The 144179-nt window shown below is 36.6% G+C and overlaps 1 long non-coding RNA gene across 1 annotated transcript; it reads right to left on the reverse strand.

Annotated features, from left to right (window-relative positions):
- Positions 1-43518: 43518 nt before the first annotated feature.
- On the reverse strand, positions 43519-111159 carry LOC127516758 (uncharacterized). The gene is made up of 3 exons (XR_007931076.1): positions 111049-111159; positions 96817-96871; positions 43519-44748 (listed from the first exon to the last, which is right to left on the reverse strand). It is a non-coding gene; the product is annotated as an uncharacterized LOC127516758 (long non-coding RNA).
- Positions 111160-144179: the final 33020 nt, after the last annotated feature.

Here is a 144179-nt window from a genome sequence, read left to right on the forward strand (position 1 = left end):
AGCGCTCGGTGAAGAGCGTCATTGATGACTATTTACAATGTTTTTGAAGCGTTGATCATTGAAACCAATCACAGACATATCCGATGAGCACATGAACACAATGGCCAATCAGAGGTGTTTACGAATTCGCTCAACAGTGCTCAAAGCGTTTTTAAAATTTCAGTACCGACTTGGTACCAACGTCAGTACTTTTGACAACTCTAATTACAAGGTATAATTAATGCATTAAAAGTACTTTTATAATGCATTATATATAAGGCTTTAAGTAGTTAAATGTTACCAATGTCTTTAATGTCACTTTTTATAAACTGAATGTGTCCTTGCGGAATAAAAAAAAAACAAAAAACAAAACTTACTAACCCCAAACTTTGATAGTGTATTTGTTCGATAAAACTTTCTGTTTAGCATTAACAGAAAACACATTTGTGATCATTACATTTTATGTACATAACTACTTTATTCATGTGTTTGTAAACATCTCAATGCTAATAAACAATGGGACTGCAATGTTTATGCCCACCATTTTATTGTAGGGAGAAACAAAAGTCAGAGGAAAGATTATTTCAAATATTTCACTGACCACACTGGCTGGGTGAGCAAGGACAGGCAGTGGGTGTGGTATCAGACCTTAGAAATACATTTTATTGTAAATAAATTTCAAATACTAAAAAGGGAAAATAGAGTGTCCAACAGAGTGTCCTTAGTCCCACATGGCCATAGCGGCAGTGATAGCATCACACATCAGACCAATAGGGGGAATGCCAAGACCCCACCCCTTATCTAACCTAAACCCCTTTTGCATTTGTCATGACCCCTAGCACAGTATTCCCAAGGACCCTGTATTTTCTGTTTATTATTTAACATCCTTTTAAACACATCTCTGCGGCCTTTCACCACACCCACTATTTCTGTCCTCCTCTACCCCACCACAAAACTCTTAGTTTGGACAGTTTGGCAGGAGTTGATATGCTGCCAGAATTCTTTTCTAAAAATCAATAGCAAAAATGCAAATTAATAATTTCTTCTCTCCCTGGGCAGCAGAGAAATGAATACATATTTATGTCAGAAAGATATGTAATTTGATCTACAAAGTTAACTATATTGCATTGTGGAGGTCACATCACAGTGGGACTGAGTGTTAGACTGGGGCACACGAATCATATTGTTTTGAAGCCTGTAGGGAGATAAAGGCAGTAGCCTTGAAGAAAAGAACAAAAAAAAAAAAAAGAGAAACCAAATTGCACTGATTTATAGAGTTATAGCCTGGAAATGTGGCTTTTCCCAGAGTATAATGGCATAATATATGAAAAGGGCAATGAATTAAGGCTAGTGGCATATTATGAAAGTACATTTAGTTTGAATCACTATGAATGTATAATATACCTTACAGCTCACAATGTAAACCGAAGTTAGCGGGAATTAGCTAGCTCGGGAAACAGAGTGCAATATGCATGAATTTGTCTATAGTAATAAGTAGGCTACACCTTTTTTATTGGAGGGTTTTTTAATGTCACCAATGGAGTGTCATTTCCACACATAATGTTGGCTTGCATGATTTGAAAAGCTGGCCAGCTCTTGATAATGAGAGACTGTTCCATAATCAAAGCCCTCAAACCAAAGAGATGAAAGGAGAGAGGCTGCAAAGCCTGTCTGACATGTGTACCAAGCCCTTTCCTTCACTCTCCTTTATTTCTCTTCTTTTCCAAGAGACAGAGAAAAGGAAGGGAAGATAGTACGAAAGAAAAAAAGAGCGAAGACAGAGAAACACAGAGAGGAACGAGCGGAAAGCAAAACCATCATGCTGTGAATTTTGTCACCTATTAAAGAAGAAAAAAAATCTTCATCTCCTTGCTCTGCTTGGAGGGCTGAGGAGGGCCGATGCACTGCAATGATCAATGGGCCTCACTGTGGAGGATATCACAATGTCTCTAATTGAAACATTCCTTCAGGGCCTCCTGTGGGGGTCCTGTTTCGTGAAAACCCCCTCTAAAGCATGCTTCATCCTCACTCAGGACTTTTGTTCCAGGATGTGGTTGCTATGGAGGAAGTTGGCTGGCTTTCACAAGTCCTGTTAGTTTACTGAGGCATACTCATATTACACTAAACAAAGAAACAACAAATAATGCAGAACAGTTCAGTGCATCATGTACTTTCAAACAGACAACCAGATCTCATGGAAAAACGTACCTGTGGGAACGTTTTTGCAAAATGCAAAATACGTACCAATATGTATATATATCACTGCAGTTTCCAACAGAAATGAACACTAGAGGCAGTAAAACAGCAAGCACTATTAATCGTTTTCATACACAGTTATGATTACAGGGTCAGATTATGGATTAATAAAGACTTGTTTTCTCATTTTCTTGCACAATGATCTCAAACACTTTTTATCAAAGTGCATGATTTGTAAACTGGACTTTGCATCACTTAGCCAGCTGCTTGTTGCGTCGCTTTTCTGACACAACAAGCTTGCTCGGTAGCTCAGCTGGTATGGAATTGTACTTAGGACGCTGAAGCCTTGAGTACGAATCTGGGGAAAAACGGGCCGCGATAAAAGAGCTCAAAGATGATAGATTAAGAACAAGCTAAAATGCATGCTTATGATTGCATTTTTATGTCACATTTGCTTTTGTTAACACTATCGGGTAGGTTTAGGTGTAGTGTAGATGGACTGGACATTTAAAATCAGAGCTGCGATGATACAGTGGCAAGAAAAAGTATGTGAACCACTTGCAGAATCTGTGAAAATGTTAATAATTTTAACAAAATAAGGGAGATCATACAAAATGCATGTTATTTTTTATTTAGTACTGTCCTGAGTAAGATATTTTACATAAAAGATGTTTACATATAATCCACAAGACAAAAAAAAAAAAATAGCTGAATTTATTAAAATAATTCATAAGTATGTGAACCATTGATTCTTAATACTGTGTGTGGTTACCTGGATGATCTACGACTGTTTTTTTGTTTTGTGATGGTTGTTCATAAGTCTCTTGTTTGTCCTGAACAGTTAAACTGAGCTCTGTTCTTCAGAAAAAATCTCCAGGTCCTGCAGATTCTTCAGTTTTCCAGCATTTTTTGCATATTTGAACCCTTTACAGCAGTGACTGAATGATTTTGAGATCCGTCTTTTCACACTGAGGACAACTGAGGGACTCAAACACAACTTTTAAAAAAGGTTCAAACATTCACTGATGCTCCAGAAAAAAACATGATGCATTAATAGATGGGGGGTGAAAACATTTGGAATTTGAAGATCAAGGTAAATTGTATTTAATTTGTCTTCCGGGAAACATGAAAGTATCTTCTGTTGCTTCCGGAGGGCAATACTAAATGAAAAAAATTTATATTCAAGTGAAATAAGAAAAATTTTGACCTCTTCATCCTGTTCAAAAGTTTTCACCCCCCGACTCTTAATGCATCGTGTTTCCTTCTGAAGCATCAGTGAATGTTTGAACCTTTTTTAATAGCTGTGTTTGAGTCCCTCAGTTGTCCTCAGTGTGAAAAGATGGATCTCGAAATCATACAGTCACTGTTGTAAAGGGTTCAAATATGCAAAAGATGGTGGAAAACTGAATAATCTGCAGAACATGGAGCATTTTTCTGAAGAACAGAGCTCAGTTTAACTGCTCAAAATAAACAAGTGACTCATGAACAACCATCACAAAACAAAAAAATCGTAGATCATCCAGGTAACCACACACAGTATTAAGAATCAAGGGTTCACAAACTTTTGAACTGGGTCATTTTAATAAATTCAGCTATTTTTTTTGTCTTATGAATTATATGTAAACATCTTTTATGTAAAATATCTTACTCAGGACAGTACTAAATAAAAAATAACATGCATTTTGTATGATCTCTCTTGTTTTGTTAAAATTTTGCACATTTTCACAGATTCTGCAAGTGGTTCACATACTTTTTCTTGCCACTGTATGTACAAAACCAACGTAATATAAAATGTACCATATATACGTTCATCTGTTTTGGAAAAAACTGAACACGCTTTTAGCTCCACTCAGTGGACATTTCACATTGAAACGGTGAGGAAATTTCGGATTTCATCAAAAATATCTAAATTTATGTTCCGAAGATGAACGAAGTTCTTACGGGTGTGAAACGACATGAGGGTGAGTAATTAATGACATAATTTTCATTTTTGGGTGAACTAACCCTTTAAATGAACTACTGTTACTATGCATGTTCAGAGCGAAAACAAAAATTGTCATGCCTTCCTTTCTTCTTCATGTAAAGTGGGTGTCAGAAACAGTAAGTTGCACATTGCTTTGTGTACTGGACCTTTTTTTTTTTTTTTTCAATTAGTTTTTAGTTTTTTTCTTTAAAATAAATGTCATTTGGTTTGATATTTTATCAAATATTGCAACTTATATTAACTTTAACTTTAAAACTGATCTGTAATGTAATAGTGGTTAAAGTGTGAAGTATAAACAGTTCATAGTACACACACACACATATAAATATATATGCAATGGACATCAGCAATCAACATTGATTTTACATGATTCCTTCTTGTATTTCTTGTAAAAGTCATAATGGTTTGTATTAGTGTAAAACTGCAGCAGCTTCTGTTTTGGATGAAACACTAACCACCATCTCATCCATGTAGGGCTGACACACAGGCAGCTAACACAGATGGAGAAACCAGTGAACAGTGTTAACCATTGTCTTCCCATTCACTCATGCGACAGTTTGGGCAGGGAGGAGTCAGACATAGATTGACAGCAGAAAGGATTGGTTTAGTAACCAGACAAGAGAAGAACCAGAGAGAGAAGAAAATGGAGAAAGAGAGATGGACAATTGCTGATCTATTGTACTATATTATATTACTTTTTTTTCTGATTTATGAATCTAAAAACATAAATGTAGAAGAGATATTTAAAAGGCACAAATGAGACATGGCCCCTTTAATACATTGAGTTTTTGCACGCCAACACCCTATTTGCATGCCAGTTTGCATGTGAGAGCTCCCAGGCGTTCAAGTTCACAATTCATCGGTGTGTTCAAATTGACCTATAGTGCTCTGCAAAGTGAAGCCATCTTAAGTTTAGATTCCAAATTATAAAGTGCATATTTGCTTAGTCCAAAGGGCACTGCAAACGGCATAAGGATTGATAGATCACTTCACAGAAACCGGAGAGGGAGATTTACCCATTTGTCACTGCATAACACCTCAATACTACACCAATGCCCTGTCCCAAATGGCACACTTGCGGTCTTCCATATATGTGATGGCTGTTGTGTCTATGAGACCGCAGGGGCTGCTTCTTATTTCGTATTGAGCATTAAAGTGACATCAATTACTGACTTTTCAGAGATTCATTACATCTCTTTGTGTAAAGGATACGTTGTTATGTTGTTGGAGCTTGTTTAATCAAGAATCTAAATGCAGTTTAATGGCAACTGATATTATGTTCAAAATGATTTTCTTATTATTACTGTTATTTAGTTTACTGGTCTGATTTTTAAAGAAAATAATATTTTTATTCAGCAAGGACACTAAATTGATGAAAAGTGACAGTAAAGAAATGTATAATATTAATGTTCAAATAAATGTTATTTTAGACTTTCCATTCATCAGAGAATCCTGAAAAAAGCATACAGTTTCCACAAAACTAATAAGCAGCAAAACCGTTTTCTACACTGATCGTGTGAAGAAATGTTTCTTGATTGCCAAATTAGCATATTAAAATTAAAATATACTCAAGCCGTCCACCATATTGGAGCGGTCAAAGAACATTTGAGAGCAAGATGACTGAGCGTCTGCATCTATAGTTAGACACATATACAGTATGAATATCTATATATGCAATAGACTTTAGCAGGTGATTTTGATAAACTAATACCACAAGATGAAAGCACCAGCTAACATGACATTAAAAGGTTACCATCATAAAAGTAAAAACATTAAAAAGTACCATAGTAAAAATCTGTAATGTTGAGTTAATACATAGAAAAACACAAACCAACACATTCTCGCCTGTGAAAGGTCATCCCATTTCTTCGGGAATTTAAATTTTGGCAGTTTCAGAACCAGAAGCTGTGCAATGTTGTGGCATCATTGATTCTTACTGTGAGTGATGACATGCTGACTGTTCCAAGATGGCGTCACGTCAACGTGTCTGGAGTGGTCGAATGTGACATCTATGTATACATACTAAAACCCCTAATCTGTTAGTTCCATCTGTGTTTGCAGGGTGTTCTAACTGAACAAATTTTGTTGGGAACTTCTACAGATATCCCCTGAACACTTTGTATATTTGGAACAGAGCTCATGTGTTCCTTTGGATGCAATTGGAAATTTTGTTTTATTAAATTTGATGTAAATGTTTGTTTAACCAATTTTATGTTTGTCTGTATTTTATTTAAGTTCCAGATAACTATTGAAGTCCAGCTGTGTGTCCTACAAAGAACCTATCAGGGCAGTTCTTTTAAAGAGGTGGTTCACTGTTTTTTTTCTAGGCTTGATTGTGTTTATGGTGCGCAGTTTAACATGTCTTAATGCTTCGTTTAAAAAAAAAAAACGCCATATTTTTAATATATTTTACCTTTATTCTACCTTTATTCTTTGCTTCGGTGGAAATGTAAATAATGGCGTCAATATTGCCGTATCAATTTGAGCCCGCATCAGACCCAGATAGCAGTAATGATGAAGAGGGTCAAGCAGAACCTCTGCAAGCACGGCTTTTAATGGACGTTTATGAATGTGAAGTATTTTTGTTTGCATTTGTGTCAAAGTGTTTAGATATGCTGTCCCTTGTAAATGTTACTGCTGCCCCATAGTGTTCTGATTAAAGCTTTACTGTAGCTGAATACATGACTGAGTAGTAGCATTTTTGTAAAGGTATTGTTTAATTTATAGCATGAACAAGCATGTGGGTAAACATATCATAAAAGCCGTAATGAAACAATGCTGTACACTGATAACAGAAACGGCAACAAACACCAACAGAAGTTCGCTGGTGTGATTACATAGAAGTTTGTTGGTGTTTGTAGGCATTTGTTGGAGAAGTATGAAATAGAATTTAGCTAACTGGCTAGCGAAGCCAAACCGCGTTGGTCTTTGTTTACGTCCCAGAAACTATATAATTTTATAAAACAATAAAACATACTTACAGTTTGGGGCCCATAAACAGCAGCTTTTAAAGTGGGAACTGCTTCATCTTTCAGTAATAGCCTTTGTGCAAATCCAGCATTGAGCTCGTGTAGATTCTGGAAGCTGTCTTCCATAAAATGTGCAGCACAGACAGCTAAATTAGCATTATAATTGTCAGGAACAGAATTATACATACATTTTAAACATTGTTCCTGAAATCCAGTGTCCCTAGGAAGAAGACTTGTATGCACGCGACATGGCCTCACCCATTTTTTTGCGTGTTCCAGTGGGCAGGGTTATTTTAATTGCAGGGTTTATGATGTCACCAACCCGGGAAGAAGCTCGTTGTAGTTCAAACCAGTCGTTTTTGTAGGCATTAAACTGCCATAACTTTAAAAGACAATATCTCCGATGCATTGAACTTTCAGCGCTGTAACCTTGCAGATACTGTTTATGCTCAAGCAGCAACATTACACACTAACTAAAGTTAAAAAAGCGAAATCGCAATGAACCACCCCTTTAAATTTATAGGTACTTAAAAATACCTTTTTAAATACCTATTTTTGTTTTGCTCCCAGAAGTCAGAATAAAATCCCCAAAAGATAATTTAGTATGTTTTTTTTCCCCTCCCACTTCAAATCACAGGTTACATAAATACTATCAAATGCATCTTTTTAAAATCACAATTTGCCCTCTCCTTTCAGTGATTTGACAGGCAGCCACTGCTCGGTGAGTTTTGGTTTAGGTAACACAGATCATTACACAAGCATAATTACAAACTGAGTCTCTTTTCGGTAGACAGTACAGGCTGTTTCTTTTCAGCAGGGCTGCAATTTTGCCCTCTGCTCCTCTGCCAAACATCTCCCCCCTTTTCACCTCATGAAGAAACTAAAGAGATTCTTCTATGAAGCTGTGGTTGTTTTCCCTCATAAATTCCCATTTTACCCATATTTTCTCCACTCCCTTATCTCAACCCTGACATTTATGAGGAGTGACAGACTATATGCGGATGTGCGGATGGAGAGTCCACAGAAGCATTGCATCTTTATATGGATGTTATTTTTCACCACACCAGTGGCCCACAACCACCAGCGCTCACTCAGTTTCACACAGCACCCTCTGTACCCGGCAAGTGGGAATTCACAGGTAGGTGCTGCTAACTGGACCAGATAAAGCGGTTGGGACATAATTGGCACAACACCATGCGTTCCTGCCAATGCAATGTTCTCAGAGTGTGGTTTGCGACGGTAATGTGGTGTACTGAACCATTTTTTTTTTTTTCTCCCGGATGGTGCAGAAAGCAAATGATGCCAAAAGTAGATTGGAAATGGGGTTGCAAACAGATGTAGCTCAACATTCAAACTCTGAAACCAAATGAAATAGACACTGTTAGCATAGACATTTTCATGGCTTTACAAAACTTGGAAAATATAAAAAGTGTAAAAGGTTTTTGCAGATACCATAAAAATCAAAACAAAAGTCCAGGGCAAAGTATGAAATTAAAATATGATATTCTGATATTAAAGTGATAGTTCAACCAAAAATAAAAATATTCTGTCATTATATTGACTCTCATGTCCAAACATGTATGACTTTCTTATTTGGAACACAAGAGAAGATACTTTGGAAAAAGTCATTGACTTTATGGACAAAAACAGTTGAAATATTCTTCAAAATATCTTATTTTGTAGTCCACAGAAGAAAGTCATACAAAATAATTCTTAAAGGGGACCTATTATGCAAAATTCACTTTTGCATGGTATTTGGACATAAATGTGTGTTGGCAGTGTGTGTACACAACCACCCTATAATGATAAAAATCCAATTTTTTTTTAATCCCCATAAATCATAAGCAGAGTCTCAAAACAAGCCGTTTGCAGGTTCCTGGCAGTGTGACGTCACATTAGCCACAGGCCCCGCCCACGAATGTTAACAGACACTGCCGTTTTAACATAGAACCGCACTGAACGAGTTCACAGTGAGTTGTACACAGAGGATGTGCTAAAAAATTTGTTACTCAAGGATAGATCAGTACAAACTGTTCGTGATCCAGCTTACAGTCTCCAAAGTGATACTGGATACGGCAGTGATAAAGGTGAGAGTACTTCATTACAGTTCATCAGAGTTGATTTATGGATATAAAGTTTACCAGTGTATTAAGCACCGCACGAAAAGGCATAAGGTCTTTATATATTTGTTTACTGTTAGTTGTAAAGAGTGTTTCTGTGTACTTCACTATGTATGTTGATGATAATGCAAGGGAGAGAGAGAGGGAGAGTTTGTGGATAATATTTTAATGCACACTTGCACTGTGTTTTATTAAGCTCTTACATTGATTTTCTAGAGTGAAAACAGATGCTTCATATTTTGTGTAAAGTACAATAAACTTTAGAAAACTCATCGGTAAACAGGCTTGTACTAATATAGTGGATAAAAACAAGAAGACAATATAAGTTATAACAGTAATTAAACTAAACTATACCTGTTCTATTTCCATGCAGCATATATTTGCAGTTTCTGTGTCCTGACTGACTCCAGAGAATGAGCTCTTGAAGCTCCGCCCTCTTAGGCCGAGCACAGCAGCTCATTTGCATTTAAAGGTCACACACTGAAACGGCGCGTTTTTGCTCACCCCCATAAAGTAGCAATTTTAACATGCTATAAAAATTATCTGTAGGGTATTTTGAGCTAAAACTTCACATACACATTCTGGGGACATCAGAGACTTATTTTATATCTTGTAAAAGGGGGCATAATAGGTCCCCTTGAATTATTAAATGAATACAGTACATATATATGTAAAAAAAAAACTCAAAATAAATGTTTTTCAAACTAATACTACCAGTAAAGGGGCTCTCAACTTTTACACTAAAACACAACAATGTTTCATGGATTCTACTAATAACTTGTTCTAGGTAGAATCAATACTAATCAAAGAACCCTCTATAAGTAAAAGTTTGTAACTCCAAGTTCTTAATTTAAAGTTTCACAAAGTTTGTTGGCTACAAAAAGATTCAAAACATGATATATAGTTGTAAAGAATAGCGGGTGTTGAGCATATGATGGAAGTCAGGCTGAATGACCCATCACTTCTGGCATGGAGTGGATATTCTGTCAATTCTCACATCGGTTGTTTTTACGAACCATTTTCCACATTTTGTGCAGGGAAAAGTTTATGCAGAAATGGAATCAAATCCAAAAATCACAGTTTTGGGACAAAAAAATAACATGTTAACTTTTGCAGCTATTTTCCTAAACAACATCCTTTGTGTTTCCTCCTAAAAGGCCTGTATGAGTACCACAAATATGCTTTTACCACCTCCCCCCACCCTCCTCGGTAGCTGCAGTCACTGAATTTGACCTGTAAAAGTGCTGACAGGTTTGTCTGATAAAATATGTACATAATGTAACCATAAGCACAAGGCCACCACAACTACACAGCCCAAACTCTATCATCAATTGGAACGTATGCATGTACATTAAATATGAATGTGTTATTACTGTAGATGAATTATTGATTTTTATAGTAATATAATTATGCATTACATAGGTGGACGTTGGTCAGAAATTGATATGTTATGAGAAGGATATTAATATTTCAGAGAATCAAAATCACTTAGGTCAGTCCAAAGTTATGCTAATCAGCATACATTAACATTTACACCAAAGGGTTCCAGGTATTATGGGAAAATCAAAACAATTATGGATATTAAATATGAATTTAATGTCTGTGAAGCTTCTGCATACTACTCAGCATGCATAAATTCCAGTTAATAACAGAGACCTAATAGAGCGGTATTTCTAAGTCCTGCTCTGGAGTCCCCCAGCACTGAACATTTTGGATGTCTCCCTTATCTTACACCCCTGATTCAACACATCGGCTCATTAGTAAAGGCTCCAAGACCTCAGTAGGGTGTGTCACATTAATGGTTGTCCTGGGGGTCCCTAGGAGCTGAATTGAGAAACGCTGCAATACCGAATCCTTATTAGAAAGAGAACACATTTCCCTTTTACTCAGAGGTTACTTCTTCAAAGCTCAGAAGGCTTAATTTATGTGATTACATTGTCTCAGATGTGTCCTAAAACTCCCTAGTAAAGGGGTGTCTAAACCTAATCCTAGAGGGCCAAGAGTTTTACAGAGTTTAGCTCAGCTTGCACCAACATACCTGACCCTGGTTGCAAGCCTAAACTTGACATAAATGGTAAACTTGTCCCTCAAATCTGATTGGTTGATTGGAATGTTGTTCCAGGATCAACAAAGATGTTGATCCAGGAACATGTCTTGGCAAAATCACAGTGACCTCTCTTCTCTTACATGTTCACTGCCATGAGGGTGGGACAATAATCTTTCAATTCTAGCAACCTGTCACTCACATGACATAGCAGCAATGGCAAACAACGATCCAATCAATTCGCCATGGACAAAATCAAGTCCTATCCCGTCCCCGTCCATCTTGCTCGAGAACCCATTCCAGAAGGATATACTGTATGTCACAATAGGGAAGAAAAGACTACCGCAACTTTCATTTTATGCCGAGCGTCTTTTCTTCCCTATTATGACGTATATCTGAGTGAAACAGCTTCTCGAATGAGAAAAAAAGTAGGGCAGATATGCTGGATTGAGAACAGACAAAGTCATATAGAATTCTTATTGAGAAGAGAACACATTTCCTAACTCATTTCATGCCTGATGTGTTTCTCAAAAAGAGGAATACCTTAAAATGGAAATGTGAATTGTTGATATAGTAAGAGAACAGAGCTATAAAACACATCTAGATAGTATAGTTTAGATAATTTGGCCATTGAAATATTTGATTCCTTTATAATGTTTGAGTTAATTTTGAAATTTCTTCGACGTCTGATTGCAGGCTTTTTGGCTTATCTGAGCACAGTTTTTGATATTATTGAGATCTTTTCTGAAACTCATGTGAGATAACAAAGGCCTTTTTCTCAAGAGAAAAATCAGAGCAGGAAACTTAAGCAAATGTTTTCCATTGAATCGCATTGCTGTCAAGGAGAAAAACTTGAGATATTAAGAGATCTCATTTGTGATTTTTCTTCCCTATGGGTAAAAGCTTTTCTGCCCACACTAACACACAAGCCTACACACAAACCTACTATAAACTTCCTCTTCTGTGTCGTGACATCCTATTTTGGAAAAGAATGTTAGCAATTTAGGCAGGAGCTAAATGATGTGTAATGCTGCGGTTGTGTGTGAGCGCGTGTGTGTGTGTTTGCTCCTTTGCCTGAACCCTTTCGCTCGGCCAGTGACAGATGTGCGTTTTTGCTGACAGTGCTGATCTACAGCAAGCTGGCCTGGCTTCTCACCAAGCTATTACTTAATTCATTGACATTTGCCATAATTGCCTGGAGGCAGTTTCCGAAGGAAGTATAGGGTTCTAACAGGATTAGATTAGAAAAATACAATTACCATTTCAGATTTAAGGAGAGTAAGCTGACCGAGGCTTTGAAGTGAAGGAGAGGCGAGGAAGGGGAGAGAAGGGGAGGACGAGGAGCATGGGGAGCACGAAACTACCTGAAATGTTAATGCATTAACTTTAAGGTGGGGAAATGAGGGATGGAAAGGCGAAAAGACAAGTGTGGCTATGTGTTATGGATGGCGACTCATTTTTTCTCTCCTGTTTCTTGCCAACTAATGGTTGATCATGGTGGCTTGCCTGTCGAGCCGGCAGAAATGGACTGTCAGGGCAGCTTAGATATGTCGATTCAGAGATAATGACATATTGAAGCCTCTGAAGCAAAGTCATATCATCCCTCATGTAATTGGTTCCTCCACCAGTTTATTGTCCCCGGCTGTAATGCTCATCATTTAGAAAAGTGCGTATGTGGTGTGTATCAGGTAAGACTGAAGAGGGTTGTAAGAGTGTTCAAAAATTAAAGCAAGAATCCCCCGAACGATTCAAGCCTCACCCTCACTGGTAGGAGAGACGTTGCTATGTAAAAAGCTGGGCTTTTCACATAGGGGAACTGGTCATCACAACTTCAAAGAGGAAGACTTTCTTCATTCCCGGCTGTACTGGGGGAGATGGTGAATGAACTGATTCACAATATTACTGCAATCTAACTAACTCTCTTGACTCACCTTCATTTGCATAAGATTCAGATGAAGGGTGTGGTATTACCTGCAAATGTATTTGAGTTGTGTATCATAAATCATGCCTTAATGTGAGCTATAGAGCCACCAGAGGCTTCGTTCTCATTCGCAGCATCCTGTTTCTGTCTCTTAGGGTCTTAAGACACAGCCGAGCCATCCCGTGCAGATTTGCATTTACTGGGGCCGCTTGATTAAATGTCATACAGCATATCTCCAAACCCTGCCTGCATCTTCCTTTCAAAGAGAAGCAGTCTGAAGTTTCTTGTGCTCCGGATGACCTTGCTGTCGAAGTGAGTCACCACTGAAGGGCAAGGCTCACGCTTCCATGATTTAGTCAAAGGCCTATCACAGATAATTCATCAACCTTGAGATTAATTTTTCATACACAAATGATAGTCATGAATCAAGCCAGTCTATGGACACACCTTTCTGACCTTAGCTGACTCCTGCATATGTTTTGAAGAGGTTTGTAGTCCTCCACTTTTACTTTGATTTTGCATATTAAAGCATAGATTTCACTTAGACTTTCCCACCACATATAAAATTACAATCTAATGATATTTGACTGCACTCAGAGACTAAAGCATCTCTAAACACTTGTCTACAGTCCCAGAAATCAGAGAATTAAAAAAAAAAACACATATATATATATATATAATACTGTATAATTAATCCATATTACACAAGCAAGAGTGGTGTTATTCCAGATATGATATGCTGATATTCAGACCAAAAACAAGGCTTTTCCTCCACTGTTGTTTTTACCAGGTTTGTTTAGCCAGTAGTTGTTGTTTAATCAGATGCTAACTGACTAAGAGAAAAGGCTGGGTTTGATCACTGTTAAGTAGCTAATTAGCACTAACCTTTGCTCTGACAATAAAGAATTTTCTTGCCCATGCTTAACATGGCTTAATGTACTAAGACAGTGATATTAACAAACCAAATTCATTATAGACCTTATAGGTTGTTTGCTATCACGTGGTTCTGGTGACGCGTGAGGTTCGGGTGGAGGGCAAGAATGGAAGAGATGGAGAAAAGTCCGTACTGTGCTGGTGTAGAAAGGTATAAACAGAAAATCACAACATATGTTGGACGTGGTCCTTATGTTATGAAGAGGAGCGATTTTTCTACTAAATTAAAAGACTTTCCTGGCATCGAGACAGTAAATAGAGAATGTGAAGCTGCCGTCACGAGTTCTAGTCTGGTTTGTTTATATCGCGCTGCCTTTCTGCTAGTGAAGTTAAGGGCAGTCTTTTGATTTTCTGTCGTGATTGTGAAAAATGTCGCCATTTTAGGTCATTTATGCTGCATCGAGAATTGCAATAGGAACTCACGTCGTTCGGGGAAAGAAACAGATGGTGTAATACGTACAATTTTCACCGTTTCTACGTGTGAAAACACTTAGGGAAACAGGTTGATGGGAAGACGCCGTATAGCAAATCTAATAATGTCAGTGATTGAACCCACTCAATAAAATAATCACATAGTTGAGTGTTTTTAAAAGTTTTGTATTTTGTTTTGGTTTAATAATTATCATTACATTTGCAAGTATGACTCTCACCCGGCTTGTGAATGAACATAACTCGAATGCAGCTGCTTCAAATCTGTTCATGAGCTTTTATGGGTTTGATTTTGGTTGTCATTTGTTGAAATAAATACAAAAAAGACAGTGTGTCAGTGTCTGTCCACTGAATGTGACCCTCTCCTCCGTGGCCATATGGGAAAGTGAATATTTAAAAAGACAACATTAAAACTAGTTACATTTATTCGGAGCCCCGGACATGACATGCAAGAAAAAATGTGCATGATTTATATGACATGCGCATGATTTATAAATCGAGGGAACGAAATAGTAAATCGTGCACGTTTTAGTAAATCGAGGGAACGAAATAGTAAATCGTGCGCAGGATTTAATTTTTTTTTCTTGCATGTCATGTGCGGGGCTCCGTACATTTACACCCTTCCGACAAAGAAATGGATTGACTTCTGTTAGCTTGTTGAACATATTTTTTTTATTTGGACATTTTCTACCATATGATGGCTGAAGCAGCAGCGCATGACACTGCTCTCATGGTAACCAGATCAACATTGTGAAAACACCAAATTATCATGCAATGGGATAAAATAGCTTCTCTTCCCTGCAAATGATACCATGAAGAATGTGAATATTTAACCAAATCAAAAACAAAAATAGGTAAGCAGGTATTTATATTCATTTCAGTATCAGCAGATGCAAAATGCTATCAAAGGCAACAACTTTTAAAGTTAAAAAACGATAAAAGTTACGTAAACGATAAAAGCTCCTTGTGGTTTCTCTGTTTGATCGATTTAAGCAACCATAAATGATGCAAAACATAGGAATTTTGAGTTTGTGATAGAGATTCCTATATAGAAAATTCACCTCCTGCCCTCCAGCCGCATTTTGCGCTACAGCAATGTCGTCATGTGCAAACAACCTATTGATGGTGCATACTTTATACAGGCATGCAGATGTGCCCGGAATATGTCAATGTACTAAACTGCATGTTGAGCATTTCCACTTAAAAGAAAACATTATAAAGAAAATCCTTTATGCATAAAGACAATGATACTGGAGGACCAAATTCACGTTATTAATAATAAAATACACTATACATGTACAGGCAAGCAGATGAACCCAGAATAATGAACACAATGCAAAGTGTTTTCCCATAGAATGTTGCATTCTGCTTGGGCTCATCAGTAAGGTGTATCGTGAATTTGATACATTAAGCCACGTTAAGCATTTTCCTTTCCATTGGGGAGAAAAAGCTTAACATAAAACTCCCATTGCTCAGTATACAATGGTAATAATAATACGTGTAAATAGGTCAGTCTTAGGTCAATTTTCTTTATTAATAAAAAAAAAATGTTCACAACAAAAAAATTTATTTTTTTGGTTAAAAATAAGCATTCACAAACCGTCTCTTTGCCTTGCCCCAATTTAGCCGTACTAAAGCTTGTAGATGGTGACAACTTCTAAACTTCAAAAGATTTAAAACTGACCCAGAGATGGCCTTTTTTTTTTTGCTTGACAGATATATATATCTAGCAAACGATATGTCGAATGTCAGTGCTTTTTTTTTTTTTTTTGTTACATTATTTATTTTAAAATTGTTTTCAATGAATCAAAATAACACTAGAAGACAGTTAAAAGATATTATTTAAAGATTATATGTCTTCTTTTTGGAAAGAGCGAGTTTAGATGTCGTTAGTGATGTTCACTCTGATAAAATGATCACCTGTAATCGTGGGTACATCAGTACACCTCGAACTGTCATATTCATCTGTACTGTAGAGCTAAGCCCAAACCCAAATTACGTAATTACCAAAATACGTAATTATTTGCGATTTTAAACTTCAACCACAGGAGGGTCAAATCTCTAAATGGCACATAACAATAAAACAAATTGTGGTTGTTTGTTTTACCTGTTGGTCAAACAGACCCTCCTTAAGTACATCTAAGTAAGCTGTTCTTTGCCTGAATGAGTTGTAAATTGGACCAGACAATTCCAATAGTCAAAAGTCTGGCTTCGCATTGCCAGCTGCCAACTTTCGGCATTATGCGCACACATTGTGGATTATACAGTTATACTCATGGATATCTAGTTTGTGTTCAAGCCATCTTAGGCTGAGAGTAGCTATACAAGATTAGAATATGCAGTAAGCTGGGTGTTATAATGAAACTGATGCTGTGTTTCTGTCTAATCCTCCTCAAGATGGAATGAATAAAGATTATGACTGCTGTGTTTAGCTGTATTTCATGTGTTTAAGCGAGGGCAGGGACGTGTCAATGGCTGCTACTGGCGATCATTGGCTTTTACCTCACTTCCATCTTGTCTGATTTATCTCAGAACTTTCTTCATAAAGGGTGACAAAGCTGGTCCAGTTTTGTCCTCAGGTTAAACAGCTATGCCAATGTCAGCAAAACCTCTGCTTGAAATTTCTCACTATAGGGAGCTAACACACTTACAATTGGAAGATTGTTGAAATCAGAAAAGTGGGATGACAGTGGTGTTATACAATGTTCTAGGGAAAAGAAAGACTTTATGCTAGGCAAGTCCAAGACTGTAATTTGATAGAAAAGCCAGTTAACATTTTTAAATCTTACAAAACATTAGAGCTTAAACATTTATACTGTAGCAATAGATATGATTCCTAATGCTGTGTCATAATCCTTGTTTGCATGCTTGAGTGTGGAGCATTATAAATTATGTATTTGATGTATTTGCATCTAACCACAACCCTAACCTTAGATTTTTAAAAGACATTTTTGATGAAAATTATAAAGTATAGTTTGAAAATTATAGTTTAATCCAGTTGTCATATTTATTAACATGAAGCACTTATCAAATATTTTCAACATAGTCTCATTGAAAAATTGTGCACTCCAAAAACATACCTATAGAAACAATTCACTGCAGTTTCAAGCTGAAATGAACACTAGTGGCAGTAAAACACCAACAACTTTTATTCCTTTTCATATAAATTATGTTTTATTAACAAAGTTCGGGAGGAGCACATTCAGATTATTAACCTAATTAACACGAGAGGAGCGCATTCAGTTAATCAATTCAATTAATAATTAATTCAAATAATTCAATTAATTCAATTCAATTATAAGAGGTATAAATACAGCAGACTTACCTCTGTTCGTTGACAGTTTATCAGCATCCCTCCTCCACCCCATCTCCTCACTTGTAGTCCTAACTATTCTTATCACAACCTGGGGGAGTACTCTGAGTTCAGGTCAAATTTCTGAGCTGGAAGCATTCACATTTGCTTTTGTTAACACTATTGGTTAGATTTAGGGTAGGGTTTAGTGTAGGTGGTACTCTTTTTTTAAACTTGATAGAGCATTACCCTTTTAGTGCCACTCACTAGACATTTCACTTCCGAACTGCCATGATACATACAACAATCAGTGTAAAAAAAAAAAAAGTTGCCAGATTTATGGAGACTGTCCTCGCTGCAACCTGTAGTGCATTGGCGTACTGGATTAAAGTGAATGCATAGTGGACACAATTTATTTTCCCCAAACCATTTCAGCGCAAACTCAGCCCCACAGTCAATTTTAAAGATTTCATTCCTCATGTCAATCACAGTGCTGATGCTACAACAAATACTAACCCCTAACCCTATACCTTATACCCAGAGGCGGCTTATGCGAATCAGAGTCTTAATGTGTGAGTCATTGAATGGGCAAGAGATTCGGCATCAAAACAGATGATTCATTCAGGGACAAAACAACTTTTTTCTTTATGAGTGAGTCATTGAGGTATTAGGTGTGTTCGACTTGAAGAGGCACTGCGCTGACCGATCAAAGTACCGTGAGAGTGATTAAAGAGCAGATGGCTCCGAATGCTTTCAAATTGCTCTTGCGGTACTTTGATATCATACTTTGATGTCATGTCGGTCTGCGCAGTGCTGCTTCAAGTCAAACACACCTGTTAATTAGACCGATTCATTCAGTAACGAAACATCACACTGTGTTGCTCAGAGACACGCAATGGCTCTACTGTGGATTCGTTGAAACCATTTCCATTAGTAAAATAAAGCAAAAGCAAAATTGTCTAAAATGTAAGTGATCTAATGTTAACTTTTATTAATTTTAGTGGCATATTTGTCCCAAACCCCAGATAATTTCCAACCTTGGTGTACGTACGGCGTGATAGCGGGGGATGGGGTTATTTTTTGAGTGCAAGCAGAGGCCCCTTCTGTTACAAGGTGAAACATAGCAAAGGCCGCTACAGCCTACAGTCTGGTTTGGAACAAAAAACAAACAAAAAAAAAAAAGCAGGCGTCCACTATGGATTTATTCCAGTACATTATTGCACTACAAGCTACATCTTGAATTTATGTTCACCATTTCGGATAAAACTGAACATGTTTTAAGCCCCACTCTCTTCTCACTTTGAAAGTGTTGTGAAACATGCAAGAAGCAATGTAATATCATTTTGCACTTTTTTCCAATGAGCCTGTCTGGGTTGTATATTTTATATGAAAAAGAGATTTGGACACATGGCATCAAAGAGTTAGCCTTATTTTTTGTGTCATGGGCTTTAGCTAATTTACTAATTTGAAGATTATGTTGGATTTTTTTAATGTTTACAAACTGTAATTGCTTATTTGAATAAATTATAAATGTACTAATAAATGAATAATTACTAATTATTATTATTAATACTGCAAGTTTTTTTTAGGCAAGATCTTAGTGGCAGGCCAACAAGTAAGAACGAAATATCTGCCAAAGAACGTTTCTTGATCATGTTTCAGTATAACTCCCATCTTCTGTCCCTGTGGATGGTGAAATTACTCCCATTGCATTTAAAACTTAGATAAAGCTATTTGTTTATCATTCTTTATTAAAAACATCAAACGTTCCATCAACAAACATAGTTCTGACAGTGTTGAGAAAAGCTTTTTATGTTATTACCTGATGGATTTCAGAGAGAGAGAGAGAGAAAAAAAAACAGCATCTCTTTGTTTTGTCCCTGTTGCCCTGTTTAGAACAATCTATCTCCAGGGTAACCACCACATCCTGTCTGTCTGATTTTCAATTACTCACGAGGTCCTGTCCTCCACTTCACTGTCTCAGCGAAACCTTATCCTGCTTACAGGCCCGATACCATCTGTGCTCTTCCCTTTTGTTTCTTTTTCTCACGGCCTGTCTCCTCCTATTCTTTGTCTCATTCTTTTTCTTCTTCAGCCATTAACTCTATCTTTCACTCTTTCTCCAGATGTCTTCTCTGTCTTTCTCAGCGTCCCTCGCTCACTTTGTTTCACCATTCTTGTTTGCGGCTTGTGACCCAACCTAAAACTTGCACTACATACTTGATGTTGTGTCCTGTCCAAGCTTTTGTCAAGTTTACACATGACACAATCAAGAACATTTATAATTACAATTTTAATATAAACATATTAAATATATTAATGTATTTTTAATAATACATTAGATATACAATGTTTTCATTGATATCGGTAAGACATTTTGAATTGTTTAACAGTTGATAATAATAATAATTAATATATGATGTATAAATTCAGTAGCCATTTATTAATAACAATTTTTTACATATAAATACAATGCATTCATTGATATGTCAATAATGATAATAATAATAAAACAGTTTAGAATTAAATTCACTAGTACTTGTTAAAATAATGAATTATTATTTGATTGTTTATTAGAAATGCAATGCACTCATCTGTCAGACATTTTTCAGAGAAGATTGGATTCACAGCTGCTGCAGTGGAATGCTCCATATTCATCACACTCATAATTGCTCTCTGCATCAATTTTTCACCTCACTCACACTCTACAAAGCCCTTCACTGCATCAAATTTCAAGTCTCCTGAATCTAGACAGATCCAGCCCCCCACTCCCTGTTCTTCAGTGTGTGATTTCAATGCCACCTCATTGCATTATCAGTCAAACAGTGAAGTGCCTTGTACATTAACCATATGTATGTATGTGTGAAAGAATGTGTAAGTGGCAGGATGCTTTCGCTATCTTCTATTCACAGTTCCGCTGCAGGGTTTTTGTGCGACACACAGTAAAAGGTGTTGTGTTGCCTGAGTAGCGACACTGCTGCAAGTGAGAGAGATTCACAGCCAGCCACTCCCTTCAGATAAGCTGGCGTGAACGCCAGAGAGAAGAATTTCCATTAAATAATCAATGGGAGAGCAAAATATCTCTCTCTGTGCTGCTGTCGGACATATGCATATCTGTAACACATTCTGATCTAGACAAACTCAGACACATATTGTCAAGGAGAAACACAGTGGGATACATGAAAAAATTCTTCATGGGAGAATGAATGTAATCAATTCATACACATTTTAGTTACGTACTGGAAGACCTTGAGTTGTGGTCATTTGAACTAAAGAGCAGTAAGTTTGCTTATTGTCATTTTGAGAAAGGTCAGGTAAATTAATAGAATTTGATATATACTGTAGGAACATATTAATTCCAAAGTTGACAATAACAGGACTCACAGTTGTACAGCGTACTTTACAAGCCTTGTGCTGAAGGTCATGAAACTACAAGGCGCTTAAGAATTGAATGCCGATGTCTTAGAATTGAACATGAATTGAACATGTCTTAGAATTGAATGAATTGAATGCCGATGCCACTTAGAATTGAATACCGATGTCCACATTTCAGTTATCAACACAATCACACACAAAGCTTGTCATGATTGATTCATAGCCTAGGTACAAAGTCATTTATGTCAACTAAAAGAATAAATAAATGTATAGAGAGAACAAAGAACAAACGTTAGCTTTTATTTTATTTTATTTTATTATTTTTTTTAATGTTTTTTATCAAAATGTGCATATTTGACGAGGAAGTTGGAAACACGGGTGAAAACAGACCAAAAAAGGTATCCTTGTGAAAAACAAGAAACAAAATTAAGAAAAAACATAAGGCCAATTCACACTGCACCGACAACAATCACCAGATTACAGTACGTCACTTCTCAGACATCCCATGACCCAACAAGCACCGATTCAGCATGTTCAATTGGCGAAAACAATTGTGATTACAAGTTTCGAAATGGGAGGGCGTTCATGTGCAATTTTTACCTGGGTAACTCGTATTTACGATAATTCCGAGAGCACATGAAGGCAGCATAACACACTGATGCGACAAAACCCGACAAAATATCTGTTGCCCTCTATCGCCGTCTGTCGATGCAATGTGAATTTGCCTACGCTACCGTTCATAAGTTTTTTGTCATTAAGATTTAAAAAAGAAAAGAAATTAATACTTTTATAATGACACAAATGATTTCTATTTCAAATAAATGCTGTATTTTCTTTCTGTTCTTTCAATTCATCAAAGAATCATGAAAAAAAATGTATCATAGTTTTCACAACTACTATTAACATTGATTATAACAAGGAATGTTACTCCAAATCAGTATATTAGAATGATGTCTGAAGGATCATGTGACACTGAAGACTGGAGTAATGATGCTGAAAATTCAGCTTTGTCATCACATGGAGAAAAAAAAAAAAAAAAAAAAATTAATGTATTTTACAGCATAATAATATTTCAGAAATGTGTGTGTGTGTGTGTGTGTGTGTGTGTGTGTGTGTGTGTGTGTGTGTGTGTGTGTGTGTGTTTGTTTTGTTTGTTTTGTGTGTGTGTTTTGTTAGGGTTGAGCCTGCTTTCAAAAAAATTGAAAAATTTTACAGACCCAAAACTTTTGAGAAGATAGTGTAAAAAATTTCGTTTTCTTTTTCTTTTCATTTTTTTTAACACCTGTAGAATGACCCTGTATTTCGTTGCCTGCTAACCTTTCCAAAGCAAGATGTCCTTTTAATGTAATATATAACACAAAATAATGCTGTAAAAATTCAAACTAACTTTCTTCAAAACTTTCAAATTTACAAACAGAAAACTTGATGATGACAGAAGTTCAGAGAGTTCATGAATGAAAAGTTTGACACTTTTTTTTTTTTTAAATCAGAAAAACTAATGCTTATACAAAAAGTTGGCACTCATTTCCCCTCAAGTCACAGAGACAGAGGAAGGGCTGACAAACGTCACTAAGAAAGCTAACAACACTCATAACACGTCTGCACAATCTCTTTTGAAGGTTCACATTCCTGGAGATTCATCCACTGCCGCCCCCCTCCCCCCCACAGCCTGCCACTTCAAAGGCAGGAAGCTCGAGAATCTGGTGTTCGGTTGCACAACATGGAGATGCGGCAAACAGACAGCTACTCTGTCATTACTGCCTCTCGCATATACAATATATTCATTACAGGAGGAAAAGTTGAGCGATGGTGATTTTGTTAGTCTTACATATCGGAACAAATCTTCCAAGAACAATTCAGCTCTATTGAAGTATCATGACATATATGGGAAGTAAAATACAACGGAGAAGAGGAAAATGAGTGTATGTTTCTTATAACTTTCATAAAGTACAACTACAATAAAAAGATTATCTTCCAACATATCCCCAGGGCTCCATTTTAGGCACACTTTAAATCAGTTACATCTACAAGATTGCTTGAACCAGTTTAGATTTTTTTCCCCCCTCAAATCTAAACCTTATACTATCTTAAAAACATGTTGGAAATTTTGAAAGATATATCATCTTGTCTGTATAGTCAGAATATGCCATTGTAAAAGGTTTTCAAATAGCACGGAAGAAAGAGTTAGGCCATTTGTGCCGGTTTGGATTCCAGCACAATTCCGAAAATACATCCCAGCTGCAATATTCTGTATCATCTTGACCCATCAACACTCTCAGTGGTTTCCAAGACCCCACTGATATGAGAGGCCAAGGCATGGAGGAAGCCATGCATGTGAAGAGAGATTTTGGTTTACCACAGCTGGTGAAGTGTAAATTAAGGGCAAATCAGCTTAGAGTAATCCGCAGGACTGTTGTGTTGGATCATCCGATGCAACTTGACACTACTGATGCGCTTGTTAGTTTGATGCGAGTGGCTCAACTTTCAGCTGTCTAGAGAGAAGAATGAGTCTGCAGTATTTTAAGGCTGAGGTAATTGCAGCATTTTCAATATCAAGGACAAAAGTTCAGGTCGGACTCATCAGAGCCTTTGGGATACGTTTCACCTTTCTAACAATAGCAGCTTCACATATTGTGTGCTAGTAAGGAGGCTCGTCTCTTGACCGATCATTTTCCATGCTTAATCTTTCCATTATTAGGTACACAGAGGGGAGATTGTAGTTGTGTCGTGCACTGGAGCTGAACATAAATATTTTATAGCCATCGAGCTTGATAAATATTTGTCTTATGATGGCAGATACGGTATGTGTTTTATAATCAGCATATATAAAGCACCAGGACTCTCTGCTGGTTTACTGTTAGGGTCAAACACAAAGCTATGTTCTTCTATTCATGAAACAGAGGAGAGTCCCATCAGGCCCAATTTCCTGTGCAATTTGGATGAGCTATAAATGCACTCCCTTTTGCTTCTCTTTGATCCCTACATTTGAACATTATTAATATGAGAAGCGTCTTGCAGTTGATATTTGAGAAGGTTTAACAGGAGATTTTTTTGAAAGATATATTTTCCATAAGTGCCCCTCTCATTTTCTTGTCAATTGAACACAGCAGATTAAACATAACAGGTTTATTGCCCATTAATTGTTACTGATTAAACCTGCATGTACTGTATGTACGCCCTGAATTAATATATCTTGTTGAAAGCCAGAACTAATTGAATGATAATTCTCTCCGCTAATTGATTATGGAAATTACCTTTTATTTAATTCCTTTTGAAGCACTCTGTGACATGTAGTTGCACACAACACAATAAGGAAATAAGGAAACCTAAACAGATGTATGAATTTTGCCATAAAGAGGATGCAATCATGAATCATGGCCACACAGAAACTGCACATTTTATGAACACGACTATGAACAGAGAGAACTGATATTCTTAAATACACAAGATAATGAACTCAATACAAAACAGGTGTGCATTAATCAATCAGACAACGAATCGCCAAACAAAAACAGGAATAAAACGTGACAGATTTATTAATAAAGAATCAAATTATAGCTTCAATGTATGGATATTGTAATGTTAAAATCTATTTCATAATGATTTTGTGGCATGAGTATTCGCACGTTCAGTTGAGATGTGTCTAACCCATCATATTAGGAAATGGGACCAAATAAGAATCTGTCCACCTTATAAGGTAGCTTTCTTAAAGTTATAGTTTACCTAAAAATGAAAATGTTGTTCCTATTATTTACACACCATCATGTCAACCTAATCCATATTATTTTCTCTTTTTTCTCTCTCTCTTTTTTTTCAATAAAATACAAAAGGAAATGGATGGCAGCAGTGCTGTTATTGTTAAACTGAAACTGAAACTAAAATTATTAAAAATAATTTTGGTTAACTGAAATGAAGCTAAAATAAAATAGAAATATTAAAACTTAAACCAACATGAGAAATGTTGCTTTGGCAACAAACTGAAATAAAATGAATAAATACTATAATAGAATATAAATGATAGTAAAATAACAGTATCATAAGTCATCTAAACATTTTTGTGACCAGCTAACTGAAATTGAATTTTAAAAATTTGTATTGTCTGAAAATCTTCACTTCTACTGAAGCTCTCAAATCAAATATGAGACCTATTTGAATATCCTGTGAGTTTACTAAAGAAAAAAAAAAAAAGTTCTTATTTAGCCAGAGGTGTCTTGCTCAAGATAGCAAAGTGGTCAAACATAAATTTTGAAGATTTACTTGAGCTTTCTCATTCACAGTGGCATCTGAAACACGATGTAATTAGATTCACTGAGAGTTTGACATTGCTGTGAATTTCAGCGCCTTTTTCTGTCTTCAACTTCTTTCAGCACACTCAAAATGAGCAAAACTAAAGCTAGATCTAGAAATGATGGAACCGTCCACAAGCAAATAAACTAAAGCACAGAAACCAGTAGAAAAAAGTGACCTCATTTAGAGCTGCATGAAAATCCTTAACACGATGTAGAACAAATTAGCTTAGCGAGGTGGACATATTAAAGCAGTTTTACACAAGCATATCTTTGACAGAACCTGGTACCAAAGCAGCCAGGATGAATATGCAACTTACTGCAGCTTACAAGACTCCATAAACAGCTTATGATGATACCAACTGAGAGCTGGACATTCTGAAAAGTTGCACAACTAGACAACTTATGGATAACTTGTATTAGCTGGTACACTCACTTCTAAAAGACATGAGAACAGATTTATTTTGAGGCACATAACAAATATATCTGCTTGCCTGCTTATCGGCAACCTACTCATATTGCTAAACATCATCTGTCACTTAATTATTGTGCAATAATTAACAGATATAATGGAGAATAGCAATAATTTAATACAATATCAGCAGCCAGATGACCTTCTGCCTAGCCCCAAATTGTGGAACATAGAAAGCGGTTACAAACATGTAATAACAAAATAATCACAAAGGCATCAGCTGGCAAGGGGATTTGGAGGCTCAGGGGATGCGTGGCACAGATTTTCAGGTTAATAATCACTTGTTTGTGTGGATGTTAATGAACTCAACAGGGTTTACACCAATAAATGCCTTCAAGCCCCCATGGCACTTTATAGTTAGAGTCACAGCCTGGCGCCCTTCATGAATATACAGTATACAGCTCCAAAAATGAACCCTCTTCTCATTTAACTAATTAAACAAGGGAGAGAAAACAGTAAACAAAGCTCTCTGACCCTGTTATCTTTGAGGGGAAAGGGGAAAAAAAGGGCTTTGAGGGAAAGGGTGGAAAAGGCTACAGCCTCTGTGGAAATCTGAGAAAGCTTTCAGTCGGCTGTTCTTGTTTGGTGCAAACCCTGGAGTACTATGTGACTTTGGTACGGTGCCCTCTTTGCTCGCATAGCTGCATACATCAGCATTGTTGGTGATTGTGTTTGGGGTCTGACTTGATTTGATAATGGTTTATTTTGATGACTTTGTATATATGTATAAAAAAACATTTAAATTGTGGTGTGTGTGTGTGTGTGTGTGTGTGTGTGTGTGTGTGTGTGTGTGTGTGTGTTTTACCCAGCCATGAATATATTGTTTTACAAGAACTGCTGCAGTTTTTGAAAGCTGATTGGTCAAGTGGTATTCCAAAAGTGCTGACATTACTGTCCAACAGCACTCTTCACTGTTTGTATTACTCCGCTTGTCTGTGTTTGTGCATTCCAGACAGACTGTTATTAGCGGCTATTTCAGCGGCTGTGTCTCTATATCTCACCGGATGTAGTTGGTTGTCCAGGTATGTTTCCAACATTTCCTCCAACCAATACACCCAAATAGGTTTTTTTTACTTCCCTGAAATATGACCCATAGGAGTGTTTACTAAAGTTGCGCCCCTATCGACAACAGGACACTTTCATTTCAACGCATTGTACTCTCTTTAATCTGTGTCATATTTCAGGTTTCGCATAGCTCAATTGGTAGAACATTGCAATATTCAACAATATGCAATCATATGATCATACGATCGTGGGTTTGATCCAAGGGAACGCATGTGCTCATAAAGTGTATATGCACTATAAATCAATAGGGGTAGGTTTAGGGTTGGGGTAGGTGTAGTCGTTAATAAAATAATGAGTTTTGCTAAATGGAAATAGGACAAATGGCAGGTAAGGGACCGTGTAAAATGTCCACACATTGCATTTAAATGAACACGCATTTTGATTGGTAACGACTGTCATATGTCATTTCATGACGACAGACGTAACACGACACTGTCATTATTTTTACGCTAGCTTTAACTTTAAAACGTAAATATAGGTCGTAATAAGGTGCTTGAAAAAATGACCTAAAGGGTCGTTTTTTGGAGGAGGACAGTCTCTATGTTTACCTTTTAATGAATACTGTGAATTCGGAGATACTACTATTTTCACATATTGTTTTTCACCTACTATATTATATATACTATGTATAGGGAAGTATGTAATTTCAGGTTTGGCTGCCCGCATCCAAATACTGGTACTTCCCTACTATTCAGTAGGCAAAAAACAGTATGTGAAATCTGTGGCGTTGTTTTCGTGTGGAAATAGTGTTTCCCCCTTGGGAGGGTTTATGTTGTCTGAAACATCACTGTGTGAAAAGAGTTCAAAATTCAAAGTCTTAGGACATAAAAAAATACCAACTAGATCCGCTGAGATTCCAATGTGCACATCTGATGGACACTTTGGGACTATTTCAAGATTTCATATTCATACTATATACAACATACTTTTTAATGGTAATGTACTAGGCCCCTGCAGTTCTTCTGCAAAACTTTGATATATGCATTAATACATGTTTAAAATTCAACTCTGATGAGCAATGGTACACCTGAACAGAATGAAGGTGTCTCCAGACACATTATAAACATTTTAAAACACATGCATGTTCACATTTGAAAACAACCGAAAAACAGTGTGGGTGGACACAGAAACTGCTTATGGCTAATTATTCAGATGACACAGCAGGAGATGAATAATCTCAAATATACCTCTTAAAAAGCAACCTTTTGCATTGTTTGTTCTCTGTCTTCAAGTACAATATCTCGATACTGACTGAGAAACTGCTTCAGAGAGAGCAGTCCAAATCAATGTGAATCGAATCAGAGAGTTATGTAAACCATGTTTGATCGATTCGCTGAAAAGAAAGAACTGACTCAAAAGAATGATTAATTCACAAAAGACTGGCATCGCTGTTTCAGTTGACAGAAATACTAGATACTAGATATACATGATAACTGCTGAAATATTCGCAGCCAGGAAACATTTCTCAGGTCAGAAAGATCATGGTACGCACAGTGCATATAGCCTTACAGCTGAAAGCGCCACTGGCAAAGTTCCTCATCAAATGTAGTACCTATTCTTTATGCGATTTTGGATGCAGCTACAGTCTTTATGAGTAAGTCAGTAGCTATGTAACTCCCTCGATGTGCAACAAAAAAAAGACCAATTTTATTTCACAGCATCCCGAATGTTGGTTTGATCATTCTAAAATGCCTGAGCCAAAGTCTGTAATCAAAATGGTTGATTATAATTCCCTCTCAGAACTGTCTCACATGCATTCTCAAACATCAGGCATCTGAACAAAAGATAACAGGACAACGTTTATTGCATTTCTTCTGCACACTCTAAGGGGCAAGTACATGTAAGTATGGAAAAACTTCCATTTTTTTATTAGAGAGAGTTTGTGCCAATTTCCCAGGAAGTGACGATTTTGTTCTTCTTAACACATGGGATGGAAACGGTGCTTTATTCACAAATGTTTTATGTGAATATTCCAATTTTGCACACAAGTTAAATTCGCTACATTGGATGGAAGGTAATGAAGCATTTATTTAACCGATTTGTTCAAAGCATGGAACCGTTCAAGGCCCCGATATACTTCAAACAAAATCGAAGAATGAACTGACGTGACGTCATTTTGAACAAAATCAGGCCAAAACGAAGTTCGTTTTTTGTTCGTTTTGGGAGTTCGAAACTGCTTGCCAAAGCGAACTCTCAAGAAAAGTGCACTGAGGCTCCGCCTTCTTTCTTGTGGAGCTCTTCTCAGACTCATTTCGTCTGTTGAGTTCGCTGAGGTAAGATCTCCACGGGTGGAAACATGAACACACTGGATAGCTGCTTTGTAGTACAAAAAAGTTGTGCTTCTAATGAAATGAGGCACATGTTTTATAGTGTAAAGCTGCTTGCTTTTAAGCAATCTCTTGAATAAAGTGCTATATAAATATGTGGCGTGACGGGAGTGCTAATTTGCAGAGCTCGTGCTAACATACCAATGTTGTTGTGATCTGACGCTTTTCTTATGCTTTCTATAAAAATGCTTGATGTTTTCTCATTTTTGTTGTGTTTATTTTGTTACTGAGAAGAAAGTGCACAGCACATATTTATATATTCATTTAAACGCTGCTGTCAGCAGTGTGGGTGGCGTCAGATGTTCAATTACAGTATATCGCTGCTCACGTATTTCAAACTTTGTTTTACTCCTAAACGAAGAATGAAAAAGAACTTTGTTTGAAGTATATCGGGGCCTTCAGGAATGAAACACCACTACTGTGTGTTGATAAGTGTGTTCTGTTGTGGTTATATTTGAAACTACAGTTTATCAGCATTGTCATAAACTTGCTGATATGGTCACAAAACACTTGTGCTAGTGTAATACGTTTATTTTGCATGTTCGTGTTAATATACAATTTATTTAAATATTATAGAGTCCTAATATTCAATTTATTTGTTTGTGCCTTAATCAGTAAGATAGTGAAAGGTATATTATTAACATCCTTGTGGTGAGCAAATGCCATCACGCATCCCAGGTGAAAAGTAATGTACTTCCATAATGTACTTAAAGTGCTCTTTTTTCGCACACTAATTTTGTACTTAATATACTACAAATTCTGCTTTAGTACTTCATAAGATAATCTTAAGAGCATCTACGTGTGCTCAACTGTGCTATTTTTTGACACCATGAATATGAACTAAAATGTACTTTTAACATACTATCTCTGTATTTAAAAAAATTTTTTAACTAAATACATTTTTTAAATACAGAGTATGTTAAAAGCACATTTTAGTTCATATTTGTAAATATAGAGCACTTTAAGTACATTTTGGAAGTGTACTTTTTTTCACCTGGGATGACTAGCTAATGCCATTTCATTTGTCCCACCAAAAACTATGATCTCAAACCTTTTTCACCAAATTATTACCATTTTAAAGCACAACATAATACTTTTCAGTTTTTCTGAATTGCTAAAACACAAAACCCCATTTTCTGAACCAAATTCTCAATAGCCTAAACCAACTGAATAAATCACCCTTTCTGTAAAACCTTAAAGTGCCCCTTTTATGGATTTTTGAAAATTACCTTTCATGTAGTGTGTAACATAGCTCTAAGTGAATGGAAACATACTGCAAAGTTTTAAATCTGAAAGTGCACCGTGTATAAAGTTATTGTCTCTCAAATGTAAGACTCGATTCTGAGTCAATTAAATGAGTCGTTTGTAAAACGAATCCTAAGCCGTTTCGTTGTGACGTCACAACGAAACATTAACATATTGCCCGCCCACTTATTGTGCACGTAGACGCCAGGGAAAATTCATTTTTTTCAACAGCAGTACAATCTTTTGTTGTGTTCCCGTCATTTTACTGATGACTGCTTCTCAAACCTCGGGGAGTTTAAAGCAGGATTCACAAAACGCTTGGTCTTAAAATATGGATCAGTGACCAGTTTATTTGGACCAGCTTGCTCCTCTGAATCTCAACCTGTAAGTATGATTGATGTTTACAGTAGATTTTCTAGTGATCGTTCAAAATTCGTAGTTTTGTATGTTATGTTGCGTAACGTTTACTCGTAGTCTGTATGTCTCCTGCTAATCGGCGAACTCACGTTTCTGTAGTTCTGCTATTCAGATGTCGGTCCAATATTGTCTAAAAATGTGTCGATTAATGCAGCTTGTCTGTCTTATTACTTGAAGTAATGATCAAGGATGGAGCACGATTTTTGTTTACAAAGTGCAATGCATTATCAGCTATTCACATTTGTGTTCTGCTAACGTGGGAGTTTACAGCATAACTGTGGGCTTGTTCGCTTACATAACTGTAAAACAAACTGTTATTTTCCTCTGCATTTTTTTTATTACAGTAGAGTGAAGCTCTATCTGTATTGTAATAGGATGTTAAGATGCATTGTAATGTCAAACAATGATGTATAGCCATTTTTCTTTGTTAATAGTTATGACGAAAAGTCTGTGTACACATCTGGCCTAAATGTTTATCTTATGTTAGAGGTTTTCAGCTTCACTTGGCATTCTGATACAGTTCCCACTGGTGCACCTACTTAAAGTATAACAGTGACGCTGCTATCACGTCTTATAAATAACACAAACTAAGGTGACACCATAGACAAACATTGTACTCCAGTCAATTGCGAATCAGTTTCTGGTTGATCGACTACTTCAGACGTTTCGTCAGGCTCGAATTGATAAGGTAAAATTGATGCTATCTTTTCTGTCCATACATTGTATACGTCTTGAGAATTGATAGCTGTTATTCAGTTATAGCAATGGGCGCGTGGTGCGCGCAGTAGACCAATCACCTGTGATGTGGACAAAGTCCTCAGGCCGGACCCAACATGAAGACGTGATGCTGAGGCAGAATGAATCTCTCACTGACTTTGATTTTGCAGTTACACAAATCTTTTGAGTGTACTGTAACATGCTTTCCATTTAGAGTTTTTCTTTTTAACCTTTTTGGCTTTTGCAGTTGGACTACTGTATATATACAGTATGCAAGTGCTGAAAATACAGACATTGAATACTATACAATATTCAGTACAATACTATACTTGCAGTGCATACAGTATACAGTGTTAACCTTACTACTGGAAAGTTGCAATTACTATACTTTTTTTTACGTAATTACAAAATTTGTTTACTGTGTTACAATATACTTTTTTCTGTAACTGCATGCTTTGGATGCTGTGTTCTTCATGCCTTGATGTAGTGTCTAACAAATGATCTGTAGTGTTTACATTATGATCTGAAAGCATTATTTGATTTTGAGCACAGATAAAATGGTTTTGAGGCAACTGTTTGATTTTGCCAGAAGAGACAAATGTTCTCTGAATATAGTTTGAAGATTTGGTTTTGTGTTTAAGGTTTTGAAAAAGTGGGTGATGGTTTCGAGAAATGTGTTTTAGCAATTCAGAAAAACTGTAATGAGGATTAAACATGGTGTTTTGTTACTTCAACAACTCCTCTATGTTGATTTTGGTGTGCCACCATTTATTCTACTAGACTGAGTAAAACAGTTTCAAAAACTTCAGCATCACATCCACAAAAGACAAATTGTTCTTTTGAGATTTTCTATAATTTAATATCTCATTCCACTCTCACTCTCCCAATCTCACTCCTCCCCCACTGCCTGTTAAGCTGCTGCCAGAGTCAAACAGACTTCTTTCTTTAAATATATTAAATTACATGTCATAAAACTTATTCTCGCTATAGAGCATGAATCACATGACTCATCCTTTTGTACACCCCCACCTTTGACATTTTGTGTGTGTGGCTCACAAAAATGGATTAATATCAGCCTCCATTAATACAATTTTAGACCCCGTCCTGGTTCCTCAGCCTCCATCTGCAAAGTTTGAAGCTGGGCAATGAGAGACGAATAGTGGAGGACAAGTGGTTATTTATTATTATTATTATTATTATTATTATTATTATTATTATTAGTATTCCCACGGAAAACTACCACAAACAATGAATATGATCAGTTAATATGCACATAGTAGTCAGTGTGGACATTAAGTTGCAGGTGATTTTATGGGCCAGCTTTTCTTTCACTTATTCAGCAGGAAGAAGTCTGTTAATTTTTAATCCTAACATTTATTATTAAACCAATTCACATGAAAAATTCAGAAGCGAATCGTATTAAACAGGATTGAATGATGAGAGTTTTTACTTTAAGGACATTCTTGTAATGATCTCAGTCTATTTAGTTTCATTGTGTTCTGTTTGCTACTTAGTTCCCTTGGTTACTGATTACGTTCACCTGTTGTTCATTTAGTTACCTTGTTATCTCTGTATATTTAAGGCCTCAGTTTCATCTGTTGATTTTTCTATGTCGTATTAGTGTCATGATCACAAGTTGGAGTGTCCTGGTTAGCCACCAGAGCCTTCTGGACATTGTCTCCACCTCAGACATTGTCTCACCATTTCGGACTCCATTTCCCATAACCCTTTGTCCCGGACTCATCATCATGTCTTCATTGCACTTCATTGTTTCTGTCATCTTCATCGAGGTTTAAACTGTTGTCATCTGCTTTTCTGAGCACCCGGTTTTGTTTTCTTGTTTTTGGACTGTTTATATGGATTTTGACTCCTGCCTGGCTGTGACTACGATTTTGGATTTCCCTTAATAAAAGCTGCACGTGGATCTTACCCCAAGTCTCAGAGCTCCGTGACAATTAGTATTACATTGTTTTACTGTTACTCCTGATTTTTTTCTAGTGTGTTCCTTTTGGAATTATTAAAGACTGTTTTGTTATCTCAGATCATTGTGCGATCATTATAGCCATTACATGTTACAGAGCACAGAACCTAGAGAAGTTTTTTTTTTTTGTTTGTTTGTTTGTTTTTTGTTTTGTTTTGTTTTTTTTGGCGTTTTTCTTTTCTTTGCCCACTATGGACTTACCGGCTGTCCAGTTGCTCTGTTTGGAGCAAGGAGATTGCTCACTTGAGGAGCACTCAAGGGATCTGGCGTGCCTCACCCACTGTCCAGACCACCCGCTTTTGTGTATTTTTCCACACCAGCCTCAGAAATAGTCCAAGGAAAGTCTGCCCTTGAATGGTCCTCAGGGGTATTTCACCATGCTTGTGGAGTGGGTGCTGGTGAACAACAGATCGGTGTTTACCATCTGCACTGCTGAGGAGGATATCACCAGCCCCAGAGTGGATGCCTGAGACTATCATCGCCCAGAGCCCACGCTCAAAAAATAGTCTTCCTAGGTGCTTGAGCCGGCAACGCTGTCCGTCCCAGTGGGCATGCTCATGGAGTTCGAGGGAATGGAATGGAGCCCCACCCATGAACTGCAGCCGGCCTCTGTAATTTTTGATGAGGATTTGGAAGAGGATTATCCCTGTAGTCTCCGGTCTCTGCTGATCCCGCCCAGATCCAAGTGTCCTGCGTCTCCAGTGATCCCACCCAGCCTCCCTTTCCCAGCTGCTCTACCAAAGCAAGCTAGTCCTCCGGCCCCACCTCCGCTGGTTCCCTTTAGTTCCTCGGCTCCTCCTCTGTTTACTCCACTCTGCAATGCGGCTCCATCTTGGGTCTTCCGGTCTCCAGCTCTGCCTTGGCACATGGATCCCCTGGCTCCGCCTCCAGCTTCCTAGCTGTCACTCCACCATGGCTCGTCAACCAGTCGGCTCCACCTGGTTCTCCAACTCCATCGGCTCCATCTCAGTCTATCGTCCCCCTGGGTCCACCAAGTCTCCACCATGGCCCCTCCCTCCCTTGACTCCACCGTGGGCCTTCATCGTGGCTGTGCTCTGGATCCCCACCTGGCTCTTTCTGTTCTTGTCTCCTCCCTGGCTCCTCCCAGTGTCATCGCTGCCCTGGTTTCACCCACCATCATCTCTGTATATTTGAGCCCTCAGTTGCTTATGTTGATTTGATCAGTGTCGTATTAGTATTATGTAGTTGTGTTTTATTTATTGGACTGTTTTGTTATATTCTCAGATCATCATGCTCATTACAGCCGCCACACGTTACAGTTCTTTTATTTGTTTGTTTTGTGTTTCAATTTATTTTGTTTACCTTTGCTGAAAAAAAAAATAATAATACTTTTCATATATTTTCATAAATTAAATTAAATTTATTCTTTAGAGGCAACTGTATGCCACCTGTAACCTTATCAGAAAGAAAGAGGAAGGTCTGACCAAACAAGTTTCTTTAGTTCTTGTTCATGTACAGTATGTCCTACACATTCAGTATAATGGGTTTAGCATTCTGATGCAGTCTTTTTCACAACAACAACAAAGAAATCTACAAATGGAACAATACATGCAGCTGCAAGTTTTTTTTTTTTTTGTTTCTTTGTTTTTTAATAAAATGTAAAATGTTGTGTATTGTACTACAAAATTATTTTTATGAATTACTGTAGTACTGTAATTATACAGCATGTAGTATAAAAACCCTGTAGATGATTCTTTCATCTCTCTCTAAGATGCATTTTCTGAAGCACATAATCACCTGTGCTCCTTTTTATATTATCCTGATATTCTGATGGGTGTGTCATCAGTTTTGCTACTTAATGTTTACTCAAGGATAAATGTATGCTATTTCAGTTCACATTGTGATGCTTGAGTTAATTATATTGTGTTTGTGTTTTTTGAATGAGAACATGGTTAAACCTGTGTAAAACGAGGACATTTTTGTGTAGAGTTTTGCAGAAATCATTAACCCTTTCACATGTAAGTTTAAAATATTCTGGCTGAGCCCCCAGCGTAACGATCGCGTTAGTTGAGCTATAGGTGTGATGGGCGCCGCCATATTAGTTTGCACCACAGTTTAGAGAATCGGATCTGTTGGATTTACAACACGTGAGTTCATCCACTTCATCCACAGTAAGTGAGCTGGTGAAGTGGGAGAAGAATAGAGTAAACTTTTGTATTTGAATGTCTGAAACCTAAAATAAACATTATGTGGTTGAAAACACTGCATATTTGTGACATATGAAAAGCGCTGAGCACGTCTGTCTCTGGTTTAGTGCCAGCCAAAGCGCGCAAGCACATTTGGCAGTTGATCACGTGATGCACTGAACGTTCTAATCACACCGGTGTGATCGTACGCTCTAGGGACCAGCTAAGACTGATCACACTGGTGTGATCGTACGCGTCAAAGGGTTAAGAAAACTGGACTGTGTGTGAAAACTGGTGAAATGTATTAAACATTTTGAGACATGTTTCTATGTTTTGAGAACTGAATGAATGGTTTGGGTAACTGTGCCAGCTGAATCAGTTATAGTGTGTTAGCAGTTGAGAAAAACTGTAATAACAAACAACAGAATGTTAAAGATACTGTATATCTTAAATCATTTAGCTCAGATATTCTGTTGTGATGGAACAGAGCATGACTAGTGAAACCTGTCACTTTAAAAGAACACATATTTTCTTTTCTATTTTCTTTCTTATGCTTTGGCAAAGATATTTTGGTTCATGTTTTTGAAAAGTATGTCTAACCAAGTTACTCTGAGAAGAGTTGCTTTTTGTACAACTTGCTACTTACAGTAAGGGGAAAATTAGCTGGAATAAATATGTCATCTCTGAGCACTTTACAGTCAGCATATAACTGCTGAATTCACTTTTCATGACTTTTTAATAATTTATAAGAGACTTTATAGGAGAAATTTATTTAGAAGTTTATTTCACCATAACAGAAGCTGGCAGGGAATCTCCCAGTTCCTCCAGGTTGTGATTCTCTCTCACCTCTAAGCAACCCTCGGATCAAACCTCCCAACTCTCACAATGCAAGCCAAGATTACCATCCTGCAGAGGCAACAAAATCACACACAAAACACAGCACAAAAAAAGCCTCAGGTGCAAAGTTGATCTATTTGTTTTACTTTGTTCCTTTGACAGTGTCAAAGCTTTGAAGTCATCTTTTATTCCAACAAGGTTGATTTTCATTTTTTGCAAGCTATGGCAGGACCACATCATTATTTTCTTACAATGAAAGCAGAAGAAAACAAGATCTTGACAATAACACATCTCTCACTCACTTTTCCTCTCTCGCTGTCCTTCTGCTTTTCTCTCTGTCAGTTCTGACTGCTCTGAAAACTCAGTTATACTTTCAATTATCCTCAACAACAGAGACCTCACAAGTGAGACCAAAAACTGTCAAAGCTGTGGCACTGCGCCTGTCAACTTGAAAATCATTTAGTGTCACTCTCTCTCTCTCGGCTCTCTGACATTAGCTGGGCTTTTCTGGGTGTCCGATTTGTGACGGGCGGCAATGTGTGCTAAAAGAGAAGGGAGGAACGAGAAGACGATGTTGCTGTTGTTCGTTTTTGAGCTGTCGCTCCTTGCTAATTAACAGCATTCATGATGAGCACACAATGACGCTCGCTTTTATTGTCTGTGTTTGATCACGATAGGGTGAAAATGCTTTTGGGTCTTCTGGTTCACTACCTGTTCAGCACTATACGATTAAAACTGCTTCTCTCTCCACAAATGGAAGGGTCTATGTCATTTTGCTGTCAGCTAGACAAGAAACATTTCAGCCCACAATCAGCCCCAGCATTGTTTCCAGGAGTTTGTACTGTTCAAACTGTTACTAATACAAAGATACAGAAACTCAAACACAATGGAAAGTAGAAATAAACCAATGTATTTATACACACTGGTGACTAATCAGCCTAGAAACACAATAGAAGACTTGCTTGGCTTATCCTGACACAATAAAACATAAAATATTATAACTAGGTGCATAAGGGCTACAAATACGTAGCACTTCAGCTTAGCATAAAGCTAAATATGCACACTTTATGAAGTTCAAAAATCACTTCAAAGCATCACTGTGTAAAAAAAAAGATTGCTCTTTTATGTTGATTTTTATTCAGAATGCAAAAAATATATATATATATATATTATTTGGTAGCATGCTACACCTGCTTAGAATTTTATACATGTAGGCCTACTGTATTCTTGTAAAAATACCAAAGACTGAATTATAAATAGAGAAACCAGATATTATAGCCAAGCATTTATTGGCTTCATGTTTTGCCTGTAAAAATGGATCTAACAGTACTCTGGTCAGCTCTCTGCAATGATTTCAGAAGAGCAAGGGTGATTGCCATGATGATTTTTCCCAAGTAAGCATTTCACTTAAAGGAATAGTTCACTTTCAAATAAAAATTTCCTGATAATTTGCTCACCCCCATGTCATCCAAGATGTCCATGTCCTTCTTTCTTCAGTCGAAAAGAAATTAAGGTTTTTAATGACCAGGAAGTTGGAGTCGGTTTTAACACCATCACCAGTGATAAAAAAAAAAGTGGCCATATTTACTAAACAGGGAACATTAGCATGTGTCCGTAATCTAATAAAAGCTCTGATAGAAGTGGAAAGTTGTGCGGGTGATCTACTGAGTAGATTTGATCTACTGAGCAAGTTCAACGTCACGTCAGGCACAAAATTGATTAAGACATGGTTTTGAGTGGTAAATAATGCTGCAATTACTACTGGATTGACTACCGCAAACAGGGCTTGACATTGACTTTTTTGCTCACCAGCCACTGTGGCTAGTGGTTTTCCAAAGTTACTAGCCACTCAGCATTTTCACAAACTCAAACCATTCTAAGAAAAAAGAAACAGGTGTCACAACTTAAACAATGAACAACAAATGCAAACAAGGAAACAGAACATGGGTTCATTCTTCGTACCTCACTTAATATATCTGAGATGTTTTGACAGATGCCAGTGGTCTGTTGCACAAAGCCAGTTTCAGTTGCTACCCAGGTAAGTTCAAGATTAGTCTGAGCAAATTCAAGTTTTTCGGGCTCAAGAAGGTAGATCTGCCTGCTACCATCCTGCTAAAAGGGTCGTCATGGTAACATGATTTTTTTTTCATAACGATCTCTTAATCTTCAGCAGAGAAGTGAATTGCATTGACTCTCTTGCAAGAAGTGAATCAAACTGTGATTTGCTGTTCACTGCACGTGTCACACTTTTAGGTGTATACGCTTCAGAGTTAATCACAAACTTTGGATCAAACCTAAGTTGACAGAGAATGTTTATATCGAGCTTTGTGAGCCCACTGAACCTGATCTAAATCAGGTTGGATTTGTATGGTTTTGTCAACTACTTAACTCAGAGTTTGTTCAGCTAGCTTCATGCAACAGGCCACTGCCTAAAAATGCTTAATATGAAATGGGATGGAGTTAGGGGAAAAGATCGATGGGGTTTTGAAAAAAAAAAAAAGAAAAAAAAAAGAGACACCTGTGCTGCCTGGATTTGCTTCTTTCTATCCCAGTGGCATGGCAATTGTTATGTTTTGATTTGGACTAGTATTGGCATCTGTGTATTTCACTTTAAAAGTTAGGGTGTAAAGTTATAGTGGTGGTAAAAATGATGACATAGGCAATACTTTTCACACAAAGCAACATAAATCCAATCCTGGTAAGACTGTGTGCAGACACGCCCTTCTTAATATGCTCGACTGAGACCTTGTCTGAAATGTAGGTGAGAGCAGGTGAGATGGACAGTTCTCTCTTCTCATAGTGGATCAGACACCCATGAGATCAAAGGCGGATATTTTTTGGAATTCACACTCATGCGCTGTTGCTAATAAACTGGATATAATTTAAGTTCTGTTGCTTTTATATGAAAATAAATATGATGAACAAGACACCCAAAGTACTGGTTATTTAATTCCACTCAAAAGGCGTGTTTAGACATGTTCTTATATATATATATATATATATATATATATTATATACACACAGTTGCAAGAAAAAGTATGTGAACCACTTGCAGAATCTGTGAAAATGTTAATAATTTTAACAAAATAAGGGAGATAATACAGATTTTTTTCTGAAGAACGGAGCTCAGTTTAACTGCTCAGAACAAACAAGGGACTCATGAACAACCATCACAAAACAAAAAAACAGTCGTAGATCATCCAGGTAATGACCATCATCCAGAATCAATGGTTCACAAACTTTTGAACTAGGACATTTTAATAAATACAGCTATTTTTTTGTCTTATGGATTATATGTAAACATCTTTTATGTAAAATATCTTACTCAGGACATTACTAAATAAAAAATAACATGCATTTTGTAAGATCTCTCTTATTTTGTAAAAATGTTGCACATTTTCACAGATTCTGCAAGTGGTTCACATACTTTTTCTTGCAACTGTATATATATATATATATTATAAATATGACAACAATCACATAATTCATAGAGAGATTGCACTGTCAGGGAGTTTAGGAATATTCACACATAATTTATTCACATAAAAACATGATATCAGAGTTTTAAACAATACATCACGATTGTTTAAACCAATGAGCATTAAAAGGATAGTTCACCCAAAAATGAAAATTCTGTCATCATTTACTCACCCTCAATTTGTTCCAAACCTGTAAAAATTTCTTTGTTCTGTTGAACACAAAGGAAGATATTTTGAAGAAAGTTTGTAACCAAGCTGCTTTGGGGCACCATTGACTTCCATAGTATTTTTTTTTTCCCTACTATGGAAGTCAATGGTGCCCCAGAACTGTTCAGTTTCCCACATTCTTTAAAATATCTTCCTTTGTGTTCAACAGAACAAAAAAAAAAAAAAATTATACATGTTTGGAACAGCCTGAGGGTGAGTAAATGAAGACAGAATTTTCATTTTTGGGTTAACTATCCCTTTAAGTCATTTCTCATTGTGCTTTTGATTAGCACAGTCGTCTTACTGCAGAATCCGACACGACCGCCTCAACATCGTGAGAGTTTTTGACATACATCAACATGACATCAGAGCAAGTCGGACCACATTTGGATTTTGCTCATCTCAAACGAGCCCAGCCACAAGGGAGTTGACGTCATCTAGGCTCTGTCTGTTTATCAATACTATTCTTAACCACGTGACCAACCTACTTAACCTTATTAAAAATTGATTTGAGGATAAAATTTAATTTGAAATGCAACTCTACAGCTTTCTCTATATTTCTCATATTCAAAGAGGATTTTACAGATTCACTGCTGTAAGTTAACAGCGCTGATCAATCTCTGCTTCACATTCTGTCTCCCATTCTCAGTCAAAGCTTTCCTCTCCTCACATCCTTTTTCCCTGACTCAAGCAGACCTGCAAAATACCGGTCATCTGAAGATTATATATATTTAAAAGAATTTAAAAGAGAGAGAGTTAGCTCATGGGAGAACAAAACATTAAAACTACACCTTGTGTCTTAGATTATTCCTCAAATTAAGAGGTAACAATGGTTGCCATGGCAACAGGCTGAGCTAAGAGGCCACATTGAAGGGATTTTGCAAATGATTCAAAATGATTTAAAACTGTTCTAAAATGATCCCACCTGCACACAGCTATAAGAGGAGAGTCACCTTGCACAAACTATTCCACATATGCTAGTGTTTAATGAACAAATACAAAATATTCATCAGGCCATGTGCTACTGAGCAAATTAAAGTTACTTAGCAGTAGGGATGGAAATCATCTAACAATTCCAGTTCTTAATGATTTAAAATTGATGAAGACATTTTTCGAAAACAGAAATGCAATTCTTGCATAAAATTCAATGTAGTAAAAAAACATAACAAAACTGTGGTAACATTTGTTGATATTATAACATACGACTGACAAACCTTTAAAGGGTTAGTTCACCCAAAAATGAAATTAATTATCATTAGTCATTAATTACCCTCATGTCGTTCCACACCCATAAGACCTTTGTAAGGCCCGCCCAATCGGCCCAACGGAGGTTTCCCACTGGGCTAATATTCTTGACTAATATTTTAGAGGCCGTACCCACTTTGCTCATTCTAGAATACGTTTATTTAGTCCCCATAGACCTGAACACACCGAATTAAGGTAAGATTACTTTTAACCAGAGGCCATGACCATTACCATAAATCAGGCTGACCAGTTTAGCTTCCTCTAGTGGTAACTTTGCATAATCACGCAGTGGTTTACCCACAGACACTTAGTTAGAATAATCTTACCATAATCAGAGGTTGATGCCCACCCTGTTTAGATTGGTCTAGCAACACTCTGTTGCTCTAAAAGGAAAAACTTATTATTAGCCTACACAGTCTAAGTATACATAACTAATGCCAATGTGTTAGTCGGAGCTCTAAAATATCAGTTGGTGTGCCCCACTGCTCCACCTAAACTGTACTTTAGTCCGTTACTAACCTGAGCGTAGATTTGTGGGGTTATGGACTTAACGTAATCTATTAGAGTCAATAATTTCAGAGTAAGTCAGAATAAAATCAAATGTAACCATTTATTAGTCAGGTAAATGTATCATGCCAATTACATAATCAATTCAAAGATGATCAATACAAAACATCAAATGCTCAGAAATAGAGTAAAAGATGAATACCCGACATTAGAAAAATGCACATTGCTGAGTGTCTGAAGGACACTCAGCAATGTGGGCTGATCTGATTACAGAATCATGCCCTGAGCCTCCTGCAACATATATTTAAATACCAAGACAGAAACTTCTTTCAAATGGAAACATGAGTTCACAATGGGAATTTGCATTAATCAGGGTCCTAGACTGAGTAGTTTACACCTTTTGGGGACAGAAGGAATGACCCTGCATGAAAGACCCTGTGAAGGTGGACACACCCATTACAGAGAGCAAAATATCTCTAAAATCTTAAAACCTTTATTACCTTCTGGTTTACTTCTGTGGGAATGAGACCTCTGTACCAGTCGCACTGAGACATTTCAAATGATATCAAACATGTATAATGTTGTATGATAGCTGTTCACATTAAACCATATAGATTTTGGGTGAATTTCAGGTCATCTCTGCATGTAGAGAGAAGAGATGGGGGAAGAGGGGGTGAAGGAAAGGAAATGTAGATTAAGGCAATGCTGAGGTGTGATTGCGTCTCGGATGGGGATGCTAATTTTGCAAGAAAGAGTTCAAATGTTAATTTCCTTTGTTTTCTCAAAGAGTAGCCCTCTCTTGGTCTAGACAGTCCAGCATCAGTCTTACACCTACATTCATCTTCGGAACACAAATTAAGATATTTTTGATAAAATCCCGATGGCTCAGTGAGGCCTCTATGCCAGCAAGTTAATTTATACATTTAAACAGTAGGTACTAAAAACATGTTTAAAACAGTTCATGTGAGTACAGTGGTTCAACATTAATATTATAAAGCAACAAGAATACTTTTTGTGCACCAAAAAAACAAAACAACTTTTCAACAGTATCTAATGATGGGTGATTTCAAAACACTGCTTTGAATCTTTTGTTTCGAATCAGTGATTCGGATCGCGTATCAAACTGCCGAAATCAAGTGACTTTGGCGCTCCGAACCACTGAATCGAAACAAAAGATTCGAAGCAGTGTTTTGAAATTGCCCATCACTAGATATTGTTGAAAAGTCTTTATTTTGTTTTTTTGCCGCACAAAAAGTATTCTCACCACCTTATAATATTAATGTAGAACCACTGTACTCACATGAACTGTTTTAAATATGTAAACTGTTTTTAAATCCGATGTTAAGCCATCTAATTTTATCAAAAATATCTTAATTTGCGTTCCGAAGATGAACGAAGGTCTTACAGGTGTAGAACAACATGAGGGTGAGTAATAAATGACAGAATTTTCATTTTTGGGTGAACTAACCCTTTAATTCCACATTGTTATATGAACATCCATTCAGATTGATTTAAGTTTCACAAACTTTTAGTACAACATAACACATTAACAATTCTGGTTAATGGAGTAAGCTGTGACAAAATGAGAATCAGTCATGAGTCATCCGCTCAAGAATTAGACTTCTCTGGTGGTTGCATTGTTTGTGATTCAGTAAAAAGAACTGACTTACAAATGTTGTTTTTTCAAGATTCAGACTTTACTAGTCATGTTGTGTGCTTACTAAACACCTCAGAATTCACTAAGGGTACGTTTACATGACAATGATGTACTAAAAATGGAAAAGTTTTTTCTTTGCGTCATGTAAACGGCCCCTGAAACGAACCGGCTCTCAAGAGGCATTCGCTCAGGAATTTGACTTCACTGGTTGCGTTGCATGTTTCATTCTGAACAGTAAAACACTTTCAATGTAGTTTAGTTCAGTGCTCTACCTGCATAGGCAGAAAAATGCACATGAGCACTATTAACATACATGATAATAATTTGGCATTTACAAAAAACATAGAATTTCAATTTCCTGTTAGCAGTTAAGAGTTCAATATATAGAACATTAAAAGGTAGAATGGATTCACAATTTTCAGAGTGGATTTTTAAGTGTGAGTTTTGTCTGAGAGATGACAGATAAAGTTGAGGCCTGTAGAAATGTTTTTTCTCCAGTCAAAATTTCTTGCAAGTGATCGGAGCTGTAGTGCAGCAGTAGCACACGTGATTGCAACAAGTTAGTGCTTTAGTGCTCCTGGGGATTCAGATTAAAGTCTGACTTAAAGGTGCCATGTCTCACAAAACTTCCTGTTTCTCTATACACTAGTCCATAAATAAATAATAAAAAGTAAAGTTCATACAAGTGTGAATAATACAGTGGGAGGAATGAGGCCTGAACACAGACTTCATTATTTATTACCTTGGAGAGGAATTTATTTTTAAATACATAGGTGAAATTGAAAGTGCGCACTGGCATGGGTGGCAGTCGCTTCTTGTGGAAAGTACTCAAGACTTCTGCAGTGTTTTGAATGACATTGATGGGAGAGAAAGTGCCGTGGTTCCATGAAGTAGCTGTGCAGCCTGGTCTAGACACTCTGCAGAAGAGAAACGGAGAAACTCATGTTAGAATCGTCCTTCGCTTGTTTCTCAGCTGACTGGGATTCCAACAGTTCTTTTGTGCTCAGTGCTGATGAGCTTTAGGTAACTCTCACGCAGCTTATTTGTGCTTCTGATCATGGAGCTGTAGACCAAGCGACAAGGGACATATTCACAGAGGATTCACTCGGAAGCACGCACAGAAATAAAACCAAATGTCCTCGATTGTTCACTAATGAATAATACACTTCAGTCGAGTTTACTTTTTCCAACTCCCTCTTTTTCTCTCACGCAAACGGCATCCTTATATCTGGGGCAGCTTGTTTAGCAGAGTGGAGTGTTGTGGCTCATTTCTTGTGAGGCTTTATCTCTCTGACAAACACATGCCGCAACATTTCACTGATGAAATAAAGCGTATCAGAATAAACAACAAAGAATAAACGTCTCTACCCAGGTTTGTTCTATAGCGCACTCAGTCAAGCCAAAGAAATGCAGACGTGCATTTGTGTAGATGAATAGTGTGGTTTGACAAAGAAGAGCAGTGAAAGAATAAATAAATGAATGAGGGGAAAACAGGAAAATGAGAGAAGCGGCTGGCAGCAGAGCTCGATGTTTTCAGATTGTGCACGTATTGAAAATAAACCACACAGTCTAATTTTCACAGTGAAATACACAGCTTTCATTCTTTTAACCAATAGAACATGTGGAAAGCTTCCACAAGGCCACTGAAATTAAGAGGCAAACCTTTTATTTATTTATTTATTTATTTATTTATTTATTTTTAATTTAGAGTGCATTAATTAATTCCCATTGACTATACACTTCCAAACATCATCATGCACACCATTGTGGTGACCAGAGATATCAGCTTGGCCTCCCTGTCTAACACAGCGCTGTGTCATCAAGAGATTGCCCAGGTGTTCTGAGGTCTCTATAGTATATGCTGACAGTGACAGATCAGCTCTGGGTCTTTGCACGGCCTTCCTCCCTCAGCTCTCTGGTTCCCAGCCCCAGCAGAGAACATATTTCATCCATTTGCATTCAAACTTATCTAGGTCACAGGCATACTCTGCATATGGGCCTGATGAATGGGCTGTGTCCAGGGCATTTATGCAAGTAACACATCACACCCACTTTTCCATATTGGAGCAAGCCACCATCACCGTTTACAGGTTTTAATTTTTCTCCTCCGTAAATGTAAACATACATATTTTGCATGTTAGAGGTCACAGGGGTGGTTTGGAATTAATTACTATAATGTGTTTGTGTATTACAGTAACTGGTAAAAGGCAAAGGAGAGAGTTTTACATCCGGTCTAGAGGGTCCTTCCCTTCCAGTTCTGTACAGGGATTCAGAAACCCCAAGGTCATTTTAATAGCATGATAAATAAAGCTTAAAGGTATGGTCAGATTTACACAAAGCTGCTTAGTTTTGAAAGTGACTTCTGTGTGAGCTGTGCTTCATACATCGCTATTCTATTGATAATAGACAATTCAAAAAACAATTTGCCCAGAAAAATTTTGCTAATGTGACGAACTGATTATACACAAAAATAAGGGAATACACTGTTATAAAAATTCTAGACAATACAGATAAGCGGATAATTATTTTCATGTTATGGCCAATAACTGATAAATAGCTGATTTTAAAAATCCCTCTGAAAATCCCCAAATTACATTTTTTTTTTTTTTTCCTGTGAAAAAAAATTTCTTCATGCCTTAAAATATCTTGAATGTAATTCTACACCCTTGCCTCATTTAGTATATGCGGATCTATGATTATGCTAATTAGCCCCGCCCCCACTCACTCACATTAGAGATCCACTTGGTCAACTTACAGAGGTAAATGTTGGACACATGACAGTTAATATGTTTATTAATATTAATATGATTAGCCTTTTGCTTGACCACATTATCAAACACATTAATTATATGTTGCTAATGTTACACAAACCATGTTCCCGTTCGCTGTCTGACTTCTAAAAATCAGTATCATTAGAAACGCTTTGAACAGCTCAGAACGTCAGTGGAGAAAGGCATATAGTTCATAACATTGTATACATCATACACCCGATATATTGCTAAATCTACCTGATTTTTTATATCAACAGAAAAACATACCGGGATAACCTGGCTTCGTGAGACTTTCCTGCTTCAGATCGGTCATGGTTAATGATATGCTAAAGCCCGCTGGCACGTTGATTTTTGTGACGTCAGAAACACCAACGATTTCAAATAAAGCCCCAAGAAGCCGTGGTTTACAGTGAATTTATAACAGCTAAGGAGTGTTGTTTGGCACGTCATGGAGCTGTTATAAATTCACTGTAAACCACGGCTTCATGGGGCTTATTGCTTTTATAAAACGGTTACCACACAATATAAATATTAAAGCCAAAAAATATGTATCAATGCCACTTTCATGAAGTAAAATCAAAAGCCTTCCTTCTGCTGGAAAAAAAAAATAGTCCCTGACAGTGAACAGCAACAGAAGTTACATTCATTACGCCATTAGATGGCGGCAAAGATTGTCTTTATGAGCGAGTCACTCAGTCGCAAAGACTTTTATATTGAAATTTATTGTAAACATGGAACAAGACGCAAATGACAAATGCTTTGACTAGCGCTGTCAGTGTCAGCAGGGCATGGGAAAACCCATTAGATGTTAAAAGGACAAGATCACAGCCGACATTCAAACAGATTTTTTATTTTGAACATAGGACTGACCTGAATGAAAATGCTAAATCTGAATGCAGGTAATACACTTGATTCACTTGATATCTCTCTCACAATACTCTTCTACATGAACATGAACAAGCTTCAATGAACAAAATCAATTGAGAACAAACATATGTTTATGTTGCTAAGAGTGGTTGCTGAGACAGACACAGCAACATACACACTCAGTGGTGCAGCGATATATGTAATGCGGTCAGCTGTATGTTTTCGGGAATTTTACAACAGCTTGGAACATGGCTCAACCAATCAGAAGTTTTAAAGTTTAAAGTTTTAAACAGACAATACTCAGAAATGGTGTTGATTTATGAATTTGCACATGGATTATCTTAAAGCATATTAAAAACACCACATAGACATATAAACAACATTAAACACTTGATTTTCACCACAGGGGAACTTTAAAATTCTATACTACTTTGACTAAAAAGTTGGTGTAAATGCTACAAGGGAATTGAGGCATTTTTAATGAAAAGAGTTGGAAATTTATGTGTACAACTAAATATCCAGTATTGCCTGATACTGATTTTTTTTTTTTAATCTGTCTGTCTGTCTAATAAGTCAATGTCTTTTGTCATATCAGAACTTTATGTTAATGTGAAAATAATCAATATAACCACTACACTGCCTTTAGCTGAACAACAGCAAATTGTTAAAGCACAAAGCCTTATCTGAGCTTTTTCCATAACAATACAGCCATTTTACAGCTGTCAGGTTCAAAGTAACATCCAGACGCTTTTTTGAGAATTGTTACTGACAGGTGACAACAATGTTCTCATAACTAGTGTTTTAGTTTTGTTTTTGTTTTTTCCATTTGTCTTTTCTTAAGAGAGATTTTCACCTCCGGTGTCACCTTTCAACTGCCATACAAACCTCCGGCACCTTTACTGTGCCTCTTTAAAACACACAAAAGTCGGTAAACATTTGTCTGTCTGTGTGAAGGCATTCTGACTGAAAAACTATACACTATTCAGAGTGCCTTGGGGGGAAACATGCTGAGCTTGATTGGTAAATAGGAAAAGCTTTTTCTACTCTCAAACAAGAATGCAATAGAACCGTGTTTATGAGAACCCTGTCTGTTTAATGTCCTCTCGTGTGTATTTCACGGATGCAATGGAAGGAGGGAGTGTTTGGTAAAACGTTTCCGCTCATCATTTTGGCAAAGCATTCGGAGTGATTTGCAGTGTGGCCTTACACCACGGTAAATGTTTTCACAAAGTTATAAAGAAACTGTATCCCAATGACCTTGCTTTACTAATTCATTTTCCCTAACATTTAAGCTAATCTGAATCCATTTTTCCATGCTGTTACCTCGTTTATGTGGTTCATTTGCTTTGTTTAATTTGATTCAAAAAGGAGGAGACTTAACTCTTCAAACAACAGTTGTGCAGGCAGTTATGTAACTGCAGGGAGCATTTGCTGTTTATGTCTGGCGCGCTTTTAGTCTCACGATAGCAGTATGCCGTTTTCTGACAGAAACACTACAACCAAACATTGTAATATGGAAATAAAAACTCTGCTCCTCTAGTGAACAACAGCATTTCACAATTAGAGCCATGTTTAGCTCTAGGCCTGCTTATTTTGTGGTGTTTAGTCCACAGAACAGAAATTGTGGAACAGTGTTTGGGGAAGAATACCAGATTGATCATGTTCTAAATCGAGGTAACGTCATCTATTTGTCTGTTACTTTATAGCAGATTCAGGGCTTTTCAGAGATACCAAATGTAGGTTGACAACTCCCTCTCCTTAGTCTTTAAAAATGACTGACATTGATTGAATGATCAAATTTAGCACCCTTATGGAAATATGATAATATTATGTAATTATCATTTAAATCTGACTAATTTTCAAATTGTCATAAATCATCACCTCTGGAAATTGTTATGGGGTTTCAAATCAGAATATGACTTTCTGTTATGAAACAGGACATCGATTTTTATACGTCCACTGTAGTGGACACCAGGACTTACAGCATGTTTATCAGGCATTTTGGGAGACACAACAAGTGAATAGGGAAAGAAGTTATATATCAATATTCCTATGAAATATTAGATATTTTTTTTATGAAAATGTTGCCAATTATTACTCACATTAATACACTTTTTCGTTTTCTTTTATTCATTACATGTTGCCTCAAGAACACATTAATATGCAAATTAGATACAATGTATAGATGCATTGTATTGAATGGGACTACCCATTTATGGCCATTTTACACACATATCGCATAAAGTAAACATATACTTGTCTTTTCATGCCTTGTTATTTTTGGAAAAAATGGAGTCCTGAATTGAAAAATATATTTTTTTTCATGTTATGCTATGTCCACTGTAGCTCCAAACAATGTAATGACAATAAAAAAACTAAACTCACAATTTTATTTTTATCCCTGGTTCTCATGGAATATATATATATATATATATATATATATATATATATATATATATATATATTAGTAACCATTTACCCACTGTTTAAATTCTCAAACCTAAACAAGCCATGCCCCTCTGGAAATAAACTGCCAACCCCCAAATGAGTCTGAGACTAGTCTACTGACAACTCATAGCATATTATCTTTAATTATATTAATCATTCCTTAATTAATACTAGTTATTTAATGCTTGTGCACATGCATTAGGAATTTTAATGTACAAGTTACACTTTAAATGCTCATCATTTCAGCTGCTATAATAGTTCAAGCAGAAACAGACAACAGTCAAGGAAGCAGAGAAAATGTCACAGCAGGCATTACTGTTTCATACAAAACATACACATTTTAAAGACATCAATTCAAATCTATGTATAAGATGCTCCTGTGGAATATAAATGAAGATATTTTGAGTTTATTTATTTTACCAACATTCTTCAAAATATCTTCCTTTGTGCTCCACAGAAGAAAGTTTTAGAACAATATGAGTGTGAGTAAATGATGACAATTTTAATTTATTGGGTGAACTATACCTTTAAGAGAGTAGTCAGTGTAAAGGACAGTCTGCATCTCTAATACAATTTATGGCAGCAAACTAAAACATGTTATTGTAACATGAGCCTTAGATTAGAAAAACATAGGAAATATCTGTTTGTACCACACTTGCTGATATGCTGTACAAGTAGTTGCTGTACAATATTGTATGAGTCTGTTTTAAAGGTTAGAGAGGGAGCTTGAAATTTTAATATGACACCAGAGTTGATAACTAAAAGTATAATAGTACACTTTACCCAGTTAGCATGTCTGTTACTGATATAATATCATAACGTCTTGATATACAGTAACCCACAACACATAACAAATGTGTTGTGGGTTAATGTATATCAAGACGTTATCATAACTCAAGAGGATTAACATAGCTTTAAACAAGTTTTAATTTATATTATATACTGATGTAATGCCTTGCTTCCCAATGATTATATTAGACAACTGTGATAGAAGATGAGCATGCCATATACAAACTCTGGGATCAAAACATTTAACAAAGAGAACATGGGCATGCTTATAGTGCTCAAAGCCACACAAATAACACTTAATGAAAAATCTCCACATTAAATAAAGACATCTTCCCACTTCACATTTTTCCCTCATAATTAAAAACCACTTGTGAAGAGTAACACCATTCATAACATTTCAAAGGCTTTTACCTCAAAGTGGATTCGAGTAATTGAGAGTTAGGTTTAGAGTTAATGTCAAGTTTAGGCTTATAAACCAGGGTTAGGTGTTTCTACACCATTTTTATTCACCTATTATTTCCCTCTAATATCAGAGATAATGTATGGGTACGGCTAGGTTTAGGGGTAGGAATAGGATTAGGACTGTGTTTTCGGACAGGAATGTTGTTCCAGGATCAACAAAAGATTTAGAAACATGTCTTACTCGGCAAAATCACAGCAACCTGACGGGCAGGTTCGGACCAAATGCAATGATTGGACAAACATTTATGTATTGATATCAGGATGTGAAGAGAGTTTCAACCAGTATGACAAAAAGTGTTTATAAAACACTCTACCTTTAAATCGTCACTTAGAAATTTGACTGGATATTTGTTTTCATTCATATAAAATGGCTGCTGCTGCTGCAATGGCTTTCATATATTTTTGGAAGCATTTCATTATCAGACTTTTGCTTACGCCAACTTTCGAAAAATGAAATACAAATCACAAAGACAACTAAAACATTCCACTGCTTCTTCTACCACCAAATTATTTAGATAATGAATTTAAACACCGGGCATTTGCAACAAAGCAATTCTCACACCCCCGTATCCTGCATTCCTCTGTACCAGGGATCATCCCACTCACACACAAGTCCCATCATTATCCCTAGCTAGGTCTTTGGAAACCTCTTTTTTTGTGGGCAGAGCTGCTGTGAATGGTTTTATATATGCATATTTTGCAGGTGCCTGCAATATTTCACCCACTTGCTTTTTGGCTACAAACATGAGAAAGTGGGTTTACAGTAAAAAGAGCCAAGGTCATGCAGAAGAGAGCCTGATCTCTGCTGTGAAAGATCGTGGTGGACCTGTGAAGTTTTGGGGCTTTTTATCTTCCGAAGGCCCTGGTAATCTTGCTGGGATACTGCGTGCCATAGAAATAGATTTCAGATCAAAATCTGTCTGTCTCTGCCTGGGGGTTTCGATTTTTTTTCACAAAACCAAGATTTTGCCACATGTATTCCAGTTTTCTGACCTAAACCCCATTGAAAAGCTGTGCTGTGAATTTCAATGTCCATAAGTGAGGACCAAGGTGAGATTTTGTGTGGTCTGATGGTCTTCATTCCCTTAATAATTGTTCTCTCTTCTCATCCATTATACTATGTAATAGAGGCTGTAATCTCATGGAAAGGTATGGTCTAAATTCATGATGCCATCAACTGTGACACCAAAGACTTTTTTGCTGTCTGACATGATTCATTATGATTCCAATTCCTTTTTGTGAGAATTATGTATTTCTACAGGTTGAAAATTGAAAATTGTGTCTTCACTATAACAGATCACCATGGCAACAAAATTGTTGTGAAATCTAGTTCTTTGAATGTCATTAATTATAAAGTATGTGCCACTTTTGTGATATGTTAGCATAGATTGGTTATTGATGAACAGTGAAGCATGTAATTTGACTATAATTAGTGAAAAATAGAATGCCTCCATTAATGAGACATGCTCATTAATGAAGATTTCAGGATATCATTCTTCTTTCTGTAATACCTCTTCGGAAATACATTAGGGCAGTGGAAGGACGTTTACATAAAATGTAATCAAGTATAAGCTCTTTTTTTTTTATTAACTTGTCTGTGTGTTTATGCTTACGGTTTCTTATGTGCGAGTGGAAAAAGCACCAGACAGACAGGAAATGGATCTGTGACAAAATGCTGCAGCTTGGAGCTAAGATTAGAAATTCATCTGTCTACAATGAAATATTCAAGCACACATGGCCCAGTCAGTGGCATGACTAAAATGATGGCTGTCTGAACTACACTGAACAATACTGGGGCCATACATCCAAAAGTTTAGTCCAACCACAAGTCCTAGGTAACAGTGAAACTTTGCTATTAAATCTGAGCCAAGGGCATGAAGCACTTGCACATGTAAACAGCTTCTGAGTAGTTTACGGGGTTCTGGCTTGGGTCGGCACCTACTGCACATAACAAGTGATATATGAAGGCACATATAGGCCTTCCTGACAACTGCATGATACGTTTAAGAATCAGTAGCATCCTTTCACAGTCCTCGCAAACCAAAAGAGAAAAATAAAAAGTCAGCAGACACTTAAGGGTCAATTTTCCAGGACTTTAAAATCAGAGGAAGGGACAGTCCAATTTGCATGCTTTAAGATAATTTAGTAGTGACCTTCAAAGTGTAGAAAAAAACCCTGCGCAACAAATATGGAATGTGAAATGTCAGAGTGATTAGAGAAGATGGCTCCTTAGTTGCACACAAAGTTGGTGCTGTTCTCAAAAATTAGACCGTTTTTAGCAGCTCCTGTACTTTATAATGCCTAAAATCAGCTGCCATGGACGCAGAAAGTTTGAAAAGTTTGAAATGTCAGGGAGTGCTTTCGAAACAAGTTTTTTTTAGAGGTTATGGAATAGGCAGGGATGGAAGTTTAATGGCTGGGGTTAAACTTGTGGTGTAATATCCGACCATGTACACATCATTACATGGATAAAAGGCCGCCTTCCGAGGCAATACTACACTATTATTAACCAGGTTTAACATACTATTGTTATTCCTGTTTTAAAAGAGCATTTTAAAATAATTTTGTTCACATACATGCCATGTTCAAATTACAGGGGGGGCTATAGAAGGATGTACCCCAAGAGTTTCAGTCAAATCCCCCCACCCCCTAAAATCAGGTCTAGGCGGTTGGTGGCCACTTAATTGAGTCATTAGGAGTAGGAGTGTAAGGATTTTTGTTGTTATTATTATTCTGCCTTAAAACTGATCATGCAAACCAAATCATAAGGCCTAGAGACTTGAAACTTAACCAGATGGTAGGTCTCAATTTGGGGAGAGATTGACAAGGTATGGCCCCGATGGGCCAATAAGGGGTGCTGCAGTGATTGAAAGCATGAAATGTCTAAACCGTTTGTTGGAGACTCAAGGGTCTTATATCATTGGAATTCTTGTTCTGACGTTTTGAATTAAAAAAAAAAAAACTTTTTTGAACTAGTCCTAGATTTTTCGCCCGATCGGAACAAAACAGCGCAAAAAGATTATTCTGAATATTAATAATTATTGAATTTTCGATTTACCGTCACTAAAGCGCACCAACACATTCAAAAAGGAGCAGGGCGACTTTTACTAAAATACCTTGAACTCTTGAACAGAATGAGATATTTTCACCAAACACATTATACACATAAGAGCTCAATCTGAGGTCACAGTAAAAAAAAAAAAAAAAACATCGCAGGGGCTGGCCACTTGGTGGCACTATAACACGAAAACCTGCCATGTGTGTGTGTGTGCGTGTGTATTCACCAGCGTGAATATGTTATGGTGTCAGCCCTATATTTTAGGTCAGCCTAGACCCCAACAGTACTGAAGTCATAAAGGTGTCAATGCACTTAAACCCCAATAATTTCTGCTCACAGCTATATTTTATATTTGCTTTTACAGCTGGAAGTGACCTTTATATCAATATTAAGCTTAAAGAAGTATTAGAATAGGTTGTTTGCACATGACGTCATTGCTGCACGCGAAATGCGGCTGGAGGGCAAGGAGTGATTTTTCTATATAGGAATCGCTATCACAAACTCAAAATTCCTATGTTTTGCGTCGTTTATGGTTTCTCAAATCTATCAAACCGAAACCACAATGAGCTTTTATCGTTTACGTAACTTATACCGTTTTTTAACTTTAAAAGTTGTCACCTTTTATAGCGTTTTGCGTCTGCTGATACTGAAATGAATACGGATACCTGCTTACCTTTTTTGTTTTTGACTTGGTTAAATATTCACATTCTTCATGGCATCGTTCTTAGGGAAGAGAAGATATTTTATCCTATTGCATGATTATTTTGTGTTTTCACTTCAGTTTTGTAGAATTCCGTTTACAATGTTGATCTGGTTACCCTGAAAACAGCGTCACGCTCTGCTGCTTCAGCCATCATATGGTAGAAAATGTCCAAATAAAAAAATGTATTCAAAAAGCTGACAGAAGTCGATCAATTTCTTTGTTGGAAGGGTGTAAATGTAACTGTAGTTTTAATGTTTTCTTTGTAAATATTCACTTTCCCATATGACCACGGAGGAGAATCGGAGGGGCATTTAGCAGACAGACACTGTTTTCACAGTCTATGACAGACACCGACACACTGTATTTTATTTATTTATTTTATTTTATTTTTTTATTTTTTTTGTACTTATTTCAACAAATGACAACCAAAATCAAACCCATAGAAGCTCGTGAACAGTTTTGAAGTGGCTGCGTGCAAGTTATACTCATTCACTACTCATTCACAAGCCGAGTGAGAGTCATACTCGCAAATGTAGCCTAATGTTAATTATTAAACCAAACAAAATGCATCACTTTCAAAAACACTCAGCTGTGATTATTTTATTGAGTGATAGGGAGTGGGTTCAGTCAGTGACATTATTAGATTTGCTATATGGCGTCTTCCCGTCACCACTTCAACCTGCTTCCCTTAGTGTTTTTTTCACATAGAAAAGGCGAAAATTGTATTACACCGTCCAGTTTTTTTTCCCTGAACGATGATGTGAGCTCCTGCTGCAATTCTCGATTCAGCATAAATGACCTACAATGGCGACATTTTTCACAATCACGACAGAAAATCAAAAATACTGCCCTAACTTCACTAGCAGAAAGGCAGCACGATATAAACAAACCCAGACCTGAAGACGGCGTGACGGCAGCTTCACATTCTCTATATCTACCTCCTCGATGGCAGTCAAGTCTTTCAATTCTGTAGAAAAATCGCTCCTCTTCATAACATAAGGTTCTCGTCCAAAATATGTTGTGATTTTCTGTTTATACCTTTATAAACCAGCACAGTATGGACTTTTCCCTTCACCGCTTGCCCTCCACATTAATTTCGCGCGTCACCAGAACCATGTGATTGCAAACAACCTATTGACAGTCAACTATAATCAAAACAGCTACTTGCAGTGCTTTCCACCACAGTCAGTCACTTTGGGTCAAAAAGAAGAGAAACATACCATAGGTTTGGCTATTTTTATAAAGAAAAACAGGCCTAAAATTTGATGTGGTTTTTAAGTTTGTTTATTTTTGTCATGTGGTCCAGAACTTCAACTGAAGACTTCAGTGGACACCAGTGATTCAAATGAAATAGATGCCTGTGAAATTGCAATTGTTCAGATTACAAGTAAAATAGTCAATTTGGTAACTTTTACAGTGTCCTTGTTACACGTGATACATTTAGTTACTATAGTAATAATTATAAATTATAAGCATAATTACATGCAACTGACCCTAAACCAATCCTAATCCTACAGTAAGTACATGTTAATTAATATTACTATTTAAATCTATAATTGCACTGTAACAAGGACACCTTAAAGGGGTCATGAACTGCATTTTTTTTATAATGTTCTCTGAGGTCCACATAATGTTATCAAGATTTTTACATTAAAACATAATTTAGAAGTAATAGGATATTTTCTATCCTGTTTTTGACCCTCTCTTTCAAACATTCCATTTTGATAGGCGTGCTGCATTCAAGACTTGGAAGTAAACGCCCACTGCTATGTTTAGGCAACAGTTTTGCATATTAGAACAGCAAATCACAACTTCTCATAGTTTTTTCATCCACACTACAGTATAAACAGTTAGTACATATCAAACTATCTGTAACAGACAAAGCAATAGTGACACATGGTAAAAACATTGTTACTCACACTTGTGTGTTGCGACATTGCTGTCGGATCCAATATAGTCGTCACTGCATCATATTTTATTTTCAGACTCTCTCTGAAAAGCCTGCACCAAACAGTGTCTTGTTTAAAAATGAATCTGCAGTAAAATGAAGCAAACAAATGAGCAGTGTCTTAATGACATGATCTGGAACTTCGTTAAAATTAAAGTTCATCCACGCTTTCTTAAAGTTAGAATCACAAGATTTTTCCACAAGGCACTGCAAAATGCCTTGTAATACTCAGAGGCATCATTTTATGCTGGAGTAATCCTGTGTTTTTGGACTATGAGGATGTTTTGAGTTCTGAAACTTACAAGATATTTTTTATAGTACAATGACCTCTTATATGTCAAAGGATCACAAAAATTTTGATTTATCAATGCATCATCCCTTTAAAATAAAGTGTAACTGTTCAGTCTGATGTTGTATAAACAGGAGCTGATTTTCTCTGTACTAAGTTTGAATGCTGCAGCTGCCTTGGAAACAGATTCCTTATTTATGCACACCTTCCAAATCCCCCTCGCACCCCGCCTCTAAGGAAACACAACCCCACAGCCGAGAAAACACAACAGCATAACTGAATCACAGACTGCTTTCTGATCCAAATCTCATTGTAAATAACATTATTAAGGAATTTAAATAGACATTTATGATCTTGTTAGAGTTAATTCACAGAGACAAATAATGTCACAAACAGATTGGTTAGACCATTAATTACTTAGATTTTTTGATGACACAACTTGACAGCTGAAACTAACAAAAGTTGTTTTGTTTTTTTTTAAACTTGAGCAGTATATTTTCTAAAAGGGTCGCTTTTGTCAGATGTAGTTTTTTTCTGGCAATTAGTTTCTCTCACACTGGAATAATGCAATTATAGGGTTATTTGCTGTGATGGATCACATATATAGTTGTCAAGATGAACAATTATCTAGTGCAATAAAGTGAGATAAATAAATTATTGCAAACTAATTAGGAAGTTTGTATTTTGAGCTAAGAGGGAAATGAGTTTTGTGTGTCTGGTAATCCTGATTAAGATAAGGAAGGAGTTAAGATAAAGAAGGAGAAAGGAATCTCCACATCATTCACAGTTTTCATCTTAACATCTTTCCTCAGGTTTTTGGAAAACAACCAAGCTTTGTGTTAAGACGTGTCCCCAAACTATGGTGGCAACTGAACTGAAAAAAAACAAACAAACATATAAACAAAAAACATGTTTACATTGCAGGGTTGGCTCAATACCACAATTTTGGCTTTGGTCGATACTAGACTCTAATACCTCTGTATCGATACTAAATCGATACCATAGGTGACTAAGCAGTCTGAAAAGATAACTAATTTTAAGAACACTGTATGACACTCTGCAGTAACAAATGTGTTGCTTGTTTTCAAGCATAAATATATAAACAACATAAACAGCACTTCTCAGTGCTCCATACTGACATAATACAATTAAAATTGTTTTTGTTTTGTTTTTTTGTTTTTATGATTAAACTATTATTAAATTGCTATTATTGAATTATACAAAAAGTGCAATCTTCCTATAAAAGGTAACACATTACACAAAACAAGTGGCAGATCTATTAGTTTGCATTTACGTTAGAAGACTTAATGCACAGATCTATTTTGACACACAGTATCAGTTGGTTTGGATTCAGTCCACCATTTAAATAAAGTTGTCAATCCAGAAATTTGAAATGTGCATGACAAATATTATATACAAAAAGCAAGCAAAGAGCACTCCCATTGTGATCGTGGAAGCTCAGCGATGCCACCTTACTGACTTAGCAAAAATTCCTGTTATAATCAATGAATCTGACAAAACTGCACAATGATTCTCTTATTTGCATTGTTTTTTTTTGTTTGTTTGTTTTTTTTATAATGAAAGGATGTGCAAAAGTGTTTTGGCTGAACTCTATGAGCTTGCTCTAAACAGAAAAGTTTTTAGCGGTGTTGAATGGATTCAGTGCAACTTAAACCCTTACCCATCTGCGTCACACTTTAGATTAGGGTCCAATTCTCACTATTAACTAACTATTAACTACAACTTTTGCCTCAATAAACTCCTAATTACTGCTTATTAATAGTTAGTAAGGTAGTTCTTAAGTTTAGGTATTAAGTAGGAATTGGGGTTGCAGAATAAGGCGCTTTAAAAGTACTAATAAACAGTCAATATCCTAGCAATATGCATGCTAATAAGCAATTCATTAATAGTGAGAAGTGGACCCTAAACTAAAGTGCATTGCCACATAGCGGTGAACTTCAGAACAGCAGTGTATCAAGTACCAAAATAAGCAAAATCGTGACATTGTACCATTTGAAATATAATACATACACTGGTATTTTTCCATTGTTGGTATACTGCAGAACCCTATTACATTGTAAACAAAAAAAATAATGTTACACGCTAAAGGTGTGGTCTCATTTACAGTATCATTGTTCAGATATTTTCTCAGGCGAAATGCAGTCATTTAAATAGGAATCCATAGGATCAGAATTCCGCAAGAGGGCAAAAGATTTCCCCATGCAGATTTCGCAACTGGCTCTGTTGACCAACAGAAAGATGCTTGGGTTGAAAGTGACTTCTTTGTAAGCTGTGCTTCATACATCACTGTTGACAATAAATCTTTTTTGCCTATGAAAATTCATAAATGTGACTGCAAGATGTTGAAAAATGTTGAGAACGATCAAGAAATCTCAGGTGCAGATTCACTAGACAGTTTTCATATGGATTTGCATATTGATATATTTAGTGCAAAACCCTGCACATTTTTCACAAACCAGCAATCCAGTTAAACCAAGTCAAAATGTGCTGATATATACCTTGGGCATTTAAATTACAGGGGTACTTCACCCAAAAACTGAATTTCAGTCATTTACTCACCCTCATGTTGTTTCAAACATGTATGATTTTATGTGGAACACAATATTTTGAAAATTATTTGATCTTTTTCACACAATAAAAGTTATTTAAGTACAAAAAGTGTTGGACTCCATTGACTTTCATTATATAGGCAAAAGAAAGACTGCTTTTTCATTTGTGTTCCACGGAGAGAAAAAAAAAGTAATACAGGTTTGGAATGTCATGAGGATGAATAAATGTTGACAAAATTTTTGTCAGTGATGTATTCTTTTAAATCATTGTCATTTCAGCGCAAACATACCTTCACACCTAGGGTGATAATAGAACTGAGTTTTTAGAATTGCAAATTGTGCTTTTGCCACAATTAATGTTGCACTATTGCTGCCCATAGAAAGTAGATGGTAAACAGAATTTTGTGTATCATGGTATTTTAAAGAGACGATTCTGGTATCTGGATTGTAGTGGGGCAGTGATGCTGTAAGGTCCCAGTAAAGTACGCCTGATAGCAGTAGTCTGCTGTATTATCCACAACCAAGCACTCAGAAAAGGTCCATAAGCGAGGGAATTGTCAACTACATTCAAATTGCAAATTGCCATTCCATTATATTCATCAGTGAGTGCCATTCATTTTTAGTAAATTTCCCTCAGTGACCAAACCAAAAATCAAAACATATAAAACTAAAATAAATGTGCTTCTAAACAATGTTAGGAAAAAGAAGTTGCACCTCTATCCAGCTCACAGCACGTCCAGCTGGGTATGAAGTGCTTCAATTTCATAAATCATAACACCGAACATATGCACGAGCTGCGTGAGTGGGTGCTTTCATCTTCTTCAGCCACTTTTCTTCAACACTTCTTATCCAAAATAAACGCGCAGCAGAAAGAGGTAGTCACATCTCATACTTGTTCGCTTCCAAACAGAGGGCTTAAGGTTGCATGGAGCTAGAGCTGGATGGGAAGTTGGCTAGCAGAACGATAACTGTGCGCGCGTGTTTACGTGTGTAACGGCGTGGGTGGGGGCGGGTCACTCGGTCACGTCTGAACTCAAAGGAAGTTGATCACTGCCGGCTTATCGCAGGCCGAGCCAGGCCACCCCTTGCGAATTAAAGGAGAAATAGTATCTTGCTCACTCATTTTTCAACCTCCCAGAGAAGCGGGAGAGCCCTGTATCCTTTCTTTCTCATCCGCTGCTGTTCAGCAGAGATAATCCAGGGCCCATTCTAGGCTGCTGAATCCATCTTACTCCAGGAGGTGGACCAGAGTCCTTGGCTCCAGCGAGGTCATTGCTTTTACGAATCTGCCTGAGCGCGCTCACATGCACACGCACACACACACACACACACACACACACGTTTTCTTTCGTATTTTTGTTTAATATGTTTAATTTAATTTGGGCTTGTTTTGTTTAAAATCTTTGCTTCACACGTAAGGAAGTATGTGCTGACTGCTTTGAGTTAACTGAGACTACAATTACATTAATCCAGAAACATTTGAAAATGGTGTATTCATTTTAAAACTCTTCCTGTCCCCACTAGCATTTTCCAAAAGTTGCTCAACCACACTGAAATGTCTGAAAAAGTATAAACCACCTTACTGCGCATAAGTAAACCTAAATAAAAGCTAACTGAGATGATAAAGAGAGACCAAACATAATAAAGTTCTCACATTATTCTTCTGGAACAATCATTTTATTAGCAAATATCCCCCTACTCAATGGTCCAGGTCACATTCAAAATCACTATGCCATGTATGGTGTAAAACGCAAATGCCCTCATGTTTTGCCGCAGGACAGCAATTGTGATAGTAAAAGTAATATTTGGAGGAATGTAATATGAAGATTGTACAAGGTAACATTTATTTTTAATAACACTAATAAAGCAAATAGCAGAGACATGGCAGCATAATCATAGATATCTAACCTGATCTCATAGGAAAATTTAACTATGTTACGAGGTGGTGATTTTGTATGAATTCATACGTTGTAAACTGTGTAGGCTACAAAAACATACTAGAATGTTTATTAGAGAAAATTAAGCATAAAAGTCCACCCATAAGCTGACTGCTAAACATTCCCATCACTGGGGCTTAAAGGGTTAGTTCACCCAAAAATGAAAATAATGTCATTTATTACTCACCCTCATGCCGTTCCACACCCGTAAGACCTTCGTTAATCTTCAGAACACAAATTAAGATATTTTTGTTGAAATCTGATGGCTCAGTGAGGCCTCCATAGCCAGCAATGACGTTTCCTCTCTCAAGATCCATTAATGCAGTGTTTTGAAATCGGCCATCACTATATAAGTCGTTATTTATTTATTTTTTTTGGCTCACCAAAAATATTCTCGTCGCTTTATAATATTAATATTGAACCACTGTACTCACATGAACTGATTTACATTTGTTTTTAGTACATTAATGTATGTTGAGAGAGAAAATGTCATTGCTGGTTATGGAGGCCTCACTGAGCCGTCGGATTTCAACAAAAATATCTTAATTTGTGTTCCGAAGATTAACGAAGGTCTTACGGGTGTGGAATGTAATGAGGGTGAGTAATAAATTACATTATTTTCATTTTTGGGTGAACTAACCCTTTAAGCAGATTCTATGAAAACACAAATGAATTCATACAAATTAGCCATCAATTAGCCAAAATGTAAAATAATTATGAATTGCCATGAGATTGTGCTGTAGTTATCTATAGGGCTTTTCACACTGCACTTAATCCCGGGTTGTCGTCGTTCTAAACAACACTTTTAACCCCGGGTAAAGGAGCATTTCACACTTATAATTTAGATACGGGGTTAGCACCTCTTTTTACCCAGGGTTATGAAACCCTGCTCTGGAGGGAAAAAAACTTGATATTACAGACAGCAATGTGTAATATGAGGACGCGCAATGCTAGAGCATTTATATAAACAGGTCACGCGCTGTGTTTGTCCAGTCAGTAACACTGACACCGCAAATATGCAGATAAGAACTTTAACCCGGGGTTTAGGAATGTGCAGTGTGAAACGGTGGCTTATGAATACCCAGGATTAACTGTCAACCCCAGGTATAGTATGAGCAGTGTGAAACGTGAATAAAGATAACCCAGGATTCCGTTTACCAGGGGTTTAGAAAGACCCTGGGTTAACTAGCTATTTCAAGTGTGAAAAGCCCTACAATATGCATCACTGAATACCTCTGTTTTCACAGACCATGCTACAATGCAAAAGCGCTGTCCATTTTTTATACAATTTATCTACTTGAGAGCGTCTTCAAAAAGCAAAATTTTTGCAGGACAAAAAGCTGCAGTGTGGATGGAAGGTCAAAAAAAAAAAAAGAGAGAGAAAGATGCGTTTTCAAATGTATTTAGATTAATGTAGACATAGCCTAAGTTTTAATGAATGAAATACCAAGTGTGTGTGTGTATGGGGATAAAATGTCCCCACAAAGATGGCAATATTTGAAATCCTTGTCCTTGTGGGGACACTTTTTGGTCCCCATAAATAGAACAGCTAATAAATCATCCTAAGTGATGTTTTTTAAAAATGTGTGTGTACTATACCATCCTCACTACACATACATTCATGTGCACATGGAAGACAAATACCAGGTGTTGTTAGGTTGCAGGGTATCTCATTTGAACGTCGTCTTTACGCCTGGTATACATTTATGTATCTGGGAATAAACTCCAGTGTGTCATTATGAAGCTTTGAATCACATGAACACTGTATTAATGCTCACATAAAATGAAAGTGTGTCTCAGCTGTCTCAGCTGCATATATATAACACATGAATATTATATCCCTGTGTCTGCATGCATACATTGGACAGTATTTTTAAAAGATTAATAAATAATTCATGGTAAAATTGAACATGAAAAAAATAACTATAGGGTTAAATAATTATTTTAATTAATTCATCGGAAAGGGTACTTTTTGGAGACAATAATCAAGATAAGATAGCAATTTAACAACCATCAAACAGAGAACGAGTTAAACCTCTTTTATTCTCAGAGATTTTGCATTTATATATAAATAACAACTGGAAAGGAATGGTATACTGGACTATCAGTTAGGTAAAAACAGACTGTAAATAATAAATGTTTTATAAAAAAACATAAAAAAACTGCAAGTAAACAAATCAATACCCTTTTGTACATGTGGATAGCATTTACCATATCAACAAAAAACCAATACTATAATGTTTTGTACTTTTCAGTTCTCTGTGAACATTGCAAGTTTATTCATGGCGGTAGTGCAGCTTTAATTTATCTGCTTAAAACAGATCAGATCATTTTGTGTTTTATGTAATTTTAAGTTAATTTAGATTGGGACATGACAAAAAAGTGATGATGGTAATGATGTCTGAGTGGGTGAGTTGTTTACTTAGTAATAAGTCCATTAGTTTCTACCAGTCTGATGCACTCAGGAGAGTTTGCGCACCTGTAATGAACATACTTTCTAACATTTTTGTATTCATTGCTTGTAATAAAATGGGGTAAAGTTGAGAAAAATAGTTAAGGATTTGTCTAAAAATCCTTTTTAAAAAGTGCATTTCATTATCAAAGTAAATTAATTTACAAAAATAGTGTCCAAGTGTTCTCACCGGAGTGGGGTAGGCAAAGTTTACAGCAAAGTTTGAGGTAAATAACAATACAGTACAATAAAATTAAATAAAATTTAAGTTGCAGAAGCTTTAAGCTGAAAGTGTTATAACCATCCATAGACTCCTCTACATCTGTAGGTGTTTTTTTTTGTTTGTTTGTTTGTTTGTTTGTTTTGTCGATATTGTATCGGTAGGTCAATCAATATTGGATTTTTCAGATATGATAATAATGTGTTTAAAGAAAGAAAAAATATTACAATATTAAAATATATATTGAATGTTACATTATACATTAACATTATACACTACACAAATAATACATTAAATTCCAGTTTGTTTTTCACCAAAAAACTGTTTTATACCCCCAGAACACTTGAAATAAATGGCATGTATCGCATGCACTGTAAAAAATTACCATGATTTTAACAGTAAAAGACTGTAAAAATGCTATGGTGAAAAACAGTCAATTGGTTTACAGTAAGTTTCCATACTATATACGGTGAATAACTGCAATAGATCTAACGGTACATTTAATGTAATTTTACGGTAAAATACCATTAAATTTACAGTTTTTGGAAGTGAAAATAACAATTCATTGTATAATTTACAGTGAAAAACCATATATTGACATTGCCACTATTCCCTGCGTGACACTTCACATTTGATGTATTTACGTTGAAATAACTCTGTTTCTTCTTAGTTTTTCTTAGTTTTTTTTTCTAATCAGTTATGTATATTAGTATTTTATGTTACATCTAATGTTGTTCCTTCTATATATTAGTATTGTTCTTCTCAGTTTGTGAAAAAGCTGCTTGTGATGAACTTTTATTCATCATGTGACTCTCATCACTACTGTTTGGTGGTTGTCAGTGTATTACAAAGGTACAAAACAGATATTAGTACTTCAATAGGTTGATAAATTAACATTATATCAATTAATGAAATACTTTTTTTTACCATAAATTTAAAAAAAAAAAAAATTTACAGTTATGAACAGTAATTATTACAATATAAACCTTTAAATTATACGGTTTTAAACTGTAAAGTAGAACGTAAACTAAGTGCTGTCCCGTAAAACCTAAAACTACTGTATTTTTTATGGTAAAGTTCTGGCAACCACAGCTGCCGTTTTTTTACCGTAAATTTTACAGGGATTTTTTTTTTTTTTACAGTGTGGGATCCATGTTACATTTTTGTGTCTTTTTTAAAAAGCTTAATTCTGGTCGCTATTCACTGCCATTACATGGACGAGTGTGACTGGGACTTTTTTTTTTTTTTTAATTCTCCTTTTGTGGTCCATAGGCACGACATTAAAATACCAGGGTGAATAAATTATGACTAACTATCCCTTTAAGTCTTTCTTTCCTTTATCACAAGAGTTTACATTGAATTAAATGCCAGATACAGTTTGCAGTTTACAGTTTCTTCTAGGTAGTTAGAATAGATTTTTATTTATTTATTTTTTATTTTTTTTATTTTTTTTTATTTTTTTTTTTATTTTTTTTTTATTTATTTTTTTTTGTCAATTTGAGCCAGTCATGCTTAAATAGAAAAACAGAAAGCCTAAAGTAGTAATAGTATGAATTTCTGCTGGGTGAGAAGCTTAATTTTTCAAATGTTTTTATTTTTAGGTAGTAATTACATTAAGGCCCGGTTTCACAGACAGGGCTTAGACTAAGCCAGGATTAGGCCTTAATTCAATTAGGACATTTAAGTAGCTTTTATAAATGTACACTAGAAAAAAAAAAAAAAAAAAAAAAACATTACTTGTGTACGTCTTGAGACAAAACAATGGCACTGACATATTTTAAGATATCTCAGAGCAAGTTTCTTTCAGTTAAAACAGCTCAAACATGCATTTTAGTCTAGGACTAGGTTAAGCCTTGTCTGTGAAACCGGGGTAAGTGATTACATTAAGTATCCAAAACACTAGTACTCAGTAAATGACTGCATTTTAGCAAGTAATCCACAGTATTTTCTTAATAAAAGAACACTTCTTGGTCTTAATTTGAACCTACTTGAGGTTTTTGTAAATATTGTGTAGTGCTGTTAAAAGCTGCATGCAACTGAAATTAATTTATTCAGTGCTCTACAATCACTTGAATGTTGTGCAAAATTATGTCCTCTAAAGCTGGAGCCAGAGTTCTTGCTTGGCTCGGTCCTGGCATCAGGCTGATTCTTGAACAGGACATCAATCCACACAATGTTCCACACAGCCTCCGTCTCATCACAGTGACAAATTAGGAGAGCTGCTAATATCAGACTCAGAGGAAGTGCTCTTGCCAGGCTCCATTGGGAGAGAGCCTGACCGATATTAACAGAGCATCTCCCTGTTCCCTTGCACCATGACGGATGAAAAGCATTCCAAGGGGTGGCACACCATGCGTGTCCCTCTCCATCCTGCCTTCTGGCAGCAAATATCACTTAACCAGGCATCCAGAAATCTCTGATGTTGAGCATTACACCTTACACCAGGTTATGCATCTTTGTGTTGGCCTTGGATACATGGTTTGTGAATGAAGGCCCTGTCATTTTCAGCTTTGTGAATCTGACAATATACAGATTTTGGTTAAGATTCTGATTCATTTCGGTGGTTGTTTTTTAAGGCTGTACAGCATTTCTGTTGAGTTCCTGACCTAGCAGGTCTCAGTATGCTTTTGGGTTCAAACCACAGTACTTTTGCGTCGTAAACATAAGTACCACAATGAGGCAGTTGTTTCATATAGTGAGATATAAACAGATACACTGTGTTTTTAAAGTATTTGTCTCTTCGGATTTAACAGGATTTATTAAAATCAAACTTAATACTTTTTAAGACCTGCACAAATAAAATTAATATGTTCATACAGAGCAAACCCATACAATCTCAAAATAAATCATTTATTGCAAGTTTTAAAAGACATGTTTTATTCAATATATACATATGTACTAAACCTGGTTTATGAAATTTATGAAAACCCGTGGAAACCCTCTTTAAAGGGGACTTATTATGTACAATTCACTTTTAGAAGGTGTTTGAACACAGATGTGTGTCCACAGTGTGTGTAAACAACCAGCATATAATGGTAAAAATCCATCCACTCCTTTTTTATAATCCCAATAAATCATAAACAGTCACTCCAAACAAGTGGTTCCAGATTTCCCCTTACTCTTACGTAAGAGTAGGAGGAAGCCCCGCCCATGACTGGTGACGATCTGCCTTATTAGCATAGACACAGCCCTGAGTGAGCCGCAGCAGTCCGCCATTTCTGTTTCCTTTTCTGACTCTTGGTATCTGAGCCACTGAGGACATCGAGGTTGAATTTCATTTATGAAGGAAATGTGCCAAAGACGAAGTTCGAAGTTCGTAAAGTGTTATATTTGAGCAAATCTTTTTTTTTTACGGCGGAGAGCTTCACAAACAAGGGTTAGTTCAATGCTGGATTTGCACAAAAGTTTAAAATGTCGGTTATTAGTGCTTTCAATCGATTAAAAAAATTAACTAGATTAATCACACATTTTTTCTTTGATTAATCGCAATTAAACACTTAAGTTTTTATACGTTTTTAATATATTTTATAATGTAATAATTTCACAGTTAATCTCCAAATTAAAACAACATAAAGAAACAACATAAAGACAGTATATTTTAAATACTTGTTTAATGGCATCTTTTTATGAATGAAGGCCAGTATCACTGATACTAATACTGCTACTGATGTCTCGATGAAAATGATTTTTTCCCCAATTTTAATCATGAATTATAGCCATTCAACATTAGTGTAGAAAAATACAGAAAGTTATCAAACAGTCTGCACTGCATAATTTATAGCCTAAATTAAATATAAATTAATCATTATTAAAGCTACAAAAGTTCTTTAGTCAAGAGCAGTGAGTAATTTTCTCTTTTACCTTTGTTCTTTGATTATCTTCAATGATAATCGTTTAAGACTTTATTTAACTAATGAGTTAGCATCAATGAGAAATTAACTAAATATGGTAACACTGTATTTTACAGTGTCGTTGTTACATATGTTACATGTACTTACTATTGTAATGACAGTAAATTATGAATAATTAAAAGCAATTAGCTAAACCAAACCCTAATTTTAACCCTAAACTATAATAAGTAGATGTTGTTAATTAATATCACTCAGTACTTAATAATATTTGATAATAATAATAACAATCATGTTAGGTAAGGTTATATATACAAAGCAATAATAAAATGCTTTGACATTTATACTATTTTAAAGTGGTATAAATCTAAGTATGCCAACATATTCTACAGCGGTAACTGACTCTTGTTGGTTCTAGCAATTTGTTGACAGCAAAGCAGCACTTCAGACAAATATGATTTCAATAAATGTAGACATGGCACCATGATGTCGGTCGTACACTGACAGACTGGAACAAACTGATCTATTTACCTCATCCCATCATTAGCATTCATGTCCATGCATTATCAGCATCGACACCACACTCTTACTTTCTCGCTTGTTTTCATTTGGCATGTTTGTAATTTCAGGGCACTTGCTTGCTTTAGGATGATTTTACATTCATCATCTTTCAATGCGAGCTCACATATTCTGCTTCTAAGATGCATTAGTGTCCCAATAGTGAAAGAGAGATTTGCATGTAGATTAGGAGAATAGCAAATAGACAAAATTCTCGATTTTGGCATGAAATGATTTCAGTTTGAAATAAATGAACAGAGAGATGAAAGACATGGTGAGGGTTTTCTGAATGGGTGGTCCATTAACTTGGGATCATTTAAACTTCCCCATTTCTCTCTGCTCTATGTCTGTAACATCTTTAGCAATGTGTCATTGATACATGGTAGGACATCTGGAGGAACACTCACTTTACACTCTACCACCTATAGAAAGCTGAACACAATTACTGTATCTAATGTGCTCCTACTTTAATCTGAGTCATGAGATGGACAGCACAGAGGAATTGCTTCTTCTGAAATAAAACAATGTTCCTGCCAGTCAGGAATCATCATCATTTCAAGTGTTTTGGTCATGACTTCGTCTTTGGGGTTTTGCATTATAAAGTGTTTCTTTGTTTATTTTTCATCATTTGCATTTTTTACAATTACATCAACAGCCTGTGGCCTGTTACACAAAGCTAGCTGAACAAAAGTTTCAGAGTTGACAAAACCAAATAAATCCAGCATAGGTTTATATCAGATTCTGCAGGTTCACTACACTCGCTATAAATGTTCTGTCAACTAAGGGTTTGATCCAGAGTTTATGATTAACTCTGCTGCATGTGCACATGAAGGTGTGACATCTGCAGTGAACAGCCAATCACACAAAACAATGCGATCGTCAGTTTGATACAGTTCTCACAAGAGAATCGAGACAATTCACTTCTCTGCTGAAGATATGGGCCCTATCATACACCCAGCGCAATGCATGAGCAGATCTGTTTCCTCACTAGAGAAGCGTTCAGTTTTTTTTCACTTGCAAATCCGCCATGGCGCGAGCGCAACTGGCTTTTAAAGGGAATGGGAGATGAGACTCCGATTGGTTTATTGCACATTACGCCGAAAACACACCCATTACTCATTAAAGAAAACATGTAAGTTTAGCCATTTTTAAAAGCTTTATATATTTTAAATAGTTTTGGTTTGTGATTTCTTGCCCAGAATAAAATGGAGATTAACAATATAGCATCTGACTAGGTGATGAACTCTAAAAACCAATTGGTCTGCTTAAATCCGGACTCGTGAAATAGGCCATTGGCATGAAATGTGGGATTTTGAGGTGAGGGCTGTGATTAAGCTGTAGGTTGTGTATGATAGGTGAGTTACAAAGAAAATAAAAACTACATCCAAGAACTTCACAACCTTTAATCAAAACCATATGCAACGACTAAGCTGACTGCATCAGTTCTATAAAATCATCAGAATGTGCTGGTGTCTGTAGAAATCAAGGCCAAACAGCTCCATAAATATATCTGCCAAATAATAACCTTTCATTTAAAACATTCATTTAAAAAATAAATCTGAAATACAGCCAGGAGACTGATTCTGATTTGCATGCAAAGACTTGGGCTTTCGATCGATTAAAATTGATTTATCTCATAATTTTTGCAGTTGTTATAGTTTGATGTTAAGGCATATATATATATATATATATATATATATATATATATATATATATATACACACACACACACACACACACACACGGGCGACATTTGACTCTCAAGTTGGGGGGGGCAATTTTTTTTTTTTTTTTTTGCAGGTACAAATTATTCTCAAAAATTAAGCAAACAAGTTTAAGTTTGCTTGTTGTTTATTTATTTAATAATTCACTTAATTTTATTATCATGGTAAATGACGTGGACGATTTGTGAATCAATGAATGTCCATCATTTTGCAAGCAACTGGTGATACGTCGCAATATTGAAAATATTTCCATTTTAAGCCATGAAGGCGAGCCAGTGGATATCACACACAATTGTGCAAATTTTGCGCGAGAATTATGCAGGTGAAGAAGTCTCACATGCCAGTCAATTCACTACAGAAAATGAAAGTAAAAACTGACTGAGCTTTTGGCATCTGGCGATGCATTAACGGCGCATATTCTCTTGGTGACGATGTGAGATTAATCTAATTTATTTTCTTAATATTTCTCTTGTGGGCCACAGTGAGACAAAAAAAAAAAAAAAAAAAAAAAAATATTTTTCATGAGTCATGAAGTATTTCGTGTCAAACAAGTTTAAATGAGGAGTAAGCTAATATTTTATTATCCTCGCAGCGCGTCGATTATGCAGTGATAGGCTATGATATCGCGGGGCAAATGAATTGCAATATTAATTTAATAATAAAAATAGCATGATAATAAGAATAAAAATTTAATAGCCCTGCGTGCCTGTAGTGGACTGGAGCTGACGGCTCACATCGGGAAAAATATGCCCAGAGGGCAGCGTGCATGGTAATGCAACGCTGTTTGCTAACCGCCACAACAAGAAAAGGCGCAGAAGAAGAAGAATATGTGAATATAATATATATATATATATATATATATATATATATATATATATATATATATATATATATATATTCTTTTTTATTAATTTTACAGAATGCTTAGAAAATGAAAAAGACAGACAGATGTGCCTGCCAATTTTATTTAATTATTATTATTATTATTATTATTATTATTATTATTAAAAAGGGAACTGATAAGGTTTTAAAGAAGAGCAGGTCAGTCAGATCAGTTGTGAAGACAATGCTGAAAGCAAGTGGTGAGTATTATGAGACCTTAGACAACAAAAACTTTTGTGTTATTTGTATGGAGCCATTTGGCAGCTCAAAGCCAAAGGAAGTGTGGGTAAAATATGGCCTATTCAGTCTCTGGGCTCACCAAGCCTGCACTCTAGGGTTAACAACATTCATTTGTCACCATTGTGACTCTGACTGAGAATATTCACACATTGACAAACAAACTCACACACACAGTGTTTTTTGTTAGACATGTTCTTACACAGGTACACTGGAGTCGAGTGTTCATTAAGCATAAATAACGTTAGGGAAGTTTGTTCTAGTAGACTTTACAGACACATGCACACACTTCTGAGTCAAACAGAAAGTGGATTTGAGCTGTGGTCAGTCACAGAAAGAGAGGCATTGTTTTGTATTGTTCTTTTGGACTGTTTTAATAAACCTGTTTTTGAAGTATATTGCATGGTGTGGCTGCTGTTTTGGGCTTCTTTTGTCTAACTGTTACAACTTACCCTAGTATGTGTTACATCCTACCCCAGTAGTAACAAAGGCACACCATGTATTTGATTTTAACTCATAAGGGCTGTGGTATTCTTACAGAGTTTTGAATTGGTGCCTTTTGTAGTAAACAAATGTGGATACTTTGTATGAGGTTTGAGCACACTAGCTCAAAAATTCATTGAGTTACAGATGCTGAAGGAAAAAGTGTTACAACCATACCTGGTCAAAATAAGATTTCAGAGAAATGAATTCACACATAAAGAGGACAGTCATACGGAATTCTGGGTAAGAGTCAAAGGTGTTCACCCAATGACGGTTTGAATATAGCATCACACCCTCAAGGGTTAAAATGGCTTTTAAAAATCTGTTCATTCTTCTGGACTCCTTACATCAGAGGGTTAAACCACAAAGAATAGAATGGGAGGAAAAATAGAATGCCAAATTTAATAAATTGGTTAACTGTCTAAAAAACTGAAGTCAGATTTAAAATTGGCCACTGTAAAATATAGACTGAGGCAGAAGTTATAGAAGTTATTTACAGTTTGTTACTGTCGTCCTCCATCCTTGCGGCTTTTCCGGACCTTGGCTCCTGTTTATCTAGGGGCATTGTTTTATTACCTTCAAAACTCTACTGGGAGGATCTTTGCGATGGAGTTGCCTAGCAACAGGAACTGGCTGATGATCTGCTGGATCTGAGCTTGCTGAAGCAGCGAGAGAGAAGACAGGGAAAGGGCATGGGGAAGGGTCTGTTAAAAAATGTGGATCTACCAATATGATTAAAAACTCAAAATGTAACAAAAGGAGCAAATAATCAAGATTATTTTCCTCTTATTTTCACAGTAGAGAGACATTTTCAATAGATGTTAGCATTATTGTCTTGCATCGAATATTGAACCCACTGAACCAGAAGACTAGCTGTGCAATCAGAAGAAAAGAAAAGAAGAAAGAGACGAGGGAGAGGAGAAGAAAACGGATGAAGCTTTGCTGCTGTGGTCACCTTGTTTTATTGCTGGCTTTGCTTATAAAGAAGGTCAATCGCAGGGGAGACCACTTTCAAAAAGTGCCTGACAAGACATTTAGCCACAAGCTTTCCTCTCATACCTCTCATGATTTGCAATTCCTTTGAGAGGAGTTCTCCTTGCTTCTCTTTATCCTCTGAAATGAAACACCACTATTTCTCACTCTCACACACAGGTATATTTGATAAGCACTTGGCACCAAATCAAAATCCTTGCCTTACTTTCAGGCTAAGGTCAAAAGAAAGAATAAAGAAGTATTCCATGAGTATTTTATAGCGAGTACGCACACTGAAAATAAAATCGGTGTAGAAACCATTTTTTTTTCCCCTGTAAAACTTACTCCAGTAATGTACGTTTAATTTACAACTTTGATAAATACAGTTTATATGGGTGCAGAACATGCACATCAAAACCTAATCGGAGAACAGATATCTTAAGTGAAAGCTACATTTACTTTTCTGAGATATTACAAAAATCAGGAATAAATGGTGTTACAGTCCCTTGAGACCACCGGGACCCCTTCTGGAGCTCCTCTACCATAAAATAAAGATGCTCCGTGGCACAGGAGAGTGCTTCTCTGGCACATCACCAAATGCGTCATCATAATTACAACAACAATTACAAGATAATTGTTATTGGTGAGTCTACAAAAACACAATAGTGAAAATGTCAGGTCTGAGCAGGCCACTTTATTTGTTCTCTCTTTACAAACTTCCTTTCCATTCTTTTTTAATGCTTTAATCAAAAATAAATAATAAAAACTTAAAAATATAATAAAATATGCAAACATAATGTATGTTGATTTTTATTCACCCATAAGCTTTACATTTGTGTCATATATAACATAATATGCTTTACTTTTTTAATTGTTCATCTATGTTCAGTTGCACATGTAAGCAATTTCAATAAGCAAAAGGAAAAAGGTCTACGAATCTTTCTATGAACACATATATATATATATATATATATATATTTGAACTTTCTATTCATCAAAGAATCCAAAAAAATTTATAAGCTTTCCACAAAAAAATATTAAGCAGCACAACCGTCTTCAACACTGATAATAAGAACAAGAATAAATGCAGCCTTGGAGATTATAAAAGGCTTATTTTAAATACATTAAAAAATCTTACCAAACCCAAACTTAGTATATTAACATAGGCCCGGTTTCACAGACAGGGCTTAGACTAAGCCAGGATTAGGCCTTAGTTCAATTTAAGTATCTTTTTTAAACATACACTAGAAAAAACATTACTGGTGTGCATCTTGAGACAAAACAATGGCACTGACATATTTTAAGATATGTCAGTGCAAGTTGCTTTCAGTTAAAACAGCTCAAAAATGAATTTTAGTCTAGGACTAAAGTACTAGATAGTATATGTATATGAAACTTTGCTTACACTTGATTTTGACGGTCCACTTTAGACATTCTGTTGACTATATTTAACGTTGCATCTACATGTCAAGTAACTCTCTTTAGAGTATTAGTAGACTGTTAGGGTTCAGGTTAGGGTTAGTAGAGTAAGATGACATGTACCTGCAAAGTTACTTATACTAAGTAGAATGTCTGTTGGAAGAGCATCAAACTAAAGTGTTAGCAGATATTAAGTAGACAGTCTACTAATAAATCAGAGTTAGTTGACATGTACGTGCAACCTTACTTAAAGTCAACAGAATGCCTAAAGGGGACCATCAATATAAACTGCAACCAAAACTTTGTTTCTTCTTGAACTTGCTTACAGAGTCAGGAGAGAACTTTAGTAATTAGCAAAGGGCTAATGATGTGCATTGAAGCCTAAAGGAATGGACGCCAAATCCAGCAAGAAAGCAGAGAGTGAAACAAATGATTTCTCTAGAGGGGATCTGTGGGACAGCTCTCCACACCCACACAACAGCAGTGGAGAGACAACGCAACCTTCCATAAATCACAACCGCTACCTGTCATAGAGGGAATAGACAGGAAAGACAGGACGAGAGATCCAAGTGTATCATGTCCAGATAATCTAATGGTTTACAAATGTCTGACATAAGCACAAGTGTCACTAAAAGAACAGTCCTTGGCGACTCACAGTTCTTGTGGATACTTGTCAACCTGTAGTTCAAGACAACAAATTCAGTTTGGTCCACTGATGCTGACGTGCAGTAGCTACACAATGTGAACAGTGAGTGAACTATACATTTCACTTCATTTGCACTTGAGCAAATGTGTATATAAGTACAAGTGTACAGTAGCTGTTAACTCTGAGTGACACCAGTCAAACTCTTTAGAGACCAAATTTGTATTGTACCACAAAAAACAAGTCAGAGTCAGGATCTAGATGCAGATAAAAAAAAATGTTGTTTAATGGCTTAAAACAAGATAGTAATCCATGGCTTGAAGGTAGAATGCATGACACTGAGCGTAGTGCTTAACCAAAGCAATGAACCCTAAAGGGCACGTTCACATGAACATTAGAACAAACAATCTAACATTCAAACAATAATCCACCAAGGCAAGAATGAACCACATGGTTAAATAACAGAGAGCTAATCAGATAACAAGAGACACCTGAACCTAATTAGCAAGAACAAAAGAACTACAAAGACCAAGAACAGAACTACAAAAAGAACATGAACTGAAATTACAATTTTCAAAAAGACATGACAAAGCATGGGGTCTTGACAATATTGTTAGTTTGCTTGTCACTTAGCTTCATTTCAGTGACCACCATGTCACACAAACCCAGCTGCAGCTATCGGTCACAATAAACTTTAAATGAAAAAAAAAAAATAATAATAATAATCCTTTCTTTGTTTTCAAATAAAATGAAATAACTGCTATAATCAATAGTACTCATCATGTATATGACACTAACAATTCCTCACAGTTCTGAAGTGTTATGCATTAAAATATTAAGATTGTTGTTTCCCTGTACATCTGTATTTTTCTGTATTTTAATCATCTTCTGAGAAACTAAACCGATATACTGTATAAGCAAACAGTGACACATATCAGGTTATTCTTATACCTGCTGAAGTAAAATCTAAGAATATTTTAGTAAAATTATTTCTAACTGCAAAAGTGTTATTTTGTATGTATTGGTGAAGCTGTGCTATTTTTTAAAGAGATTTAAATGGTATCTGTATCATAACATATTAGGCTAGTGTTGGTTCATGCTATTGTTAAAGAAACAAATACGATTATGACCAAAAAAGGAGAGAAAAAGAAACTTGGTCATTTGGTCAACAGTCTGTAAAACTGGTTTTACATTGAATGCTCAGTCCCCTTCACTCAAAGAATAAATGTAGGAACATACAAGAGCAAAAGCCTCAAACTGAAAGAAAGACATCTGAGATGTTTACTGAATTGGGACAGAAATAAAGAGCATCTCAGAGAGGAGGACTACGGCACTGCGTGTGATATTACCTTGTCGCAGTATCCGATGTGAACTTTCTCTCATCGTCTACCTTTCACTCACATTTAATTAAATAGAAACATCAGTAAGATCTTTCTGTCTGTAGCCTTTTTTATCTCCTTTCTGTGCCTCAGCTTATCATAACATCGTCACACTTTTTGTGTAAACAGTTTAACCTGTTGTTTGGAGCCATTTGTGAACACTGGTTTTAAATTGTAAACACACCGCATTATAATTTATTCTATGAGACTTCATAATGGTGTAAAGAAACATGACAAAACGTTGTCTTTTTATCAGTTTACCAGACGAGAAAAAAAAAAAAAAAATCAGCGCTCTCACTGTTCGCAAACAACCGCAGGCCTTGGCAAAGTAAATGACTTTTGATGTGTACAAAGCAATGGTGTTACAAATTTTACCCTATTAAACATGTTTTTCATTTAGAAAAATAAAGATGATTTGCATATAATCTCAGTTACACAGTATATTTATATAAAGCATCACAGAAACAAAAGAAAGTCAAACTTGACAAATGATGTGTTTCTGCTTATTTGTGGACTAAATCTTCACACTTTACCTCTATATAAACAAAAAACAGCTTTTTTCCCCTTTGTATGATGTTTATCATACATGTATAGTGGAAAGAAAAAAAAACATATCCATTGCCATTGAAATATACTGTCATCATTGTCAATAATATATCCAATGCTCACAAACTCACAACCTTTGTGTTGCTACTGTAACTGTAACATAATGTCAGTTGGGCTACAAAAACATATTTTACATAATTTACTGCCTGCTTTCCACAGGTCAAGCAAATAGCACCTGGCAAATTCTGTGAATAAGACAAATAATCTATTATTATGTGGCTAATTTACATAGACAACATTTTACGTAGAGAAAATAATCACAGTGACTTCACTAAAATACAACACTATTTAGCATCTGGTTACACTGGTTAGTGAATAAGATGCAGGTTTGGCACTGAAACACGCAAATGTGGAGCAACAGTTTGGTAAATTTGCCTTGAAGCATCTAATGTTTAGTTTGTCTGAAGCTGTGCAACACTCAAAGTGTAGTTTCCGATGTAATAAGGGCAAGCTTGTCAAAGACATTCATCAACCAGGTTATGTTCTTCACACAAATTATGACCATGTTGTAAATCACATATTATTTCACAACGCACAGATTTTCTGACCTCCGGAAATAGAGGAGGAGGGAGGCACGGGCAGCTGTGGAGTACGAAAAGAACAAATCTGCGCATGGAAATGTATAATTTAATCTTGATCATGAGTTAATACACCATATGCTCCTTGCAATTAAGCTGTCCATGGATAACCCATCTCTAATTTGTTAAGAGTTCAATGCAGCGTAAAATCTGGGGCAGGTCATTCCCCTGAGTTTAATCTAGCTAGCATGGTGGGAAGAGAGAGAGAAAAAGAGAGAGGGACAGTCAGAGGGACAGGGAGAAGGAGAGAAAGAGAAAGATAGTCGGGGTCTCTAATTACCAGGGCTAAATCACCAATGAGAGAGCAGTGCTTCAAAACACCTTCAGCTCTACTCCGTCTTCATTCAGTGATTTATAATTAGACAAAGAGAGCAAGAAAAAGAGAATAACAGAAAGAGCCAAACATACACCCATTTATGTGGAATGGAAATAGCAGTGTAACACCAGAGGATGCAAGTTTCCTCCTAATGGGGAATTTACATTGCCAAGACATTTAATTTCAGTCCAATTTAACTGAGAATAATGTATCAAAGGCCATGCAAGATCACAGAACATTAAGTGTATACTCACAGTTTTGCAACCACAGATCTAAAGCCAAGGGTGTCGTGCAGCTATTTTTTGAGGGGGAATCAGTGGCAGTTCAGGCTCACTTGACACCTTAGGCAAGATCAGACATGATCAAATAACAAAGTAATAAAAAACAACACTTTCTCTATAGCAGATTTTTTTTTTTTTCACATTTCTGATGCCTAGAACCACAAAATATGATGATTCTCAGTGGTATAATGTATTTGAGTAAATGTAATTACATATACTGCGTATTTTTATATGTATACTGTGTATATATATAATATAATCTGTATTCCACCAGAATAAAATGAAGATGAAAAAACCAAGATGCATTTGAAGAGCAGACTTTCAGCTTTAATTCAAGGGGTTGAACAAAAATATCAAATAAAAGTTTCAGGAACTGCAACCATTTTTATACACAGTCCCCCCATTTGCAGGGCCTCAAATGTAATTGGACAAATGAATATATTCATAAACAAAATGTTCATTTTTAATATTTTGTTGAAAATCCTTTGCAGGCAATGACTGCCTGAAGTCTGGAGCCCATGGACATCACCAGAGACTGGGTTTCCTCCTTTCTGATGCTTTGCCAGGCCTTAACTGCAGCTGTCTTCAGTTGTTGTTTGATCGTGGGTCTTTCTGCCTTTAGTTTTGCCTTCAGCAAGTGAAATGCATGTTCGATCAGGTTGAGATCAGGTGATTGACTCGGCCATTGCAGAATATTCCATTTCTTTTCCTTAAAAAACTCCTGGGTTGCTTTTGCAGTGTGTTTTGGATCATTGTCTATCTGTACCGTGAAATGCCGTCCAATCAACTTTGCTGCATTTGGCTTAATATGGGCAGACAGTATATTCTATACACTTCAGAATTCATCCGGCTGCTTCTGTCTTCTGTCACATCATCAATAAACACCAGTGACCCAGTGCCACTGGAAGCCATGCATGCCCATGCCATTACACTGCCTTCACCATGTTTTACAGATGACGTTGTATGCTTTGGATCATGAGCTGTTCCAAGCCATCTCCATACTTTTTTCTTCCCGTCATTCTGGTACAGATTGATCTTAGTTTCATCCGTCCAAAGAATGCTCTTCCAGAACTGAGGCTTATGAATGGTTTGCACCTTGTGGTGAACCCTCTGTATTTGCTCTCATGAAGCTTCTCTTGATTGTAGACTTTGACAATGACACGCCTACCTCCTGGAGAGTGTCCTTCACTTGGCTGGATGTTGTGAATGGGTTTTTCTTTACCTCGAAGAGGATCCTGCGATCATCTACTACTGTTGTCTTCTGTGGACGGCCAGGCCTTTTTATGTTGCTGAGCTCACCATTGCATTCTTTTTTCTCAGAATGTACCAAACTGTTGATTTGGCCACTCCTAATGTTCCTGCTATCTCTCTAATGGATTTGTCTTGTTTTTGAAGCCTAATGATGACCTGTTTGACTTGCATGGAGAGCTCCTTTGAATGCATGATGTAGGTTCACAGCAACACATTCCAAATGCAAATACCACACTTAGAATCAATTCCAGACATTTTACCTGCTTAATTGATGAAGAAATAATGAAGGAATAGCCTACACCTGTCCATGAAACAGCTTTTGATTCAATTGTCCAATTACTTTTGGTCCCTTGAAAAAGGAGGGGTGGTTACTCTCAAGAGCTGTAATTCCTAAACCCTTCCTCCAATTTGGATGTAAATACCCACAAATTAAACCTGAGACAGAGTGCACTTTCAGCCCACTATAGCTATGCAACTATAGCTTGAATATGTTTTGGTAAATACCTGAAAAAAACAAAAATTGTGCCTGTGTCCAAATTTATATGGACCTAACTATATATACAGGTGCTGGTCATATAATTAGAATATCATCAAAAAGTTGATTTATTTCACTAATTCCATTCAAAAAGTGAAACTTGTATATTATATTCATTCATTACACGCAGACTGATATATTTCAAATGTTTATTTCTTTTAATTTTGATGATTATAACTGACAACTAAGGAAAATCCCAAATTCAGTATCTCAGAAAATTAGAATATTACTTAAGACCAAGACAAAGAAAGGATTTTTAGAAATCTTGGCCAACTGAAAGTATGAACATGAAAAGTATGAGCATGTACAGCACTCAATACTTAGTTGGGGCTCCTTTTGCCTGAATTACTGCAGCAATGCGGCGTGGCATGGAGTCGATCAGTCTGTGGCACTGCTCAGGTGTTATAAGAGCCCAGGTTGCTCTGATAGTGGCCTTCAGCTCTTCTGCATTGTTGGGTCTGGATCTTCCTCTTCACAATACCCCATAGATTTTCTATGGGGTTAAGGTCAGGCAAGTTTGCTGGCCAATTAAGAACAGGAATACCATGGTCCTTAAACCAGGTATTGGTAGCTTTGGCACTGTGTGCAGGTGCCAAGTCCTGTTGGAAAATGAAATCTGCATCTCCATAAAGTTGGTCAGAGGCAGGAAGCATAGAGTGCTCTAAAACTTCCTGGTATACGGCTGCGTTGACCTTGGACCTCAGAAAACACAGTGGACCAACACCAGCAGATGACATGGCACCCCAAACCATCACTGACTGTGGAAACTTTACACTGGACCTCAAGCAACGTGGATTGTGTGCCTCTCCTCTCTTCCTCCAGACTCTGGGACCCTGATTTCCAAAGGAAATGCAAAATTTACTTTCATCAGAGAACATAACTTTGGACCACTCAGCAGCAGTCCAGTCCTTTTTGTCTTTAGCCCAGGCGAGATGCTTCTGACGCTGTCTGTTGTTCAAGAGTGGCTTGATACAAGGAATGCGACAGCTGAAACCCATGTCTTGTATACGTCTGTGCGTAGTGGTTCTTGAAGCACTGACTCCAGCTGCAGTCCACTCTTTGTGAATCTCTCCCACATTTTTCAATGGGTTTTGTTTCACAATCCTCTCCAGGGTGCGGTTATCCCTATTGCTTATACACTTTTTTCTACCACATCTTTTCCTTCCCTTCGCCTCTCTATTAATGTGCTTGGACACAGAGCTCTGTGAACAGCCAGCCTCTTTTGCAATGGCCTTTTGTGTCTTGCCCTCCTTGTGCAAGGTGTCAATGGTCGTCTTTTGGACAACTGTCAAGTCAGCAGTCTGCCCCATGATTGTGTAGCCTACAGAACTAGACAGAGACCATTTAAAGGACTTTGCAGGTGTTTTGAGTTAATTAGCTGATTAGAGTGTGGCACCAGGTGTCTTTAATATTGAACCTTTTCACAATATTCTAATTTTCTGAGATACTGAATTTGGGATTTTCCTTAGTTGTCAGTTATAATCATCAAAATTAAAAGAAATAAACATTTGAAATATATCAGTCTGTGTGTAATGAATGAATATAATATACAAGTTTCACTTTTTGAATGGAATTAGTTTAATAAATCAACTTTTTGATGATATTCTAATTATATGACCAGCACCTGTATATACACATATATATATAGACGCTTTCAGACATGCGAGCTCCAGGCCGTCAGCAGCTGTTCAGTGCTGGTGTACCCACCGAGAACAGCTTTATCTTGGCCAGTGCTTCGAGGATTTGCACTTTCTTCCAAAGTGACTTGAATCGAATTGAAGGAACACATTTTATAACAGTGGTTTTATAAGTACATGTATTCCATGAGAATCAAAATCACAACCTTTGTGTTGCTACTGTAACTGTAACATAATGCCAGTTGGGCTACAAAAACATATTTTACATAATTTACTGCCTGCTTTCCACAGGTCAAGCAAATAGCACCTGGCAACTTCTGTGAATAAGACAAATAATCTATTATTATGTGGCTAATTTACATAGACCACATATTACATAGAGAAAATAATCAAAGTGACTTCATTGAAATACAACACTATTTAGCGTCTGGTTACACTGGTTAGTGAATAAGATGCAATAAATTACATTTTAAAGTACATTTTAAAATATATTCAAATAGAAAATGTTTATTTTAAATTGTAATGATTTTTTACAAAATAACTGTTTTACTGTATTTTTGATCAAATACAGTAAAACAGTAATATTGTGACTGTATATATATATATATATACACAGTTTCCATTTGGCTCAAAAAAAAAATCTTGGCCAGGAGCCCCCTCTGTTAAAATGGACACGATGCTTCTGCTTAACCCCCTTACCCTCTCCTACACGCTACACCGTCTCCTAGATATTTAAGTGCAGTGCTAAAATGTTCCCTACAGAGTAAGAAATAACATAGTAAGGAGCAGATGTGGATGATTAATTTTTCATCCAGATCATCACAGATGCCTAACTATAGTGACATGTTATTTGCTGTTGCAAGTCTGTGAGGCTGTTCCATGACCAAGCTATGAAAACAGGAGGAGGCCGGACCCGGTCAAAGCTGTGAGCTGGCAGTTAGTCTGAAAGGTAAATCATGGCTTGCTCCATAACATAAGCCTCCATAGGGAGAACTGTGTTTTAAAGCCCTGTCTGACTTATCGATCCAGAGCCAAAATTGCACACAGGCCCCTAAATACACACACAAATACTTGACACTCACTGTTGACTCATTTAATTAGATATGGCCACAGGGGAGGCTCAGGTCTCTGAACCAAGCCTCCACCATTTTGTACATAAGGACGTGCCGTCGCCACATCTAACAAACACCTAGAGACGTCCACAATATTTTATTAATTAGTTGACTTGCATTATGACTGCGAATTGGGAACAATGACAGGACCCACTCGCAGAAAAGTGTATAACACAGCACCCATCCTGCATACTGATGTTGCGGCTGGGTAAGCTTTAAATCCAAACAGGTCTTACAGAATATTAACTGATTAATTAGCATTCACATCACTTGCACAAAACAGGCTTAATTGAATCGGGCACAGCAGTTTTGAGTGCCGGAGCCTCGGTGATGTTAATTGTGACGTTTGGAAAATTGAGTCTCTAATTAATGGCTGATGAAAATATCGTGTGAGAGTGAGGAAAGTCAAATTAGTACTTCTATAATTTTATCTACAGAGCTAATATGGCAAAATGAGTCTTTTTCACTTTAAAATGCTTGTACTTGAGAGATATTCTGCATTAGCAAATAACTGCAGACATTTTTACGTGCACTTCTCTCTCTCTCTCTCTCTCTCTAAGGGATGTTAGAGCATTAGAGAAAACCCTTTTTGAAGTGAAGAGCCAGTTCAATGCTCATCTAGTAGCTTACATGATTCGTCCAAATGCATGCTGGCTGACAGCATCAAGCTTCATTTGCAGAACAGCACTGCTTAGACTGCAAACTGAACTGAGTGAATAAGCAGCTGCGTCGTGACATATACAGTACAGTACATGCACACTATACCAGTATCAGTCAATTCCCACAGGCCTCCTTCAGTGATGTCAGAGCAGAAGCTTTGACTGATTCATGAGCAAAAATATGTCTGCTCTCTGCAAAACTGACACAACTCTCTAGAGGATTGAAAGCAAATCCGTAAAAGAGGGATATATTTATGTGATTAATTTACTATTTGGATGTATTCATTATTACATTTTTATGTCTTGGACATTTTATGTTGCTCCACTTCCATATTTAACTTTCACCAGTCACCTCTGTCTTTCTCCAAGCAATTTTTCTGAGTCTCTGCCACATCCCTTTTAGCATTTCTAAAGCCCTGGGCATACTTCGTTTTTTTTTTACAGTTGAACGCACAGCCTTGGAAAGTATACTTCATTTGACTCGTACGCACACACAAGCGTTTAACGCATGCGCAGTTTTGAGCAATATCTCGCCACGAGTTACAACCCATGTAAACATTGCATTCTTTCATGCTAGAGTTGAACAAATGAGGGTACTTTCTAACCTTTTCGCACAATCTCTTATTTATGTAGGCCTCCATTATCTCGCACGGTTACAAAAATCCGGCGGTGCGCGTACAGTACGCGCATACTCTTCTAATGACAAATTTCGCATCTCGCGCACTGTACGCTGACCCTCGCGTATGCGTAAAAAGTGAAATATTCTTTGGGCTTTACTCGTCCTCGTATCGTTTCAAACCTGAATGACTGCCTTTGTTTTGTGGCACACAAAATTATGACAGAATTGTCGTTTTTCGGTGAACTATCCTTAGAAGGAAATGTAAAAAAAAAAAAAAAAAAAAAAAACATTTTAATACAAGTGTATTATTATACATTTATATTTATACAAATATTATAAGTTAATTTTTACTTAAAAGACATTTATGATTACCATAATCACTGGCACTAAGAACATGGCCAAGTGACTGCCTAGTGAGAAGCAAATTTCTGTGTTTGTAGGATGACATAACGCTGGTGCCCTGAGAATCAATTGTTGTTTGAATGCAAAGTTTTATCACAGTGGAGTTATGGAAATTTTCTTCCACAGACTTCACCCTGAGAAACAATTACAGTCCAAACAGTGTTAATGACTTAATTTAAATACTCACAGCACCACAGCATCACTTCAGCGAATTCAGTGCCTGGTTAAACTGGATTATGGGTCGTTAGTGAATAAGACACAGGTTTTGCATTAAATTACCATATGCAAAAGTGGAGCAACTTTAGTAAATTCACCCCTATAAACACTGGCCCTCTGTTGCTGAGTTCGACAAAGGTAAGGATTACACAGAAGACGAAGAAGTGTGCTGACATCAAGCACATCCGAGTACAAGAGGGAGATGAAGGTTTGTGTCCAACTGCCAGAATCAATAGGTACATCAAAACTATCGCTGATACTTCACTCTTCCTTTCTTCTGTTTTATTTATCTCTTGTTTATCTCCGTCAGCACACAATGCCAGAAAGCAAAAACGCTGACGAACACAACTACAGCATTTTCTTTTTTTTTTTCTCCAATAAGATAGCTTGTGCGTAGCTGCAGAAGTCTAGCTGAAGGAAGTGTTTCCTGACCTCCCCTCAAGCCCGGCACACTCAATCTTACATGGCTTGATGTTGAAGTGAAACATCATGACCTCCTCTCTGTCAGACAGACAAGTATTTGTTTCAGCTTCATCTGAAGAGGAATCGAAGCGAAGTGCCCTTGACAGGGTCAAGGAAGAGTTGATTTGCCATTTTGGGAGCCTTTTAAACCTAAAGTGACCTAGTTGTAGCCATGGGAACCCTGTTGCAACCGCAATGCAGCTAAGCAAAGACAAGGTGAGATTCATGGTGAAGAAAAGTGATCTTTGAGCCAGTATCATTTCAACAGCATGGCAAAATCTTCTTAACACTGCCTTAGACTCTACTGATATTTATTACTTAAAGTCGGCACAAAATGGAAATCCTATCAATTTCTAAATGCATGTTAATGATGTGAATGATTTATCCATGCCAATGTTTTTTTTTTTTCTTCAGACTTCTTCAATTAATTTGTCCGCTTACACCCAACCCTTTTTTTACAGTTGACTGCAAACTCACTTTCAGATCTGCCTCCATCCAATCACTCTCAGAAATTGTGCAAAAAATTGTACCTTTAGGCGTACAATAGCTTGTCACTGGAAAAGTACCCTTAATGGGACAACTTTGTACCTTTTTACCCCTAAAAGGTTCATAGTAGTACTTTAAGGGCCATGACACACCAAGCCGATGGTTGGCTGTCAGCCAATGTTGGGCCATCGGTGAGCGACTGTCAGGCTAGTTCCAGACGTCGGCTCTAGTTGGGCTCACGTCGGTGGCAGTTTACCCGATTCAGCATGTTGAATCGGCGTCGGGCCATCAGTGAGAGAGATCACTCTGATTGCCTGTTCAGTTTAGTGAGCGGGTCAGTGCACGAGAATGAAAGCAAGCAAAGTCCTTAAGACAGCACAGACATAAGGCTGTTCTATCTTACCTGAGCATTCCATGAGCCGCCTGGAATGAATAAAGTCTTTTGATGTTTAAAGTAACGTTATTGATATTTAAAATGGTAAGCAAGCACTGCTTTCTTTAAAGTTTGTATATCTGCAGTCTTAGTTTCGGTTTTCCTTTTTGAATGACGAATATGTACTATTGATATCTGCTGATATAGACAGTTATTTCCTTGCACGCAGGCGTAGAACACACGTGTTAGTTGGCAGTCAGCTATAGTCTTTGCAGTTCAAGAACAGCTTTTTGTCCTAGAAGCAGCCAACGTGACACGGCAAGACAGTTGACTTTTGTCGCCGCTAGTTCTTTGATATCGGCTTGGTGTTTCACGGCCTTAAGGCCCTTTCAGACTGAACACGATACAATAAAGCGAGGCGAATCACTGACGATCAAAGCTTTCAGGAGAAACGATAGATTGCCTTCAGCTAATTCACGCCTGCACGCTAGGCGGCACTAACCAACAATGCATTTTTCTTTACGTATGTATCTCGTAGGTTTTTCTGTTTGCCTTTAACATTGTCTGCTGCACAACATACAGCATTAAATTAAGATAAATAAAGTTTGGTACTACACCAGAAACACAAAATATCTATAATGCTTATGAGAATACGTCATAAAATGTAATGAGAGGTATCAGATCTAGAGTGAGTGCACTCTCTGACTCATAACACTCGTGCACGTGGAAGAAAACGGACAGTGCTCTTCAGATCACATAATTCAGTGGAAAAAGAATAGAAATTACATTCTGTGTACTATACAGAAATATTCAAGTAAACGTGAGAATAAATCTGTTCTCAGACACCAATGACAACAAGAACTTAACATCCATTCTCTTCTCTCTTCCGGAATACTTTTCTTCTGTGTTTACCAGTGTTTACACTGGTTTTCAAAACAGCGCCACCAATCTCGTCTTTTTGTGCAACAGCAGCTGCTCCAGGTACGTGATCTAAGCTCAAATCTAATTGAACGGCCTGGTTCTTTGCCGGGCAACAGGGAAAAAATTTTACACACTGAATGAAAAAAAAATATCTCGCTTTTTCGCACTGTGATTGTTCGCACCCAGTGTGAATAGCGCCACAGAGATCTATTGTTTCGATTCAAGAGCGTCATTGCGCCAAACGTTCACGCCAAATTATCGCTTTCAGTGTGAAAGGGTCCTTAAGGGTACATATTACTACTCTAAGGTTCTAATATACACCTTTTAAGGTAGTAATTTGTCCTTTTAAGGGTACTGCCCCAGTGGCAAGCTACCACTGAACTGCCAGTGAACTGATAAACAGTTCCCGCTCTACATTTTTCGATAATCCGTTTCACTCACACATACAGTACGTCTCTCTCAATACATAATAAATGATCTTTTGGCATTTTCATTACATCGTGAGTTTACATTATATTTTAACACAGGCCAAATATGTTATTTAGTTCCATCAATATTAAATAAATCCTTTTGTGTGTGTTAATGATGCAAATGCAAAGCATTAGTACAGACAGCTGTCTTTAATGCAGTCACAGTCAGATGCCATCGGGCTAAATGATCTTGTTCCAGCTGTGGGATTACATTATTTTTTTCCAGGTCATCATCTTAATTTAGGTCTTGGGTCACTTTCATTTAAACTCTGGTGTTGCTTTGAGTTGTGAAATGAACCCATGACTTTAAAAAAAAAAAAAAAAAAAAAAAAATCAGGGTTTTTTTTTTTTTTTTTTCAGCATGTAAGCTGACATTAGCCCCTCCAGCTGAAAATATTACCATCAAATTAGAGGGTTCTAATAGAATCTTTGCCATGGCACCTCGATACAGTATAGCCATGAAATCCTGCAGGCACAGCGCTGTATTTGCATTCTTATTTTATTCCCTTTCAGCAAATCTTATTGAGTAATATTCACACACATTCTAAACTGCTTGTTCGATGCAGCAGTAAGAATCACATGCCCATTGTGCTTCCTGAGTCCCTGCAATCATCCTTCCTGCCGGAATCGAAGCCACATAAATCATAGCACATTAACTTGCAATTAAGGAGACCTTTGAAATTCCTCTCTCATTTCATAAAGGCTTCTACTAAAAGAAAACCAATCATTTTGCTTTCTGCCACTATGACCTCCTTCCCTCCTATTCTCTGCTCATTGATGAAAAAAAAAAACAATTCTTCTATCGACACCCTTGAGTCACTGATAACATCGAGAGCGTGGCTGGTCAAAAGCCAATTAGGCCCCAGTCAACACACATTTATTTTCAATCCGGTTCTTTTTCTGACATAAAATTGGTGGCATTAATGTTCTTGCTGCAGGATTTTTTAATAAGGAATTCGTGTCCAACACAGCTAACAGCAAAAGAGCTGATTTCTTCATTATAAATTGCCTAGGAGGAGTGCGGGGAACTTCAAAGTGTTGAAGAATTATATTCAAATGTTCTATTTGTTCATTTAGAGAAGAAATAATTGGATAAAAATAAAGGCAAGAAGCTGGGCTTTATTACAAAGTTTTGAGCCTGTTTATATCACCATTTCTATGAGTGCACTATTGATTTAAGCAGTCGAATCATATTATTTACCAGTTTGCTATTGAGTTGACCCTTCCAAACCCACTGTTCTGTTGCTCTTAAAGATTTTTTCTCTTAATTGTTTGTTTCTAGACAGCTTAGAGGTGGTGACACATTTGTTGACAAGTATCTTTCCATAAGAGTGAAATTTCCCGGAAAAAAAATACCACATTCCTTTAATGAGGCAACCAACTGATTTGCGTAGATCAGGTTAATTGACTTGTGAATATGCCTTTGAAATCTCTCTTTTTACCCACACATCCAAGGTAATTATTTCCGCTATGTAAGAGAAACAAACAATTTTAGGAAATTTGAATAAAAAATATGAAGTCCTACCGAGAAGCAATAGCAATGTTCTAATTAAAATAAACAATAAAAAATAAAAGTGATGACATGGGAAAAGAACAGAGAAATAACCCTGTTTAGTCAACTTAATTCAGTAGTGTAGCTTTAATTTGAACATGGATGTGTCACCCTCATCAGGATTTCATCTGTAAAATGTTAATTGCATTAATGATGATGATGATATTTGTTTTTAATGTGAACATGCTGCGATAGACTACAGAGTGTTTGTAAATATACAAAGCAGATGGCTATATTGTATTATTCAATCATTTTTATTGACAGAATGAAAACATACCGTGTGTGAGAATCAGTTCATTACATATCTACACATATAAATAACCATTCAACATTTTGGGGTCGATACGATTTTACAAAATACGCTAAAATCTTTACTACATTTTAAAAATAGCTGCATCATTACTCCAGTCTTCAGTGTCACATGATCCTTCAGAAATCATTCTAATATGCTGATTTGGTGCTTAAAGGGTTAGTTCACCCAAAAATGAAAATAATGTCATTTATTACTCACCCTCATGCCGTTTCACACCCGTAAGACCTTCGTTCATCTTTGGAACAAAAATTAAGATATTTTTGTTGAAATCCGATGGCTTAGTGAGGCCTGCATAGCCAGCAATGACATTTCCTCTCTCAAGATCCATTAATGTACTAAAAACATATTTAAATCAGTTCATGTGAGTATAGTGGTTCAATATTAATATTATAAAGCAACAAGAATATTTTTGGTGCTCCAAAAAAACAAAATAATGACTTATATAGTGATGGCCGATGGCGCACCAAAAATATTCTCGTGAACTAAGAAACATTTCTCATTATCAATGTTGAACTTTTTTTTTTTTTTTTTTTCAGAATTCTGTGATGAGTAGAATGTTGAAAAACAGCATTTATTTGAAATATGAATCTTTTTTTAACAATATAAATGTCTTTACTGTCACTTTTGATCAATTTTATGCGTCCTTGCTGAATAAATGTATTCATTTCTTACAAAAAATGCATGGCCCTGCACAAACCTTTATATACAACAATAAAGAGAATTCTAAGTAGCAAACAGTCCACTCACGTGTACAGTAAAATAGACAGAGAAGAATTGTAGCGAAGCTTTTGAACCCTGAGTGTGGGGCATCTGAGAGGGATGGATTGTAGAGGATGCTCCCTCAGCTATTGGATGGGTGTAGTTGCTCATTTCAGCAGTCTGTGACCCCCGATCTGATTACATCTGCCATTCTGTCTCTCATGCCCCGCTGAAGCTGACTTGAACCGATGAACTCAGCCCCAGAGCAAACCGCTCTGCAAAAGCTGATGCCAGCCGTAAAGTCTTGGTGGCCTGTAATGCTGTGACCAGCTTTATGCTTTCTTTTAAAATGGTTCGAGGGTAGTTCAAACAACAAAATATAGACTTGTGCCTCACCCTGTCAGAGGCCCTATTTTTCTGCTGCTGACATGTTGAGCCATGGTCTCTGAGCTGCCACCTCCTCCTGTTCTTCTCAACCTGGCCACAAGGCCTCCAGTCTAGAGAAATGGCTTTGGGTAAGCGCTGAGCTGTCTGATCAGTGGCCCGACCAGACCTGACAACCACCAGAGGCCTCTAAAAACGTCATTTTCTCTGAAGAAGGGATGGTGGATGTGGGGTTGGATGAGTCGAGCTCACAGCGAGGACTCTTGGAGATTGCGAGGCGGATATGAGAGAGATTTGGGGTCAACAAGGTCTTTTCCACAGATAAATGTTGTCAAAACGTGTCTTGGTTATTTTTAGCAGATTTGCTGGAATAGCCACATGCACATGAAACAATAAAGAGCTGCGTAAGAGTGCTGGAAAGATCAAAACACGTCAAAATCAATAAGAGAGATGCATTCTCCTAGTAAGGAGAAGTCTACAGCAGCCTTCTCGTAACAAGAGAGGTTTTGTCATGCAAAGCACAAAATTCGGTGATTGACTTACCTATGAATTCCCCTGATGGCCATGAACTCGAATGCCACATCAGCCAAATTGTAGCATTCTTAGGCAAAACTAGCTCTGAAAGGGATTTATGCTTGGGGGGAAAAAATGGAACAATAAGGCAAAGTGCGCGAGAGAAATTGAAGAAGAGGGAGAGAAATGAAAAAAAAAATCTTTGCTTTTGAGTTCTGCAGCACGCAGTGTCACATTCTTCACCTCAGGACTGGTGAACACTTAACTCGACGCTGTCGCGATTCCTCCAATTACTTCTGACAGCCTCCCCATTCGTGTGGGAGGTGGCTCGCCCCTGAAGTGCTCGGCGGAATACCAAGGCGCCACAACATCAATTATTTAGTCCGTCTTCCCATTCGCATGCTGCCTTAACAGCCTCAGTTTTGTCCCATTAGAAATAAAGAGGCTGACGAGATTTTTGCCCATGATGTAGCATGCGTATGGGCATATTTAAATAATCATATTTAGATATGATATGTGTGGGGTTCGCATGTGGTTTCACAATGAATACAAAAGTGAAGTGAGTTTGATACATACAAATCGGAGGGCAATTTGATCTCTACGCAGGGTTTGTGCAATTAGTGTGACGGGGAGAGTGACAGAAATAGTCCGAAGAGTGAATAGACTGTTATTGAGATGGTAGGTCCCATTTATCATGCAGGATCAGTGCTAAATACAGGTATAAATGGGACCCAAAATCACTCAAACCCCATCCTGATTCATTGAACTAAAACTTCAGTTTTAAACTTTGCAAGTTATCTTGTAAAAATAAGCAATATCACATGAGCCGTGATTTAGGTGTAAGTTAAGTTTCAGACAAAATTTTGCTAGCTTTTTTTTTTTCTCCACCAATGAAAATAGTTAACTAAACTAAAAGAAAACAAAAACTAAAAAGAAACATTGGATATACTCATATACATAGACTACTGTTCAAAAGTTTGGGGTCCTTAAAATGGGTGGTTGATTATGATTTCACTTTTTTAACTTTAGATAGTAAGTAATGTTGTTGTTAGAGCATAAACAACATCTGCAAAGTTACGATGCTCAAAGTTAAATGCAAAGGGAGATATTTTATTTTATAGAAATTCGGTGTTTAAGGACTACAACAAATGGCAGGAAGGGTCTATAACCAGCTTATTCCCGAGTTAGTGACATCACTAACCCTAAAATTTACATAAACCCTGCCCCCAGGAACACGCAACAAAGGGGGAGAGGCCATGTTGGTCTTCTTTAGAGAAGAGGAAGAGCTGTTGTAGTAGAGTGTTGTTACCATGCTGTCATTTTACACCGGACTGCTTCACAAACGAGGTTCAATTCAACGCTGGATTTGCACAAAAGATTAACATGACGGTACATGCTAGTTGATGAGTTGAATCAACTCCACAGCAACTGCACACATTTATCCACTAACCATTCAGAAACGTCCAGTTGCATTTTAAAAGTTGTAACTTCTTCCTGAGTCTCTCCATCAGTGTTTGACTGAACACCATTACTGACAGTCGTCATTTTGGCTGTGTGAGATTTTCCAGCTTTGTTGTTGTTGAGCAACTGAAGCGCGAGCAGCTCATTTGCATTTAAAGGGACACACACAAAAATGGCATGTTTTTGCTCACACCCAAATGGGGCAAATTTGACAAGCTATAATAAATGATCTGTGGGGTATGTTGAGCTGAAACTTCACAGACACATTCTGGGGACACCAGAGACTTATATTACATCTTGTAAAAGGGGCATTATATTATTTAATTATTTTTAAAAAAAAAATGCTTTATTCATCAGTGATGCAACAAATTGATCAAAAGTGATGACATTAAAGACATTTATGATGTTTCAAAATATCTCTATTTAAAATAAATGCTGTTCTTTTGAACTTTCTGTTCATCAAAGAATCCTAAAAAAAAAAAAAAAAAAAAAAGTATCTTGGCTTCCACAAAAATTTTAAGCAGCACAACTGTATTAAACATTGATAATGTGGAGAAGAAAAAAAAAATGTTTCTTGAGCAACAAATTAATATTATTTTCTGAATGATCATGTGACACTGAAGACTGGAGTAATAGCTGCTAAAACATTCAGCCTTTGTCAGTTAACATGATTGAATAATACAGTTTTTGTAATAATATTTCACAATATTACCATTTTCCCTGTATTTTTGATCATATATATGCAGCCCGGGTGAGCATAAGAGACTCCTTTTCGGAACATAAAAAAATCTTTACAAACCCAAACTTTTCAATGGTAGTGTACATACAGACATCACTGAATATCTTTGGTATGCTGTATACTGGATAAAACTGACTGCCCAATGAATAAATGTAAATGAATAAATGTAGAATATGTGAAGTATGCATCCAAATTTCATGTAATACACATACTTGACTAAAATAACCAGCCATTCCCATCGATGAGTAAAGCCGAGTGCACACTGTGTGATTTATAATAGTCCTTTATGATTGTTGCTTGTCAGACTGTACGAACATGATCCTCTTGTCACACTGTGGGATCTCAGCTGTCATTTATGTCAGAGTGTATGACAGTCAAGACACGTTAAAAATGGACGTACACATGAAAACTTGTCTGGAGTTGTACATCAACCCATACACGTTCGGTGACTGTGAGCTGCATTACACGCGGGACTGAAATGGTGGTTAACAAAGAAATTTTTAGCGTTAATTTTGATCATGGCTTGCCTTGAAAAACAAGTCAGTTTGACAGTCGTCGTAGAAGTCACACTGCAGGACTGTACACCAAATCTTCGTCTGAGGTAAAATTTGATCACAGCGGTCATTAATCGGCTGTCGGTGAACATGTCAAACTAACGACCAAAGACTACGGATTTTAGCCTAGGATCAGAGGAATCTTTTAGGATTTTCAAAATTTGTCTCAGACGACCAAATTGTGGCCAAAATTGTGCAGTGTGCACCGACTTAACACAAGTAGAGCAATAGTTTTTAGGTGCATTTTTCTTACTTTTCTGCACTGTGTCAACACGCAGCAATACACTAACGCAATAAGTGATGTATGCAGTCACAACATCACAGACCCGAAAAATAAGTCTCACTGAAATAAGTCGTCACAAGAGACGCATTTTAGACATATTAATACCAGGTGTGAATGGTAATGTTGTCTCATCTGACCACTTGTGATCGGATCACCAGGTGTAAACAGGGCCGTAGAGACAGGAAAACCAAAGCTATAGCTCTTGCTGAGAGCATACATTACAGCAGATAATTAACCCATATCAGTGAGAAAGAGTGATGGAAGATGAGAAGAAAAAAAAATCTGATAGGGTAGAGAGGGCTGTATACAAGTAAAGAGTTTAGCATCGGTACTTTTGGTAACTTATCATTACTCCCAAGGTAAAATAAAACATCAAAAGATTCAAGCGATGCCCTTGAGTACAACAAATATAGGTAGTTCATGCTGTAGAGAACATTGCAGGGGACAGTGACAAGAGAGAAATAAACATTGTGAAAATAATCAAAACTAATGTCACAACTACAGCTGTTCATTGAGATGGCTGAATCAAATGCACGGTCCCTGATGTTTTAACAGCGCTACAAATAGAAATTTGATGTCTCCCGCTTTTCAGCAGACATGCAATAATACACACAAGAGAATAAATCAAATGTCGAGTTTTGAATTAAATTAAATCCAATGAAAAAAAAAACATTTAGTTCTAAGTAGTCTGAATTTGATAATTGGGCATGAATTTATGGAAGAAAGTGTGCATCAATTGGTCTCAGAGGGTGATTCACATGGATGACAGCAGAACTTAAAAATCATATATATAGTGACCTTTCAGCATTCAAATTGGAAGGAAAAACTGAGCACTAATAGAAACGGAGGATAAAAACTAAGAGAGATAAAAATTGTATAGTGGGAGAAAGTAGTCAAAAGTCAAAAATCATTTAAGATTGTAAAGTTGGTATCAACAGAAGACACACTCAGATACTGGATTTTAATAACACAGTTCTTCAAAGGTGCTCAGCAGATCTAGACACATTTACATTTCAAAAGGATAAAGATTGCTTTCATTTCTGATGTTTTCCACAAAGGTGACTTTTATACATTTTAAAAGCGTTTTTAAAGAGTTTATATATCAATGTGTTTGACACTATGTGCTGCCATTCCATTTAATGTCTTTTTGCTGTTTTTTTAAAAACTTTTTAATCCTTTTTTTTTCTTCCTGGTATGGGGTAATTTTATGATATTGCTTTCAAGCCTGAACACTTGGTTCTTCACAGATTTACACAGAATAGTGTTTTCAATATAAGAATGATAATAAATCTGCAGTTCAGGGAAAGGGCATATTCCACAAAAATGTAAAGACGATACTTTCTGTAACCTGTTTTCTTAATTTGTATCCTTATTAAAATCAACAGGTAAATAAACAGAAAGAAGTTGTTTTAAAAGAAGAGGAACATTTTTTTTCCCCAGTTAAAAAGTGTGGTTATATTCTTAGAAATAGTACCAGCACTGTTCATGCAAACCAACTTGTCAGTAATCTGTGGATTAACTATCTGTAACTTTTAGACAAATGCCTGGATGACAATAAGACATAATATTCAACAATATTATTGATCTGACTGTACTGACGCTGTTGTATGAGAAGAACTGAACTGAGCTGCATGATGGCATCGCTGTTTTCTGCAGAACTGCTTTATAGATGAAATGAACTAATTTAATAATTGATGATCTTTACAACTGAACCGAATCAACACTGAACTGACTTCAGCTGAACAACAGCTGAAATGCATCATTTTCCTTTTATCACTGAAGCTGCTTTGAAACAATCTGTACTGAATAAAGGTGACTTGAAAGATAGATGGACAGAATAGACTGTAATATATATAGTTACACTATCCAGGACTGGCAAGTTCCCATTAGCTGAATCACCTGAGGTTCTCAGTGGGATTTTTGGGAGAATTAATTTGCATAGGTTAATATCCAGCAACTCTGGAAATTACACTTGAAAGGATAATTACTTAATTTCCCTCATCCATCCGTCCTCAAATCTTTTTTCCACTCATCACAGGTTATGTAAATCAAGCCATCAACTGGTGCTGCAGTAGTCAGTGTTTAGACAGTGTGTAACGTAGGCCTGACTTAACTCTTTACTCAAAAGCTTGTTCAGTCTCTGAACAGCCATATTGATTTACATTTACTTTAATTCCCCTTTCTGCACACTTGTCATTTGCATAGGGAGAGCAATACGGTTCAACTCCAGGTAATTTCTGCAATAACAGGAGCCATTAAATATGCCTTCGGCAACGCTTACTTCATTTTTATTCAATTGTGAATTAATCTAAAGACCTCTCATAAGTCTTAAATGCAGAATCAAAAACAAATGCTCATTTCCAGCCCTCAGATATGACTAATTAAAAGACAAATAACACAATTTCACAAGAATAACAACATTAAGTAAAAGGAAAACAGGATGTCAGATATCAGTTACAAATTAGCACCGCCTTATGCTTCATAAACACATACATTTTCAGGCATTTTACTTCTGCTATACTTGTTAGATATTCCTCCACATTCACTCCCACACCCACACAGACATCTTCAGATCAAATTCAATGCGTGTCAGCTTTGATATCGCGTTCAACCCGTGGGGCATCATTAGACATTTGAAAGTAAACAATGTATACTTTGTGCTGCTTGTTTTGTGTTAAGGGCCATTAAAGGCGAATCTGGACGAGTTATGTGGATGTGAACATGTGAGATGTACAGCTGAGAGTAGCTGCTCAGCTTGATTGTTAAAATTAAAAAAAAAAATTAAAAAAAAAAATACAGCATCTGTCACATAAAACCAGTGAAGAACTTCTCCATATAAGTCCAAAAGTATAACAACATTCAGCATTTTTAATGTTATGGTCAATGTAAGGAGTAGGTACTTACAATTTTTGGTGCCATACATACATTTTAGGTGGCTGTTGGGATAAAGTTGGCACACCTGCACAAAAAAAAAAATACGATAATGTTCAGTTTATTTAAAAAAATCATTTTCATTTAAAGCCATTGTATTAGGTTTCTCATTCAAACAATTGCATTGTGTTTAACTGACTTAGACTGTTGTGTTTTGGCTCAATTCAATATGTTCATTTTGAAAGAACATGTTTCAATTAAGCAGGCCAAAAACAACATTTGATGCTTGTTCAATTTACTTAAGTAAATGAGGTTAAGCCAAAACAATTCTTTTCAACCATTTTACTTAATCCGTTTGAGTTGAGACTACATAAATGATTTTAGTTGTGTTAAAATAGCATTATAGAAACTAAGAACAGGATTTCCCCTTCCCATCATGCTTTGCACAGGGCTGGATAGGGAGAGTAAATTATTAATTTTTTTTTTTTTAAATCAAGATTATAAAATTGGGTGACTTTTTAATGTTTAATGTTCTTTTATGATTGTATTTAAAGGAGGGGTATCACACACAGTTTCTGCCAATCTCATGTCAATCTCCAGTACCCATATAGCAGTAGTGCATCTTTCATATCGCCAAAAAGTCTTTAGTTTTATCATATTTACAAAAGATACATACGCTGTACCGAGTCTTTCCGAAAACAGCCGAGCGCCTGGAGGCGTGCCGTGTGAGCAGAGCTAAAGAGTCACGAGTACACGCAGCTTTTGCGTAGCGATCGTCTGCAAGCTATCAATGGTCAGCTAAACAAATGTATTTAAACACACAATACATCATCGCATTATCCCTGGATAACTTTTGAATCACTATAATGAATATAGCGTATAGTGAATGATGAATAATGAATTTATGAATTCACTACGTTTGTGTTGTTTACATTATATGCACTTAGGCGCCTATTGCCAACAAAACAGACATTTGAAGCAGTTTTACTCACAACCTGTGGTTCCGACTCATGACCGGGATCATTATCGCTGTGACCGCTCCATCTTTCAGTTTCAAATGATCTGTAAATCCAGCGTAAAACTGGGCCTTGTTTATGAAACCATAAGCACCGATCCTAAGGGCTCGAGCAGCCACGGAAACACGAGATATTCAAGTGATTGCAACTATCAGTTTCTATGGATATTTTAATAACAAATATCGAGAGTGCATCAATGTAATGCATGAGCACAACCAAAAACAGAAACTAAACTTAAAAAAATCAAAATAAAATAAAAATCACATACTTTCATATTTCTCTCTTCAATTTCAAAATTACTCATCAAGTTCAGAAAAATGGAACAAAGACATTCTGCCACTGTGATTTCCTGAGCGCAACCGTCTCCCCTCAGTGATGGTGTAATTTTGAAAATAACAAGAGAAAAAGAAGATCTGAGAATTTAGGCTTTAGTTTTATGAGTACTTCATGCTAATGGTTAGAGTCTAGAAAAAAAGACTGAGCAATACTTCTTCATCCTATCATACGCATAAACAGATACACAGCACACATATAAACAAAAATGTTCATGATGTCATGTGTTGTGTAAATATTGGACGCGACCACCTGCAGCCGCAGTCCTCACTCTGTTATTACACAGGCAAAGCATCACCCTCCCTCAGATCCCCATCTTGACAACATCTTTCAAAACAGCTTTCACATACTTGATGCCAAATCCAACAGCAACAATGTAAACACAACCTTGTTCATTATCATCTCATTGCTATACTTTAAGTTTTTCTCCTCTAGCGCATTGTTTGGAGGTGCTTATATTCTCCGGCTGAGGACCCCCACGATGTATTGGGTCACAGCGTGTCTTTAGCACAGCAGGGGGATGTAGGTAATGAACACAGATGCTGTCAGTTCACTGTAATTAGCTGTATGAGCAGGAATTGAAGAGCTGCAAGCAGGTGGCACCACCCAAAGTGCTCATCAGAATCAACACTGAGAGTTTTGCTCAAGTTGAAATTTAAAATGGATCAAGGTTACAGGTTTAAGCTGAAGTGTTGACGAAGACGGCTTTATCGTGGAAGACGTTTGGAGCATTTCTCAAGTTTTAGTCAATGCAAGTTTCCAGCTTTTTGCATCTGGTCTTCAACAAAAGACCATCCACAAACGTTCACAGCACTAGTGGAAAAAGTATGAGTGCCTTTGGATTTAATAACTGGTTGACCCTCCTTTGGCAGTAATAACCTCCACCAAGCGTTTCTTGTAATTGCGGATCAGACCTGCACAATGGTCAAAAGGAATTCTGTACCATTTTTCTGTACAAAGCTGTTTTAGTTTAGCATTTTTCTTCGTACATCTGGTGTAATCCGCTCTTGTGAGGTCAAGCCAAAGCCACATCAACAGAGATGCTAGCATGTTCCAGAGATTTCTAAGAGTCTTTGACTGACACTCTACAGTTCTTCTGAACATCACTGAGCATTCTGTGCTGTGCTCTTTTAGGGTTGTGACACACCTAACCGAAATCAAAGAACTAGCGGTGGAAAAGCCACGTATTGCGTTTGTCTAAGCTAAAAAGTTGCACTTGAAAGCACCGCAAAGACTACAGCCAGCGGTCAACTAGCACATATGTTCTGTGCCTGAGTGAGAGGAAATAACTGTCTATATCAGCAGGTGGCAGTACATTTGTCATTGAAAAAGGAGAACTGACACTAGGGGCCCTATTTTCATGATCTAAGTGCATGGTTGAAGAGCATGGCGCAGGTGCACTTACTAGCAAAAAACACTTGCGTCGCGCTCACTCAAAAAAATGATTCTAGCTGCTTGCTTAGTTTATTTAAATAAAATAAGCTGAACCAACACAAATCTTTAGTTTTTACTTAATTGGCATTTGCACTCAATTGTAATATGTTAAATGAAATTAAATTTGTAAAATGATAAGGTAACCTAAACCATTTGTGTTGGGACTACATGAATCATTTATGTTGCATTGATTGAAACTGGGCAGTGGATTTCTATTTCCCAGCATGCTTTGGGGATAGGGATAGAGCGGGAGAGTAAATGGTGAAATTAAGTGCTGTTTAATGTGTTTTTTAGTAAAGTGAAATACCTGTTAACGTTTGATGTTCAGTTATATTTGACATTTAAAAGAGTTTGTTATGTCGATTTTTGAGGTTACCATTATGCTGAAGTGTAGACTTTGTGGTTAGGCTGTGGGTGGCTACGTGAAACAAATCTGTGTTGTTCTCAACAAGCTTTAACTGTGCTAAAGCCAGTGATGAGAAGTTCTTTACCTGATCATTACTTGCATGCTACAAATATTACACTTAGCATGTGAACAAGTGTTGTGTTGGTTTTAGTTTAGCTTTTATAAAAGTAAATAAAATAAATTAGTTTGAGGGACCAGCACATAATTTACACAGTCTATGGTCATCAGTTCCACCCCTCTCAATCAAAGGGTTATGGAACATGTATGCATGTGTACAACAGCTACTCACAACCTAAGCACAATTTTTTTGGTAACCAAAAAAATATATATATGCTACAAACTCTTTTAAATGTTCAAAATAACTAAACATTAAACACTTAAACACTAACAAGTTTTTCCATTTCCTTAAAAGCACAGGAAAACTTGCACAACTCTGCACAAGCGCACCAGTCTGAATTGGATCTGGTTGGATCAACAAGAGTTCAACAAGAATTATGTTCAGGAAACATTCACAGAATGCGTCAAATGAAACTGGTGTGATCTCATTCAATTAGGATGAATTTTACTCATCAGTACAATTAACCTAGCTTAAGTTCATACACACCAGGAACAAAACAGTGCTCAGGTAAGATAACATCAAATTAGAACAGTCTTCTTTCTGTGCCCTCTTGACTTTGTTTTTTGCTAGTTTTCATCACTTTCACTTTTCTTCTCGTGTACTGGTTTCGCTAAGTTGAAAAGCCAATCAGAGTGATCTGTTTCACCGACTGCCTGACAGCAATTCAACATGCTCAATCAGCCAAAAAGCCAGCAACGGGGGCCAACTAGTGCCGACAGTGCAGAACACACTGCAAAAACTGAGCTGACAGACGCTCAACAACGGCCCGACAGTCATCTTTGCATATTTGATCAAAGATGGCACAAAGTTTGAGAACCACTACACTAAACAATTGGACACAATTATTCTACAAGCTTTAATGTTGCAATTTTAAATCAAGGAGCAATAATAAACCAGATAGATTTACAGTGGCAAGAAAAAGTATGTGAACCACTTGCAGAATCTGTGAAAATGTTAATAATTTTAACAAAATAAGGGAGATAATACAAAATGCATGTTATTTTTTATTTAGTACTGTCCTGAGTAAGATATTTTACATAAAAGATGTTTACATATAATCGACAAGACAAAAAAATACCTGAATTTATTAAAATAACCCCATTCATAAGTATGTGAACCATTGATTCTTAATACTGTGTGTGGTTACCTGGATGATCTACGACTGTTTTTTTTTTTTGTTTTGTGATGGTTGTTCATGAGTCCCTTGTTTGTCCTGAGCAGTTAAACTGAGCTCGGCTCTTCAGAAAAAATCTCCAGGTCCTGCAGATTCTTCAGTTTTCCAGCGTTTTTTGCATATTTGAACCCTTTACAGCAGTGACTGAATGATTTTGAGATCCGTCTTTTCACACTAAGGACAACTGAGGGACTCAAACACAACTTTTAAAAAAGGTTCAAACATTCACTGATGCTCCAGAAAAAAAACATGATGCATTAATAGATGGGGGGTGAAAACATTTGGAATTTGAAGATCAAGGTAAATTGTATTTAATTTGTCTTCCGGGAAACATGAAAGTATCTTCTGTTGCTTCCGAAGGGCAATACTAAATGAAAAAAAAAAAAGATATTCAAGCGAAATAAGAAAAATTTGGACCTCTTCATCCTGTTCAAAAGTTTTCACCCCCCGACTCTTAATGCATCGTGTTTCCTTCTGAAGCATCAGTGAATGTTTGAAACTTTTTTAATAGTTGTGTTTGAGTCCCTCAGTTGTCCTCAGTGTGAAAAGACGGATCTCGAAATCATTCAGTCACTGTTGTAAAGGGTTCAAATATGCAAAAGATGGTGGAAAACTGAAGAATCTGCAGAACATGGAGGATTTTTCTGAAGAACAGAGCTCAGTTTAACTGCTCAGAATAAACAAGAGACTCATAAACAACCATCACAGAACAAAAAAACAGTCGTAGATCATCCAGGTAACCACACACAGTATTAAGAATCAATGGTTCACAAACTTTTGAACTGGGTCATTTTAATAAATTCAGCTATTTTTTTGTCTTATGGATTATATGTAAACATCTTTTATGTAAAATATCTTACTCAGGACAGTACTAAATAAAAAATAACATGCATTTTGTATGATCTCTCTTATTTTGTTAAAATTTTGCACATTTTCACAGATTCTGCAAGTGGTTCACATACTTGCCACTGTAAAGTATCCAAGGGAACTGTGTGTCCGGGCTGCTCTCCCATTCCATAAGAGCCATGAGGATGTTGTTGTTGTTGAGTGAGTGGGAAACCTATTAATCTGAAGAGATGATTTAGCTTTTCAACCTAATATGTGGTTGTGAAAATTATATTTATGTTATGTTTTTTTTTACTGGCTGCTTTGCTCTCTTTCTCTGCTATGATTATTATGATCATTGTTCACCTAATTGTTTAAATCCCACAGCTGATTTTATCCAATGCAGAGATGTTTGTTCTCACAGCATGAGGTATAGATCTCTTGTCAAGCGGTCACATCAGCATCAGTCACCTGCCAACTGTTGTTTTGTTTCACACAGCCTCCGTCTGAGTCATGTCACCTCCCTCAATACGCTGATTCCTGCCCATGTATTGGCACAAGCTAAACAGTTTTTCATTCACGCAGAGGACACAGGACAGGACCTGGGCCAATTGATCAATGGAGGCAAATTTATCACATCAATTCATATGCAAATAAACAGTCTCTGTTTTCTGGCTTCACAAGTGTCTGTGGGAATAAAGAAGAGGAAAAGGGCCCAACAAAGAATAAGAATACAGACACAACTTTAATAGCGCTGGCCAAATTGGCAGTTTACACCACAGTTTTACTCTCTTCATCATCAAATATGTTGTTGGTCTGACAGATGAATGCACTAGCGTAACTTAATATACTCAAGAGGGTTGCACAAACACACCAATGCACTGGCAGTATCAACCAATTTCAGAAGTTTATAATTATGGTGGATATTTCAGTTGTTTAGCAGGCAAGAAGGAAGAACATTTTCTTTTCTTTTTAAACCAGTGCTTATTGCAAAGACATATTATTCTGCCTAGAACAACTGTGCATCACTCTGACTGCTTCACTACAGGGATTCCAAGCCACTTTCCCTCCAGTTTCTGCTAACCAAGCAGGCAAACTCCTGAATAAAACATTTTCAGGCATCAACTTACAGAATTACCTCCCTGAATGAGAGGAGAATTTTTGCTATGTTTCAGTTTGCAAGTTTTTCTCTTTTTTTCCCCTTTATCACGTTGAGTTTTGGCAATGAGGCAGCGAAGTGTGACAAGCATTATACAGGTTTTTACAGAACACCTGTTGTGCTAATGTGACAATACATACACATGCCAGCTACTCTATATACATGGTTGGGAACCAACCAACAGATGCCCACTTGTCATGAATATCAAACTACTTAGTTTGTTTCCAAGCAAAAACTTATTTCTACAAATACTTGTGTAAGTTGTTCTATTTGTTTCAAAGTTTAAGCTACTTTTTAAAAAATGTATTTCAGTACACAGTAAGTGGACTGTGGCCCAGATCTAGACCCCACATTGGTTCCATTTGTACTGCTTATAAATAATAAGAATTTCAGTGACTCTTTCAGCATGTTACATCATTGCACTTGTAGGTGGCGACAAGTGACTTTATGATTGAGTCACTGAATTATTTCACTGATTTGATTTAAAACATTTATTCATTTAGGAACAAAAGTAACTGTCTTTATGAGTAAGTCATTGAATAATTCATTCAACCAATTTGTTTGAAAACATTAATTCAAGAACGAAACACCCCTACTATGCTGTTCAGAAATGTAACAGTTGATTCTGTTTTGAATTTGTTTAGAATTATTTGTCAGCGGAAGAAAATATAGACAAATTACTGAGAATATTATGTCTAAATATGTATGTTACTCAATATTAACTTCACGCGTTAGCTAAGCTTCTGGACTACGGAAATGGATAGAATGCCGGAAAAGCGATCACTGACACTGCTCAATGGCTGCTGCTTATATATGTTTGTGATAATGATTGACAGGACTGAATGATTAGGCTCCTCCTGAACTTAAGTTTGGAACATGATTTCTTCTTTATTGAACTGTTGAATAAAATTAATCATACTCTCAATCGATCCGTTGTAATCAATCCTCAATCGATTCATTGAAATGCAAGTTGCTTAATTCATTTCATAGCCATGCAATGTAATAACTCTAGAAACAGTGTAGGATATAATTATTTTGGCCCAGGCTGAGAAGTAAATTTATAAATTGAACCTCTTGGAACTTTAATTGAACACCACTGCTTTAGATCATTGATTCTGAAGACTCATCGATTAGAGAGACATAGCCTAATATCTATTTTCTTTCACATTGCAGACATTTATTCAGTACTGTCTTTCTGAGTATTAAACATGTTGCCTACTAACAGCTTTTTTTCCCCCATTGCTCTCTGTAGCTAACAGTGAGACACCAAGTAATTATTCCAATGTTAGCCAGATAACTAGTGAATTTCTTTCCTAAAATGTGACAGTTCACTCTAGGGTTGAGATTTGAATTTGCAACACCTCAATCACTTGCACACCTTGTTTCATGAACTAACCATTTCATATCCATCCTAATTTTCTCCACTAATTTCCTGTAAACATAAGTATTAAAGTTATAAAGTTATAAATGAGGAAGGTTTGAAACAAAGCAAACCCCTTGGGTTTTAATTGACTTTTTTTTCTGGTTCAAGCTCGATTGGAAAGAAAATATGACTTATTAGCATAAAGTATGATTTTAACAAGTTAAAACATAATTTTTAATTTCCATATTGGATTTTTTTTTTTTTTTTTTCAGTTTGTAAAGTGGAGATCTGTTATTCATATTATGAATAATACATAGATATATACTAATTTACAAGTTAAGAAATGTAAGGTTAACACCACAAGCTGTGCATATGAGAATACATTTACTTAAAATGCACCTTTCAGAACCTCAGAGCATTTTAATGCACTTTTCTTTTATTTTTACACCACTAGGCTACATCTATAGCCATTTTAGACTAATCCTGCAGTGTATTTAACAAAAACCAAATACATATGTGAAGCTGAGTTTCATCTATTGTTTCATTCTGCTTCAGCACACCATCCCTCCCCTGTCTCCACTTCATAACACACACACACTGACGTATCTGTCTTACCTGCTGGTCCCCTATCCCAGTCCTCTTATAGCTCTCATTCAAGATCTGACAGCCATGGAGCACGTTTACCACATCAGTGGGACTCCAGATCACTAGGGGCTTTGCCAGCACTGCTATCTCCATAAATTACTTGGATCGTGGGGCACGTAAGCAAGCTTGTTAAAACTGCTAATGAAATAAATGGAATTGAGGGGAAATGAGAAAAGGAAAGGGAGAGAGAGACAGAGCAAAAAGAGAGATGGTTTTAGGAAGTGATAGAGTCAATACGAGAAAAGACTTTGAGAAGAGGTTGATGCTGTTACGCCCACATGGGAACATCTCAAGGAAGAGAACGAGATGCTGGTGAAAAAGCGAGAGAGAGAGCTATCAAACATCAAAGCTATTCAAATTTTAAAAGGGATGATTTGCAAATGAAAGTTTCATGGGTGGGTCCACTGGGATGGATAAAAAGCTCTTGGTCTTCCTGAGGTTATGAAGAGTGGGTGTCATGTCAACAGATGAGACAAATCCGCATGAGGCCTATTTCTCTGCATTTACACCTAAGTTGGACTTTCTTACAATGATTGTTTCTTGATTTGGAGTGTATTTCAGAGTGAACAGTGGCTGTAAAATGTCTACACGAAATGGAAAAAGTTGATTATGAGCGAGTTATTGATGATAAGAATTAATGGACCGGAAAGCATTGACACCACAGCCATTGTTTAAGGTAGGGACAGTGGGGAGAAATAACTTAAAAAGTAAGCATGTCCAGTTGCTGAACAGTGCTCATTTCGGTAATGTGTGTTAAAGTGATATAACACATAATAATGCTGGGATTAGTAATTATTAATGTTTTACTGAGTGGTTATTGCTGTTCACTGGAGTCAGTGGAACACTACAATAGCAATGTTCAACCTACTCTCAAACACACTTCACGTCTCTATCACTTTTTCTGTGGCCTGCCATCCATTCCAGTGAAATCATTAAACAAAATACAAACGTGTCCTCCTCAGTCCTGATGAAACTGATCCACTGATGCACCACAGCCATTTTGATTTAGTAAAATAATATATTAGGGCAGGTCACACCCCTTCAGTTTTTTTTTTTTTCAACACACCTTTTTTTGTTTTTTTGTAACAATAACAAAGTCTTTACTGTCACTTTTGCATCCTAGCTGAATAGCTGAAACTATAAATTGCTCTAAAAAAAATCTTACTGACCCCAGTCTTATAACAGTAGTGTAGATGTGTTAATAAATGTGTCACATGTTTATCTGTGAACAGTTCAATATTGCAAAATGGTCAATCAATGTGTTATTGAAACTGTCTTTTAAATGATTTTTATTTTGAAATGTACGTCAAATTATATACAGTAACTTTTTCTGCTGCAGAGCTTGTGGGCTTGCGGGCTCGGCAAACGTGCGCATCGAGGGTGCATGTCGGCTGCAAAGCACCCTTGCAAGCACCCTTCTGAAGCCTAAAATGACAAATGGGACACCTTACGGTCTTGTGAACTTAATGGACACACGTGTGCAGCGACCCCAAAAGCACATGAAGTTTGCCATTTGGGACAGAGCCAAAGTGATGCTCATGACTGACATTAATGTATTGTACAGAAGTATTTCATTAAAGTTTTTATAACTCCAGAAGGCAAAGATGTTCACGAGTCTTTTATCTGGAGTCCGAGTCAAGTCTGGAGTCTTTATCACTAGAGTCTGAGTCAAGTCTGGAGTCTTTTGTCACGAGTTCAAAGTCGAGTCTCGAGTCATTAAAAAAAAAAAATTCTCATACCAAATCTTATTTTTTATCCTAGTTGTATTATAGACAAAATAATATGATCTTTCTATCATCTGTTTTGTTTGAAATTAAGGTCCTATGATGTAAGGGATAATGTACATCCAGCTTGTTACTGTAATAATCCATTACAACGTACAAAACAATCGTCCTGGCAACATGAGTAGTCATTTTCAATACAGTCGCTAAGTGGACGCAAGATGGCACCAGTGAGTCACGGTTTGTTATACAGCAGTTTGTTATACAGCTTCGTTGTTATTGACGACAGTCCTTATCAGAAAATATCAAACCTCGCAATGTTTAAGACTGTCAATAGAAAACTCTACACATGCTGATTGCGATACGTTAAAATATTAGCTTTAAGTAATAAATGGATTAACATCTCTTTATATCGCTCTCTTATGGACACACATTAAGAAAGAGAAAAGCTGCATATAATACAAAAAGATTGATAAAACGTAGTGCTAGGTTTAAAGGCTAGATTTTTTTGTTGTTGTTGTTGTTGTTCATATTTTAACAGGCTGGCAATCCAAACGAGCCATGCAGCTACACCACAGTATACGTGTGAGTTAATGTGACTAACCTTTGTGGATGTGATGTCTCATAAAATTTGATGTTGTCGTTCCGGTGTCTTTAATTTCCCACATTCTGTGCATCTAGCCGATTTGACATGTTAATAAACCCAAACAAAAAAACAGCACAGTGGCTCTCGTCATGTTTCATGGGACTCTTATGACATTTCGGAGTTTACGCGCAATACACGGACATACGCAATCAAATTCTATGACAAGAGTCCGATCTACCACAACAAATGGGGAAATATATGTGATGCAGATATTATAAAACCATTCAAATACAACAAAAAAATCTTTATTTATTATATTAGTAGTTAAGGGTAAAAGACTTCAGTTGTTTTTAAAATATTCACGAGTCTTTTGTGCCGAGTCTGAAGTCATTTCAGGTCAAGTCCGAGTCAAGTCTGAAGTCTATTAAAATGTGACTCAAGTGCGACTCGAGTCCGAGTCACTAACTCGAGTGCCCATCTCTGCCAGAAGGTGACACCTTATTCCAGTAACTAAACTTTTTTTCTCTAGATTTTAAAGCAATTGTACAAAGTCAGGGTTTATTTGTAGATTACAGAAACAAAAATCAAATCAAGTCCAAACTGCCCCTAACAACAAGGAGGCAAAGTGCAGCTTCACACTCAATCACATAATGGATAAATGTATTTCAGGGCTCAGCAGGAGAAGTTGGATTATCATCTCTGCCCTGAACTACAATTTTACAAGATAACTATACAATGAATTAATAGTCTCGCCATTAAACTGTCACTTCATTTCCTACTTCATAAACACCTGCTGTACATGAACAAATGTGTGGAATCCTAATGCTACTGGCCTGCTGAGCGGTTTGCTCGCTCTCTCTTTCTAAATCAATATGCCTTTAACCGATGTGTATGAGTCACAAGGCAATAGTTGTCTCCCGCTGAAGTCGGCTGGGAATAAGTCAAGAAAGAGCAAGCGTACCAACAAATAGTTTAACGTGTCATTTTTCGTGGTTGCTATTAAGCCAGAGGTCCTGAACTCCAAATTCACAAAACTGCCAAGTTATTCTCTATTGTAAAAGTCCATTTTGACTGCTTAGTGGCTGGCCTCACTAGATGTCTATTGATTTTTTTTTTTTCTTCTTCTTCTTTTTTTACTGTGAATTTGTTGTGTTTTTTTAAATGGATGTGTTTAGGTTTTCTGCTTTTGTACTGCTGTTGAAACAGAGCAACACTATTAGCAGAAGAGCAGAGACAAGAGATACAGCTCTCCATGGCAAAATGCTGTGGTTCCTTCCGATAGACTGCTAATACCACTAATGCTGTATAATCCCTGACTAACTGTAGGTACGGCTCGATCAGAACATGTCACTGATCACACACTGGTCCAAACACTGCCTTTTTTGAGCGAGAGAAATGCTGTACATTGGGATGTCAAAGAATCTTAAAAAAAAACAAAACAAAAAACAATGTCCACTATCTGTTCATGCCAGAGAACAAGACTTGCATGAACTGGCTTGCAGATAGAAAAAAAAAGAAGAAAGAGACAGACTGAAAAGAGCAAGTTGTATTATAGCATAAATTGAGGGAATCTCTCTCTCTCTTTTACTCAGAAGATAAAACTCCAGTCACAGCACTAATCTTTTGGTAATTTACACAAAAACTTTTACCAGCATGTCTCTCATGGTGCGATTAGCAGAGGGATTTATTTTGTATTCGCCGCCACTGGAATTAATATCTAAATCTGGCGGAACCAGTTGTGTCAGTTTGAGCCGATAAAGGGAAATATGTCTCCGCTAGATTGCTTGCTCTCCCTCCCTCTCTCTCTCACACACATACACACGCACACACTTCTCTCTTCCCTTCAATTTCCCCTGTTCATTTTGTTTTTATGTTTTTCCACTGGTATAATGATTTACATTTATTAGACGGTTCATGGCTGTTGTATCTGCCTGCGTTTCTTTTAAGGGCTGCATTTGCGTCAAAGCCTCAGCAAATCTCATTCACAGTATAACACCTGTTTGCATCGCTGCCATTAAATGGCTTTCCCCATATTTGCTCAGCGGTATGGAGGAAAGACGCACTTAACTCATGCAGTTAGATGAGGCTTTACATTTCAAAGATTTCCATATTATACATTTTTAGGGTTTAGTATAGAAGATCAAGCATTGTATACCTATAAAAAGATATAATTTGCTGTATTAGCTTTCACAATGCACTACTGGTATACCATTCCAATAAAATTCCCTTGTCTTTTTTCTGATATTTTAACAAACAAACAAAAACTTAAGTATCATTAGTCAGCACCATTGCTGAGTATTTTCTCTTTAAAACTGCAGTAAACCAAAGACAGTTTCAAATCTGTGGTTTGAAATCGCTGATGTTTCTGACGTCACAAACTACCTTGTAACCAATCACGTCAATGTGCCGGCGGGCTTTAGCATATCATTAACTGACAGCGCAAGGGAGTCTCAAAAGAAGGTTATCCCGGTATATTTTTCTGTTGATATGAAAAATCTGGTAGATTTAGTAATATGGTGGGTGTATGATGCATATTACGATGTTATGATGAACTATATGTTTTTCTTCACTGACGTTCTGAGTTGTTCAAAGTGTTTCTAAGTATACTGATTGTTAGAAGGCAGCTGTCTGACTCGTGAATGTGAACATGGTTTGTGTAACATTAGCAACACATTATTAGCTGTTTGACAATGTAGTCAAGCAAAACACTAATCATATTAACTACCGTTATGTGTCCGACGTTGTAAAAAAGCGATACCATTGTGCAGCGTTTACCTCAGTAAGTTGACCGAATGGATCTCGTCTGAGCTCGTGCGAGTGAGTGGAGGCGGGGCTAATTATCATACTCATAGATCCATGTGTATTAAATGAAGCAAGGGTGTAGAGTTACATTCAAGCTATTTTAAGGCATTAAGAATTTTTTTTTTTTTTTCATAGGAAAAAACATTTAAATATGTAATTTTGGTGATCAAAGATGAGTTTTAAGGGATACAATTATTGACTACAGGGGGACTTTAAAAATTACAAGATCAAAAAAACAAAACAATTAAACATGCCTGGATGAATCATTCATACTAAGATTAATAACATGCAACAGATTTTAATTTCATGCTGACTAATATTTAAAGTATATTGAACAACAAACTGTTTATTAGATTGTCCCTGGCAACCAATCTCCAACATTTTTATGATTCTTTCACTCAAGGCATTTCATCTCACATGGTGAATAATTTCAAGTCAATTTAAGTAGCTTTGTAAGCGTGGTAATGTACGGTAGGCCAGTCATTAGTGCAAAATAAACCTTCATAAGGCCTGATTTAAAACCTGCATACTGTAGTATGCTGCTATTTTGTGTAAGTATGATAATTACTTCCCATTTTTGCAATAATTTGTATGGTATTTTCATGGTTGAAAGTATTTTAAATCCAAATCATGAAGATCACTTTTCAACAGGTGTCTTGCCGAGGTCGGTTTCCTTTGCTTACCTCAAAGACTTTCCCTCAGCGCTCACGTCCACCAGGAGCCCTCTCATGGTTCCAGCCAGTGCCCAGAATCAGCAGGATGGCTGCTGCTCTCTCTTTCCCATCACTGTGCTCTGAGCTGGGAAAGAGAAATGGGGAGGTGGGCCAACAGCAGGAGGAATCACCCCCGGGGAACAGAGGGAAAAGTGGGTTGCATAATGATAGGCTGGTTGTATAATGATAGGGATATGTGTGTGAGCCGTTGAATTTCCAAATTCGATACTGCGAGTGACCACCGTTGCAGACAAATGATGACATGAATATTTTTTCAGCCACGTTTATTTGAAATGACTGCATCACTCAGTGGCTTTCATTAAAATCTCATTCCAGCATGCATGCTCGCATACACATGGGAGACGCTGAACTGAATATCTGGATTTACTTGAGGGAGTACCACTACATATTCCTGGCATCCTGGGACCAATTTCCATAGACTCCACATCAGCTGCCCTATACACAATGCTGGACACATCAATGTTTAATGCAATGTAAAAAAAAAAAAAAAAAGAAGAAGTTCTACATTACTGCACATAACCACAGCAGTGAGACCGGTCTAAGCTGCATGTGCTTATAGATACAGCATAACAAATTTGCTCACACCTCAGCTCAGGAGACCCTATTTACTAACTAAGCACTGATGCCGAAAATGATATATCTGTGAAACATAGCTTTTAGCAGTTATCGTTCACTGAGTGTGAGCAGTGTCACCCCAGTAGGGTTCTTTTTCCTTTTCTTTTTTTTTTTTTTAAAAAAAAAAAAGAAAAATGAAAGAATGTAAGATCCAAGAAAGTGCTGCCTCCCTGGGGATACCAGATCTGCTGAATCTCTTTTTCAATCGAAGTAATATTTTAAAATCTTTTTACAGATTTGCATTTACAGATATCTAATCAGTTGGTAAACTGTTTTTATATTGGATTTACTGGTTATATTTCAATTTTCAATATATTTATCATCATCATCATTATATTTGTGATATACATATATTGGATGGTATTTCATCTTCAACAGCCTTGTCAATGGATAATAAACATTTTGGACCATTTTAGTGAATTTGGAGTAAATATATAAAATAAGTGTCATTTTATTTAAAATCTTATTCACCATAATTTCATTGTGCTAATGTACAAATCTGCATTAGATTGACTGTTGGAGTTTGGGTTCCTTGCCGCTGTCGCCTTTGGCTTGCTTAGTTGGGGACACTTGACATTTGATATTCAACAGTGCTTTGCATCTGCCTGCATTGACACCATTTTCTTTAAGAGCTGCTGTGCAGCCAAAATTATATACCAATTATCACTGTAAAGCTGCTTTGACACAATCTGCATTGTAAATAAAGGTGACTTGACTTGACTATACCGCCTTACTGACTGTAAATTGCACTGATGTCAAAAGGTATTGAAGAGGAGAAACAAAGACTAAAAGGTAAAGAATGTGGGGGGGGGGGGGGGGGGGGGGGTATGTATGTATGATATGTATGATTGTATGATATGTATGATTGTCTATGAGATGACTCAAACTAAAATGTTCCTTCCTGGAAAAACCTGTACAAAACACATCTTTATTTCTGAATGAATGAACTCTCAGAAGGAAGAGGCAGGTAGCTGTGTAAATGCTCTTTTCATTGTGAACAACTAGATTATATGAACCTGCTGCTCTTTAGCTTTCATTATAACACCACAAAAGAAAAGAATAAGCATCAAAAGAGTAAAGAGCTGAACAAGGCGTCATAATTGCTATGCATGAGGAAAAGACCACAATTTGAGCTGTTTTTAATCTTAAATGGAAAAAATGGTACCTTTAGGGGCTGTTTACAAGACACTCTTTTCAACTAAAAATGGAAAACTTTTTTAAACGTTTTGGCCAATCATTTACACGACAATGGCATTTTGGGGGACTGAAAATGCAAACTTTTGAAAACGGGTTTCAATGTGCAAGTTTTTGAAAACGATACTGTTATGTCTCTGTGTAAACTACAAAAACGCAAACTACAAAAACGCGTAGTTTTTCTTTACAAAGTGACATCGCCAACTACTCGCCTGGGATGCATAATACACCGTTTTTAAGTGATCCTTGTGAACAGGGATCGTTTTGACAATGTTGTCATCTCTATGCGAAAAACGCAAGGGAAAAACCTTTCTGTTTTTAGTACATTTTTGTCGTGTAAACATTCCCTGAGACAAGTTTGAATATGCAACTGCATTTGAGAGCTATAGTAGAGGCGGGGAACATTTTTAACTAGGCCATCATATCAGATTTTCACTACATTATCGTGACTAAAAGAATTCACGATAACAATATTTTCACGATATCTATAGAAATTTGGGAACAACAATGCTATCAGTAAAATTAATCATTATTATTTTGTTTCACAATAATAAAAATAAAATCACAACCATAACTCTACCAAAGCATACAAAAAGAATGAATTTGTTGATCAACACTTCCAGCAGACTAGGTCTAACATTGTCTTGTTTTACAAAACCCACACTGTCAAGCTAAATTTTTTAGATGTGGGTAGAGTTTTGTGTGTAAAGTGCTATTCTTTTGTTTGTGTAGAGTTCTATTGAACTCTATTGGTTAAGATGAAACTTGTGACCATAGTTGGCTTTGGGAAACACACCCCAGTCATGGTGCTGGATTATTTACATTATCATCATATCTGTAGTATTAACATTATATCAATATTTTATTTTTTTATGTTATTTTTTTTTTTAATATCATGGTTATCGCCAATACTGGTATATTGTGACACCCCTATTTTCAACTGAAATTTAATTCACAAAAGTAAGATACTGTTGCATGACTCACACAGGACACTTGGAATATAGTGAACAAGTCCTATGGGCCACTTTTATGGTAATTTTAACGGTGTGTCATTTTTGGAGAGTGACAGCCCTGGCTTCCATTCACTTACAATGTATGAAAAAAAAGCATTTTCAGCACAACTTGTGTTTGATGGGAGAATAAAAGGAAAGAAATTTATGTGAACTAGAATTCAGTGGGCTAAGTCAAGTGACTGCAAATAGTTAGTCAAGTGAAGTGGATTATTTAACTTCCCCAAACGTGGTTGGCTTTCTGGTGGCAGGGAACTGGTGAGATTTTCGGTAAACATCTGTTTTATAAACGTTCTATTTTATGCATGTATGCATGCATGTATGTCTGTATTGAAAATATGAAAGTCAGACTGATCTTCACCTTGATTCCCCAGGGAGCGGCTCAGTATTTCTGTGGTATCAGCATCTGTATCTCTACTGTCAAACTAATATTTTATTTGACTATAATGTAACTTAAGAAGTGTCGTCATCAGCAGAGTTTATCAGGACAATGCCACCTCATCATCATTGCCAAATCCTTCCTCTGATTTCAAATAACCTTCACTTGAAAATATCTGTTACACGGCTTACAAGGTGTCTGTGCTGTTAGTGAATGTCCTCTATAGGCCGTATCTGGAGCGGGTTTCCCTGAAGGTCCAACAACGATCATGTTTTATTCAGCCTGAACAGCCGAGGGAATAGTTAAGCTAGCTGCCTCATTTTACAGTAAGAATCAATGAGCATTACAGAGGGCTGCCGTCCTTATTCCCCACCTTTCTTTTTCTGACATATACTGTAGCAATGAACAGAAAACATTTTAGTCATACATGCATAAGTGGTTTCCCACACATTGGACAAACACACACACACACACACACACACACACGCACACACACACACACAAACAAACAAACATGGAAATCCTGTGTGTTTGTGGGAGACAGGGGAATCAGGGGAACAAAGTCCATCTGGTGGAGTGTAAATCCACCTGAAACATACAAATACATAAAAATGCAAAATGTCTTTGCATTCCATTCATGTTCTTCTGATGAAAGCAGCTGTTATAGCACATTCACACCAAACCGGTCAAACTGATACTTGTATGTTCATCTAAAGAAAACGAAATCAAATAACCATTTGGCAACACACAAAGACCATAATTCTTCAACTGTACACATATTCACACACATGCTGTGACATACAACCCACCATTTGTTCTCTTTATATCTTATCTGCTAAGAACAATGGAAGCGCGTTTGCTGCACCAGCAGGATCAAGCCGGACTTCGGCTGTATCCTTCATACTATGGTGCAATACAGACCCCTACTGGATGGAGAATGGTACAACAATCTGGTTGAAGAAAAAAAAAAAAGCAGCAGCATGTATATGACAACATGCTTACTCTTAGCATACGGGCCATAGCTGTATTTATATTTTACCCCATAACCTTATATTTTAGCCCAGTATGGAACTCTTTGAGGGTCAGATTATATCTAGACTTGAAAACACAGACACACCTCAATCCTTGCATTTCCTGTACCTCATAATTTTAGCTTTCTTGCCCTTAGTTGATTATTTTTCACACAAATTTGCATCCGTTCATTAATATGCACATATTAACTAAATTAAACATGAGCTCCCTGCTGCTTTCCGCGGCTAGTGCTCGCTCTCCTTCCGCCGCTTTCCGACTCCTTCATTAAAATGGAGTTCAGCTAAATGGACAGAATGATTCTCAACCTCCTCCTTTTCCCCTCCATTTAAGAAAATCTCGTTCCCCTCTCTATGCCCTGAGGTTTTATCGCTTTCCCCTTCTCTTTTCTTCTCTCTCTCTCTCTCTCTGCCCGCAGGTCCCTTCAGTAGATTAAGTTCAGCGTGGCTGTGAGACAGAGCGTTGCTGATTCAGCCATATTCTTCCAAATGACCCAAATCCTCTCTCGCTCTGGAAGAACCTCATTCGCTCGCAGATGACTCTCTCGCTTGCTCAACCTCTTTCACCTTCTGTTCTCCCTCTTCTTTTCTTTAGCCGCTCTTCTGATCTTAGTACTTTAAGCTGTATCTGTTTCTCTCTCTCTGCTGATATTCACTGTCAGTACTCTTCCTACACAGCAAACATTAATAATAACAGACATTTAATGGACTTCATGCGTAATTATAACAGCAAATTCTAATAGACTAGCTCATCACACAAGGCATGGAGTGATCATATGTGTAAAACAAAACGGAAATAGAGTACAAATTATATGCATCTTCAGTTACTTTGCCTCATGACATGCATTTACTGTAGCAACAAATTGAATGGACCCTTATTGCAGACTGACTGTGATGAATAATTCCATCTCAAAGTTTTTTATATTTTCTTTTTTAAAATTATATACATTTATAGCCCTATGTGTTACAGTATATTACCATGACATAAAAAAATGCAGTGGTGTTTCTAATACAGCTGTTGAGGGAGTTTTTTTTTTTTTTTTTTTTTTTTTTTGGTTCTGAGTCATGGAAACAATAATGGATTTTTTTCTCTTGCTGTTGGAGAAAATGGGAAAGTAAAAATAATATTTGATATTGTCTTGTACACTAAGTTAGGGGTCAGTAAGATTAATACTTTTATTCAACAAGGATGTGATACATTAATCGAAAATGACAGTAAATGCATTTGTTATATACTCCTAGGCAAAATAATAATAATAATAATACAAAAATTGGCTAAACACAAAATGGCTAAACACTAAGCTTTTAATTGTCTTAACCACAAATTATTGGTCAGGAAATTAACAAAATGTAAGCAAATGCACTACTTGAAAAGCCATTACTGTCTCAGGAAAACATCAAAGACAGAATTAAGTTTTTGGCAGAAAATGGGAAGTTGTGTGTGGAGTGATGAATCACAGTAAAACAAGTTGCATGGTGATGCTCCAGAGTAGTGTCTGGTGAGAAATATAACAATAAATTCATCTCTACTGCCACAGTGAAGTATGGAGGAAGAAGTGTCATTGTGTGGGGAGCCTTTTCAGCTGCTGGTATTGGTTATTTAAACAGTTATTTAAAACTGTAATAATATTTCACAATATTTTTACTGTATTTTTGATCAAATAAGTGCAGCCTTGGTGACCATAAGGGATATCTTTTAAAACAAATCGTACTGCAGTGTTAATTTCATTGACGAATAATTTGTCATAATTTTCGTCAATGACATTTTTTCACAGACGAAAACGAGACGACTAAATAAAAATGCGTTTTGAATGAATAAAACTATGACTAAAATCTACTCTAATTTTCGTCAACAAATAAAAAGAAACGAAAATGATAGAGAGGGACGATTTGGGAAGATAGTCAGTCAGGACTGCTGTCCTGTGTGTAAGATGCGCACATTTGAAGTGTAACGTGCTGATCTAACCGCGGGAAAAGCGGCGCTGTTGCGCGCTCTACAGGCTCGAGCAGCAGCACATCTGGCTGCTGCGCAGTCAGTGAATAGCGCACATTTATGCCATGTGATTGCTTAGTCTAATGTTAAGCTAATGTTAAGCTAATGTTGATGAATTATGACAATGTTTACTACACGATGTTTATATGGTAATATGTTTTAGACGGTTGTAAGAATCCATATTTTATCTCCCTCATCTGAACTTAAATGAGCAGCCTGCTACAGTGCAGACTGCAGACATTTCAGAATAAGAGTCACGGTGTATTTCGGGATGGTTTATTATATTATTTTTTTCCTGGTCATTATTGTTATTTTGTTTACATAATAAACTGCATTTAATTTAATTTAATTTCTTTTTAATTCATAGTAAACTACTGTATCTTCTGTCACAGGAAGGAAAGACTAAGAACATTATATGACACATTATTCAATATATTTTACATGTATAAGGGTTATTATAGTTAACTAAACCTAAAACCATGAAAATATCTTTATTACTTGAAATAAACGTTAACTGAAATAAAAAATAAATGTGTAAAAAATGTAAATTTATTTTATTTCATCTAGTTTCCAAGCTTTAGCTTAACTTGACTAAAATAACTAAAACACAAATAAAAAAAACTAAATAGATGTTTAAAAGCAAAAACAGAAAACTAAAATTACAATGAAAGCAGAAAAACTAAAAATCTAATCTAATCAAAATTTTAAACCAAAATTTTAATGGTACCTCAATGAAAAGCGTGTCAATCCCTGAAAAACATTGAATTGAGCTCTCTTTCGTGTCTTTTCGCACTTGAATGGTCAAAAACCGTCTGCTTTGGCGAGTAAAGTACAGCTGATGTGACCGCAAAGGGCACTTTCACTTTCGTGATCAAAGGGGCAAGGGCTCAAGCCCCACTGGCCTCCTCCCTGTGCACACCACTGGATCTGTGTATTGTTAGAGAAATAATTACTTAATGCATTACAATTTAACTAAATTAGATTTTAGTCGACTAAAATCTTATGATATTTAATACTAAAACAATTTCCGATGACTAAAATATGACTAAAACTAATTGGCATTTTAGTCAAAACTAAATGGCATTTTAGTCTATGACTAAAACTAAATCAAAATTAGCTGTCAAAATTAATGTCTTACTGCCCCCAAACTTTTGAGCGATAGTATAGCAGCTTACCCTCCAAACCCAGAAATGTTGAAAGTGTCCCTTGCTTTGGATTCGTTTAAAATCCATTGAGGTGATCGATTGCCAATATGAAGTGCCTGGCATGACTATTAGAATGATTGACGCTGCCATTCAAATCGTTCTCTGATACTCCATATTTGGGCTGAGTGATTGATCTTTCATTTTGTTTATGAAATATTCAATCATAACTACATATCAACACTGCTTCCTTTTGCTTCTTTGAGTGATGTTCCCAGCCAAATTGGACTTCATTAAACCAACACAAACACAGCTGAAATCCACTACTGTCATTCCCCTGCTGTGCTCAAGAGAGCTGGTCTTAACTTCCATTCAGCCATATTGGAATTGCCAGCCCATCGCTGGCACCATGGGGTAGACCAGAACCCATGAACAATGCTGGCCTCATAAGCGTCAAAGATCATTGGTTTATGTCAACTACTTGCATGCAGACTCTGAACAAACCACGGGTAGCCAAACAAAAGAACATCCAGCGTTTGGTCCCTTTGCTCATTGGCCTCCGAATTTGTATTGACTACTTGTGAATGTAAGCGGGACGCCGAGAGCTTTGGGTTATGGAGTGTAAACATGGATGAGCCCACCATGACTTCAAAACAGTTTTAAAAGTTTACTTTTCTCAATGAGCCATTCTGTCCACTGAGTAATGACTATTTTCATCGTCTGCTCGAAAGCGCATTGTGTCTGCTTTTAGGGAGTTGTGTTTGAATATGTGGATATTCGTATTAAAGGAGTAGTTTAAAGATGAATATTCTGTCATTATTTACTCACTCTTTCTCTCTTCTGTGGAAGACAAGAGGAGAATTTTGAACAATGTACTATTGCAGTGAATGGAAGCTGTGGCTTTCAAACTTCTAAAAGGATGAAAAAACACCAGAGTTTCATAAAAGTAGTTTATATGACTCATGTCCTATTTTCAAAATCCACAGAAGCTATATGATGGATTTGTGTGAGTAAAGGATTGAAATTTAAGCCTTTATTAACTGATAATCTTCCTCTTCAATGAACTATTGGACTACTATTGGAATGCACCAAGGAGAACTAGACTTTCATTGTATGGATGGCTTTTATGATTAAAAAAAATAAAAAATAAAAAAGATTGCGCAGTAAAATATATATACAATGTCCCAATGAAGAAATAAAGTAGGTTTGGAACAACATGTCTGTGAGTAATTGATGGCAATTATAATTTTAGGGTGAACCATCTCTTAAAACGATTTCAAACAAGCTGCTTCAGTTCTTTTCACTGTTCTCTTGCTGCCAGAGAAGACCAATTTTTTGTCTGATTCTTTTGGAGATTTTTCCCCTGTTTCTTCATTAAAAACACTTATTTTCTGAGACATTGCTTTCCCATCCAAATATTACCCCTCACCTTTCACAGCCAGTGTGGTTATTAAAAAAAAAAAAAAATCACCTCACAGACAATGGTTGGGTACTCCACCCCTTTTTTCTCTGTTCTAATATCTTTTCATGGTTAGGATAAAAGGAGGATAGAGTGAGAGGTAGGAGAGGGAAGTAAAGAAGAGAGAACACCAAAGATAAGAGAGAGAAAGTCAGTAGATGACAGCAAATTACAAAAGGTAAAAAAAAAAAAGGTGTGAGGGAGAGAGCGAGCAAGAAAGAAAGAGGAAATGATGAGAGTTGCACTGGAATCGATCAAAAAAACATGGAAGGATAGCCTGAATCTTTTTGATCAGTTCAGCACAGAGAGATGAGAATGAACGAGAAAAAGAGACAGAAAGGAGACAGAACAAGCCACAAATACAAGTGAGTGAAAGAAAGCAGGGAGGCAGCACCATGACTGTCTACCTTGACGGAAAGTTACGATAGGGTGCTTTTCAACTGCCACAAAAAGAGATGGGATTGGAGAGATGGGTGGTTTTAAGGGAAAAATAGATCCATATATCAGGCTTTACAGATATGGGCCCTTCTGCATTTGCGATACTGGCGGAAGACAGCTGCACAGGCTTAGCTAGAGGTGGCTGATAGTAAAGCTAACATCCTACCATAATCAAAAGGGAGAGAAATTAAAGCACAGCTTCTCCCAGGCCCCTAGGGTGTTTCCCTTCCCTCCTCGCTGGCTCTCGATTTATATTTGGCTGAGATATGAGTGGGCTTGGGTTTATTTCTCTCTCCTTTTCTTTGGGAAAGAAGGATTAAGAGGTTTGTTGCGAGTATGGAGAAGAGAGGAGAGGAGAGGCAAGGAGAGAAGAGGAGCTTCTGCAACCCACTCAATTCATCATAGATGACTGCATTGATCATTCTTCAGGACATCTATTGGTCAAGATAAAGGGAGGAATTATATCCAATATGTTTGCAGATGCTTAATTCATGTATAAACCAGTGTTGGGGAAGCTACTATAAAACTGAAGCTTGCCAAGCTACATTGATTTAAAATAGTTAAATGGACATAAGAGTAGTTATACTACTAAAAGGAGTCATTTACATAATTGAGTGAAAAAATATCAATGACCAGCAGATTTAACTAAACATTTCACTACAAAAAAAAAAAAATCTCAAATATGTATATACTGATAATGGTGTAATTGTGCATCCGTTGGTCCAGTATTGGTTAGAAAGGGAGAGAAAAGTAAGGTTTCTACAGAGTACTACACTATCAAATTGACCTGAGATGTTCTTTCACTCTCACTCTTATCACTGGGTAGAAACAGATCTCATTTCATTAAGATTATACAAGCAAATTACAGAAGGAGGGTAGCTGTAATCAGCTGGATTGACAATTGTAAAAATGTTATTACATTACAGTTGTACTCGCAGGAATTACATAATTACATCTTTCGTTCCTACAAAATATAGCAGTAATAACTGTGACAAAACTATGAAATATTTACAAGCACTTCAGTATACCCTTGATAAAAAACAGAACTATGAAAAATGACTTTCTTAATGGCCAAATAAACAGACTGACACGTAAAAGTTTTTGGGATGCTTTTTCTGTTTTTGCTTCTTTTTTTAGAGCACTATCATAAAGTACTTTTTGAAGTTTGTTGTAAATTAGTTTTTCTTCCCACAGGTAAAAACAACAACCAAGCAGTCTACACCAATACTAAACCTCTGTCACAACCTAAAGTGTCCAATGGGTGATGAACACTAGGTGGACAACTGAGGCAAATAAATGCAGAGTAACTAATTTACAGTAAAATAATGCAAATATAAAGTAAAATGCAGTAGATTTTTTTCGAGGAGGCAATGCCTCCTCTTTGAGAAAAATAAAACAAGAGATATATTAAAATAAGAACAAATACTGTGTAAAGCATTCATTTTTGTAAAATTAACACTTATTAAAAATTAACTACCAATGACGCTAGTGTTTCAGAGGGAGAATCTCTTGTTCCTCTCTTGAGCTCATTGTGTTTTCAATTAAATCCAATAGCGTGTGAATGTGAGGGGTAACAGCAAACCAGAGGTTAAAGGTCACATGTGCCTCCACATCACTGTGATTACCCTGTCAATGGCATAATGTCCACCTATCATGTTTCCACACATCTGCCAGAATAGGTCAGACTGGTGGAAATGAATGGACTAATTGCAAATTAAACAGTTCAATCGAACATCACCATTTATTACATCTGCAGAGAATGTATTGACCAATGGTCCAAAAAGGTCGGCTATCTATTACCCATAGGCCAGAAATGGTGTAAACATAAAATTTAACATGAAACATATGAATAAATTTACATTGGACTAAAAACCCAGAGAGGAACTCAACCACACACACACAACACACATCCCAAAATGTGTGTAAACCGATAGATTGTGTTGCGATAAAGAAGTGGCGCATGTCCTGGATACTGATGATGCATTATCCTGTTTTTGGCTGTCTTGCAAAGTTTTGAGCAAACAGAAATCCATCAGACTTGGCAAGGAAACATGGAGCGTTAACAGACATCTGAAAGCGGTTTATAAAGAACCAAAAATAAGGTGTAGGATTATCAGCAGACGGCTTCATCTCAAAAATAAATATTTTAAGCAGAAACATGGAAACAGAAAGACATGCTGACAGTGCTGGACAGTGTGAGACATGAAGACGGTCTGTCTGTGCCTGTGCTCACATATAAAATGTTTTCCGTCGTAGTGTGCACTCATCATGTGGCTACAAATAATCGCAGGATTTCAGGCAATGTATAACATGTCTCTTCATAACCTTGTGAAAAAGAAGTGCAATAAATTGTATTGAATGAGCATTGTGGTGTAATTCAAATCTTATATGTATATTTTTGAAAAACTGTACTTGTAGATAATATGTTCATGAAATAATAGTGGGAACTTAATCTGGGTACACTTTTAAAGAGCGCACGTTGTAATTATGTCAAATTAAGTTTTATTTTAAAGTACATTTTAAATCATTTTTATATGTTGAATAACATACAAAAGCACAAGTAATGTATTTGATTTTAATTTTAACTGTATTGTACTAAATTGCAACCTCATTACAAATGTGCAATTCTAAATATATTTAAATAAATGACATAGAATTTTTAATGGAAATTACATTAAATTGTAGTTTACCATAAATGCTTGTCTATACTTTAAACATATTTCAAAGACAATAAAAGTAACAATTATGAAATTACATGTACGTAGCACTTATGTCGAAAAAAGCCTTCTTAAGTTCAACCAATTGCAATTTACATTTTGATTTAAAGGGTTAGTTCACCCAAAAATGAAAATAATGTCATTTATTACTCACCCTCATGTTGTTCCACACCCGTAAGACCTTCGTTAATCTTCGGAACGCAAATTAAGATATTTTTGTTGAAATCCGATGGCTCAGTGAGGCCTGCATAGCCAGCAATGACATTTCCTCTCTCAAGATCCATTAATGCACTAAAAACATATTTAAATCGGTTCATGTGAGTACAGTGGTTCAATATTAATATTATAAAGCGACAAGAATATTTTTGGTGCGCCAAAAAAAAAAACGACTTATATAGTGATGGCCGATTTCAAAACACTGCTTCATGAGGCTTCGGAGAGTTATGAATCAGCGTGTCGAATCAGCAGTTCGGATCGTGTGTCAAACTGCCAAACTGCTGAAATCACGTGACTTTGGCGCTCTGAACAGCTGATTCGACACGCTGATTCGACACGCTGATTCATAATGCTTCAAAGCTTCATGAAGCAGTGTTTTGAAATCGGCCATCACTATATAAGTCGTTATTTTGGTTTTTTGGTGTACCAAAAATATTCTCGTCACTTTATAATATTAATATTGAACCACTGTACTCACATGAACTGATTTAAATATGTTTTTAGTACATTAATGGATCTTGAGAGAGGAAATGTCATTGCTGGCTATGCAGGCCTCACTGAGCCATCGGATTTCAACAAAAATATCTTAATTTGTGTTCCGAAGATTAACGAAGGTCTTATGGGTGTGGAACAGCATGAGGGTGAGTAATAAATGACATTATTTTCATTACTGGGTGAACTAACCCTTTAATTTCAAATAACATGCAATTAAGTATCCGAAAACATTTAATTCAGTTTGCATTTAAGTATAACCTTATAAGTACCTATTTCCTAATATGTACTCTTTATAAAGTGTGCTTCTTTTTCACAAGGGTTAGTCAGTCAACTCACTTTGTTTGATGGTTTTACTTTCATCCTCTTCATGGTCTTTTTCATCACTCTTTCTTACATGCTAATTCTTCTCAAATTGTCTGCAGTATTTCACAGCATCAACATATAATATTGCAAAAGAAGACATTTTCTAGTTTATATCTTACCTGGACAAGAGTTCACCACAGGGAGCCAGGACCCCCACTCTTCTCCATTTACTCCATATCACACAGAACATTTCTCCAGTCCGACGGCATCTCTTACCACTGCTGTGCTGACAAAACTCAGCTGCACATCTCATTCCCTCCTTCTGTCTCCACATCTATGATCTAAAAGAAGTTCTCTGCATATATCTCTGACGTTCCCAACTGGATGTGTACCCCTCACCTCGAACTTTATCTTGACAAGCCTGAGATAATTTTCCTTTCACCTAAGACTTCCTTTCTAAAACTCTCAGCCACAGTAGACGATCATGTAGATGTTGCCCCCAGGTGTTAACACACGATACCATCCTTCAGCAGCTGACCAGCTGACATTTGAACCATGCACATGCTGTTATTTTGCACTCCAGATTATGTTTAAAGTAGGGCTGGCAATTCATTTAAAAAAACAAATAGAATTAATTACATACTGTCTGTAATATATGCTTATTCATAAATTTAATAAGTCACAAATACCACTTTTTTTTGGCAGCAAAGCCTTCATAAATGTTAAGCAAAGCCTCCATAATTCAACATAATTCAAAAACATTACATTATTGGATCAAATAAGTAAAGCACTGAATATACATTACAAAAGCTTTATTTGCATACCACTATAAAAAAGCAGTTTAGCATCTGTTTACTAGCGCAGCCAGTTTCTCAGAGAAGAAACATCATAATACACCATAAAATAATAATAATACTAATACATGCATGCATGAAGTAAATCCCAAACCTCAATAAAAAGAAGTTCTCTCTTCTTAATCAATGTATAATCAAACTATAAAACCACCTGGTTAAGGAACCTAGCTCATGGGTACATATTACATCAGCCTTAAAAGTCAACCCTGTTAATCCAGGGTTTTTTAATGGTTTCCTCATACATCATGTAAAAGGAATTTTACTTTGCAATCCACTTGACCTTTGAGTGCTAAGATTTAAGACTTCCCATTTCTGCAGAGAAAATGTCTGGCCCATTCACAGCTGTCAAGTTTTTAAGCACTCAACTCAATTTTAAGAGGGTTTCAGACCTTCCCAACAAAAACAGACAGATAAATCACAGAAATCTCCCAGATTCTCCACGTTGCACTGAGCTGTCATGTATCACGAGACTTCCCTCTGTGACCAGTGGCGGTTGCTCTTTATTTTCTGGCTATTATTTTCAAGTGTCTTGTTTCCCTGGTTCACGGTTTCATGGGGGAGTCTCACCTGTCTCGTTTTCTCTAAATAAGTTTCTATAGCCTACATGTCTCCTGGTCTGGGCTTGAATATGATTGTTAATGCCAATAATATATTTATCTTTATTAAATGGGTAATATTATATCCTTATCTTTAAAAAAAAAAAAAAACGCTTGACTCATGGGTTCTGTGACATCGCTCTCCCTGATCTTTGCACTTATTGCATAAACAGGACCCCTTTTCACTGCTTGGTCATTTAGCTTTTGCCATGCACATCATACTGCAAGGTCAGCCGCCCTTCACATCACACCCTCTTACACTGACTTAATCTGTTCCATCATTGAACAATACAATGCTGCTGACTTTATACAGTGGTGCTGACTAAGGCCTGTTTCACACTGCGCACGAATAACATATATTTTGGCACCCATATTAACAGGTTGCAGTGCTATGTAGCAGCGAAGTAGCGAGTTTATTTTGCGCATGTTGTGTGCTGAACTCAGCAGAAAATGTTGTGAAAATGCACTATAAACCAATTTATCAACACAACAGTTTTTAATGTAGGCTTTTATGAATCGAAATAAAGAATGGAGCAGAACAGTATATGACCCAGTAGTGCACAACACAATGAACATGTAAAAAAAAAAATATATATATATATATATATATATTAGTTTACAACACAGCAGCAACGGAAACAAGTCACAACACAATGGAATTTCCACAACACAATGCAAAACAAACCACAACACAACAACAACAAAAAAAAAAAAACTCTTGGCTCCTTTCTCAACCACTATAGAGATGCGTTAAAGTTAACATAAGGGCTTTATACTAGAGGTAATAGTCTGACAAAATCCAATTTTTTTTTTACTGTACCAAATACTAATCTTTTTTTATAAACCCTTCAAATGCATTTATTGCTTTTATTAGCCATTTTTCATTTTAAAAGACTGGTACAGTAAAAGCTGCTTGAAATTTGGATTTTGTTAGACCATTATGTTATCTTTAATGCATCCTTAACAGGGCCGTGAAACGCCACCGTAAATGACTTGGCTGATTCAAGAGTAATAATATGTTCAAAGTTCAAGGGTCCATAAAAAATGAATCAAGACATTTTAAGCGGTTTATATGGGTTCGGTTTTTAATTGGGTATCTTAGAGGAAATTTACACGGTCTTTTTCTGTTGACTTTGGCAAGTAGGCTACTGTATGAAAGTGAATGTGAAATAAATTGATAGCTCTTGTAAGGTAATATGAATATATAGTATACAGTAACAACAGAACATTAAAATGATTTTAGGATGTCATTATACATGGCTTAGTTAAGCATATTCTATGTAAATGCTAGCGGATATATCTGCAAGACATTTACAGTAATGGGATGTGATATGAAGTAATATGGTAGAGTGGTATTTGCATGTTACAGTTCAAATCTCTAAACCAGTTCTATTTTTCAGAAAGAGAGAGAGAGAAAAAAAAGGGATATATTTACTATTAATAGAATGCTGCGGTGATAATGTATTTTTGTAGGCCAACCTGGGAAGTTAGCATCACCCTGGTTCCCTTGACAAAAACCCTATAGGTTCACCCATAAAGGAAAATTTTGTCATCACTTACTCACCCTCAAGTTTTTCCAAACATGTACAAGTTTTCTTTCTTCTGTTGAACAAAAAAGAAGATATTTTGAAGAATGTTGGTAATCAAACAGTTGACGGTGGCCATTGACTTCCATAGTACGAAAAAAATACTATGGAAGTCAATGGCCACCGTCAACTGTTTGATTACCAACATTCTTTAAAATATCTTCTTTTGTGTTCAACAGAAGAAATTCATACAGGTTTGGAACAACTTGAGGGTGAGTAAGTGATGACAGAATTTTCATTTTTTCATTTTCATGAACTATCCCCATCTTAGATCCAAAGGGAGAGTGTTCCACAATTTGGAAGCAAGTACCTCAAAAGCACCATCACCTTTAGTCTTTAATCTACAGCGAGGGACAGCTAACAAGATCTGTTTGGAGGATCTCAGATTCATGCTGGTGTTATAAGGTTGCAACAACTCTTTAATATAAACTGGAGCTTGACAATGCAATGCTATAAACACAATTACAAGGTATTTAAATTGAATTACAAATTTAATGGGAACCAATGTAGAGAAATTTAAATTGGCGTTACATGTGATCTCTTTGATGACTTTGTTAAAAGCTTGGCAGCAGCATTTTGAATCACTTGTAATCATTTAATGAATTGCTAAAACAAGTAAAAATAGTATTGCAATAATCAAGGTGAGAGGAAATAAAAGCATGTATAATTATCTCCATTTCCACTGTGGACACAGCTGGCCTCAGTTTCGCAATGTTTCTCAACTGATAAAAGCAATTGGGAACCAGAGAATCTACATGTTGATAACAGTGGCAACGAACACTCAGCATGATTTCAAAAACGACACATTCCAGCACCAGATCACCTCAAACAAATGAAATAAGTACTCTGCTAGTCAACTGCCAATGTTTCATTTGTATTAGGTACATCCATACCGCGAGATGTTTCAAAAACGTTATTTCAGGCAAAAAAAAAAAGAACACATTCTTCAGAACAATAGAACCAGAAGTGCTAAAATACTAACTCGTTTCCAGGTTTTGGTCTACAAAAATGCGTCATTCCTGCAGCACTCAGTTGCCTTTTTTCTTTCTTTCTTTTTTTTTTTAATTAAAACAAACAATCCCAATCTCTTATGTTTTCTGTGCTGGAAAAAGAAATCAACACACAAATGTCTAAGGATTTAGTTGATCATTAGAGGATAGGAAATACTTCTTGAAATTCTATCAATAACTTTAGCAAAACAAAGTTGTGGCAAATTTGCATTCCTTTTTTTAAGCCAGGGCACCTCCATTCTCATCCCATTGATTGAAACACTTGACTCCAATTAGTCTTTAGAGAAGTCATTAGCCTAGAGGTCCACAAACATTGTCCACCTAATCTGAATTATTTAACAATGTAGCCTATTCTTTGTTGACAAGAGAAACAATTTTTTGTGTGTCAATAGTTGTTTGTTTATTAGTGTGATATCAGTCACATAATTGAAGATAAGATGATGATTAATGATGATATTTTATACACACATTACAATATAGAACTGAAACAATACAATAAATATTGCTCTCAAAGAAAAAAAATCTGCCTCAGGTCAACAAGTGAAACAAGGCAAAGTTACAGTGGTTAGCTGGAACATTTATTATAGGAATATGACTTATTAATTTGCATAATGATTCAGGCATTCGTTCATGCAAAGGGGAGAAAAGATTGATGGGAGTATAATTATGACACCTCTTTGTTATTAAAGCCTAATCAGAGAGCACGCTCATCTTTAACTCTTACCTTAAACTGTGGACTGAAATTTATACCACTGGAAATCTCCTTGTAAAATAATTTCCTTTTCCTCTCAGCTGAAACTGAAACAATACATATTCAGATCTACCTGCAATTACCCATCTCATCCATCAAGAGAGGAGGGGAGCGAAGCAAAGAAAGAGTCACACATGCAAAAGAGAGAATATATAGTTGATGGTAAAAAATGGGAATGAGACGACTTGAAAAGTTGATGGAAGAGGATGCAAATAGAGGGGTTATAAGGCATCAGAAGAAAAAAAAGACGTAGAACAAAATGGGTTGGCAATGGAACGAAGAATAGCTTGTCTGTCATTTTCAATGAAGGTTGTAAATTGCGAGTCTGGAATCAATATCCTGTGTGCAATTTCCCTAAATTTGGTAAGTTTAATATCTTACGACATGATCATTGTCTATCTTTTTATTTGGCTGTCTCTATATCTACATAGTCCATGACTCTACAACTGATCTGTTTTCTCACAGGAAACATTAGGCTGTCAGATAGGTCCTCAATCTCTTTTCAGAGTTTTGCAAAGGTTTTACAAAGCTGATGATCTGCATTTCTGATCATGATTGAGTTCCTCTTTCCTCTAGGCATAATGACAGCTGATGTATAATTTAAATACGAGGTCGGGGCGGTATGGCAATACATACCATAGCGACAATTTAAAGTGTCTATTGATAGAGATTTTGCTATATAGTTTAAATTGAGGTATGCAGAGCAATAAAGAAACATGCATAAATGAGAAAAGGGCACAGGAAAGCAACTCAGTATGGTACTGGCGCTGTTTTATGCCTGAAGTGCGTACACAGAAAGCAGGTGAGTATTCACGTAAAGACAGTAGTACGTAAAGACGCTATAACACATAGTACATCATGTCATTAACGCTTATAATTGACAACTTCAACTATTCAACTTTGAATAACTCGCATATGGATATTTTTTTATTACAAATAGTACTTAACCTTTTTCTTTCTCAGATCACTATGTTTTCAGTAACACTTTATTTTACGGTGTCATTGTTACATATGTTATGTAAGTAATAAGGTACGAGAGGCTTTGCTGTATCGTGAATAAGTCAAGGCTGAAGGGTGTTGTTAGGCACGACGTGACTTATTCACGATACAATACTAGCCTCGAGTACCTTTCTGCTTTTATAAAACGGTTACCACACAATACAAATATTAAAGCCAAAAATATGTATCAATGCAACTTTCATGCAGTAAAGTTTCACAGAAAGCCTTTCTTCCGCAGGAAAAAAATAGTCCCTGACCGTGAACAGCAACAGAAATTACATTATTACGCCATTAGATGGCAGCAAAGACTGTCTTTATGAGTGTGTCAGTCAGTAGCGAAGGCTTTTACATTGAAAAGACTGAATTGTTGTGAACAAGGAACAAGACGCAACTGACAAATGCTTTGACTAGCGCTGTCAGTCACGGGAAAACCCCTTAACTGTTAAAAGGACAAGATAATACATCAGACATTTAAACAGATTTTTTATTATGAACATAGGACTGACCTGAAGGAAAATGCTAAATCTGAATGCAGGTAATAAACTCGCTCACTCAATCTCTTTCTCACAATACTCTTCTACATAATACAGTAAGATTCAATGAACAATATCAATTGAGAACAAACAGTTTACGTTGCTAAGAGTGGTTGCTAAGGGTATTGTGTAGTGATACACAGAACCGTTAGTCAATAGCTCAAACACAGCTATTGACCAATCAGAATCAAGGACAGGAACTAACCGTTTTATAAATTTAGTTACTTAATAACTAATTATGCACAATTGCATGCAACTAAACCTAAACTAAACCCTATATATGTAGTTACTTAATATTACTCAGTACTTAAATGTATAATTACAGTGTAACAAAGACACCTTAAAATTAAGTACCGTTTTCAGTGAGAAACACATTTCCTTTCACTTTTGACTGGAACTGGAAAATGAATCAGTTCACCTTTCATTCTGGATTAGGAAGATGTAATGTTTAAGCAGAATTATACTGTAAAATGCATTTCCTCAGGTGTGAATTATAATGTGTGGGCTGGTCAGGTCTGAACATTCATAGTATGCAGTATTTCAAATATATTTTCAAACCACCTGGACGGTCCACCTGGAGGTCACTGAGGTTAAGTGCCTTTCTTGAAGACCACACAGTGGTGATACAGCAAAACTGCAGTCTCAGTAAATCTGCAGTTCACACTTATGTGAGAAAAATAATGCAGTCCGCCTTTTAATTTCTGGAATATAAAGGACAGTATATTACCAGCTGAAGCTGATTGGCATTCATATGTGCCTATGTCTGTATTGTACCTTACTAGACTCACTCTCTCACTCTGGAGATTCACTATAAACCTAGCGTGGCAGCTGTTAGCTAGATATCATAAATACAGGTGTCTCAACATCGGTTGTGGAAAAGCAAGGAGAAAATTTGCCGCTAGAAAGAATACAGGGAAAACAGACGTGGAGGCTTTAAAAAAAGTGTGACAGAGTAAGAGAAAGAGAGAAATGATGATTTGGAACAAAAATCAAGCCAAAATCTCTCTCAGCCCCTCACTGTTGACATCACCTTCAATCATGTGTAAAATATTACACAGTAAAAACCCACTATTTATTTCAAACTTCCCCAAAGGGAAAACAGGAATGGAAAAGGAATGGAAAGAGAAAGGATCAGACAAACAAACGTCAGGCTTTCCTCTGTGGATACACACATTCTCTTTCCATTTCGGTCTGAAAATGGAGTGTCTTTTTTTCCTCTTATTCTGTCAGAGACTCCTCTTGGTCTTTTTCCCCTTGACACAGTTATAGAATTACAAATTTATTTAGACCTACTGAAAACAGAAACGTATACAAGCATTTGAATATTACAGCCAGCGAAGTAAGTGAATGAGTGTGTAGGTGGGACTCTATCTCCTTTGGGGTCTATCTGGGAACTCGGGTCCTCAGTTTGTGCATCTTTGAAACACCTACACAAACACATTTAATTTAGTCTCACATACGAACTCTCCAACAATGGCAAGGTGCCCTACCACCTGCTGTTACATCTGAGTTATAATGTCCCCATAGACAGAGAAAGAGACAAAAAATGTGTGCGATTCCAGCTTCTCATTTGTTGAAGTCTTAATTGCATAGAGTAATTTAGCAAACGGGCACCTTTTGTGTTCTTGTGCTGACTTTTGTTAGACTGGATCAGCAAATTAAACAGTGTGTGAAATGTAGCTATAAAAGGGAAACCAGTAATGTGGGTTTCATTGGAGCAGATACGTTTTTTTTTTTTTTTTTTTTTTTTTTAATCACAGGGATGCATGCTATATATGTGAACATTGCATTTCCCATTTCATTTACTTGTTTGGGATCAGTAAAATTTTCTAATGTTTTTGAGAAGAAAAAAAAAAAAAAAAAAAAACAACACCATTTTTTGATCAAACATACAGTAAAATTATGAAATACTATTACAATTTAAAATAATTGCTTTATATTCTAATATAATTCTTTAAATTCATGCCACATCACATGAATGTAATTCTTCATATTCATGTCACATCACTTTCTATTTAACAAAAAAAAAAAAAAAAACGAATTGATTCCTGTGATGAAAATGATAAAATTTCAGAAGCCTTTACTCTAGTCTTCAGCGTCACATGATCCAGATCTTTAATTTGGTATCAAGAAATATTTCTAATTATCAGTACTGAAAAAGTTCTGCTGCTAAATATTTTAAGAATAGCATTTCATTGAAATCTTTGAAAATCTTGAAATCTTGAAAATCTTTTTTTAGCAATGTACAAGTCTTTACTGTCAATTTTGATCATTTTAATTAAGCAGCACAACCGTTTTCAACTGTGAAAAAGAAATGTTTCATGAGCACCAAATCAGCAAATTAGAATGATTGCTGAAGGATCATGTGACTTGTTTAAATATGCTAAAAATAGGGAAAAAATGAGTTACTCAGTTATTGATTTTATTTATATTCTGAGCTTGTCCATTATTAACCTTCTGAAGCAATCAATCAAAAGTTCAACATTACCTGTATGAGTTGTGCTCTGTAGCATTCAATACTTCATTTACCGGTATGTCGTACAAAATTATTTTTCAAATAGATCAAACACACACACACACACACACACACACACACACACACACACACACACACACACACAGTAAGAGAGAGAGAGAGAGAGAGAGAGAGAGAGAGAGAGAGAGAGAGAGATGCAGGATTCACTTCAAATACACTTATTAGGCAAACAGAATTTTGTCCCCAAAGTCAGGACATTTTATTATTATTTTTATATTTACTTTCATGGTCTATCACAACAAATCATAAAACATGATAGACAACAGTGTTCCTGTTCCCTAGAGACTGTGTGTCTCTCAGGAGTGACTAATCTCTTTTGCTGATGGTGTGTGTGTGTGTGTGTGTGTGTGTGTGTGTGTGTGTGTGTGTGTGTGTGTGTGTGTGTGTGTCTGTCTGTGTTAGGGATGCACCGATATGAAAATTTTGGCAGATGCCGATAATGGATAATTCTTTATATTTGTAAGTCAATAACTGATATATTGGCCGATAAATCTAAATCAAATTGTTGATATAATTTTTGAGAGCCTGATTACAAAAACTAAAGCCATGTCCCAAGCACTTCAACATAAATCAAGCATATACAGTAGCTAGTGTAAGATTCCTTAATTTTTAAAACTAATTTTTCATTCCTACAGCCAACTTGCTTAATCAAAAAAATACATAAATAATAATAATAGTATATTGCCTTACAAAGGAATGAAATGTCTAAATAAAGCAAGTCATGGGACAACATGTATCAATGTTTTTGAAAAAGAAACATCTTAAATATTACTGTTTCAAATAATAGCATTGCTGTTTGTGCTGTGTGCGCTGTAGCTGAATGAACACTAGTAAACCGAAGCGCTTTATTTTTGGGTTAATTAACTCAATGAATCACATCCTATATGAGATTAATCAGATATTTATGCAACATAAACATAATATTACAACTTATATCTGCACAAAAAGACATGAATGCACAAGTGAACTTGAACAACGTGCTAGTCAGAATGTGTAACTCCTGTTGTGGATGCGCTTTACAACACTGGCCAAGAGGATAATGAACACCAAGTACTTTCCATCTTGTTGCTAGGGCCTGATTTACCCAAATCTCAATAAATATGATTGAACCAAACATACACACGGAAACAGATGAAAGCGTGGATACGCATATATGCACACTTACAAGCATCTCGACAGAGCATTCATTCCAAAATCTTGCAGTCCAAACACATGCACACTCATGTCTTGACAGCCTCTGCTCTCAGACTGCTTGCCCAAGCTGTCTTGATTATAGTTGTTTGTGACACTCAGAGGTCCACTCTCTCCATTTTGAGAGTGGTTCACTCTCCCTCACTGTCCGGCTGTACAGGCTAATGGCAACTCACTAAAATGCTCATTAATCTCAATCTCACAGTTAGCTGCCTTCAATTCACCTCTGAATGATAGTATTTTCTTTCCTCTGAGAAAATAGCTTTTAAAATTGCTATTGTACGGCAACAAATCATATTTTGACATGCCCAAATACAACGGGTTAGAATCAATCAGCAACGTCGTGAACTCTGACATTCAATAAACGTCAGCGATATTTATATGCACTGCTAAACGTCTGATGAAACCAAGGCTCATAGATTACTAAATAGGATAACAATTACTGGAGAGCTGGTCGTCCCAAGGGGTGTGGACCATCAATGATGGAGAGAAGAGCGCGAGGGGAGGAGGGACGGAGGGGCCATCAAATTAGCCTGGTCGTTTACTTGTGTGCTATGACTCGTGAGGGGGAGAATTGCTTTAGACTGTTTGCTTCTAATGAAGCATGTGCATGTGTGAGATGGAACCCAGCAGTGTGAAATCACAAAACAAGTTTAAAAATGAAAATGCAAAACCCTCCTCCTATCCCCAAATACACATTTGCAAGTTAGCATGGACCCTGCGTGCACATATACCATTTTTTTTTATCTGAGGAAATGCCATTCAAGTAATGTTTACTTTTCCTCTTTACAGGCAGGCAAGTTTGAGGTCACTGTGAGTTTAAGATGGAACTGTGAGAAACAGATCATAAGATTTTATACAAGATGGAAAGGAAAGAGCGGAAAGCAGTGATTCCTAATATACTGTCAAACATGAGAGCAGAGTCGGTGCCTGGACGAATAACTTAATGGCACATTTGGGAAATTTAGAGGGGCACACATTTTTCATGTTAAGCTGAATTCGATCAAAGTAAAGGAAATGTCACCTTGTTACATGTAATTGGTTTGTTTTCCTTTAGTTTAAAGCAACATACTATAATGTTGCTGGGTATAGAGAGAAGTTGAGGCATAGATCTATTTTACTGCTTTGTTTTAATGTAACCAAAACTCTGTAGTAACAATAAAAAGAAATTCATACAAAGGGAACCTCATCACATGACAGCTTAAAGGGTTAGTTCACCCAAAAAATTTAAATTCTGTCATTAATTACTCACCCTTATGTCATTCCAAACCCGTAAGACCTTCATTCATCTTCGGAACACAAATTAATGATTTTTTGATGAAATCCGAGAGCTTTCTAGCCTCCGATAGTCCGGAACATTATTACCTCTTTCAAGGTCCAGAAAGGTAGTAAAGACATCGTTAAAATAGCCCATGTGACTACAGTGGTTCAACCTTAATGTTGTGAAGCAACAAGAATACTTTTTGCATGAAAAAAAAAACCAAAAATAACTTTATTCAACTTTCTTCTCTTCTCTGTCAGTCTCCTACGCTGTTCACGGCTCAGTATTGGCCAACGCTATTCAAGTGAGCAGCACGACCATGCGTATAATGCTGATGCAGGAGCTGGCCAATAATGAGCCGGTATTCTGGAAGCACTGCATTGTGTTTACTATGTGAACAGCGTAGGAGAATGACATGAAAGAGAAGAAATTGTTGAATAAAGTCATTATTTTTGTTTGTTTTTTTGAGCACAAAAAGTATTCTTGTCGCTTCATAACATTAAGGTTGAACCACTGTAGTCACATGAACTATTTTAACAATGACTTTACAACCTTTCTGGGCCTTGAAAGAGGTAATAATGTTGTGGTTTATCGGAGGCCAGAAAGCTCTCGGATTTCATCAAAAAATCATCAATTTGTGTTCTAACGTCAAATAAAGACTTGAAACAAAGGGCTATACACAAAGAATAATAAGGACCTCGTCAAGATGGGAGAAATCAAAAACCATGGAAACCAAGGGAAACAGGAAATAAACACCAGAAATGAAACCAGGAATATAATAAAAAAAATAAAAGTTTATAGGAAAAACACAAACTAAGAGTATATAATAATAACACATAACACATACTGTTCTGTCTTATGCAGAGTTAAACCCTGCTCCTGGAGAGCTACCTTCCTACAGGCTTCAGGTCTAACCCTGCTCCAACACCCCTGCGTGTATATAAAATATACAATACGCTACAAATGATTATTCATTTGAGCTACTTTAAAGGGTTAGTTCACCCAAAAATGAAAATAATGTCATTTATTACTCACCCTCATGGCGTTCCACACCCGTAAAAACACGACACGCTGATTCGTTATGCTCCGAAGCTTCATGAAGCAGTATTTTGAAATCGTCCATCACTATATAAGTCGTTATTTTGGGTTTTTTTTGGCGCACCAAAAATATTCTCATTACTTTATAATATTAATATTGGACCACTGTACTCACATGAACTGATTTAAATATGTTTTTAGTACATTAATGGATCTTGAGAGAGGAAATGTCATTGCTGGCTATGCAGGCCTCACTGAGCCATCGGATTTCAACAAAAATATCTTAATTTGTGTTCCGAAGATTAACGAAGGTCTTACGGGTGTGGAACGGCATGAGGGTGAGTAATAAATGACAGAATTTTCATTTTTGGGTGAACTAACCCTTTAATGACAAGACAAGGAGATGTAGCTGTTATGGAAAAAAACGAATAAAGAATACCAGTCACAGCAGCAATCATTCTCCCTCCACCATGTTTAAAGTTTATGGCACGCCCAACTCAGGAACTTGGGTATCAGAATTATCCCCAAGCTTCCCAGTGGTAAATATGACTTGAGAGGAAATTCTAGAAAAATTGTATTTACAATAATACCGATAGCACGTGAAGGCAGCATAATTTTCAACTAACCCTAAACACCTTGATTAGCTAGTTCAGGTGTGTTTGATTGGGGATGGAGCTGAAATCTGCAGGATGGTAGCTCTCCAGGAGCAGGGTTGGAGACCAAAGGAAACATCTATGGTGTCTTCAAAAATTCATCAGATGAAGGTAACTCAGGTGACAGGATGTGGCACAATCATTGGATTTGGACGTGCCTTGTTGAATTCCTACCTCTGTATCCTGTCTCCGGAGTGCGGAGGCAGCATTTTTCAGCTTTCGGACACAGGTCTGGTCTTAAGTTTGTCCGTCTTCAACATGAGCAATCAAGCTCCACTCTTCACCCTTAAAAAGTCAACATGATGACAGAACATTAAACACTAACAAGTTTCTCCTTTTTTTCTTGCTAAAAACACACTTTTGACATTCAGTCACATGCTGGAAATCCTTTCTTTCAAATTGAACGGGAAGTATGAGTTGAAACTAGTAGTTTAAAGGTGACCTATTATGCCCCTTTTGACAAGACGTAATATAAGTCTCTGGTGTCCCCAGAATGTGTCTGTGAAGTTTCAGCTCAAAATACCCCACAGATCATTTATTATAGCTTGTCAAATTTGCCCCGATTTGGGGGTGAGCAAAATCAAGTCGTTTTCGTGGTTGCTTTAAATGCAAATAAGCTCGTGCTCCCCACCCTCACCCTCGCTCATCATTCCAATACACTGAGGCATACATAATACAGAAGCTAACAGCAAATAAAACTCGCAAAATGGATCGTTACAAACTATTCTTGATGCAGCATATAACATAGGTATGCCATGTATTTAGTGAATGTCTTCTAAAATTTGACTGTAAATGATTTTGATAGCGTGCTGCACTGCTAACGTGGCTAAAGCTACACACTGTTAGAGACTCTCAATAAGAATGAAAATGCGTTTATAAATTATACAGACTATACGTGTTTTTGGGTTAAAAATGAAAATAACGACATGGCTTTGGTCTCCGTGAATACAGTAAGAAACAATGGTAACTTTAGTCACATTTAACAGTACACTAGCAACTTGCTAACTAAACACATTCAGGAAGACAATTTGCAAACATCACGAAATAAATATATATGAAATTGGATCAGTTGGTATCAATCCATCTTTGAGAATCAATTTCTGTGCAAATCCTGTGTTTTACTGACGATTGTGTGAAGCATTCTAGTGTTAATGACTTACACATACTGCTATATGAATTTATCTAGCCACATTCCCTTCATAAATAAAATTACACCACTGCGTCCTTAGTGGCTCAGATGCCAGGGAGTTTATGGAGACTCATATGTTTACTATTATAGCCGTTAACAGATCAGTGATAATGTTTACATAGCTGAGACATATCACGAGCTCAGGGACGGTCGTTCTTGAGTGCTACTGTCCTGCAGAGTTTTGCTCTGACACAACTCCCCTTCCTTCACGTAGCTTTAGTAATCCTGAAGACATTTAAGTGTATTTAATCAGGGTTGTAGCTGAAATGCGGGACAGCTGCTGCTGCTGCACTCCAGGACCAGTGTTACTCATCGCTTCCAAATGGTGGCGCTGTTGGTGGAAACATACAGATTCAGGGGGTGGTAATATTATAATAATGCCGCGTTCCAGGCAACCCATAATCCGTGTTTTTCCAACCTTCTACCCGTGAAAGTGCACTGGAACGGCAGTCAAACCCGTGACTTCCCACCCGTGAACTCGTACTAGATCGATGTACTCCCAGTTCCGCGCTCTGACGTCACATAGACTGCGAAACAACAATGGCAGCCCCTACGAATGCGGTGTTTATGCAAGTGCACGGTAAAATAACGTAAAATAAAAGGTATAACAGCTTCTCTTGCCTTATGTGCTGTTTTTCCTCCTTCGTTTCCCTCAAATAAGCAAGGAGTAAGCACCTTTGACGATAGAAATAATTGTAAATGAGCATAGGCCACGTATGGTCTGCCATGCTGGTTTGTTTACACTCAGGCAGTATGGTGTGACTTGTCTGGAACGCTACAAAGTCGTGAGTTGTGGTTTGAAGTCATGACTTACGGGCTCAAAAACCTGCCTGGAACGCAGCATAAGATCCCCTTCCTACGGCACAAGGGGAGCGAAATCAAAACGGCTCAATTTGTCTCATGCTTGCAGAGAAAGGCTTACCAAAACAAAGTTAATGGGTTGTCCTTTTTCACATTTTCTGTGCTGGTAGATGCACCAGAGACCCAATTATAGCATTTAAACAAAGTACGATTTTCATGATATGACCCCTTTAAATGAAACCAACAAGAAGTCATTTTGTAAATGAATGTAACTCAATGAAAAACTCATTTATATTATACCAAAGACAAGACAAAAAAAAAAAAAAAAAAGATTAATCAGATCAGATCAAGTATAAAAAGTTATTTTGTTCTTTAGTAATGATGATTCGTTCATGCTTTTTTTTTTTTTTAGTGTGCTTATCCTATTTCTATGGTGCAGACAGAAATGCAATCACACCATTCTCCACCACTGGACAAAGCAATTTCACAATCAATTTACCATTTTATTCATTTTATGATGGTATCACATTTTGTGGCTGTTAAATCGAGTACAACTCAAGGGAAATAGTTTTGGTTTATATAGATAAAGGATAGGTCTGGCACAGTAACCCTTACTCCAGTGTGCTGTTATATCAACCAGGTTAAACTCAGCAAGCCCAGCAAGATGAACATCAAATCCGTCAGAGCTATCGGCTCTCACAGACACTTAAATCACCCCGTTGAGTACTGATGGCCTTGCCTGTCTGTTGTCTGTGCCCTAGGGCGTCTTCAGGTGGGAGGATAATAGTGGTCAGCAGCACTGAGCTTTCACTCTACATACATTTTTCACACTTTTAGGATGAAGACACTCTTTTAAAGCTCTGACTGCTTGTATTCTGAAATGTTCAAGGCTGGCATTGCTCAAATCAAGAAGTTAACTGTTAAAATCACATCATTCATATTTGATACACAAACATTAATAGACTAAATGCTTTCCTTTGGAAGTAAGCAAATACACATTGAAATACTGGTTGTTTATTTCAGTAACTGTCTACAGTATGTGTGCTTGGTTCAATGGGAAACAGAGGTGTCTGCAGTGTGCAGTTTGTTTATTTGTTGTGCATCTTTGGAATATGGTGTGTGTATGTGCAGGGTGCACATACTTAAGGTGAGTAAGTGAGAGTAGAATTGGAAATGGCACTTTTGGAAAATGGTACTCTAAGTGCCAGTGGAGCATCATGGGAAATGGCCTGTTGTTGTGGTGTTTCATGATTTGCAGATGATGACATTTTTTGATGTGCTTTTTTTTATCAGTTTTCTATTCTGTTGATTTTGTTAATAAAGTACAGTTTTGTATAGCACACTGTATCTTTCTCTCTCCCTCTGAATGCTGGTGTAATTTAGGATTACCATAGAATTAATTAAAGAAGTTTTAGAGGGGCTCAAATTGGCTGCTATAGAACATTGCATATTGGATTGTGATTCCTGCTGAGAAAATAGTAGAGTAACTTTTAAGTGAATGAGGAATAATAATGTAATATACAGTACTTACCAAAAGTCATTTAAATGATCATTTAAGTATAGCAATGATGTGTTTTGTTTGTTTGTTTTTTATTGCATAATAATGGCAATATATACCCGTCACAATCTGTAATACCACTATGGCAGCTGTACTGTCTGATTACTGGATCAAACTGGTCCAAGTTTCATTTTCAGTATCTTTTTTTATGGTTTAACTGATTGATTACTAAGGTTGATACACAAAAGACCAATCAGAATACAGTTTAGAGATAGTTGAGGAATGTATTTTTATTCATTTTAGAAACAGATTTTTAAACCATGCAGCTTAAACTATTCTTTGCTGAAAAGTGCCCCAAAACTCCTCTAAAACCAGCACATTTTTTCAGCTTTTTGTTTAAAATGCTGATTTTTTTTTATGAAACTTGTCCACAGTCAGGTATTGATAAAAAAAAAAAAAAACAGAATATATGAAGCTAGAATAAAAGATTTTTTTTTTTTTTTTGCCAGAGGCTTTGTTCTTTCTTTTGATATACTGTATGTTCAGATATTCACACACAAAAAATATATATATATTCTGGGGGCCATGAAAGTTTTGTAAAAAAAAAAAAATGATCAAAAATGCTGAAGCTGGCTGGCAACGCCTTAAAAAACAAAAAAAAAAAAACACTGACGGGGAAAGAGTTAAAATCTTAAAAAGCTCACTTTGCTGTGTGTGTGTGTGAGTGTGTGTGTGTACACAATGATACTGAGTGAGGGTATGATCTCCATTATCCAGATTCAGTGCTCGCTCTCTCTCTCTCTCTCATGCCACTGTGACATTTTCATTAAGGTCCTCATGATCGCACTCACACACTCTCTCTGTCTTCCTTTAAGGTCATTGTGTCGGTCCTAAATCAATGAAAAGATGTCAGGGTCAAAGTGAACATTGTATCAGTGGCCTCAACTAGTTTTTTGTGTCAAACTGATGAAACAAGTTGAAGTATATAAACAAGCACACAGCAAATACCAGTCTAGAAACATACGGTGTGTTTGCGTGAACCTACACACACTCTTTTTAGAGTATGTCGATGATGGTGGTAATGATGTGCTCTCCCACACCTCCTTGTCTCTTCTACGGAGTGTGTATCCTGAGATGTGCCAAGCCATCTGCTGTGTCTGAGTGTGTGTATTTTTTTGTGTGTACATGCAACCACTTTCTTTTGATCATGCCTGATCAAGTCCCTGTTTCCCATGTGCTGTTACTGACTTTGATATGTTTTAAGGAATCACTCCATATTTTGTCAGATCCAATAATTCTTCTCACAATTATTACCAGAAAATAAGAAAAGCATTTCATGACGCCCACACTTTGAAATTTACTCAGCAAAAAGCTGTCCTTTTGAAGCTCAGTGCTTTTTTATCTGAGAGAGGGACATAAGTTAGAAAAGACTTTTTGACTCAGTTCTTTGATTATGTGATTGTATTAAATGCAGCAGAGCGGCTAAAATCATAGCTGAGAGTCGCAGTTGTGGAATGAGAGATTGCACAAACAAAAGACAAGACAGTATGAAACTGATTTGCTGAAATTTAACAGACATTGAGAGGAAGCTAGTTTTTCATGAAATCACATTTCCTGTACTGCTACTTTACCAAGCATTCAGACTTTTGCTGGTAGAGAAAACCACATACAGTAGCAATAACTTAGAAACCACCTAGACAGACAAGCACAAGTTAAAGGGTTAGTTCACCCAAAAATGAAATTTCTGTCATTAATTACTCAGCCTCATGTCTTCCAAGACCTTCGTTCATCTTCGGAACACAAATCAAGATATTTTTGATGAAATCCGAGGGTTTCTGAACCACACAGGCAGCAACGTCATTGCACCTTTCAAGGCCCAGAAAGGTATAAAGGCATTGTTAAAATAGTCCACGACTACAGTGGTTCAACCTTAATATTATGAAATGACGAGAATACTTTTTGTGCACAAAAACAAAACAAAAATAACGACTTTATCCAACAATTTCTTCTCTTCCCTGTCAGTCTCCTACGCTGTTGACGTAGTAAACACAGTGCAGCGCTTCCGTGTTCTATGTCAGAATGCTGGTTCAGTATAGACCTTATGTAGCCCCTTTTCAGCACTGTGCTCGTTGTCTTTTGACTTCTGGCTTGTATTCCCACAGCGATCTTATGTATTTATGAATGAACTGCTCATTTTAAAATCTTCCCAGTCTACTGACATTTGTTAAGACATCTGCTTTAAACATAACAATGCTCATGATAACTTTCATTAACTCTACAACAGGTAAATCCACTTCACCAGCTAATTATTCTTCAACAGCGATGCCATAGAAATATACAGGGCTACCGCAAAAACAGAAGTTCAAAGACAGTATTCTAAAGATGGCGGCACACTTGTTTCTCTGGTAAATAAGGTCTATAGGATCAATGAGTCGATGTTCTGACGTAGAACTTGAAAGAGCTGCACTGTGTTAACTACATCAACAGCATAGGAGGATGACAGAGAAGAGAAGAAATTGTTGAATAAAAATCTAGGGCTGTCCCCTAATAGTCGACTAACCGTTAGTCGACGAGAAGAGGTTTAGTCGAACAAAATTTTATTAGTCCCTTAGTCGCAGGAAGAAAAAGAAATCCACAGGAAGTGGCAAAGTCTGTGACGGACAGATTGTTAACAGCTTGTCTATGAGCAGCGTTTTTCCTGCATAGAGAATTACGAGGTGGCCACCTTCGTCAAATTTCATGCCGCCTCCGGCTGTCGACAAAACTCAGGCAATCACATGCTCAGATACCCATTTTCCACCGACACAGTTCTGTTGCGGGTTCCTTGCCCATTCTTGAACCGTTTGATAGTGATGCGCGAATCGCGGTTATATCCATGGGTCGGGCGGGCCAAGTAATAAAATACAACATTCCAATTAATTGTGAGTGGATGAGAGATAAATCATTAATGTGTTGATTTTAATAAAGAAACGAAACTCTCATTTCAAGGTTAAACACAACGAACGTGCGTCCTTTACTTTCGTTTTCAACTGAACGTATTTCTCTTAATACAAAAAAAAAAAAAAAAATAGAAACATGTGCCTAGAGCACCTCCTAGTGGTCATTATATAAAACACAAAGGAAAAACCCTACATGAGATATTGCTTTATAACTTTAACAGTTTTAACTAAAAATATACACAAGCTTAACTAACAGAAATTATTCTGATGAGTGTTTTCAAACAATGATGTAATGACACAGTGACAATTTAAGACTGAAGGGAGTAAAGCCTGTTTTTAGGCTATTAAGGAAATGTAATTTAGCCAAAGAACTTTTATTTTAAATAAATGTTAACTTATAAGCAGCCTACTTCAGTGTGATATGTTACCATATCATCATGCTTAACACTGAGAATTTGAATAATTGCAATGTGATGATCAGGTGCAGATATATAAATCAGAGAATATCATTGGGCGGTTGGCGGGTGGATGATTTATTTTTAACAGTGGATTCAAGTACAAGTCAATTGACAGACTTTTCTTTGTTCAATTTGCACACTGAATATGGGTTGGAGCTCTTTATTCTGAACCCTCAAAGTGCACCAGATTAATGAATT

This window comes from Ctenopharyngodon idella, chromosome 7, assembly GCF_019924925.1.
Source record: "Ctenopharyngodon idella isolate HZGC_01 chromosome 7, HZGC01, whole genome shotgun sequence".
Lineage (NCBI taxonomy): Eukaryota > Metazoa > Chordata > Actinopteri > Cypriniformes > Xenocyprididae > Ctenopharyngodon > Ctenopharyngodon idella.